A 109,384-nucleotide genomic window follows, 5' to 3' on the forward strand; every position below is an offset into this window, starting at 1 on the left:
TTAACAGTACTCTTGTTTTGACCTTTGACCTCTTTATTCCTTATAACCAAAAAAACCCTTTTATCTGATATTTTCACCTTATTGATTGATTATATATATCTATTATATTTTCTCACCTTATTTTGACCTTTGACCTATGTCCTTGTTAGCCTTGATCTTCCTTCATCAAATGTGAAATTTCTTTCACCTTTGAACTTAAAGCTTAAATCAAACCTTTGTTAAAAAGCTTCTTACCAACTTGTAATTCCAACTCTCTGCATTAAACACGTATCTTATCATATAAACACTGGATCACTGAGAGAACTTTAGGCAGAACCAAATGAAGCAGCTGACCTCGTCAAACTCACAGCGACAGTAACTGACAGTGAATTATTTTAATCTTCTTCATTGTATTTGTTAGAAACATTTATTTTCCTTTAATTGGACTTTGGTTAAGTTCAATCCGATGTATTAACCGACCTTTGAGGTGAAGTGCAGCTGCGAAGAACGCTACGGCAGGCAATGAGGTGCGTTTAATGTCGCTCTGTTAATTTGAGCGTCCATAAATTGAATGTCTTATTTTTTCTTACTTTATTATTGCTCATTTATTGGAGAATTTGGCCATTTAATTAAGATAGATTTTATGTTGTTGGTGGTAAAGATCTGGATGGATGTTTTATTTTATTCTGTGTTTCTATTTTTCAGTTTTACTTTTCAAGACTTGGTGAATTGCCTTTTTCTACTTTTTGTTTAGTTTTGTTAAAATTAGCAGCAGTGAGAAGTGTTGTTGTTGGTCTTGAATATATTTGATGTAGCCCATACTGTTAAGGTAAGTGTCATGTTTTTAGTTGTTAGTCTGATGAAGAATCTTTTATTTTTCTCCAAAAGTTGATTGTGTTTATCTGGACATAGTGTTTTTCAGTTCCAGCTGAATGCAGGTTTCCAGGTCTTATACGTGTCAGGAGCATCAGCACAGCTGAAATGCGTTTTTCCTAAGCACCGCGTCTCTGTGGCTTTTAAACCCCAAAACACGCTAAAACAACAATGGGTCCACCCCAAGGATGGGGTCCCCCGGTGTAGTAACCTCGTTTCTTCGAACATCGACGTTCATTCAGGAAACCACAGCTGCTAGTTGCACTCACCACACGTTTGTCTTATCTGCCTATTATGTAGCCTTCACTTCCTTTAATAAGAGCAAATTTTCCACTATAAACACAGAGTCTAACAAAAGACTGGAGACTGTTTTGGTCATTTCCCTCAGAGTTTGTATGTTTAGTTGTTTTTCTGGTGATGAGCTTCAAACAGCAGCAGATTGAGACTCAAATAGAACCTAATAAAATCAGTGAAGCTATTCATTGCTCATGTCATCCATCAGGGAGTTTCTTTAATATCATTACATTGTTTGCTTTTAGTAAATGTGGAAATTGAATATGAATTCATTTTATGTTTTTCTTTTCTTTTTTATTTCTTAATACCTAACTGCTGCACCTGTACTGCCCGTATCTCTGCAGATATACTGTATAGCCACTCAAAACTGATGTTCAGATAAGAGGGTGGGAGCCGCCTGTTTTCTCTCTCCACTATAATCCCTGACAATTTTATTAGTTTGGGCGACCTTTACATGTCGGTTGTTGGGATCACAGCAGAGTTAGAACAGAGGGGACATGGTGTTTGTTAAATGTCCGAATGGCCCAGGTGGAAGAAGCTGTTAGTGAATCTGGAGATGTGGGACCTGAGGTACCAACATACAACACTGTAAAAAATGACAGATGCCACCAAAGAGTCACAGAAGGTCTTCAAAGCGCTCCCTGGACTCCAAATGACCTCAGCCGCCTCAGCAACTGCGTTTTCTAAGGACAGCGCTAGCAAACGCTCTCCGCTTGCGAGTGAAAAAGAAAAAGCACCACTTCCCTTCCTTATTCATGTTGAAGTGTACCATGTCCACCAATCAAAAAATGATATGGCAACATGAGGCGTTTGGTTGTTTAGGAAGAGGGAGAAGTTTTAGGAGTGACACCAATGAGAGAGAGAGAGCGAAAGAAAGAGAGAGAGCGAGTTTTCACATGTGAGAGATTAGTGACGTTTAGTGTGTTTGGAGGCTGTAGTTAGTGTGTTATGCAGTTATTGGGTTTTTGTGAGTTATACTAGTGAATGTCACAGGTGCTCCTGCTGTCAGACCTTGTGGTGTTCTCCTCTGTTTTATAGTGGACAGGACCTATTCTTTGGGAGTTGCATGAATACTTTGTGTGCCTTCTTATTTGATGCAACACACCTGATTGTTCTGTAAATAGTTTGAAATGATTGTGCAAAAAACTCTGAGGCCTTTGCTGCATTTTGGGGTAAATAGCAACATTTTACTTTGTTGTTTGCATCATTTTTAAAAATGTATCATTTCTATTTGCATTTCAAGTTATGAAAGGTATTGATTAAACATGTTTATGTTTTAACTGTTTTCCACTCAGAGTATACAAGAGGTTGAAGATACTATTGGGGGGGCAGGTACACAGTCACTAAAGATAAATAGCACAGCATTTAGTTGAATAGACGTTAAAAGAGAAGGTGTTTCAACAGCTGTTGTCTACACTCTTGACACAGGAGAACAGAAGACTTCACCACCAGGACCTCCCCACCAACTGGGTGTCACCAACTTTCTCACAACACCTAACTGTAGTGATGGCCAAATGAAGCTTTCCGAAGCACTGAAGCTTGTATTGAAAAACGGTTCATTACTCGAAGCTTTTCAACACAGTCCTCTCCGGTGACATCTGGTGGTGAAAATTTTGAAGAGCAGCTTGAATCTGCAAAATAAAACGGACTGCTCAATCATCACTGCTCACTCAAGAGTGGAGTTCTCTCTGATATTGGGCCACCGTTCCGTTGCTTTGAACATGTAATTGGTTTTGTTTTCTCGATTGGGGGGCTGAAAAAAATGTAATGCGTATTTGCGTAATACATTTTGATCAATAAACTTTCCCTATTTAAACATGCACTATGGTGTGGCCTTTCTTTGCTCATAACTCCTTGATGTTGGTAAATACAATAAGTGAGCAATATATATAATATACATATGAGAATGCACAGCACATTATGGAGTATGCCCCTGCTGTGAAGTCCTGCCTCCATCTACTTGTCATTTAATCACTGGACAGCTGGACAGGTTCATACAAAATATTAGATTAGGCCAATTGTCCTATACATATTTTTGACCTAGGGGTGGGATTGATTGTGAACTGGAAAGGGAAAATGCTTAGGAAGCTGAGTACGGCTGCATCGTCACTGATTTGTAGAATCCTTTTGATTCGATACAGGATCCGATTCAATTTGATTGGAATCTGGAAAGTTTTGCCCCAGTCAGAAATATTACAATTCTGATCATTTAACAGTATATATCCATAATTTCGTATCTATTAAAAGAAAGCTGACACATGTGAGACTTAATTAGAGATGTAAACAGAGAGTTATGAAACCTGCAGCTGCAGAAGCCAGCGGGGAAAAAAAGGAGGCAAACACAGCGCGGACCTGACGACACACCAAAATCTGACTCTGACGCGTCGGGTCCGCGCTCTGTGTTCACGTTTGTATGCAGAATCCGTAAACCTGCTCCCAGTTACTGTTTTAGCTGCATGGTGTTTGACGACATGTTGTGAGGTTTAACCTGAGATGCTGGCGTTTCAGGCATGATAACGTTAATTTACAAATCGACACAGGATTGTAATGAATCAATATCACTTTATTCAATTTAGCATGGATTGTAATCAGAAAGGCGATAATCAAAACCCACCCCTAATCAAGAACTTGCAAAGTAAAAACATGATCAATGTCAGGTAGCCCTTTTGTTATTTACATTTAAAAAGAGGATTAGTGTTACTGTGTGCTGGCTGAGTCTGTTTCTTTTCTTAGAAATAGTTTCTCCTGCCCTGGAGAAAATCCACTTGCATGGAACAGAAGAGGCTGTGGAGTGCAGGAACTACACTGCAAGCTGGTAGATATGCAGGTATTCCTGGGTCCTGCAGACTATCACCTAAAAACAATAAACAAAATGATTTTCTAAACTGTGTAGCAATGTAATGTACGTATAGTGTCAAATACATTTTTGTAGTCTTCATCAGCTTTAATTCACATGGAAGTGTTCCTAAAGTCATATGCTGTAATGATATTTACATTATGAAAACATGATTTTGGACATTTCAAGTTTTTCACTTCGGCAGATAAAATGAATTGAGCAAAATCAACTCAAAATATTCCCACACGCCAGAACGTCCTCTCTTCCTCGCTGGCTCCATATCTGTCAGTGGAATGATCACCTCGTCGCTCTCTGTCACCATCAACACACTCCACGAATCCCGTGGATGATTCGCTTCCTTATATCCGTTTGAATCAGGTACCGAAGCAGTTACGTGCGTAATGAAGCTTCGGACGTCACTGGTCACGTGACTTTTGCCAAACGAAGCAAGCCTCGACACAGTGCTTCTGAACCAGTGTGTTGTTTTTTTCGACACACGCTCCGGAGCGCCAGCTTCAAGCGGGCCATCACTACCTAACTGTGACCTACACAGATAACCAGTGTGCAGCTTTGAAATATAACATCCAGAGTCTATGTGACAAATGGCTAAACAAGTGCCATCACAGCAGGGTGAAGGGTGAACATGGTAACATAGAAGATGCTCTCCCAGGCCTATTACTGCCTTCTGGTCATAATTTCCACTCTCTTTCAGTGACCTCTCACCTTTAATATCCTATGACCTTCATTGACCTCTGACTTTCAGTGACCTCTGACCTCCTGTTGCAGGTGTGTGTGTGCTGCTGCTGTCTGAACTGACTCTTTGTGCAGGTGAGTAGATGAAGTGCACCATGGTCCAGGACAAACACTGAGTGTAAACACTGATAGAAACTGTCCGTCTGTCCTCCAGTCTCTCTGAGCGTCAGTCCAAACCTTCAGCAGTTCTTCACAGCAGCCTCAGTGTCTCTGACATGTGAAGGTCAGCTGGGCTCTGATGGATGGACGGTGAAGAGGGACACAGGAAGTGGGACTGAGTCATGTGGAGCAGGGGGGCGGGGCTTCGGGAGGTTCAATGGTTCATCCTGTTTGTTTGATGAGTTCGAGCCAATCAGTGGAGTTTACTGGTGTGAAGGTGAAGCTGGAGAGAAGAGTGAAGAAGTCAACATCACTGTATCAGGTAATGAAGTCATTCATTTCATCATCAGACTAACAGCAGACTGTTATACCACCTCTACATCACTCTGTGGGTCTTTTCTTCAGATAAACATGTGATCCTGGAGATCCCTGCACTTCCTGTGAGGACAGGAAGTGATGTCACTCTACGCTGTAAGAAGAAAACTGGTGGCACAGCTGCAGCTTATTTCTACTTTAATGGACGTCCTGTTGGACCTAAATCAGAGCACATAATCACCATTAACGTGCAGCAGTCTGATGAAGGTCTCTACTGGTGTGCTCCTGATGAGTTTGGATCATCTCCTCAGAGCTTTCTGAGGGTCAGAGGTCAGATCACTGACATCACTTCCTGTTTAAAGCCAATCTGCTGAGCTGATGATAAACTGACTGAACCAGCTTCCTCATCTCTCCTGCAGGTCCTTCAACCACAGCCTTGTTTACAACAACAAAAGAAGCAACAACAACCATAACGTCACTGACAAACACTCATATCTCCTCTTCTTCTACCCTTCTTTCTCCTCCCCCTTCTCCCTCTCCCCCCTCCTCCCTCATATCCCCAATTGTAGCTGCTATAGGTTCCCTGGTGCTGTTGGTTCTGGTTCTGTTTGTACTTCATCTTCTGTGGAAGAAGCGCACAGGTATAGCGTCTGTCTCAAATTTTCATCCAAAGTCATCATGTTGGACACATCAAGACAGCCTCCATCAGCGTTTCTATTTTTAGAACACTTAGAAAGTAGATTCAGACTAAAACTCCACAGACACAAATACTAGTATTCTTTCAGATCACTTCATCTTTGCAGGGAGATACCAGTCAGCTCCAGTAAATGATGTCACCTATGCTGAGGTCACCAGTAGAGCCTGGACCAATAAGACTCCAGCCAGCGAACCTGAAGTACTTTACTCCAGTCTGAGGACAAACACTGCAGGTACACATTCACCTGTGTTCTAGCGAGGGACATCAATGAGAGATAAACCCAAAAGTAGTTTTCATTGGGCTTGTAAAATGTGGTCAATGAAACAATGAGAATCTTCTTCTCACATTTATCAAACTAGTGTTTTGAAAGTGGGACCTGAATGCAGGTGCAGTTCACTCTTCAGGTTCCTGTTTCCTCAGTAAAACCTGTCACTGGTTTCATAATTAAAGCTGTACTGTGGTTTCGTTGGTCAGTTCAGTGTTTATAACATGAGGCAGTCAGCAGAGAGAGACGTGGCACTGAGACAGGAAATCCTGCAGCTTAAACAGATATGATCGGTGTTTGATGGGAGTCAATTCAGGTTTGTGTGAATGACACAGTGTAACAGGAGCAGTCGGCCTGAACTGAAGATTAAAAATAATCTGAGCGGATTTGGTTTGTTTTTAATCCAGATGTATCTTTTCAAAAATAAATCGGAGAAGCACACGTTGGACAGTTTAATAAAAATACTGTACAAACCAGCAAACCAGCAAAATTAGGAAAATAACAACCAGTACAAGGTGAGAATGTACTGCTCGCGTTCTGACTCTAATCTGAGGAGCAAAAACACATTTTAAGACATTATTTAAAGACAGGCAGCGAGTGGGCTGAACTAACGAGGGCAGGGTGATGCTTCCACAGTTTAGGCTACAGCTGAAAAAGCCCAGTCAGCTCTCACTTTGAGTCACGTTTTTGGGACTAGCAGGAGAAGCTAGTTCAGTGACCACATTATTTCTTTTATTGCCATGTAAATCTGAGGGTTATACACAGTAGTAGCAGTAATCAGATGTAAAAGCACATAAATAGTGAAGTCACCTGAGTCAGTAGTTCATATTTCCCGGAGTCGAGCGTTCATTCACCCACATCAAAACAGGTGCTGCTGGTGTGGTTAACTGCTGAGAGAAGCTCTCTGTGACGGAGCTTCTTTGTTGAGATCAGTGGGAAATGATCAAAGGTAAAACACATAAACCATGAAGTGTTTTATGTGTTTAAGATCAGTCTAGCAGCTATTTGAATGTTGTGGACTCTGTAGAGATAAACAGTGTCTGAGAGTAGAGAGAGTGCATGTCAGCAGATACCGGTGCTGAGATACAGGACTGAACAAAGGAAGATGTAAAGTTACCACACAGCAAAAGATGTTCTTAACTTTGTTTCTTGTCTTCATCTCTTTGTGTGACTAGTGTTTAAAGTGAAACAAAATGAGTTCTTTTTCAGAGAGAGATTCATGAAGCCCCTCACAACGTCTTCATAAGAATTAAGATTTCTCTGCAGGATTATTATTAAATGAAAACAATATATATTTGAATTCAGTTCAGCAGGCAAACAGGGTTGATGGGAAATCCAAGTTCAGTGAGTTGTAAATAAATCCCAGATATTCAGTCACTCATTGGCATGTTCTTGTCTTGATGATGTCATCCCAAAAACACACATGACCAATGCTGACATCATCACTCAGACCCCTGAGAACACAGGTAGGGAGGCTGCACCTATATGACTCATGTCCCAGTGTTATTACATGCTGAACTATCGGGGCGACTGTGGTTCAGTGGATTGGGAAGCTCCTCTTTAAGTGGAAGGTCGCCGGTTTGATCCCTCCTGCTCTCTCTCTGTCCTGGTGGTTGTGTCCTATGGCAAGACACTTCCCCTACCGCCTACTGGTGATGGCCAGAGGGGCCGATGGTGCGATATGGCAGCCTCGCTTCTGTCAGTCTGTCCCTGGGCAGCTGTGGCTACAACTGTAGCTGCCTCCACCAGTGTGTGAGAGTGACTGTGGAACTGTACTTTGGGTGCCTAGAAAAGTGTTATATAAATGCAATCCATCATTAACTTTTTTCTCTTTAAGCTTCAGTTTAAAAATTAGGTTTAAAATTTCATATATTTGTTACATACATATACATTTTAATTAGGTTTTAAAGTTGGTAGGACAATAAATGCCTCACCCTTCTAGTGACCTGCACCATGACTGCACACTCAACTGTCCCATTTTTACAGAAGCTAAAGGAACCACAGACACCACAGAAGAAGTGTAAACAGGAAGCTGAGGACAGACCTGCAGACTTCCTGTGGACAGTCTCACTCTGTCAGTCACCATGGGAACATTTACAGGCAGTCATCAGCTTCCTCCTTTCTTCATTCACTCCCATTCATTCACACAGTGATGTCATTGTGGGAGCAAGTTCCTCCTGAGGAACCAGGATTGACGGGGAACTAAAGAAATCAACCTGCTGCTGGTTTGAGTCTGTGCAGCTTGAACTCTGACAAAGGTCTACTGCGAGGTGAAGAGTCGTCACTTTCAGGAGCTGCTTCCATCATTTCAAACTGATCAATACTCTGAACTTATGAACACTCATGTTTGACACAGAGTGTCCTGTGATGGTCCTCAGTCTTTGACCTAGTTTTTGTGTTTGTTATGGACTATGTGTTTATTTGTTCTCTTGTTTCAGTGACCTTTGTTCTGGTTCTATATTGGTGTCTCTTGAGCTCAGGTTCCCTTATTTGTCAGAGTCGTCATTATTTATATTTCTTATTCTCTATTTCTTGTTGTTCATGTTTATTTCCTTCGTGTCCAGTCTGTGCCAGCCTCTTCTCTGTGTTTTGTTATTCTTTCAGTCTCCCCGCTCACGTACCTGCGTTTGTCTGTTTTCTCTGTGTTCTGTCTCATTGTGTTTGTAATCCCATCCCTGTGTTTAGGTCCTCAGTCTCCCTCGTGCCTGTTTTGCTGTGTTCTTCTGTGAGTTCTATGTTTCCTTCGTAGTTTCCTGTTTATATTCTCTAATTTTCTTTCTTTGTTTTTCTTGTATTTTTATGTTTCTTTCTGAGTATCTTCTAACATTAATAACGCTGCCTCTTTTAGCCGACCCCTTTGTTTCCAAGTCCTGCATTTGGGTCTTGCCTCTGCCTGCCACACAGCTGTTCATGACAGGCACAGAAAACGATTTTGAGCCTAGAAGTAATAAATGCATGAACTTGTTTTTTCAGCATCACTCTGAGACAGGATATTTCTAATTTTAGAGATGTTGCTCAGATGGAAGAAAGCAGTCCTACATATTTGTTTAATATGTGCATTAAAGGACATGTCCTGGTTAAAAATGACTGGTTTCATCTCAAAGCTGGCCAGTTGGACAGGAAACAAAACAAGATGTTATTTACATATGAGCATCACACTTTACCTGAAATACACAAAGAATCTTTCTAATAATAGAAAACAGTTTCAAACCTGCAGGATTAAAGTGATGAAAGTTTGTGATTTAAATTTGTCTCATAAACGTCCAAAACCTGCTGAAGGTTCAGTTCAGTTAGTATCTGTAACATGACGACTGAACATGAAGGCAGACGACCTGTTTTCATCAAACAGGAAACCACAGCTGCTGTGTTTAGCATCGCTACTTCTGATTGGGTCTGTTATGTAGACGATGTTTCCTCTATTAAGAACAAATTTTCCACTGTGTGGACAGAGTCGATAATCGTCCTGTGTCTCTCAGAGTTTCATTGTTTGGTTTTCAGTCTAAATGTTGCCATCAGTCACTGTCAGTTTGGGCACCGAACCTTAAACACGCATGTCAAAAATAAATCTACATTAGTAATGCATAAACAGCAAACCAGCAGGATCTCTCTGTGCACTGTGAACACTGACTGAGGCTCATGTGATGCAGTGGGTTGTCTTCTAAATGTGTCTTCTTGTCTGCATGCTGAAGTATTCTTAGGCAAGATACTGAACCCCAAATTTCTTCTGACGCCTCCATCCAAACGTGAGTGTCTGATAAAGGTGCTTAGAAAGCAGTGTGTGAATAGCTGAGTCTTGAGTGCTCAGCTGGATTAGAGCAGTAGCAGCAGTTCGTTTACACAGACAACCAGTTTACATGTATAAATGATGATCAGTGAACTGCCATCACTCGTGGTTGAAGCATTTCTTATGTAGAGCCGGAAAATAAACCACAAGCTTGAACACTATTTTTACTGACCTTTATCTGTGTAGCCTTCCTGTATTGAGCTTGGCAAGGACTAAATGTCATCTTTTCATTTCCAGTCAATTTTATTCATATAGCGACCAATCACAATAACAGTTACCTTTATATTGTAAGGTAGACCCTACAGAGAAAAACCGAACAATCATATGATCATCTGACCAGACCATATTTCACTGGCTTCTCTAAATGTTCAGCAAACTTTAAAAGCTCTTCATCATGCTTTTTCTTCAGCAATGGCACCATGGATGGTGACCTACATGCCATGCCTTCTTGAAACAATTGTACCTGCTGATTCCAGGTTTTTCTGTAGCACCTTGGCTCTTCAACGACTCTTCTGATCATTATTATATATGGTGAAATGATGTTCTTTCCACCTCTGCATTAAGAACCCAACAGCGCTCACTAGAACCTTCAGTAGTTTAGAACCAATACCTTCAGTATGTTTTGCAACAATACGGTTGTGAAGGTTTTGAGACAGCTCACTGGTTTTACCCATCATGAGATGTTTCTTTTGTGACACTTTGGTAATGACACAGATCTTTATAGGTCATCAGTTGGGACTGAACCTGCTAATATTAATTTGTAATAACTGTCAGGATGGCTTTCAATTATTGATAAATTTCATTTGCCATGAATCATGATTTCCTATGTCTCATTGCACCTTCCTTTTGTTTTTCTCTGTTATTTCTCATTATCACACGTTAACCCCTGACCTGAACTTTCAAAGGTGAGTGATAAAACATTAATTGAATTACAATATTATACAAAGAACAGAAGTAAATACAAAATGCAGTTTCTAAATAAATGTGTTTATTATTAAGGGGAAAAACCCAAACCTAGATGAACATGTCAGAAAAAGCTATTGCCCCCTGAATTTAATAAATAACTGCAACCAAGCATTTGTAACAACCTGCAATAAATCTTTAACAGCACTGTGGAGGATTTTCAGCCCACTCACTGTTGCAGAATTGTTGTAATTTAGCCACATTGCTGGGTTTTCAAGCATGAACCACCTTTTTAAGGTCATGTCACAGCATATAAATCAGATTCAGGTAAGAACTTTGACTTATTTGGGTGTTTTGCATAATTATCCGGCTGCAGAAACCAAGTGTGCTTCAGGTCAGATGAGAGCGGATGGCCAGATAGTCTCCTAAAGAATTGTTTCTTTAAGAGGGCCGAATTCATGGTTCCATTTAGGGAGGCAAGTCTTGCAGGTCCCGAGGCAGCAAAACAGCCTCAGACTATCAGACTATCACCACCATATTTTACTGTTGGTATGAGCTTCCTTTTCTGAAATGCAGTGTGTAATGACACACACTCATCAGTCCAGGGTTTTTTTCCCCAACAGTCTTGGAACTCTGCCATGCAGGCTGGTGTGCTCCAGTCCCTTTCTTAAAGTGTAGTCATTCCTGATGAGGCTGGTCAACGCTGTTCAACTAGAAGCCTACGTGGATGATATCCCAGCCTACACATCCCCCTGAACTGAACTGCCTCAGTGAAATACTTGCTCACTCACACCAAACTTCATTAAATGTGAATGTGTTACTTTGCTGGTTCCCAGTTGCAGCTTAAGTGCATCCAATATTAGATTTCCCAGCTTTTCAAACACACCATGAGCTGTGCCATTTTCTGGGCACAGCAGGTTAATACCATATAAAGATTTCCTGATGTTGTATCTCCAATAACAGGTCACGGCATTTCGCTCTCGAGGCAGCCAGTGCCCTCCCTGCAGTCCCAAAAGGTTGATTCGGTTCATCTTGACGCACACCTGTGTGCACTTATATTCAAAAGGTTTTTCCGTGTAACGATCTGATAGTGGGTGTGGGGAGTCATAGCGGGCATGGACAAGATTCAGTATGAGGTACCGAGGTATTCGGGTGAGACCACTTGCTTCTTGGGATCCTTTGGCATCAGGGCTGTCCGGCCTTCAATTTTCAGGTCTATCTTTTTCTTTGTGTGTGTGTGTGTGTGTGTGTGTGTGTGTGTGTGTGTGTGTGTGTGTGTCCTGTCTGGCACTGTAGCAATCAGAATTATATCTGAAGGCCAAGACAAATGCCCAACAGATTTACTTTCCCAAGTGGGCCTTTTGCAATACTGGTCCACTTGATTGTCATAGTTTATTTGATCTTTATTAGTTATTTTTATAAGTTATTGTAATCAGGCCAGACTGGACTCGGGGACGGGAAAGAAAAACAAGAAGAAAAGTTCAGAAGAAAGTTAACAGAAGGAGAGAGAAAGAAAAAGGAGAAAAGAGAGAGAGAGAGAAAAGACGATGAAAATCTGCTTCATCACCTTTTTTTTTCTCTTTTTCCTTTCTCTTGATCACCTGTTGAGAAAGAAAAAAGAAAACAAGCAGAGGAAGACTAGAGCAATAGCATAAATAACATCACGATGATCTATGTGACTATAACAGTAAATACTAAATATTAAACATTATTGTAAGATCGACAGCACACAGTGTGCTTTAAGGTAGGAGCCAAAAGGGTGTAGTTTGTGGGTGTGATCACCCGTGTGTACACCTGTGAGCATGGACGCACTTGTTTTTAAAAGGTTCCTTCATGTAATGATCTGCTAGGGAGTGTGGGGGGGCCACAGCCCCGTCCTCCAGGGCATGAAGCGGGTATGGAGGAGATCAAAACTCCAGACATCCAGAGGCCCCCAGAACACAAGAGACCAAGGAAGACCAACAGAGGGGCAGCCGCGCCACTGTCCCAGTAAGAGCTGAGGAGAGTCCCAGATGAGGGCTCATTCAGCAGCCGCGGAGCAGAAGCCAGGGGGGGGTGCAGTGACGCGCCCGTGAGCTCCGCCGGCAGCCAGCTGTGCCTGAGTGACCGAGCCCCAGGCCGAGAGGCCGAGGGCACCCCACCCCTGAAGTGGCCCGAGCGAGCCCCAGGCTCCAGGCCCCGATAAGCAGCCACCAAGGAGTGAGCCGGTGTGTACCTGGACGCCCATCCCCGGACACAAAGAACCAACAACGCACCGACGTCTGAGGGCGTCTGCCACTGGATATGAACTTTTTTCAAGACAGTGAATCTTGAAACCAGAGAAAAAATAGAGAGTTTTAACTTGTTCCATTGGCAGATTTTTTCACTTATTTCAAGCTAAAATATTTATTAGAATTCAAATTTAGACAGAAACAAAGTGAATAATATTATTTTATTATCACGTTGATGCAGCACATGGTTCAGTTAGCTTTGTATAAACACGTGTTAGAAATGTTCTTCAATCAGCTCTTTTTACTCTCATTTCACAGCCAGTACTTTTTACTTTTACTTGAGTAAAGAAGTTGAAACAGTACTTGGAGTATTTTTAACAGTAGTACTTCTACTTCAGTACACACTGTGTGTACTTTTACCACCTGTGTCTGAGACCTCCTTCAGGGTCCACCTGAAGCTCTCAGTCTGCTGTGGAAAAAGGAAATCCAGGTGAGTTTCTCCTGATCACCTGAGGCCGTCATTACTGTGTGAACCCACACACCACTCCTCACTCCTCCCACCCGCTGCACACAGTCACTGAGTACAGACCGGCTGATTCCTGTAAAGGGAGAGGCAGGAAGAGGCGGAGCAACACCTGAAAAACAAGAAGCTCAACGTCATTTTGCAGAAGTGAAAGTGTGAGAGAGCAGCAGCAGAGCTGCAGTCGAGTCCTGTTTGTCTCTAAAAGAAGATTCACTGGAGTCCATCAGGTTTCTCTCAGCAACAGTGGTGAGTGCAGCTGATCACACTTCCTGCTTCTACACAAATCTTCACTCTGTTCACTTCATCAGGGTCTAGAGCGCCACCTCATTTCTCCATGGTGCCACTTAGGCTACGTCCACACTCGCCCGGATAGATTTGAAAACAGCGCTCCGCGTCCACACTAGTGTTTTCAGTCGTTTTCACAGAGTTGTGCGTCCACATTAAGACGGCTGAAAACGCTTACGTTCCAGTCCTGCGCATGCGTGAAACGCAAGACGATTCGACCGGTCTCATTTCTGTCTGCCGCTTATTCACTTTCCAGCTGTTTGAAACGTCGCGGCAAAAGGTGGAGGAAAAGCACCGAGTTTTAAAATGGACTAACAATGAGGTGGAGTTGTTGCTGCGAGTAACACAAAAGTACAAAGTTGCAAAAGCGAGAGAGAAATAAAGAATTTGAAGAAAAGCTCTGTGGAGCATGTGCAGACTGATATTCATCTTTAATAGGACTGTCAAAACTGCAGCTGTATAATGCTCTCCACTATCTTTGTTTAATTGGTCACATGCCTGCATCACATGACTAACATGCATCATTGTTTTAGAAAGTCTCTGTTTTCACTCTTCACTGTGACACAAACGCACCGTCTCCAAATTATTTACTTTCCGGCTGTTTGAATCGTCGCAGCAGAGGTGAGCAGCGTGATAGGAGTGGATGTAGCTGTGGGTAATGAGAAAAGATGAAAAGAACGATTGATAACTTTTTCGTTAAGGCCGGTGCTCTGACACGGAGCCATCAACCTCTCAGTGTCTAACACTGGTCTGCAGACGGCATCAGATAATGAGACACATTAGATGGACTCTGAGCCCACTGACAGTAAAAGGGTGAAGTGTAGACATTTGGAAGAGAGCGGCCTGACCAGTTTCTCTGACTATGATACTGTAAAGCTGACAACATGATGCATTTACTGTGGTGAGTGTGCAAAGACCATGGCAGGTGTTGTGCCGAGGTAGGGATCCCCAACAGGATCTGTTTCCCTGCGTCAGGAACATCGGCTGGGCAGGGAAAGCGGACCCAACGCACTCCGCCTCCATCACGACCAACTAGACGTGGAAGGAGTGATGTTTTAGTGACAACATGAAAGATGAGTGTGACCGTTCAGTTTGTGGGTTACAACAGAAAATTATACATTTATTGTTCTCGTGTGTTATCGGACGGGATCATTTTAACAAACCGAGGACATTTTCCTGATAATTATCTGTATCCTCCTGTAACTTTACTGTTTAAAGAGCTAAAACCTCCAACATTTCAGGATCAATAAGTCCTTATAAGACGTGTTTGTGAGCTAAAAATCAAGAATGTGGGATACTGTTTGTCTGTGTCAGCCAAACAACTTCACATCTTTGTAACGACTGTTAAAAAGATGTTCATCCTGTTGATCCTGTTCATCTGGACGCTGCACTGTACAGCAGACACGACGTTGTTCAGTTTGTGTTTCAGATGAACCAGTTTGTGTCTGAGTGTGTTGCTGGGTCTCCACCAGTTACTCTGACAACTGAAGGTTCAAGATTTTTATTTTGACATTTGCACACAGGACCAACAGTCCATGCACAGTGGAATACTTGTGCAGAGCTTTCCAAGTCAAATCACACTTTAACAATATAAAGACAGAAAAAGCAGAAGGATAGAAATGAAGTCCGGAGTAGGGTATTCGTACTATTTTCTATATACAAAGAAAAAGAAGAAAATGTACAGAGAGTGTGTAGTTCTCTACCTCTTATCGCACTCACAGTGTTGCACATTTGTTCCACAGATCTGTTTCACAAGTCTGTTGTGAGTGTATTGCCCGATGGTCAGTGAACCGATGATACATTCAAAGTGAGGTTAAGTAGTGCTGTGTTATTTTAAGTGTTCAGTGTGTTTTTGTTTGCCGTCAGTCTGACAGTTGTGGGGAAGAAGCTGTTGAAGAATCGTGTTCTGTGTGTGATGCTGCTGTCCGCTCTGTTGTGTCTGAGATTGTATGTGCAGCTTTGTATGTGCAGGTCCATGGATGCAAGTGTTGTTCCCATAATCCTCTCTGCAGACTTTATGACTCTGCAGAGCCTTCCTCTCTGTCTGTGTAGTGTTTCCATACCAGACAGTGATGCCTGCGGTGAGGATGCTGTCTATCAGTCCTCTGCAGGCCTGGGTGAGAGGGTGGTGGTTCATGCCAGCTTTCCTGAGCAGCCGAATGAAATAAAGCCTTTGCTGGGCTTTTTTCACAGTTGCTGTAGTGTTGAGAGTCCAGCTCAGGTCTGATGTAACCTGCAGTCCCAGGAATCTGTGGCTGTTTGCCCTCTCCACCTCCGTCCCTTTGACGATAAGAGGCTGCAGGGGAGGGAGTTCTTCCAAAAGTGCAGTATTCATTCCTTGGTCCGTGTTGAGGATGAGGTGAAGAAGCTTCTGTGATGAAAAGAAACTTAAAGAAGTCCAGACGCTTTTCTCTCCAAGCTCCTCAGACTACTGACGCTTGTTTCTCTCTTTGTAAAATGAAATTTAAAGTGAATTTTGAATCAAATGTTTCTCTTCTTTCTCCCTCAGAGTGCAGACATGTCTGCTGCCAGCAATCTGCGATCTGAAGATCAGTTTCTGTGCTCCATCTGTCTGGATGTGTTCACTGATCCAGTCACTACATCATGTGGACACAACTTCTGCAAAACCTGCATCAGTCAGCACTGGGACATGAATGTCATCTGTCAGTGTCCCATGTGTAAAGAGACTTTCTACACTCGACCTCAGCTGAAGATCAACACCTTCATCTCTGAGATGGTTGCTCAGTTCAGACGTGAAGCTCAGCAGAAAGCCAGCAGCAGCAGCTCAGAGCAACAAGCTGCCAAACCAGGAGAAGTTCCCTGTGACGTCTGCACTGGAACCAGACTGAAGGCCCTGAAGTCCTGCCTGGTGTGTCAGACCTCCTACTGTCAGACTCACCTGGAGCCTCATCTGACAGTGAAGCGTCTGAAAAGACATCAGCTGGTTGATGCTGTGGAGAACCTGGAAGGCAGGATGTGCACGAAGCACGATAAACTCCTGGAGCTGTTCTGTAAGACCGACCAGACATGTGTCTGCGTGCTCTGCCCTGTTTTAGACCACAAGAACCACGAGTTTGTTCCTCTGAGAGAAGAATATGAAGGAAAGAAGGCAGAGCTGGAGAAGACAGAGGCTGAGATTCAGCAGATGATCCAGAAGAGACGACTGAAGATTCAGGAGATCACAGAGTCTGTGAAGATGAGTAAAGATGCTGCAGACAGACAGAAAGCAGAAGGTGTTCAGGTCCTCACGGCTCTGATGGAGTCTGTTGAGAGACGCCTGAAGGAGCTCATGAAGGAGATCGAAGACAAACAGGAAGCTACAGAGAAACAGGCTGAAGGTCTCATCAAAGATCTGGAACAGGAAATCTCTGAGCTGATGGAGAGAAGCTCTGAGGTGGAGCAGCTCTCACGCTCTGAAGACCACCTCCACCTCCTCCAAAGCTTCTCCTCCCTGAAAGCTGCTCCACCCAGCAAGGACTGGACAGAGGTCAGAGTTCATCCACCATCATATGAGGGGACTGTGGGGAGAGCTGTGGCTCAGCTGGAGGAGACAGTCTGGAAACCCATGAAGAAGAAGCTGTTAGAGGCTGAGCTGCAGAGGGTGCAGCAGCATGAGGTGGATGTGACTCTGGATCCTGATACAGCAAATCCTAATCTCATCCTGTCTGATGATGGAAAACAAGTGTACTGTGGTGATGTGAGGAATAATCTTCCAGACAACCCAGAGAGATTTTCTCAGTGTGTTAATGTTTTAGGAGAGCAGAGTTTCTCTTCAGGCAGATTTTACTTTGAGGTTCAGGTTAAAGGAAAGACTGCGTGGGATTTAGGAGTGGCCACAGAGTCGATCAACAGGAAGGGAATAATTACACTGAGACCTCAGGATGGTTTCTGGACTGTAGGGCTGGTAAATGGAAATAAGTACGAAGCTAATGCTGGTCCTCCAGTCCCCCTCTGTCTCCATCCTGGTCCTGAGAAGGTGGGGGTGTTTGTGGATTATGAGGAGGGTCTGGTCTCCTTTTATGATGTAGGTGCTGCAGCTCTGATCTACTCCTTTACTGGCTGCTCCTTCACTCACAAACTCCACCCATTCTTCAGCCCCTGTAACAATGATGGAGGTGAAAACTCTGCACCTCTGATCATCTGTCCTGTCAATCAAACTGATCAACGACTGATTTAATTGGATGAATGATTGATTTTTCTTGAAGGGAACAAATGAACATATTGAGTGTAAATCCTCTACAGTCTCCATGTTTCTATAGAATCTGATCATCAGGACTCTGATTCACACTTTGATTCTCATGGAGTTTGATTTGAACAGAAGAAAAGTTGAATCAGGAAATGTTCCCACTGATGGAGACTCGAGCTGAAGAGCAAATATCAGAGAACAAATGTCCAAAAGCTTCATTTCCAATAAAGTTTGTTCAATGCTTTGAGTGAATCCAGACTCATGTGTGGCTGTTATACGGAGCATCAGAGTCCAGCTGAGTTATGTTGGATACAAACTGCTTATTTTGGCTCTGTGAGGAGTTTTGTTCACTGAAAACTGATGAGACGGATAATATTCAAAGAACTCTGTAGAGATTCATGCATCCATGTTCTCCACCTGCAGGTGTGGAGGAGAAAGGTGGAGCACAGACTGCTGCATCCTTCCAGTCACATCATTTTGATGATTATATTTGCATGTTGTGATGATTTGGGTTAAAGACAAACAGAGTTGAACGGCTGCAGTCACAGCATGAAGACGATGCTGAAGCTGAGCTGTCAGTGAACATGTTTCACTGTGATTTGATTTGAAGAATAGAAAGTGTGTGTGGCTGCTGACAGCTGCAGTCTCTGCTAGTCTGCATAACACACACACAACTTTCCCCCTGAGGCAACGATGCAGCAACAACACAACAGCTGCAGACACACACACGATTGTGCGCTCCCTTTCAGTCTGAACTCTCAAACACACAAACAAACTCTATCAATGTCGTACTGTTAAAGAACTCCTTCTTCTTCAGTAACAATGATTTGAGGTCTCTACCAGTGTCTCTTGTTTTGACCTTTGACCTCTTTATTCCTTATAACCAAAAAAACCCTTTTATCTGATATTTTCACCTTATTGATTGATTATATATATCTATTATATTTTCTCACCTTACCTTATTTTGACCTTTGACCCATGTCCTTGTTAGCCTTGATCTTCCTTCATCAAACGTGAAATTTCTTTCACCTTTGAACTTAAAGCTTAAATCAAACCTTTGTTAAAAAGCTTCTTACCAACTTGTAATTCCAACTCTCTGCATTAAACACGTATCTTATCATATAAACACTGGATCACTGAGAGAACTTTAGGCAGAACCAAATGAAGCAGCTGACCTCGTCAAACTCACAGCGACAGTAACTGACAGTGAATTATTTTAATCTTCTTCATTGTATTTGTTAGAAACATTTATTTTCCTTTAATTGGACTTTGGTTAAGTTCAATCCGATGTATTAACCGACCTTTGAGGTGAAGTGCAGCTGCGAAGAACGCTACGGCAGGCAATGAGGTGCGTTTAATGTCGCTCTGTTAATTTGAGCGTCCATAAATTGAATGTCTTATTTTTTCTTACTTTATTATTGCTAATTTATTGGAGAATTTGGCCATTTAATTAAGGTAGATTTTATGTTGTTGGTGGTAAAGATCTGGATGGATGCTTTATTCTGTGTTTCTATTTTTCAGTTTTACTTTTCAAGACTTGGTGAATTGCCTTTTTCTACTTTTTGTTTAGTTTTGTTAAAATTAGCAGCAGTGAGAAGTGTTGTTGTCGGTCTTGAATATATTTGATGTAGCCCATACTGTTAAGGTAAGTGTCATGTTTTTAGTTGTTAGTCTGATGAAGAATCTTTTATTTTTCTCCAAAAGTTGATTGTGTTTATCTGGACATAGTGTTTTTCAGGTCCAGCTGAATGCAGGTTTCCCCAGTCTTATACGTGTCAGGAGCATCAGCACAGCTGAAATGCATTTTTCCTAAGCACCGCGTCTCTGTGGCTTTTAAACTCCAAAACACGCTAAAACAAAAATGGCTCCACCCCAAGGATGGGGTCCCCCGGTGTAGTAACCTCGTTTCTTCGAACATCGACGTTCATTCAGGAAACCACAGCTGCTAGTTGCACTCACCACACGTTTGTCTTATCTGCCTATTATGTAGCCTTCACTTCCTTTAATAAGAGCAAATTTTCCACTATAAACACAGAGTCTAACAAAAGACTGGAGACTGTTTTGGTCATTTCCCTCAGAGTTTGTATGTTTTGTTGTTTTTCTGGTGATGAGCTTCAAACAGCAGCAGATTGAGACTCAAATAGAACCTAATAAAATCAGTGAAGCTATTCATTGCTCATGTCATCCATCAGGGAGTTACTTTAATATCATTACATTGTTTGCTTTTAGTAAATGTGGAAATTGAATATGAATTCATTTTATGTTTTTCTTTTCTTTTTTATTTCTTAATACCTAACTGCTGCACCTGTACTGCCCGTATCTCTGCAGATATACTGTATAGCCACTCAAAACTGATGTTCAGATAAAGTGTGGGAGCCGCCTGTTTTCTCTCTCCACTATAATCCCTGACAATTTTATTAGTTTGGGCGACCTTTACATGTAGGTTGTTGGGATCACAGCAGAGTTAGAACAGAGGGGACATGGTGTTTGTTAAATGTCCGAATGGCCCGGGTGGAAGAAGCTGTTAGTGAATCTGGAGATGTGGGACCTGAGGTACCAACATACAACACTGTAAAAAATGACAGATGCCACCAAAGAGTCACAGAAGGTCTTCAAAGCGCTCCCTGGACTCCAAATGACCTCAGCCGCCTCAGCAACTGCGTTTTCTAAGGACAGCGCTAGCAAACGCTCTCCGCTTGCGAGTGAAAAAGAAAAAACACCCCTTCCCTTCCTTATTCATGTTGAAGTGTACCATGTCCACCAATCAAAAAATGATATGGCAACATGAGGCGTTTGGTTGTTTAGGAAGAGGGAGAAGTTTTAGGAGTGACACCAATGAGAGAGAGAGAGCGAAAGAAAGAGAGAGAGCGAGTTTTCACATGTGAGAGATTAGTGACGTTTAGTGTGTTTGGAGGCTGTAGTTAGTGTGTTATGCAGTTATTGGGTTTTTGTGAGTTATACTAGTGAATGTCACAGGTGCTCCTGCTGTCAGACCTTGTGGTGTTCTCCTCTGTTTTATAGTGGACAGGACCTATTCTTTGGGAGTTGCATGAATACTTTGTGTGCCTTCTTATTTGATGCAACACACCTGATTGTTCTGTAAATAGTTTGAAATGATTGTGCAAAAAATCTGAGGCCTTGGCTGCATTTTGGGGTAAATAGCAACATTTTACTTTGTTGTTTGCATCATTTTTAAAAATGTATCATTTCTATTTGCATTTCAAGTTATGAAAGGTATTGATTAAACATGTTTATGTTTTAACTGTTTTCCACTCAGAGTATACAAGAGGTTGAAGATACTATTACATACAAAGTTTGTCTCGCCTTCCCAGGTGGCTCGTCATAGGTAATAGATGGTTACTACTGGTGACGGGCTATTACCAAAAATATGCACCCGGGCGTGGTCTTCCTGCACTTTGTCACATGAGTAGAAGTAATCAACAACTTTTTATTCATTTTTATTCTTATGAGCACAAGAGAGGGAGGGAGGGGGGGGGGGCAGGTACACAGTCACTAAAGATAAATAGCACAGCATTTAGTTGAATAGACGTTAAAAGAGAAGGTGTTTCAACAGCTGTTGTCTACACTCTTGACACAGGAGAACAGAAGACTTCACCACCAGGACCTCCCCACCAACTCGGTGTCACCCACTTTCTCACAACACCTAACTGTAGTGATGGCCAAATGAAGCTTTCCGAAGCACTGAAGCTTGTATTGAAAAACGGTTCATTACTCGAAGCTTTTCAACACAGTCCTCTCCGGTGACATCTGGTGGTGAAAATTTTGAAGAGCAGCTTGAATCTGCAGAATAAAACGGACTGCTCAATCATCACTGCTCACTCAAGAGTGGAGTTCTCTCCGATATTGGGCCACCGTTCCGTTGCTTTGAACATGTAATTGGTTTTGTTTTCTCGATTGGGGGGCTGAAAAAAATGTAATGCGTATTTGCGTAATACATTTTGATCAATAAACTTTCCCTATTTAAACATGCACTATGGTGTGGCCTTTCTTTGCTCATAACTCCTTGATGTTGGTAAATACAATAAGTGAGCAATATATATAATATACATATGAGAATGCACAGCACATTATGGAGTATGCCCCTGCTGTGGAGTCCTGCCTCCATCTACTTGTCATTTAATCACTGGACAGCTGGACAGGTTCATACAAAATATTAGATGAGGCCAATTGTCCTATACATATTTTTGACTTAGGGGTGGGATTGATTGTGAACTGGAAAGGGAAAATGCTTAGGAAGCTGAGTACGGCTGCATCGTCACTGATTTGTAGAATCATTTTGATTCGATACAGGATCCGATTCAATTTGATTGGAATCTGGAAAGTTTTGCCTCAGTCAGAAATATTACAATTCTGGTCATTTAACAGTATATATCCATAATTTCGTATCTATTAAAAGAAAGCTGACACATGTGAGACTTAATTAGAGATGTAAACAGAGAGTTATGAAACCTGCAGCTGCAGAAGCCAGCGAAAAAAAAAGAGGCAAACACAGCGCGGACCCGCCGACACACCAAAATCTGACTCTGACGCGTCGGGTCCGCGCTCTGTGTTCACGTTTGTATGCAGAATCCGTAAACCTGCTCCCAGTTACTGTTTTAGCTGCATGGTGTTTGACGACATGTTGTGAGGTTTAACCTGAGATGCTGGCGTTTCAGGCATAATAACGTTAATTTACAAATCGACACGGGATTTTAATGAATCAATATCACTTTATTCAATTTAGCATGGATTGTAATCAGAAAGGCGATAATCAAAACCCACCCCTAATCAAGAACTTGCAAAGTAAAAACATGCTCTCTGTCAGGTAGCCCTTTTGTTATTTACATTTAAAAAGAGGATTAGTGTTACTGTGCGCTGGCTGAGTCTGTTTCTTTTCTTAGAAATAGTTTCTCCTGCCCTGGAGAAAATCCACCTGCATGGAACAGAAGAGGCTGTGGAGTGCAGGAACTACACTGCAAGCTGGTAGATATGCAGGTATTCCTGGGTCCTGCAGACTATCACCTAAAAACAATAAACAAAATGATTTTCTAAACTGTAGCAATGTAATGTACGTATAGTGTCAAATACATTGTTGTAGTCTTCATTAGCTTTAATTCACATGGAAGTGTTCCTAAAGTCATATGCTGTAATGATATTTACATTATGAAAACATGATTTTGGACATTTCAGGTTTTTCACTTCAGCAGATAAAATGAATTGAGCAAAATCAACTCAAAATATTCCCACACGCCAGAACGTCCTCTCTTCCTCGCTGGCTCCATATCTGTCAGTTGAACGATCACCTCGTCGCTATCTGTCACCATCAACACACTCCACGAATCCCGTGGATGATTCACTTCCTTATATCCGTTTGAATCAGGTACCGAAGCAGTTACGTGCGTAATGAAGCTTCGGACGTCACTGGTCACGTGACTTTTGCCAAACGAAGCAAGCCTCGACACAGTGCTTCTGAACCAGTGTGTTGTTTTTTTCGACACACGCTCCGGAGCGTCAGCTTCAAGCGGGCCATCACTACCTAACTGTGACCTACACAGATAACCAGTGTGCAGCTTTGAAATATAACATCCAGAGTCTATGTGACAAATGGCTAAACAAGTGCCATCACAGCAGGGTGAAGGGTGAACATGGTAACATAGAAGATGCTCTCCCAGGCCTATTACTGCCTTCTGGTCATAATTTCCACTCTCTTTCAGTGATCTCTCACCTTTAATATCCTATGACCTTCATTGACCTCTGACCTTCAGTGACCTCTGACCTCCTGTTTCAGGTGTGTGTGTGCTGCTGCTGTCTGCACTGACTGTTTGTGCAGGTGAGTAGATGAAGTGCACCATGGTCCAGGACAAACACTGAGTGTAAACACTGATAGAAACTGTCCGTCTGTCCTCCAGTCTCTCTGAGCGTCAGTCCAAACCTTCAGCAGTTCTTCACAGCAGCCTCAGTGTCTCTGACATGTGAAGGTCAGCTGGGCTCTGATGGATGGACGGTGAAGAGGGACACAGGAAGTGGGACTGAGTCATGTGGAGCAGGTGGGCGGGGCTTCGGGAGGTTCAATGGTTCATCCTGTTTGTTTAATGAGTTCGAGCCAATCAGTGGAGTTTACTGGTGTGAAGGTGAAGCTGGAGAGAAGAGTGAAGAAGTCAACATCACTGTATCAGGTAATGAAGTCATTCATTTCATCATCAGACTAACAGCAGACTGTTATACCACCTCTACATCACTCTGTGGGTCTTTTCTTCAGATAAACATGTGATCCTGGAGATCCCTGCACTTCCTGTGAGGACAGGAAGTGATGTCACTCTACGCTGTAAGAAGAAAACTGGTGGCACAGCTGCAGCTTATTTCTACTGTAATGGACGTCTTGTTAGACCTAAATCAGAGAAACTCATCACCATTAACGTGCAGCAGTCTGATGAAGGTCTCTACTGGTGTTCTACTGATGAGTTTGGATCATCTCCTCAGAGCTTTCTGAGGGTCAGAGGTCAGATCACTGACATCACTTCCTGTTTAAAGCCAATCTGCTGAGCTGATGATAAACTGACTGAACCAGCTTCCTCATCTCCCCTGCAGGTCCTTCAACCACAGCCTTGTTTACAACAACAAAAGAAGAAACAACAACCATAACGTCACTGACAAACACTCATATCTCCTCTTCTTCTACCCTTCTTTCTCCTCCCCCTTCTCCCTCTCCCCCCTCCTCCCTCATATTCCCAATTGTAGCTGCTATAGGTTCCCTGGTGCTATTGGTTCTGGTTCTGTTTGTACTTCATCTTCTGTGGAAGAAGCGCACAGGTATAGCGTCTGTCTCAAATTTTCATCCAAAGTCATCGTGTTGGACACATCAAGACAGCCTCCATCAGCGTTTCTATTTTTAGAACACTTAGAAAGTAGATTCAGACTAAAACTCCACAGACACAAATACTAGTATTCTTTCAGATCACTTCATCTTTGCAGGGAGATACCAGTCAGCTCCAGTAAATGATGTCACCTATGCTGAGGTCACCAGTAGAGCCTGGACCAATAAGACTCCAGCCAGCGAACCTGAAGTACTTTACTCCAGTCTGAGGACAAACACTGCAGGTACACATTCACCTGTGTTCTAGCGAGGGACATCAATGAGAGATAAACCCAAAAGTAGTTTTCATTGGGCTTGTAAAATGTGCTCAATGAAACAATGAGAATCTTCTTCTCAAATTTATCAAACTAGTGTTTTGAAAGTGGGACCTGAATGCAGGTGCAGTTCACTCTTCAGGTTCCTGTTTCCTCAGTAAAACCTGTCACTGGTTTCATAATTAAAGCTGTACTGTGGTTTCGTTGGTCAGTTCAGTGTTTATAACATGAGGCAGTCAGCAGAGACAGACGTGGCACTGAGACAGGAAATCCTGCAGCTTAAACAGATATGATCGGTGTTTGATGGGAGTCAATTCAGGTTTGTGTGTATGACACAGTGTAACAGGAGCAGTCGGCCTGAACTGAAGATTAAAAATAATCTGAGCGGATTTGGTTTGTTTTTAATCCAGATGTATCTTTTCAAAAATAAATCGGAGAAGCACACGTTGGACAGTTTAATAAAAATACTCTACAAACCAGCAAACCAGCAAAATTAGGAAAATAACAACCAGTACAAGGTGAGAATGTACTGCTCGCGTTCTGACTCTAATCTGAGGAGCAAAAACACATTTTAAGACATTATTTAAAGACAGGCAGCGAGTGGGCTGAACTAACAAGGGCAGGGTGATGCTTCCACAGTTTAGGCTACAGCTGAAAAAGCCCAGTCAGCTCTCACTTTGAGTCACGTTTTTGGGACTAGCAGGAGAAGCTAGTTCAGTGACCACATTATTTCTTTTATTGCCATGTAAATCTGAGGGTTATACACAGTAGTAGCAGTAATCAGATGTAAAAGCACATAAATAGTGAAGTCACCTGAGTCAGTAGTTCATATTTCCCGGAGTCGAGCGTTCATTCACCCACATCAAAACAGGTGCTGCTGGTGTGGTTAACTGCTGAGAGAAGCTCTCTGTGACGGAGCTTCTTTGTTGAGATCAGTGGGAAATGATCAAAGGTAAAACACATAAACCATGAAGTGTTTTATGTGTTTAAGATCAGTCTAGCAGCTATTTGAATGTTGTGGACTCTGTAGAGATAAACAGTGTCTGAGAGTAGAGAGAGTGCATGTCAGCAGATACCGGTGCTGAGATACAGGACTGAACAAAGGAAGATGTAAAGTTACCACACAGCAAAAGATGTTCTTAACTTTGTTTCTTGTCTTCATCTCTTTGTGTGACTAGTGTTTAAAGTGAAACAAAATGAGTTCTTTTTCAGAGAGAGATTCATGAAGCCCCTCACAACGTCTTCATAAGAATTAAGATTTCTCTGCAGGATTATTATTAAATGAAAACAATATATATTTGAATTCAGTTCAGCAGGCAAACAGGGTTGATGGGAAATCCAAGTTCAGTGAGTTGTAAATAAATCCCAGATATTCAGTCACTCATTGGCATGTTCTTGTCTTGATGATGTCATCCCAAAAACACACATGACCAATGCTGACATCATCACTCAGACCCCTGAGAACACAGGTAGGGAGGCTGCACCTATATGACTCATGTCCCAGTGTTATTACATGCTGAACTATCGGGGCGACTGTGGTTCAGTGGATTGGGAAGCTCCTCTTTAAGTGGAAGGTCGCCGGTTTGATCCCTCCTGCTCTCTCTCTGTCCTGGTGGTTGTGTCCTATGGCAAGACACTTCCCCTACCGCCTACTGGTGATGGCCAGAGGGGCCGATGGTGCGATATGGCAGCCTCGCTTCTGTCAGTCTGTCCCTGGGCAGCTGTGGCTACAACTGTAGCTGCCTCCACCAGTGTGTGAGAGTGACTGTGGAACTGTACTTTGGGTGCCTAGAAAAGTGTTATATAAATGCAATCCATCATTAACTTTTTTCTCTTTAAGCTTCAGTTTAAAAATTAGGTTTAAAATTTCATATATTTGTTACATACATATACATTTTAATTAGGTTTTAAAGTTGGTAGGACAATAAATGCCTCACCCTTCTAGTGACCTGCACCATGACTGCACACTCAACTGTCCCATTTTTACAGAAGCTAAAGGAACCACAGACACCACAGAAGAAGTGTAAACAGGAAGCTGAGGACAGACCTGCAGACTTCCTGTGGACAGTCTCACTCTGTCAGTCACCGTGGGAACATTTACAGGCAGTCATCAGCTTCCTCCTTTCTTCATTCACTCCCATTCATTCACACAGTGATGTCATTGTGGGAGCAAGTTCCTCCTGAGGAACCAGGATTGACGGGGAACTAAAGAAATCAACCTGCTGCTGGTTTGAGTCTGTGCAGCTTGAACTCTGACAAAGGTCTACTGCGAGGTGAAGAGTCGTCACTTTCAGGAGCTGCTTCCATCATTTCAAACTGATCAATACTCTGAACTTATGAACACTCATGTTTGACACAGAGTGTCCTGTGATGGTCCTCAGTCTTTGAGCTAGTTTTTGTGTTTGTTATGGACTATGTGTTTATTTGTTCTCTTGTTTCAATGACCTTTGTTCTGGTTCTATATTGGTGTCTCTTGAGCTCAGGTTCCCTTATTTGTCAGAGTCGTCATTATTTATATTTCTTATTCTCTATTTCTTGTTGTTCATGTTTATTTCCTTCGTGTCCAGTCTGTGCCAGCCTCTTCTCTGTGTTTTGTTATTCTTTCAGTCTCCCCGCTCACGTACCTGCGTTTGTCTGTTTTCTCTGTGTTCTGTCTCATTGTGTTTGTAATCCCATCCCTGTGTTTAGGTCCTCAGTCTCCCTCGTGCCTGTTTTGCTGTGTTCTTCTGTGAGTTCTATGTTTCCTTCGTAGTTTCCTGTTTATATTCTCTAATTTTCTTTCTTTGTTTTTCTTGTATTTTTATGTTTCTTTCTGAGTATCTTCTAACATTAATAACGCTGCCTCTTTTAGCCGACCCCTTTGTTTCCAAGTCCTGCATTTGGGTCTTGCCTCTGCCTGCCACACAGCTGTTCATGACAGGCACAGAAAACGATTTTGAGCCTAGAAGTAATAAATGCATGAACTTGTTTTTCAGCATCACACTGAGACAGGATATTTCTAATTTTAGAGATGTTGCTCAGATGGAAGAAAGCAGTCCTACATATTTGTTTAATATGTGCATTAAAGGACATGTCCTGGTTAAAAATGACTGGTTTCATCTCAAAGCTGGCCAGTTGGACAGGAAACAAAACAAGATGTTATTTACATATGAGCATCACACTTTACCTGAAATACACAAAGAATCTTTCTAATAATAGAAAACAGTTTCAAACCTGCAGGATTAAAGTGATGAAAGTTTGTGATTTAAATTTGTCTCATAAACGTCCAAAACCTGCTGAAGGTTCAGTTCAGTTAGTATCTGTAACATGACGACTGAACATGAAGGCAGACGACCTGTTTTCATCAAACAGGAAACCACAGCGGCTGTGTTTAGCATCGCTCCTGCTGATTGGGTCTGTTATGTAGACGATGTTTCCTCTATTAAGAACAAATTTTCCACTGTGTGGACAGAGTCGATAATCGTCCTGTGTCTCTCAGAGTTTCATTGTTTGGTTTTCAGTCTAAATGTTGCCATCAGTCACTGTCAGTTTGGGCACCGAACCTTAAACACACATGTCAAAAATAAATCTACATTAGTAATGCATAAACAGCAAACCAGCAGGATCTCTCTGTGCACTGTGAACGCTGACTGAGGCTCATGTGATGCAGTGGGTTGTCTTCTAAATGTGTCTTCTTGTCTGCATGCTGAAGTATTCTTAGGCAAGATACTGAACCCCAAATTTCTTCTGACGCCTCCATCCAAACGTGAGTGTTTGATAAGGGTGCTTAGAAAGCAGTGTGTGAATAGCTGAGTCTTGAGTGCTCAGCTGGATTAGAGCAGTAGCAGCAGTTCGTTTACACAGACAACCAGTTTACATGTATAAATGATGATCAGTGAACTGCCATCACTCGTGGTTGAAGCGTTTCTTATGTAGAGCCAGAAAATAAAGCACAAGCTTGAACACTATTTTTACTGACCTTTATCTGTGTAGCCTTCCTGTATTGAGCTTGGCAAGGACTAAATGTCATCTTTTCATTTCCAGTCAATTTTATTCATATAGCGACCAATCACAATAACAGTTACCTTTATATTGTAAGGTAGACCCTACAGAGAAAAACCGAACAATCATATGATCATCTGACCAGACCATATTTCACTGGCTTCTCTAAATGTTCAGCAAACTTTAAATGCTCTTCATCATGCTTTTTCTTCAGCAATGGCACCATGGATGGTGACCTACATGCCATGCCTTCTTGAAACAATTATACCTGCTGATTCCAGGTTTTTCTGTAGCACCTTGGCTCTTCAACGACTCTTCTGATCATTATTATATATGGTGAAATGATGTTCTTTCCACCTCTGCATTAAGAACCCAACAGCGCTCACTAGAACCTTCAGTAGTTTAGAACCAATACCTTCAGTATGTTTTGCAACAATACGGTTGTGAAGGTTTTGAGACGGCTCACTGGTTTTACCCATCATGAGATGTTTCTTTTGTGACACTTTGGTAATGACACAGATCTTTATAGGTCATCAGTTGGGACTGAACCTGCTAATATTAATTTGTAATAACTGTCAGGATGGCTTTCAATTATTGATAAATTTCATTTGCCATGAATCATGATTTCCTATGTCTCATTGCACCTTCCTTTTGTTTTTCTCTGTTATTTCTCATTATCACACGTTAACCCCTGACCTGAACTTTCAAAGGTGAGTGATAAAACATTAATTGAATTACAATATTATACAAAGAACAGAAGTAAATACAAAATGCAGTTTCTAAATAAATGTGTTTATTATTAAGGGGAAAAACCCAAACCTAGATGAACATGTCAGAAAAAGCTATTGCCCCTGAATTTAATAAATAACTGCAACCAAGCATTTGTAACAACCTGCAATAAATCTTTAACAGCACTGTGGAGGATTTTCAGCCCACTCACTGTTGCAGAATTGTTGTAATTTAGCCACATTGCTGGGTTTTCAAGCATGAACCACCTTTTTAAGGTCATGTCACAGCATATAAATCAGATTCAGGTAAGAACTTTGACTTATTTGGGTGTTTTGCATAATTATCCGGCTGCAGAAACCAAGTGCGCTTCAGGTCAGATGAGAACGGATGGCCAGATAGTCTCCTAAAGAATTGTTTCTTTAAGAGGGCCGAATTCATGGTTCCATTTAGGGAGGCAAGTCTTGCAGGTCCCGAGGCAGCAAAACAGCCTCAGACTATCAGACTATCACCACCATATTTTACTGTTGGTATGAGCTTCCTTTTCTGAAATGCAGTGTGTAATGACACACACTCATCAGTCCAGGGTTTTTTTCCCCAACAGTCTTGGAACTCTGCCATGCAGGCTGGTGTGCTCCAGTCCCTTTCTTAAAGTGTAGTCATGAGAAAGGGACTTTAATTTTAACTTGAACTAAAAGCTGATCCTAAACTAAGCACAGATCAAACTGATTGATCAGCCATCAGAGGAGTCGGATCAATGGAGCTGCTTCTGTTCCTGATGTCCCCTGTTTGATCCTGGACCTGAACTCTCCCTGCAGAGACAAGACAGTCAGCCAGGGACAGACAACAAGAGACAAACTTATATTTTTATACTGACCTTTGACCTTTAATAGCACCGTGGTCTCTCTTGAAATGCTTCTTTCTTTGCTGCAGACATTACAGATGTATTCTCCACTGTCTCTCTCTGTGGGCTGTTTCAGGGTCAGACTGAGGTCTCCAGTTTTCAGCAGGTCTTCATTCATCTCCGTTCGGTCTCTGTAATCCTGGTGCTGTTTGTGAGGCTGGTCAGAGCCGTTCTCATACACGTGGACCTTCCTGTATGGTTCATAGCGTCTCCACTCCACTTTAGCATCTTCAGGCAGATTTTGTGTGGTTGTGAAGGGCAGCTGGACAGACTCCGCCCCCTCCTCCACCTCCACCACACAGTCTGAGAGGACAACAAACACAACATGAGCTGTACAGACAGCAGTGAATCTAGAAAACACCTTATTAAGCTTCTTTATAGATGTTGCAGTCTGATATTTACATTTAATTATTGTTATTGTCATTTTTTAAACAAATACACTGTAAGAAATATTTCATAGGTATTTGCACTGACTCATCACTCTCAGCAGAACTGTTTTCTTTCTCTTGATCCCTTTCCCCTCAACTCTGCAGATGTACTTTCCAGTGTCTCTGTCTGTGGGGAGTTTCAGGGTCAGACTGAGGTCTCCAGTTTTCAGTGAGTCGTCTCTCATTTCGTTTCGCTCTCTGTAAAACTGGTCTCGTGCGTCAGGCTGGTCAGAGCCGGCGTGATATTTGTGAACAGTCATCGGTGGTTCAGGTTCATAGCGCCACCACTCCACTTCAGCATCTCCAGGCAGGTTTTCTGTGGTTGTGAAGGGCAGCTGGACAGACTCCGCCCCCTCCTCCACCTCCACCTGACAGACTGAGAGGACAACAAACACAACATGACACAGCAGCAGTTTTATTCAATGATTCCAAAGAGAACTTTAATATTCAATTTTAAGCTCAAACTATGATATTTGTCTTTGCTTGTGTTGATTTCCTAAAGATGAAATATACTACACTCATTTAATTCAGGATTAATCAATCAATCAAAGCTTTATTCGCCACATGCAGGTTGCCCTGCAGTGAAATGGGACCCCCCCCTCGACCTTACACACACAACACAGACATCACATGAGGATACAAGTCAGAGATCGGTAGCGTTACAGAAAAACACTGAAATATACACTACAATGGGAAAGTACAAGAGGAAAAAAAGAGACCTCTACTCATGCTGTGCTTCCATGGTAGGACAGCACGAGAACAGGAGACAAAAAAACTCCTCTGCACAAAAAGCACATAAATGTCCACAGCACAAGACATGACAACCCACAGGATTGGGTTGTCATGTCGCCCGAGTGTCCCCTCTCCTCACTCCCTTATCTTCCCTGGGAAGATAAGGGAGTGAGGAGAAAAGGGAGAAAAGAGGGAGAAAAGAGGAGAAAAAGTGTGACCGCCTTCGCTGAGAGCAAGACAAGTACAATAATAATTCAATAATGTATTTTATTGGTTGTTCTTCATTTCTTTTGAATTGTTGCCTTCAGTCCACTTTAGTAGGATTTGAGTGGGACTGCTCACAAAGAAAGAACGAGTCTCTAATTTTTTATGGTAGTTTGATTTTAATAAAGGGAGACAAATTATCACCTCGCCTGTGTCGGTGCGCCCCAGGGCGGCTGTGGCTACACTGTAGCTGCTGTCACCAGTGTGTGACTGTGTGTGTGAATGGGTGACTGAATGTAGTGTAAAGCGCTTTGGGGTCCTTAGAGACTGAGTAAAGCGCTATATAAATACAGGCCATTTACCATTTATTAACAAAAAATCCAAAAAAGAAAGATTACATAAAAAGTGTAAATTCATCTGTATATCATTGAATGAAACACATATTTGGACCCTTAAACTTACCCAAAACTACAATCTGTGTATTCATGTAACACACACATTGTGATCAATCAAATCAATGAAGTACAGATACTCCTGATCTCAACTCATTTTGGGTATAAAGTATCTATTGTATTGTATCAGTACAATCTATTTTGGTAACTAGTTACAAGAAAGTGGAGCATATAATGACAAGATGTCACTTTATTGGATCTTACACCAGTTTACCCAGAGCACTCCGCTCTCGCTCTGCAGGCCTACTTGTTGTTCCTAGAGTATTTAAAAGTAGAATGGGAGGCAGAGCCTTCAGTTTTCAGGCCCCTCTTCTGTGGAACCAGCTTCCAGTTTGGATTCAGGAGACAGACACTATCTCTACTTTTAAGATTAGGCTTCAAACTTTCCTTTTTGCTAAAGCACATAGTTAGGGCTGGACCAGGTGACCCTGAATCCTCCCTTAGTTATGCTATGTCGATTCATGGTTTTCTACAGTTTTTGATCTACTGTAGAATATTTTTAAGGTTATCTGCTATAAAACGCCAGACCAGGAAAATCTCCTTCATGTTTTTCTCTGTTTTATCCTCAGTTACTTTCACACAAAACATCAGCTGTGATGCTCACAATTATGATGAAGTCTCACATGTATCAGTGCTGATAAATGATCAGAATTATAATATTTCTGACTGTCTGAGGCTAAATTGAATCAAATCGGGACCTCGTGAATCGGAATCAAAGGGATTATAGAAATCAGCGATGATACCCAGCCCTAGTGAGCAGCCTAGGCCTGACAGAGTGGATGTAGGTGTGGGTAATAAGGAAAGATGAAAAGAACTACTGATAACTTTTTTGTTAAGTTAAAGTCTGATCCGTCTGAAGTTCATAGCCAGCTCTGACACGGAGCCATCGATCTCTGAATGCTGAAAAAGCAGCAGTGTATCCAGGAAACACATTATACGTGATAAATGCACTGCCCGAGTGTCCCCTCTCCCCACTGCCTTTCAGCAGCATGCAACAGCAAACAGGTCGTCAGAGGAGCCGAGATGATGATTGTGTTGATTGTGGTTGCGATGATGTGTTAATACACCTCTCTGAATGTTATAATTAGTCATTAATAACCTCTGCCTCTCTACCACAGCACGTGTGTTTATCAGCCATCGTTTTGTTGGAATGGGTCAGAAATGGCCGCCCCAGTCCTGGTTCTGACGGAGGTTTCTTCCTGTTAAAACTGAGTTTTTCCTCCCACTATCACCAAAGCACTTACCCATAGTGGGCTCATATGATTGTTGGGTTTTTCTCTGTTTTCTCTGTATTATTGAAGGAACTACCTTATAATATAAAGTGCCTTGACGCAATTGTTGTTGTGATTTGGTGCTGTATAAATAACTGACTTAAATTCATTTCTGACCTTTGACTCGAAGCCTCACTTCTCTCTTCAGCAGGATGTTTCCCTCGCTGCTGTAGGCGGTGCAGGTGTAGACTTCGTTGTCTCTGTCTGTGGGGTATCTCAGGGTCAGACTGAGGTCTCCAGTTTTCAGCAGGTCTTCATTCATCTTCGTTCGGTCTCTGTAAAAGTGGTCTTGTTCTTCAGGCTGGTCAGAGCCGTTCTCAGACACGTGGACCTTTGTGGTCCGGATGTAAATGCAGGTCCACTCCACTTTACTGCCTTTAAGCAGGTGAAGTTTGGTTTTACAGGGCAGCTGCACAGACTCGACCCCCTGCTCCACCTCCACCAGGGGGACTGAAAGGAGAAAAAATACCACAATGAGCTGAACACAGCATCATCAGCACTGAGAACATTTTGTTTGGATGAAGTGAAACATCTGCACTGAAAACATGTTTGACTGGCTGCAGCCTGGGATTTGTCCCATTGCTCCACTGAGCAGACACAGTGTTATCTTTGGTGTCCTAAATCAATTATGGGAAGAAATTTATCATCTGTCTTTATCTTCACTTCCTACACCCAAACTGGAAATGTTAATAGACCATAATGGGAGCTTGCCTACTTAATATTTCCTTTGAATTTTCTCTCTACATGCAGATTAATATGAACTTTTGTTAAATGAGCTATTATTCTGGGCTATGCAGGCCCAGACAAAGCGTGCAGCATTTTAATGAGGTTGTTTTAGTGTGGAATAGAAGAAATAGAAGAAGCTCGTGTGAGTTTCCTTAAGAAAACATCTGATCCTCAAAATCCTGGTGCTTTCAGGCTGACATTGACTCAAAAACATAATCATTATAATATTTTCATTCTAAATCATTTCATAAATTTCTCTTAAACTCCTCAATTTCTCGGACTAGTGTCACATCTTCAGTTTGAGCTGATAAAAAAGTAATGGTTGAAAAACCTAACTTAATAGATCTTACTGTAGCTCACTCATCAAGTCCTGTTCACCTCAGGGACAGATTATCAGTGTGGTCACCAAGCTCTTCAATTCATGACTCACATCTTCATCTTCTGTCTACAGCACTCACCTCTGACATAGAGCTTCACTTGTTTCTTCTTTAGGATGTTTTCCCCCCTGTAGACGGTGCAGGTGTAGGTGAGTGCGTCTCTGTTTGTCGGGTATTTCAGAGTCAGGCTGAGGTCCACAGCTATCCGCAGGTTTTTGTTCATCATTGTTCGATTTCTGTAAAACCAGTGCTGTTTTTCAAGGTGGTCAGAACCGTTTTTAAAGACGTGCACTATCCTGTTGGAGCTGTCAGTCCACTCTACAGTTGCATCTTCACGTCGGTAAACTGTGGTTATAAAGGGCAGCTGAACAGACTCCACCCCCGAATCCACATCCACCTGTGAGACTGTGAAGTAAGAAAAACAAATAATGATTTGTGCGCGCAGTCTGTCAAAGCCCCCATGTTTGACATGTAAAGTGTGTGAGGGGAGCCTGTTCTGCAAAATGCGCTGGAGGATTCCTTAAGAACATGAAACATGGGGAAACACTGGTTTGTGTTTTATTGAAAGAAAGGAGACAATTAAAACCACCTATTAACATAACTAATAGATTAAGAAGAAGAAAAAACACTACAAGTCAAGTAAAATAAATCTGAGGTTTAGGGATGATTCAGATTATTCACAATGCAAACACGTCACACACACAACATACCTTCCTTAAAATAGCCTCTGAAGTGAACTCCAACACCCAGGATGACAGCTGCAACTACAGCCAGGACACCCAGAGCCACTGGGACACTGATGGGAACTTATAACACAATGAAAACATGAACATTACATGATGTTAACATAAAATGATTAACACTCTGTGACACTACATGTGATTTTGAATCTCTTTGCACTGACCTCCACCTTTGACCCGCTGAACCTGCAGTTCCACTCTTGACTGACCCAGTTCTACTCCAAACTTACGGACGGTGCAGGTGTAGCTGCCGCTGTCAGACAGCTGAAGCTTTTTCAGAGTGAGACTGAGGTCTCCGGTTTCCAGAGCGTCAGGATTCATGGATGTTCGGCCGCTGAACTGGTCATTTTGGTTCTGGAGGTCATCGCCTTCTCGTCGACGCAGGTGCACTGTGGAGGGATTGAGGTCATAGCGACTCCACACAGCTGTGGATTCTTTTTCTTCAAAAGTAGGATACTCACAGGGCAGGAGAACAAACTCCGCCCCCTCTAGTACCTCCACACCTGAGGCACACTGGGAAACTGAGGACACAGACATAGACAAAGACCTTATTGATCCCACATAAAAATAGAAAAAATAAATAATAAAATGATTCTGTGCAAATGGTTGCTATGTGCAGAAAAATAACACAAGATGTTTTATGTGCACATAAAGTGCAGGCAGTGATAGTTATACACACATATTTATAAACAGTGTTTATCCTGTTTATAATGTTACAGCCTGGCTTCTGTCGGGATGAAGGACCTGTGATAGCGCTCCATCCACAGTCTCCATCCACAGTCTCCATCCACAGTCTCCATCCACTGTCTCCTTCCACAGTCTCCATCCACAGTCTCCGTCCACTGTCTCCGTCCACAGTCTCCATCCACTGTCTCCGTCCACAGTCTCCATCCACAGTCTCCATCCACTGTCTCCTTCCACAGTCTCCATCCACAGTCTCCGTCCACTGTCTCCGTCCACAGTCTCCATCCACTGTCTCCGTCCACAGTCTCCATCCACAGTCTCCGTCCACTGTCTCCGTCCACAGTCTCCATCCACAGTCTCCGTCCACAGTCTCCGTCCACAGTCTCCATCCACAGTCTCCATCCACTGTCTCCTTCCACAGTCTCCATCCACAGTCTCCGTCCACTGTCTCCGTCCACAGTCTCCATCCACAGTCTCCGTCCACTGTCTCCATCCACAGTCTCCATCCACAGTCTCCATCCACAGTCTCCGTCCACTGTCTCCGTCCACTGTCTCCGTCCACAGTCTCCATCCACAGTCTCCATCCACAGTCTCCGTCCACAGTCTCATGCAGGGATGAGAGATGTTGTGCATAATAGCCCACCCACCTCCTTTATGGGGTCTAGGGGACTGTCCAGGACAGAGCTGGCCCTCTTCACCAGGCTATTTACCGTTACCTGCCCCTCTCTCTGCTGCCGCCTCCACAGCAGAGCTCTGGATAAAAGATTGCAGACATCCTCAGTAATGTCCTGCAGACTTCAGCCTGTCAGCACAGTCGACTTTGGTCCTTGTGCCGAGTTTGAGTGTTTTCTGAGCAGTCCAGGTTATCGTTAAGGTGAACACCCAGCAGCTTGTACGTGGTGACCACCTCCATGCCCAAACTTTGGATGACGTGTGGTTTGCTCGGGAGGTTGACCACCACCTGCTCCGTCTGATCATTTGCCTCAGATACACATCCAAGGATGGCTGCATCAACGGATTCAGTTTATCTGCCCACCAGTGACAGATGTGGATTCTTCATGCTCAAAGACTATTTCCAAGACGTTTCTCCTGTCTATAATAATGCCGTGTGTGTGTGTGTGTGTGTGTGTGTGTGTGTGTGTGTGTGTGTTTACCTTTGCTGTTTTTATATTTTGTCTGTCATCTCTCCCCCTTGCCTGTGATATTTTACCCACTGACTGTCTTACTGTTCAGAACTCAGGCCTGGATTACAGCTGGACTTCAGTTTCAGTGTGTTTGTGTTTGAGTCCCGTCATTGTTTTAAAAGAAATGAGAGGACTACAGTTCACTTTTTTCTCATTTACATACTTCTTATGGTAAAAGTCTGGTGCAAACATACACTTGGTCCTAGAACAAAAAACAATTCTCTCTTTTGGCTTTAACTATGCGAGAATAACCTGCGGCATTTGAGAACTTATCTTCCTGATCAACATGCACAAACCTGTCTGACTGTTTCTGTAAGCAAAACCAGTGTGTGTGTGCTTGTGTAAATATGTGTGTGTGTCATAAGTTTAAAAGAAACTTTTCTTACCGTACAGGAGGATCACAAACAAATCCAAAATCTTCATGTTGCTATACAGAGAGTAGACATCTACAAAGTTAATCTTCAACCTGAACCGACTAAGAGATTAAATAATCCTGCCAAGAAGCCAAAGGTGTTTTCTGGCTGCTCTCCATGTCACACATCACACCTGTGGATTGCTTTCATTCAGGAAGAGGAAACACTTTTTTAAAAGCAGGAGGAGGAGGAGTGTTCACAAAAGCCTCAGCCAGTAAAGAACTGTTTGAATGAAAGAAGCATTCATTAGAGTAAAAACCTAAATAACCTATTTGCACATTTAAAAACTTCCTGCTTCAAATCTGTGATTTTAATCTGTTATGCGTAACTTTAATCATGACACTTTTTCAACATGAAACACTAAAATTAAATGTTTCCAGTTTTGGATCTGTTGATTCCCACTCTCTTTTAACTATTTCCCCACCATCTAAGTGCATCTAAGCACAGCTGGGATTGATCTTTATTTTCACTTCTCTTTAAATGTAACTTTTAATCATAAATATTATAGGATAGATTTAAATTCTAGTTACAAAACTGAAGAAAACAGCAAAAACAACAACAAAAAAATGCCATTCACATGTAATACCTGTACAGCCCACCAGAGGGAGTGATACTCAAATCAAACACAGCAAAGGCTGATGGTGACCAGTGGGAGTTCATTCAGTAACAGAAAGGAACTGAGTGGGTAACACTTCATAATGGCCACTGTTATTTAACTGTGAATTATAGGTGTTAATTTAACTTTACCATACTGTATGACACCATCTTTATTTATAAAGCCCTTTAAAATAAAACCAGGGTTCACAAATGCTGTACACGCCAGCAAAAAAATGTGTTTTAAGAAGAGTTTAAAACTCAGAAAGAGAAGAAGCCTGCCTAATGTGCAAGGGCAGATCGTTCCACAACTTTGGAGCTGCTACAGCCAAAGCAAATTAATGCTTACTAAGGGAGTGGGAAGGTGTATATGGCTGTTGCATCTCAGAGAGGTGGGGGCAGGCTATAAGAGATTTAAAAACAAATAGAGAACTTTAAGAAGGACCCTAAAATGTACAGGTAGTGTCATGGTCTCCGTGCCTGCCCGGCCGGCCCCACAAGGCTGCATGTGGTGTTTGGTTTTCTCTCTCTCTGCCTGGGCGGAGCTCACTGTGGGCTCCCGCCCTTGGCCCACACACCTGACAACAATCAGCTGTCATCACCTGGAGCACTATTTGAGGCTGGAACACAGATCCTCTCATTGCTGGATGATTGTACTACAGACGTTAGTGATTCTCCCAGCTCCTGTGAACCTGTGCTTGAGTATACCTGTGATTCGTGATTTGTGAGTGACTTCCCTTTCCTCTGCTACAGACTTTCCTCCCCGGACCTCCCTGTCGTGTGAGCGTGTGTGAGTTTGGGCAAGAAGACGTGAGCGAGTGTGAGAGAGCTACCCCGTGATTCCCTGGAGTTTGGATTTTCCTAGTGATGGCCAAATGAAGCTTTCTGAAGCTTGTATTGAAAAACGGTTCATTACTCGAAGCTTTTCAACTCAGTCCTCTCTGGTGACATCTGGTGGCCAAGAATATGAAGAGCAGCTTGAATCCACAAAATAAAACCAACCGCTTCATTAAGATTGCTCACTCCACAGAGTGGAGTTCTGTCTGATATTGGGCCGCCGTTGTGTTGCTTTGAACGTGTATTTTTTGGTGGTTAAAAAAATGTGTTTTATTTGTTTAATAAATAATTTTGACCAGTAAACTCTCCTTAAATATGCACCATGGTGTGGTCTTTCTTTGCTTGTGACTTCTTGATGTTGGTAAATACAATAATTGAAAAATACCACGTTACATATAATATATACATATAATAATGTACAACACATTATGGAGTATGCTTCTGCTGTGAGGTCCTGCCTCCATGCACTTATGCAATTAACTGCTAGACGGGTGTATATATATATATATAAATAATATTATATTAGGGACATTTTCCCAGACATATTTTTGACCTGGGGGTAGAACTGATTGTGAAATGGAAAAGGAAAATGCTTATGAACTTGCAAATGAAAAACATGATGCATTTAAGGTAACCCTTTTTCATTTTTATTTAAGCAGAGAATTTGTTCTAGTGTGCGATGGCCGAACCTGTTCCTTTACGTGGAGATAATTTCTCCTGCCTTAAGGGAAATCCCTTCACATGGAACAGAGGAGGCTGGAGCGCAGAGAAACTGGTAGAGATGCAGTTATACAGTCTACCTGGGCCCCACCAACTATCAGCTAAAGAGAATAAAGAAATTTAATTGCTGCACATTTTGCAGACTAACATTTTCAGATTAATTAAACAATAAAATATATATTTTTACAACATTACATGCAAAGAGTCAAGTGAAAGTTTTTCTAAAGTTATTTAATGATATTTATATTATGGAAGCAGATTTTTGACATTTTACCTTTTTCCCGTTTTCAGATATAATAAACACGCACAAAACAAAAGCAAACAGCCAGAACACAAAGCTGGAAAACCCACCCGATTGACAAAAATCAACTCAAAATTCTCCCACACAACAGAACCTCCTCTATTCCTCACTGGCTCCAAATCTCTCAGTGGAATGATCAGTGGTTCGCTATCTGTCACCATCAAAACACTCCACAAATCCCACGAATGATTCGCTTCCTTATAAACCATTGAATCAGACACCGAAGCAGTTAGGCTCTAAATGAAGCTTCGGACGTCACTGATCACGTGACTCTGGCCAAACGAATCAAGCTTCGACACAGTGCTTCTGAAGCAGTGTGTTGATTTTTTTGACACACGCACCGGAGCTTCAGCTTCAAGCGGGCCATCACTAGATTTTCCCTTCACTGTATATATCGTGCACTGGTGCTGTAAATAAACTGTTTTTGGAGACTCTGCTCTTGAGTTCCTACTACCAGTTTGTGACAGGAAGCCAGTGAGTGAAATTAAAATGGGGGTAATGTGCTCAGACCTTTTTGTTCCAGTTAAAAGATGCGCTTCATAACCTGCAGACGCCTAACAGATGCATCACTAACCCCACTATAAAGTGCGTTACAATAATGGAGTCTAGAAAATTCCCACATGTGGGACTAATAAAGGTACATCTTATCTCATCTCTTATCTTAGATGTAACAAAGACATGGATTACTGTCTCAAAAAGCTGCTCTGATAAGATGGGCTTTATTTTTGCCAGTTGTCTCAAATGAAAAAAAGACAGATTTTACAACAGCTCTGACCTGGTTTTCAACTTCATCATCTGCCTCCATTTAAACTCCCAGGTTAGTGGTGATTGGTTTAACATACTGTGCCAGCAAACCAAGATCCATAGTAGTGGTCTCAGAAGTGCCACCAAAAACCATCACTTCTGTTTTCTGCTCATTAAAATGTAAAAAGTTCAAAGGCACCCAGGCCCTTATTTCATCAAGACATCTGAGCAGAGGGTCTACTGAGAAACCATTTATCTTTTAAGAGGGAAACAAATCTGGGAGTCATCGGCAAAACAGTGGAAAGAAACCCCATGTTTCCTGAAAATATACTCGGGTGGTATCAGATATAAGGAGAAAAGAAGCGGGCCTAAAACTGAACCCTGTGGAACCCCACATTGAAAAGAAGCAGCAGAGGATACAAACTCACCAAGTTTCACAGAGAAAATTTGGTCTGCCAATTAGGATCTGAACCACTGCAGTGCAGTACTCCTAACACCCACCACCTGCTCTAAACTGCAAATTAAAATCTTATGATCCACTGTATCAAAGGCAGCTGTTAAATCTAAAAGCACGATCATAACACAGTCATGTGATGCAGTTCCTAAAAAAATTATTAAAAACTCTTAAAAGGGCAGATTCTGTACTATGCAAAGCTTTAAAACCAGATTGAAAAACTTCCGAAATACAACATTCTTCTAAAAATGGATATTCATGGCTTGTAAACTACCTTTTCAAGAATTTTTGAGATAAAACTCAATTTGGAAATAGGTCTGTAATTTGCAGTCATTTCAGGATGTGAATTCCAGTAATACTGTAATATTTGCTGACACCTGAAGTTCATCCTTCTTCCGTTTACGTTCAGCTCTCTACACTTTCTTCTGGCTTCACAGGAGCCTTCATTCAGCCATGGTTCAGATATGGCTTTTACTTATCTAAGATTAAGGAATCCCAACAGCCACTTCATAAATGTATGGCACAGCATAGAAGAGCCACCTTCACAGGACAAGACTCAGCAGTCCATCTGCATCTAAAGGACATAGGTCACTCTTTTGAGGATGCCAAAGTTCACAAGCCATCTATGTCCACTGTGAGCGACCATCTTTGAACAGAGGCGGTGGTTTACGACACCAACTCTCTGCCATCTATAATCCAGTTTTGAGATCCTTCCCAGACGCCTTAACGCCCACTCACACCCTGGGCCATCTGACCTCAGGAAATCACATGATAGGGTGGCGTTAGGTTTTACAATGAACTCACCCAAAAACCTTGGCTGATTGTGACCCACACCCGTTTTCACACCATTGTCCCTCTTGGGGGGACACTCCCACAGGGCTTAAATCTGGGATTTTCCACGGTTCGACCCTAGAACTGAAGAAGCTTCTCGGATGAAACGTCTTCAAGAAACAGCTGTAAGGACAGAGCAACTCCTTGGTAAATAATGCACTTGATGGTGACTTATGAAGGTCCTTGCAGTCCAGTTGATCTTGCGCACTTCCAGGATCCCTGTGTGAGGCACAGAGTCATAGGCTTTCTTGTAGTAAATGCAGGTGGTGCAGATGTTGGTCAGTGTAGTTTTCCTTTGTGTGCCCCACTCACATATTAATCCTTATTCCTCTTTGTTGCTATGCCTAACAGGAACTTGAAGTACCGAGGTATTCGGGTGAGACCACTTGCTTCTTGGGATCCTTTGGCATCAGGGCTGTCTCCGGCCTCCACTACATAGCACTGAGACGGCACTTTTAAGGATTTTTAACGCTATTCATTTAACTCTGGACTCTGGCAGCCCTGCTGCCCTTTTATTGTTGGACTTGTCAGCAGCTTTTGACACGGTCGACCATGACATCCTGTTATCACGGCTAGAATTTCATGCTGGCCTAAAAGGATCTGCCTTACAGTGGTTTCGGTCCTATCTGTCAGAAAGGTTTTTTTATGTCAGTATGGGCCCCCACAACTCCAAAATAGCCCCTCTTAAATACGGTGTACCTCAAGGCTCTATTTTGGGTCCTGCTCTGTTCGTACTCTATTTGTTGCCATTGGGCTCCATCTTGTCACGGTACAGCATTTCATTTCATTGTTTTGCTGATGATTTGCAGATTTATCTACCTTTAAAAGCAGGGTCAGACCATCCCCAGCTCTTATTACGCTGCCTTGATGATGTCAAACAGTGGTTGTCATTAAATGTTTTAAAGCTAAATGAAAATAAAACTGAGGTTGTCATTTTTGGCAACTTTAATCATATCGACAGCACTCTGGGCTACTTTCCTCGTATTGTAAAACACATGTAAAAAACCTCGGTGTCTACATTGATGGTTCTTTTAAATTGAATAAGCAGGTGAGTGCAGCAGTTCAGTCCTGTTTTTTTTTAGTTAAGACAGCTAGCCAAGGTAAAGCCATATGTAACATATGTGTTAAACACTTGTGAATTTCACCCAAAATACTTTCTTTTTTGGAATAAATATGTCATTTTTTTGCATCTCACTCTCCTATCTGTGTGTTCGGTCTGTGTGCGTTCATGTGCGTGTGTGCGCTGCGTGGTGACGTAAGCGCGTGCATGTGTGCCCCGGTCACAGCTCCTTTCAGCATGGCCGGAGGTAAGTCACTGCCACGTTGCTCTCTGTTAATCAAAGTTTGTTCGGATCCCAAGCTTCAGTGTGAATACGACCGTACCGCCGCGTTTTTGTTTATCGTTAAGAGACTCATTTGGGATAAGTTTTGTGGAGGACGAGTTCATTAATACACAATTATAATGAGTTATAGCCGAGAACTCGGCTAATATGCTAGCATGCTAAGCTAGTCCGTATCGCTAGCGGCTTGAGAGTTTACTCGCGTCAGTCTCTCCTTTTGTGTAACAGCATGCACCTTTTCTTTCTTCGTCAGGAGAGGGTTACGGGCAGTCGCGTGACACGCACGGATCGAACATGTGTCTCTGTGTTGCAGGTATGGAGATGTTTTTATGTTTTGGAGATGCAGTCTTTCATTTATTGTTCTTATAAGTTGTTTTGATGTTTTTAGTGACATATTGTTTATTTTGTGCTTTTTGTTTTTTGAGAGTTTAAGTCAATGGTTTGAAATAATTTGTTGTATTTGGTTCGTTACTTTAATGTACATTAAGGGCACAGCTCCTTTCAGCATGGCCGGAGGAGAGGGTTACGGGCAGTCGCGTGACACGCACGGATCGAACATGTGTCTCTGTGTTGCAGATGTGCAGTAAAGAGCCAAAGATTCGACACTGTCTCCTGCCTCTTGCTTCAACACCAAAACACAACGCAGAACAGCAGGCGTAACAATTACACGGGTTACATTGGTGCCGTGACCCTTTGGATTCATCAAGCATCGACGTCATCTCGATCACCGTGGGGAGCTCTTCACAATTGCCCTCGTTCCAAGTTGGTTGCTTTTCCTAACTTGTGTGGGACTTTTTGAATGAGCTTGGACATTTAATCTGCTCAATTCTCATCCTGAATAACATTAAGTGTTAGTTAAGAATACTGTGTTTGCTTTTGTTCAGTTGCACTATTTGGAATTTTGTTTCTTGTGATTGTGCTTTATTCATCATTATGGAGCCAGCATCTGGTTCGGAGGCAACTGGTGTTCCTGATGAGGAGGTTTCCTCTAATGTTGGTTTGGGGCGAGGGTGGTTTCTTGGGGATGGGGCTCAGACACCTAAAGTTGGTGTGTCATTTGCTCCCAAGTTTTGTTCCACTCGTCTCCAGGTTCCCCCCTGTGACATTCAGACCCCGCAGACAGCTGGCAGCGCTGAGTTGAGTACACTCATCTCAGACTTGGCCAATCAGATTGGTCAGTCCATCGTAGCCCAGCTGCAAGGTGATAAGGGGAGCAGTATGCCTATTGAAAGCTCTAAGGCTGAGCAGGGACCCCCTGAGCTAAATTTGTCTGGGGTGAAACTGGTCTTGCAATCAGACGTCAAGGAGCCACCAGTTTTCAGGGGTGATGGCAGTGATAAATTTTCCATTCATGAATGGGTCGAGATGATGGAAATGTACTTTGTAAAACGCAACACACCAACAGACCAGCGATCACGTGACATATTGGCTAGGTTGATGGGGAAGGCTAAGGATGTAGTGAGGGTCACCCTACGTCACAACCCCTCACTTGACCATGTCCAGGTTCCTGAATTGATATTTGACATTCTGAAACAGCACTTTAGAGTATTGACTTACTCTTCTATGCCTATGGCTGACTTCTATAACACCAAACCATTACAACATGAGGGAGTGATGGAATATTGGATAAGGCTAAACAATGCTATTGACGCTGCTGACGAGTGCTTGCGTAGGCAGGGGCGTAATGTCGAGGACCCAGGGCGTGAGGTCTCGATGATGTTCATCAAGTATTGCCCCGACCCCATCCTCTCGAACAGGCTCAGCATCAAAGCAGCTGAGGAGTGGACAACCACCGAGGTTCAAGAACGCATTGATAGCTTCCAGCGTGAACTCAGGGCACGCAGTCAGGGCAGTTCCCACACCTCACAGAGGAGAGAGGTTAGCCACAACTGCTCTGTTGTGCCTCAAGAAGCGATGGCGCCACAGCCTGGTCAGGCCAGTGTCGCCTTGCAGTCTCAGCCTACAGCAGCAGCCTCAAACCTCGCTTGTCAGCTTTCGCCCACAGCAACTTGCTTCACTCCTGTTCTAGCTGATGTTTCGACGACCTATCCTTCTGGGACATCAGTGTCTTCTTGTCCGGTGCCTACGCCTACTCCTCAGTTCCAACAGTCACCAACATACACTGTGACCACTCAACCTAGTCAGCAGTCAGTTGGTTGCGAGCTTGGTTCGACTGACACCCAAGCTTTTGATGTGACTGGCATGCGCGCTCTGATCAGCCTCTTGGATCGCGTGATTGCATGTCAGAATGTGCAGACTGCAGCCCCTGCATCTACACCTTCGCAGCGTCTTACCCGCGGGCCCTTTCTTAAGAAGAATTGTCAGGTCTGTGGCAACACTGGTCATTCCACTCACATGCACTGCAGGAGAGAGAATCTCTGTCTTGCATGTTTTGCTCCTGGTCATTGGAAAAAGGACTGTCACAGTCGTCGTGAGGGACGGGAGGCCGGGGCTGTCGCGAGGCAGGGTTGGCCTTCGGAAAACTGAATCACCCACATTTGGAGAGGGGCAGTGTGGGGGAAGAACCTAATACCCTCAATCATGATGAATCGGATCTCGAAATTCTTTATGTCAACACCTGTTCAACAATGCCAGAGGGGTACCGTGTCGTGGTTCAGGGACCAGCAGTAGTGCCCACATTTAGTGAATTGTTCTACACCCAAGTTGCAGTGAATGACAAGGTTAACTTGAGGGGCATGATGGATTCCGGGTCTATGGCTTGCACTATGAGTGAAGAGGCCGAGAAGTCACTTAGAGAGGCTGGGGCTCTTGTGAGTGGACCGCAGTCGGCCGAACGGATTGTGCTGGTTGGCTGTGGTGGGAAGCAGACCCACCCAAAGTGCGTTTATGACTTGACACTTACTGTCCACGGTGTGAAATGCATTGTACCAGTTTTGGTAGTGTCGGGCCAGCGTGATGAGCTCATCATTGGCTCCAACGTTCTCAAGTACCTGATGCGAGTTATGAAACATTCTGATGACTATTGGAAGCTTGTGTCTGTGGGAAGCAAGCACTCGCTTCTTGACTATGAGCACTTCTTGGACATGATGTCGTGCACCACCAGATGGAGGGGTGAGGAGGTTCCCGACAAAATTGGCACTGTGAAACTGCCTCGTGCTGTGACACTACTCCCACGGTGTGAACATCTGGTATGGGGCAGGCTACCCAGCAATGTGCCAGTCTCTCCAGGCAGCACGATCATCGTGGAACCGTGCACCTCTGGGTCTGGGCCGAGAGACGTTCTTGTTGGCCGGGTGATCACATCCATGTGGGGTGATCGGTGGGTGCCATTGAAGATGACCAATCTCTCCTCAAAACCACTGACCTTGAAACGCAACTCGAGGGTTGCTGTTGTTTCATCTTGCCTTGCGGTGGAGGACCTTGATTTCCAGCAGGACTCCTGCAAGATGGCGAGTATGGCCCAGGTACCAGCCAGTGGGCCAGCTACTACTGAGGCCGACTTGAATGACAAGTTGTGCTCCCTAGGTTTGGGTGATCTTGACATTGACTCATGCCATGCCAGCTTACAATCAAAGAGAGAGCTCGTTGAGCTAATTGAGCAGTATGAGGACATCTTCTCTAGACACCCGCTTGACTGTGGCGAAGCTAGACGCTTTGTACATCGGATCCACCTGACTGATGAACGCCCATTCCGTATGCCTTACAGAAGAGTACCCCCTGCTCATTACCAACAACTAAGGCAGGTACTCACTGACATGGAGGAGAAAGGGATTATTCGCAAATCCATCAGCGAGTATGCATCCCCCCTCGTCATGGTCTGGAAAAAGGATGGCGGATTGCGGATTTGTACGGACTTCAGGTGGTTGAATGCGCGGACTCTTAAGGATGCGCATCCACTCCCTCACCAAGCGGATTGCCTTGCCGCGCTTGGGGGCAATGCCTTCTTCAGCACGATGGACTTAACCTCTGGGTTTTACAACATCCCAATGTGTGAGGAGGATAAGAAGTACACCGCTTTCACGACGCCTGTTGGCCTCTACGAATACAACCGGATGCCACAAGGGCTTTGCAATAGCCCAGCTTCATTCATGCGCATGATGCTGAACATCTTTGGTGACCTCAACTTCACCAGTCTGCTCTGCTACTTGGATGACCTCCTGGTCTTTGCTCCCACTGAAGAGGAAGCCCTGTGCCGGCTCCGAGCTGTTTTTCAAAGGTTGAGAGACAACAATCTCAAGTTGGGTCCAAAGAAGTGTCATCTGCTGCGGAAGTCAGTCAGGTTTCTGGGCCATGTCATCGACCAGACCGGAGTGGCTGTGGACCCAGCTAAGGTGGAAGTGGTTTCCAAGATGCCAAGGGAGGCTCTAATGGAGAAGGATGGTTGCACTCCTTCTGTGAAGAGGATTAAGTCCTTTCTAGGAATGGTCTTTTTCTATCAGTGCTTCATCCCTGGTTGCTCAGCCATTGCCAAGCCTCTGTTTGCTCTGACGGCTGGTCAGAAGAGGAAGGGACGGACTAGTCACGCTGGGAGGGGTGCTGGCATGTTCAGAAAGTTGACTGCTGCAGATTGGAGCCCTGCATGTGACAAGGCCTTTCATAAACTGAAGGACGACCTCCTTAACTGTGCCGTGTTGGCTCATCCTGACTTTTCACGACCGTTCATTTTGTCTGTGGATGCTTCTCTGGATGGACTGGGAGCGGTTCTGTCACAATTGCCTATCGACGGGGATAAGGCACGCCCTATTGCTTTCGCGAGCAAGGCGCTAAGCAGGTCACAGCAGAGATACCCAGCCCATCGCCTTGAGTTCATGGCCCTAAAGTGGAGCATCTCTGAAAAGTTCAGCCACTGGTTGATGGGGCACAAGTTCACAGTGTGGACTGACAACAACCCGCTCGTTCATGTATTGACCAAACCCAAGCTGGACGCTTATGAACAAAGGTGGGTGGCCAAGCTGTCATCCTACAACTTTGATTTGAGGTACATCCCAGGTCGAAAGAATGTTGTAGCAGATGCACTTAGTCGTGACCCCTTCACCTATCAACCTATCGGTGGGCGCTTGCTTCAAGAGCCCTACGAGCACTTGGTGCGGAATGCAGAAGGTGCGGCGGCTCATGAGGTGCAGGACGCTTTCAGGTTTGGTGTCCAAAATATTCGGGTTGTCCAACAACCTGTTCCAGCTCTGGCCTCAGAGGATTTCTACAGTTCGTCGGAAGTCACGGCTACCTTGGCTCACCATGATTACTGGGAAACCGCTGCGGAGAATAGAGCTGCCTCCATTCTCCACCTTGTTCAGCAGTTGCAGCCAGTTGGCAATGATGTACTGCCATCACTTACCTTATATGAGCTGGAGGACCACCAACTTCAGGATCCCATCATCTCCGCTGTCCTGCCGCTTGTAGCCCGCAGGAGGCGCCCTTCCAGGCGTGAGAGACATGATATGGATTCCAGGGCACTGGCCCTATTGAAGCACTGGGAGAGGCTCAAGGTTCGAGATGGCATTCTCTACAGGGAGACGAGAGACCCTGTGAGCAAAACAAAGAGACTCCAGTTGGTGTTGCCAGTGAATTTACGGGTGCAGGCCTTGAAAGGTGTCCATGATTTGGCAGGGCACCAGGGTCAAGTTCGCACCCTCCACCTAGCAAGGCAACGTTTTTTCTGGCCCAATATGGAGAGGGATGTGAAGGAGCATGTTCGGTGCTGTGGAAGGTGCATACTTGCCAAGACTCCAGAGCCTGCAGCACGAGCCCCATTAGAGAGCATTAAGACCTCTGTTCCCATGGAGCTCATCTGCATTGACTTTTGGTCAGCAGAGGACAAAAAGAAGCGCTCTGTTGATGTGCTTGTGGCAACTGACCACTTCACGAAAATGGCCTTTGCTTTCCCGTGCAGGAATCAGACTGCCAAGCAGGTTGCCAGAAAGTTGTGGGACTGTGTTTTTTGTGTATATGGTTTCCCTGAGCGTATTCACTCAGACCAAGGCCCCAGCTTTGAGAGTGAACTATTTTCTGAGCTTCTGCAGATTTCGGGCGTTGCCAAGTCTCACACTACAGCTTATCACCCTATGGGGAATGGGGGCACGGAGCGGTTCAACCGCACACTTGGCAACATGCTGCGAGCTCTCCCTCTCAGAGCCAAACAGGAATGGCCGCAGCAGATTCAGACATTGACCTTTGCTTATAATGCAACTGTTCACGAGACTACTGGATATGCCCCATTCTATTTGATGTTCGGCCGTGTCCCACGACTACCGGTCGACGTTATGTTCAAGTCTGTTTTGCATGATCCCATTGTGGTGGACTTTAACGGCTACTCCAAGCTTCTTCTGTCGTACTTGTCTGAGGCTGCCAGGATCGCCCAGGAGCACACCAGCAATGAGCAGGAGCATCAGGCTCGTCAATACAATAAGAAAATCAAAGGTGTGTCTCTGAACGTTGGGGATCGCGTCCTGCTTGCCAATAAAGGCGAGCGGGGCAGGAAGAAACTTGCAGACAAGTGGGAGCCTCAGGTTTACACTGTTGTGGAGAGGCACCCCAGGACCCACATTTACAGGATCAGTGACTCTTCAGGCCAGAGTAAGGTTGTACACAGAAACCTTCTGTTGGACGTGAGTTTCCTTCCTGTCCAGGATTCGTTGGGAAGTCAGTCCTTAGACGTTTTCTCCAGTGAGGGGGATCTCAGTGCTGATGGGGATCTGGAGGACCCTGGCAGTCTAGGGACAGAGTCTACCGCAGCAAGGACTTCTTTGTGGGTCCTTTCGGATTTGAGCCATGGAGTGGATGTGGATTCCGCGGCAGGAGAGCATGCCTCACAGTCCACGGATCGTCAGCATGGTTCATGTGATGGTGCGGATGTGGACAATGCCCCACCTGATTCTCAGACTTGCACAGCGGACATTCCAGCAAGCCCTGCTGGTCAGGCCCAGCACTTTGCTCTTCCTACTCCGGTTGACTGTTCCGCTACCTCTGATTCGACACAGTCTGGCACAGATTCTGTTCCAGGTGCCTGTCATGGGGACGCTGTTGTTCCGCAGACTGTTCCTGTTTCTGGTTCAGACATCAATCAGACCTCTGGTCAGCCGTATACTGAGCAGCCATCCAACTTGCCAAGACACGACTCTGACCATGCCAATGTTCGAAGCAGAGTGGTTACCAGAGCAGGTCGGGTGGTAAAGTCAGTCAACAGGCTGATAGAAAACATGGTCCAGAAGCCTATTACATGGGGCCTGTTACCGCCACGGGAGGCTCGGCCTCTGACATAGATTGTTTTTTTTTGGGTCATCCCATTGCATATTATGAATGTGTTGTACTTGCTTGAGGCATCATGACACCCACCCTGGGCGTTTTTATGGGACCACGTTTGATGAGGTGTAGGCTGCACCTTTGTGTTCTGAAAGGGTTGGAGGCCTGATCAACCTATCCAACTTCTTTTAATCCATTTATGGATAGTTTTTAACTGAACTATGGGATAAGATCCTTGGGTTACCTGTTCCGGAGGTGATGGTAGTTCAGTGTCGTTGTGCCTCTTGGTACTGCAGTACCATTCAGATGTGTAGTGATTTTGGTGAAATTCAAGGGAGGTGAATGTAACATATGTGTTAAACACTTGTGAATTTCACCCAAAATACTTTCTTTTTTGGAATAAATATGTCATTTTTTTGCATCTCACTCTCCTATCTGTGTGTTCGGTCTGTGTGCGTTCATGTGCGTGTGTGCGCTGCGTGGTGACGTAAGCGCGTGCATGTGTGCCCCGGTCACAGCTCCTTTCAGCATGGCCGGAGGTAAGTCACTGCCACGTTGCTCTCTGTTAATCAAAGTTTGTTCGGATCCCAAGCTTCAGTGTGAATACGACCGTACCGCCGCGTTTTTGTTTATCGTTAAGAGACTCATTTGGGATAAGTTTTGTGGAGGACGAGTTCATTAATACACAATTATAATGAGTTATAGCCGAGAACTCGGCTAATATGCTAGCATGCTAAGCTAGTCCGTATCGCTAGCGGCTTGAGAGTTTACTCGCGTCAGTCTCTCCTTTTGTGTAACAGCATGCACCTTTTCTTTCTTCGTCAGGAGAGGGTTACGGGCAGTCGCGTGACACGCACGGATCGAACATGTGTCTCTGTGTTGCAGGTATGGAGATGTTTTTATGTTTTGGAGATGCAGTCTTTCATTTATTGTTCTTATAAGTTGTTTTGATGTTTTTAGTGACATATTGTTTATTTTGTGCTTTTTGTTTTTTGAGAGTTTAAGTCAATGGTTTGAAATAATTTGTTGTATTTGGTTCGTTACTTTAATGTACATTAAGGGCACAGCTCCTTTCAGCATGGCCGGAGGAGAGGGTTACGGGCAGTCGCGTGACACGCACGGATCGAACATGTGTCTCTGTGTTGCAGATGTGCAGTAAAGAGCCAAAGATTCGACACTGTCTCCTGCCTCTTGCTTCAACACCAAAACACAACGCAGAACAGCAGGCGTAACAATTACACGGGTTACACATACCTTCCGGCTAACGTCTTTGAGCGTGTTATTCACCTTTTTCTTACTTGCAGATTGGACTACTGCAATTCATTGTATTATGGTCTAAATCAGGCCACCATCCATCATCTTCAGATGGTTCAAAATGCAGCTGCTCGCCTGCTAACTAGTACCAAACGGAGAGAGCATATAACCCCACTTTTAACTTCTTTACACTGGCTTCCTGTCTCCTACAGGATCCAATTTAAACTTTTACTTTTTGTTTTTCAGTCACTTAACGCCCGAGCCCCTCCTTACCTGTCTGAGCTCCTCTCTGCCTATGCTCCAGGAAAAACCACGAGGTCTAGCTCAAAACTAATGCTGTCCATCCCACGGACTAACCTCAAATCCCGTGCTGATAGATCCTTCTCTGTGGCAGGTCCCAGACTTTGGAATAGTCTCCCCTTAAATATTAGATCTGCACAAACACTTGAGCAATTTAAATCTTTACTAAAGACACATTTCTATGCCCTGGCTTTTAACACACTATGACCCAAGCATTTTGGTCTTATTTGAATCAGTTTAGTTATTGTTTTAATTCTTTTACTGTCCTATTATTGTTTTTTATTGTTATTATTGTATTACATTGTTGCTTTTTAATACCATTTCTATATTGTTAAGCACTTTGTGCAGCATCGGCTGTTTGAAATGTGCTATATAAATAAATTTGACCTTGACCTTGACCTTAAGTTAGGAGCCAAAAAGGGTGTAGTTTGTGTGTGTGAGCACCGGTGTGTACACCTGTGAGCATGGACGCGCTTGTTTTTAAAAGGTTCCTTCATGTAATGATCTGCTAGAGGGTGTGGGGGGGCCACAGCCCCGTCCTCCAGGGCATGAAGCAGGTATGGAGGAGATCAAAACTCCAGACATCCAGAGGCCCCCAGAACACAAGGGACCAAGGAAGACCAACAGAGGGGCAGCCGCGCCACTGTCCCAGAAAGAGCTGAGGAGAGTCCCAGATGAGGGCTCACTCAGCAGCCGCGGAGCAGAAGCCAGGGGGGGTTGCAGTGACGCGCCCGTGAGCTCCGCCGGCAGCCAGGTGTGCCTGAGTGACCGAGCCCCAGGCCGAGAGGCCGAGGGCACCCCACCCCCGAAGTGGCCCGAGCGAGCCCCAGGCTCCAGGCCCCGATAAGCAGCCACCAAGGAGTGAGCCGGCGTGTACCTGGACGCCCATCCCCAGACACAAAGAACCACCAACGCACCGATGTCTGAGGGAGTCCGCCACCGGATATGAACTTTTTTCAAGACAGTGAATCTTGAAACCAGAGAAAAAATAGAGAATTTTAACTTGTTCCATTGGCAGATTTTTTTCACTTATTTCAAGCTAAAATATTTATTAGAATTCAAATTTAGACAGAAACAAAGTGAATAATATTATTTTATTATCACGTTGATGCAGCACATGGTTCAGTTAGCTTTGTATAAACACGTGTTAGAAATGTTCTTCAATCAGCTCTTTTTACTCTCATTTCACAGCCAGTACTTTTTACTTTTACTTGAGTAAAGAAGTTGAATTAGTACTTGGAGTATTTTTAACAGTAGTACTTCTACTTCAATACAGACTGTGTGTACTTTTACCACCTGTGTCTGAGACCTCCTTCAGGGTCCACCTGAAGCTCTCAGTCTGCTGTGGAAAAAGGAAATCCAGGTGAGTTTCTCCTGATCACCTGAGGCCGTCATTACTGTGTGAACCCACACACCACTCCTCACTCCTCCCACCCGCTGCACACAGTCACTGAGTACAGACCGGCTGATTCCTGTAAAGGGAGAGGCAGGAAGAGGCGGAGCAACAGCTGAAAAACAAGAAGCTCAACGTCATTTTGCAGAAGTGAAAGTGTGAGAGAGCAGCAGCAGAGCTGCAGTCGAGTCCTGTTTGTCTCTAAAAGAAGATTCACTGGAGTCCATCAGGTTCCTCTCAGCAACAGTGGTGAGTGCAGCTGATCACACTTCCTGCTTCTACACAAATCTTCACTCTGTTCACTTCATCAGGGTCTAGAGCGCCACCTCATTTCTCCATGGTGCCACTTAGGCTACGTCCACACTCGCCCGGATAGATTTGAAAACAGCGCTCCGCGTCCACACTAGTGTTTTCAGTCGTTTTCACAGAGTTGTGCGTCCACATTAAGACGGCTGAAAACTCTTACGTTCCAGTCCTGCGCATGCGTAAAAAGCAAGACGATTCGACCGGTCTCATTTCTGTCTGCCGCTTATTCACTTTCCGGCTGTTTGAAACGTCGCGGCAGAGGTGGAGGAAAAGCACCGAGTTTTAAAATGGACTAACAATGAGGTGGAGTTGTTGCTGCGAGTAACACAAAAGTACAAAGTTGCAAAAGCGAGAGAGAAATAAAGAATTTGAAGAAAAGCTCTGTGGAGCATGTGCAGACTGATATTCATCTTTAATAGGACTGTCAAAACTGCTGCTGTATAATGCTCTCCACTATCTTTGTTTGATTGGTCACATGCCTGCATCACATGACTAACATGCATCATCGTTTTAGAAAGTCTCTGTTTTCACTGTTCACTGTGACACAAATGCACCGTCTCCAAATTATTTACTTTCCAGCTGTTTGAATCGTCGCAGCAGAGGTGAGCAGCGTGATAGGAGTGGATGTAGCTGTGGGTAATGAGAAAAGATGAAAAGAACGATTGATAACTTTTTCGTTAAGGCCGGTGCTCTGACACGGAGCCATCAACCTCTCAGTGTCTAACACTGGTCTGCAGACGGCATCAGATAATGAGCCACATTAGATGGACTCTGAGCCCACTGACAGTAAAAGGGTGAAGTGTAGACATTTGGAAGAGAGCGGCCTGACCAGTTTCTCTGACTATGATACTGTAAAGCTGACAACATGATGCATTTACTGTGGTGAGTGTGCAAAGACCATGGCAGGTGTTGTGCCGAGGTAGGGATCCCCAACAGGATCTGTTTCCCTGCGTCAGGAACATCGGCTGGGCAGGGAAAGCGGACCCAACGCACTCCGCCTCCATCACGACCAACTAGACGTGGAAGGAGTGATGTTTTAGTGACAACATGAAAGATGAGTGTGACCGTTCAGTTTGTGGGTTACAACAGAAAATTATACATTTATTGTTCTCGTGTGTTATCGGACGGGATCATTTTAACAAACCGAGGACATTTTCCTGATAATTATCTGTATCCTCCTGTAACTTTACTGTTTAAAGAGCTAAAACCTCCAACATTTCAGGATCAATAAGTCCTTATAAGACGTGTTTGTGAGCTAAAAATCAAGAATGTGGGATACTGTTTGTCTGTGTCAGCCAAACAACTTCACATCTTTGTAACGACTGTTAAAAAGATGTTCATCCTGTTGATCCTGTTCATCTGGACGCTGCACTGTACAGCAGACACGACGTTGTTCAGTTTGTGTTTCAGATGAACCAGTTTGTGTCTGAGTGTGTTGCTGGGTCTCCACCAGTTACTCTGACAACTGAAGGTTCAAGATTTTTATTTTGACATTTTCACACAGGACCAACAGTCCATGCACAGTGGAATACTTGTGCAGAGCTTTCCAAGTCAAATCACACTTTAACAATATAAAGACAGAAAAAGCAGAAGGATAGAAATGAAGTCCGGAGTAGGGTAGTCGTACTATTTTCTTTTTTTTTTTCTTAAATTTTTTTTTATTTTTGCATTTAAATTAAACATAACATGCTTATACAAAATCAACCAAGAACAATTACTGTTTTTAACATTTGTGAACTTATGAGCATGAAAGGAGAAAGGAGAAAAAAAAAAAAGAAAGGAAAAAAGAAGAAAAAGAAAAGGAAGAAAAAAAAACTATTTCAACAATTATACATCCTAATCAAACAGGTTTTATTCCTGGTAGATGGTCATTTAATAATGTCCGTTTATTATTAAATACAATTAATTTAGGTTATGGAAAAGAGGTTAAAACAGCAGTACTTTCTCTGGACGCTCAAAAAGCATTTGATCAGATTGAATGGTCTTATATATTTGAGACTCTAAAACAATTTGGTTTTGGGGAGTACTTTAGGGATTGGATTAAAATGATTTATCTGTGTCCGGTGTCCTGTATTCTCACTAATGCAGATAAATCCTCTCCCTTTCAATTACAACGCGGGGTGAGACAGGGGGATCCCCTCTCACCGCTTCTTTTTGATATAGCCCTGGAGCCCCTAGCCATTAACATAAGAAACCACCCAGGTATACAGGGAGTTAAATTTGGGAATGTGGAAAGTCTTGTTAACATTTATGCAGATGACTTACTGATCTGCCTTTCCAAACCAGAAATCTCATTCCCTAATCTTTTAAATTGTATTAAACACTTTGGGAAATTATCAGGATATATGATCAATTGGGATAAATCTGAATTTATGCCAAAAACAGATAATCTATGCCCAAAGTTCCTCAGCTCACTCCCATTCAAATTAGTAACTACGTCTTTTACCTATCTTGGTCTTAAGATCTCTAAAAATCCCAAACTCCTTTATAAATTGAATTTCCTGGAAATGCTGGATAAGTTCAAAGATGATATTAGAAAATGGAAGCTGCTTCCTCTGTCTCTGATCGGTCGAATAAATCCAGTTAGAATGGTGTCTTTGCCACGATTTTTATATCTTTTTCAAAACCTTCCTATTCACTTGCCACTTAAATTTTTTAAGCAGCTTGATTCATTGATTCACTCATTCATTTGGGCAGGAAAACCCCCTCGGATATCCATGGCTCATCTTCAAAAAAACACTTCCTGCGGGGGGTTAGGTCTCCCTGTGTTTAGACATTATTATTGGGCAGCAAATTCAAGAGCTCTATTGCACTGGCAGTGGGGCTCGCCTATTGATTATTGTCATGACAAGCTTCCGATCTGGCTCCAGGTAGAGGCAGCAACAGTATCTGAAGCCTCATTACCGGTCTTATTGTTTTCTAACACGGGTTCTTTTAACAATTCGCTCAGTCGTAATTTTGTTGTTAAACACTCCTTAAAGATATTAAGTCAAATTAGGAAATCTCTCAAACAACCTGATTTTTCAGTAGGAATGCCAATAATACATAACTACTTGTTTAAACCAGGTAAAATGGATAGGGTGTTTTTAGAATGGGGGGGAAAAGGGATTGAAATACATTGAGGACTTATATACAGATGACAAATTTATGTCCTTCCTTCAACTTCAAGAAAAGTTTCAATTACCTCAATCACATTTTTTTCATTATCTTCAAATAAGGAATTTTGTTCAACAAAACTTTTCAGACTTTCCACTGAAGCCACGAAGTTATACTTACTTTGATATAATTCGGAAAGCAGATTTTAAACATTTGATATCTCAGTTTGTTAAGTGCTTTACAATCCCAGTTGATTCCGACCGAATTAAGAAAACATGGGCTGAAGACCTCGGGGTCCCTCTGTCTGAAGACCAATGGTCAAATTGTTTGTCCAATATTCAGAAAGGCTCAATAAATGTCAGATATAAACTAATCCAGTTTAAAGTCATTCATAGACTACACTTTTCTAAACTTAAACTTAACCGGATCTATAATTCTGTATCCCCCTTATGTGACAGATGTAAAGTCGGTGAAGGTTCCCTTGCACATTTATTTTGGCATTGCCCTGTTTTGAATGCTTTTTGGAGCCAGATTTTTTATGTGGTTTTCAAACCAATTTAGGAAAAAAGTACCACGTGATGGTACATTGGCTATACTTGGATCATTTGCATCAGTCGAATCTTTTTCCTTTTCACAAAAACAGATAATTACAATGGGTGTGCTGGCTGCAAAGAAACTTATTCTTTTACAGTGGCGGTCTTCTTCGGCCCCGTGTTTTAACAGGTGGCTTAATGAGATGGTGTCTGTGGCCAGGGTGGAGCAGATAAGATTTGATAGAGAGGGGAAACTGGCGAGTTTTTGTATGATTTGGCAACCATTTCTAGAATTCTTAAAAAAATAACTGATCATAATTCATGCCTCACACTCCGCGTGAATTATTTTATTTGTACTATTTTCTATATACAAAGAAAAAGAAGAAAATGTACAGAGAGTGTGTAGTTCTCTACCTCTTATCGCACTCACAGTGTTGCACATTTGTTCCACAGATCTGTTTCACAAGTCTGTTGTGAGTGTATTGCCCGATGGTCAGTGAACCGATGATACATTCAAAGTGAGGTTAAGTAGTGCTGTGTTATTTTAAGTGTTCAGTGTGTTTTTGTTTGCCGTCAGTCTAACAGTTGTGGGGAAGAAGCTGTTGAAGAATCGTGTTCTGTGTGTGATGCTGCTGTCCGCTCTGTTGTGTCTGAGATTGTATGTGCAGCTTTGTATGTGCAGGTCCATGGATGCAAGTGTTGTTCCCATAATCCTCTCTGCAGACTTTCTGACTCTTTGCAGAGCCTTCCTCTCTGTCTGTGTAGTGTTTCCATACCAGACAGTGATGCCTGCGGTGAGGATGCTGTCTATCAGTCCTCTGCAGGCCTGGGTGAGAGGGTGATGGTTCATGCCAGCTTTCCTGAGCAGCCTAATGAAATAAAGCCTTTGCTGGGCTTTTTTCACAGTTGCTGTAGTGTTGAGAGTCCAGCTCAGGTCTGATGTAACCTGCAGTCCCAGGAATCTGTGGCTGTTTGCCCTCTCCACCTCCGTCCCTTTGACAATAAGATGCTGCAGGGGAGGGAGTTCTTCCAAAAGTGCAGTATTCATTCCTTGGTCCGTGTTGAGGATGAGGTGAAGAAGCTTCTGTGATGAGTAGAAACTTAAAGAAGTCCAGACGCTTTTCTCTCCAAGCTCCTCAGACTACTCACGCTTGTTTCTCTCTTTGTAAAAATGAAATTTAAAGTGAATTTTGAATCAAATGTTTCTCTTCTTTCTCCCTCAGAGTGCAGACATGTCTGCTGCCAGCAATCTGCGATCTGAAGATCAGTTTCTGTGCTCCATCTGTCTGGATGTGTTCACTGATCCAGTCACTACATCATGTGGACACAACTTCTGCAAAACCTGCATCAGTCAGCACTGGGACATGAGTCAGAGCTGTCAGTGTCCCATGTGTAAAGAGACTTTCTACACTCGACCTCAGCTGAAGATCAACACTTTGTTCTCTGAGATGGTTGCTCAGTTCAGACGTGAAGCTCAGCAGAAAGCCAGCAGCAGCAGCTCCGAGCAAAAAGCTGCCAAACCAGGAGAAGTTCCCTGTGACGTCTGCACTGGAACCAGACTGAAGGCCCTGAAGTCCTGCCTGGTGTGTCAGACCTCCTACTGTCAGACTCACCTGGAGCCTCATCTGACAGTGAAAGGTCTGAAAAGACATCAGCTGGTTGATGCTGTGGAGAACCTGGAAGGCAGGATGTGCACGAAGCACGATAACCTTCTGCAGCTGTTCTGTAAGACCGACCAGACATGTGTCTGCATGCTCTGCTCTGTTTTAGACCACAAGAACCACGAGTTTGTTCCTCTGAGAGAAGAATATGAAGGAAAGAAGGCAGAGCTGGAGAAGACAGAGGCTGAGATTCAGCAGATGATCCAGAAGAGACGACTGAAGATTCAGGAGATCACAGAGTCGGTGAAGATGAGTAAAGATGCTGCAGACAGACAGAAAGCAGAAGGTGTTCAGGTCCTCACGGCTCTGATGGAGTCTGTTGAGAGACGCCTGAAGGAGCTCATGAAGGAGATCGAAGACAAACAGGAAGCTACAGAGAAACAGGCTGAAGGTCTCATCAAAGATCTGGAACAGGAAATCTCTGAGCTGATGGAGAGAAGCTCTGAGGTGGAGCAGCTCTCACGCTCTGAAGACCACCTCCACCTCCTCCAAAGCTTCTCCTCCCTGAAAGCTGCTCCACCCAGCAAGGACTGGACAGAGGTCAGAGTTCATCCACCATCATATGAGGGGACTGTGGGGAGAGCTGTGGCTCAGCTGGAGGAGACAGTCTGGAAACCCATGAAGAAGAAGCTGTTAGAGGCTGAGCTGCAGAGGGTGCAGCAGCATGAGGTGGATGTGACTCTGGATCCTGATACAGCTCATCCTGAACTCATCCTGTCTGATGATGGAAAACAAGTTTATCATAGTGATGTGAGGAAGAATCTTCCAGACAACCCAGAGAGATTTTCTCAGTGTGTTAATGTTTTAGGAGAGCAGAGTTTCTCTTCAGGCAGATTTTACTTTGAGGTTCAGGTTAAAGGAAAGACTGAGTGGACTTTAGGAGTGTCCACAGAGTCGATCAACAGGAAGGGACAAATCACACTGAGACCTCAGGATGGTTTCTGGACTGTGTGGCTGAGAAATGGAAATGAGTACAAAGCTCTTGCTGGTCCTTCAGTTCGTCTCTGTCTTCATCCTGGTCCTGAGAAGGTGGGGGTGTTTGTGGATTATGAGGAGGGTCTGGTCTCCTTTTATGATGTAGGTGCTGCAGCTCTGATCTACTCCTTTACTGGCTGCTCCTTCACTCACAAACTCCACCCATACTTCAGTCCCTGTACCAATGATGGAGGTAAAAACTCTGCACCTCTGATCATCTGTCCTGTCAATCAAACTGATCAACGACTGATTTTATTGGATGAATGATTGATTTTTCTTGAAGGGAACAAATGAACATATTGAGTGTAAATCCTCTACAGTCTCCATGTTTCTATAGAATCTGATCATCAGGACTCTGATTCACACTTTGATTCTCATGGAGTTTGATTTGAACAGAAGAAAAGTTGAATCAGGAAATGTTCCCACTGATGGAGACTCGAGCTGAAGAGCAAATATCAGAGAACAAATGTCCAAAAGCTTCATTTCCAATAAAGTTTGTTCAATGCTTTGAGTGAATCCAGACTCATGTGTGGCTGTTATACGGAGCATCAGAGTCCAGCTGAGTTATGTTGGATACAAACTGCTTATTTTGGCTCTGTGAGGAGTTTTGTTCACTGAAAACTGATGAGACGGATAATATTCAAAGAACTCTGTAGAGATTCATGCATCCATGTTCTCCACCTGCAGGTGTGGAGGAGAAAGGTGGAGCACAGACTGCTGCATCCTTCCAGTCACATCATTTTGATGATTATATTTGCATGTTGTGATGATTTGGGTTAAAGACAAACAGAGTTGAACGGCTGCAGTCACAGCATGAAGACGATGCTGAAGCTGAGCTGTCAGTGAACATGTTTCACTGTGATTTGATTTGAAGAATAGAAAGTGTGTGTGGCTGCTGACAGCTGCAGTCTCTGCTAGTCTGCATAACACACACACAACTTTCCCCCTGAGGCAACGATGCAGCAACAACACAACAGCTGCAGACACACACACGATTGTGCGCTCCCTTTCAGTCTGAACTCTCAAACACACAAACTCTATCAATGTCGTACTGTTAAAGAACTCCTCCTCCTTCAGTAACAATGATTTGAGGTCTCTACCAGTGTCTCTTGTTTTGACCTTTGACCTCTTTATTCCTTATAACCAAAAAAACCCTTTTATCTGATATTTTCACCTTATTGATTGATTATATATATCTATTATATTTTCTCACCTTATTTTGACCTTTGACCCATGTCCTTGTTAGCCTTGATCTTCCTTCATCAAACGTGAAATTTCTTTCACCTTTGAACTTAAAGCTTAAATCAAACCTTTGTTAAAAAGCTTCTTACCAACTTGTAATTCCAACTCTCTGCATTAAACACGTATCTTATCATATAAACACTGGATCACTGAGAGAACTTTAGGCAGAACCAAATGAAGCAGCTGACCTCGTCAAACTCACAGCGACAGTAACTGACAGTGAATTATTTTAATCTTCTTCACTGTATTTGTTAGAAACATTTATTTTCCTTTAATTGGACTTTGGTTAAGTTAAATCCGATGTATTAACCGACCTTTGAGGTGAAGTGCAGCTGCGAAGAACGCTACGGCAGGCAATGAGGTGCGTTTAATGTCGCTCTGTTAATTTGAGCGTCCATAAATTGAATGTCTTATTTTTTCTTACTTTATTATTGCTCATTTATTGGAGAATTTGGCCATTTAATCAAGATAGATTTTATGTTGTTGGTGGTAAAGATCTGGATGGATGTTTTATTTTATTCTGTGTTTCTATTTTTCAGTTTTACTTTTCAAGACTTGGTGAATTGCCTTTTTCTACTTTTTGTTTAGTTTTGTTAAAATTAGCAGCAGTGAGAAGTGTTGTTGTCGGTCTTGAATATATTTGATGTAGCCCATACTGTTAAGGTAAGTGTCATGTTTTTAGTTGTTAGTCTGATGAAGAATCTTTTATTTTTCTCCAAAAGTTGATTGTGTTTATCTGGACATAGTGTTTTTCAGGTCCAGCTGAATGCAGGTTTCCCCAGTCTTATACGTGTCAGGAGCATCAGCACAGCTGAAATGCATTTTTCCTAAGCACCGCGTCTCTGTGGCTTTTAAACCCCAAAACACGCTAAAACAAAAATGGGTCCACCCCAAGGATGGGGTCCCCCGGTGTAGTTTCCACTGTGACAGACTGTGGGCTTCCTCAGAGTGAGGCTGAGAGCGGCAGGCCCAGCTGGAGTCTGACCCACAGTGGAGGTCAAACCTTCTGTGCCACAAACACCAGATTAACCAGTTTCACTCATCATCCTTCTACTGTCAGATTTTACTGGTGCAGGTTTGATGAATCACCATCTGAGAACATCTCTGATGTGGGCGCCACTCACAGGGATCACTTCCTGTAGAAGGGTCACATGACCTGTTATAGGCCCCTTTGTGATGATGACAGCGACGCCCCTTTCGTGTGAGGTTAAACCCAGAGAGCTTCGTGTGACCTCTGACCCTGATCACCAGCGTTAGGGTCAGTGAATGTGAGATACCGTGTGACAGGAGGAGGAACAATAAAGTTTTATTTGTACGAACACGTAGAACAGATGAAGTCAGAACGAAGCAGGTGGAGCTCAGTCAGGGTGGAGGTGCAGACAGGTGAGCTGAAGGGGAGGAGCCAGTCTGGTCAGGAACTCTGTCTCCTCGAGTGAACCTCCTCACCTCTGAAACACACACACACACACACACACACACACACACACACACACACACACACACACACACACACACGACTCTGAAGGTTGCAGTCAGGGTTGGTCAGGGTGGTGAGGGTGGGGTTACCTTCTGGTCTCTGGTTGGTGTGTTTCCTGCAGGTGAGGCTGAGCGGCCGAATCATGACATCGCTGCTGCACAGACACAACAGGAAGTGGAGGAGGAAGTCGTCAGCGTCCCCGTCACACACCTGAGACAGACACAGAGGTTATGTCTCTGCAGACTCACGGCTCGGCCCTGTGGAAACGTCCTGCAGGACGCCTGTTTCTCTCTGTGGTGGCCCCCCCACAGCGTCCCCACCGTGCTTCACTGTGTGGACGCTGTTCTTTGGGTTGTAGCTGCATCTTCTTCTCGTTTCACCTCCACAGGACGTTTCAGTCTGCAGGTCTTTGTCCTCAGCAGTGTGGCTGAAGGTGTCTGCAGACGTGGAGCTCTGTGAGCTCACAGTGCGTCCCTGTGCAGCCTGTAGAGTCTTTGAAGTCTTTGCTCTGACAGGCTTGTTCTGTGCTGGGCGGCTCTTTGACTTTCTTCAGGTTTCCCTTCCTGACACTCTGATAACCTCAGATATCCACAACGTGAATCCTCACAAACATCTTTTTCTCTCTTTTCACTCAAACCTTCTGACGTTTTCACACCGACTGTAAATATGAAGAAAACCCTCAGTTTGACGCCACGCCCCCAAACCAGTTCAGCAGTAAAGTGTGAGCAGACGGAGCTGTTACCAGGATGTAAACAGGATGTGCCCTTTCACAGTTAAAGCCTCAGGAATAAAAACATGACCCGATCTTAAATTTTTAAAGATAAAATAAAGTTTAAAGACGACGATGAGCACGTGACTCACCTGTGACTCACCTGTGGCAGGTAAATATGTACACCTGACAGGTGCTACTGACCTGGCTCTGCCCACGAGGGAAGACTCTGATGTGACCTCTGACCCTGAGAGGTCTCTGAAGCCCCTCCCACTGAGCATCAGCCAATCCCAGCAGAGCACGAACCAGAGCAGCTGAGAACCAGACGTGAGCCTCACCTGTCCCGTCAGTGGGGAGCATCAACTCAAACAAACAACAAATCAGTGGAGTTTACTGGTGTGTCATTTCGTTACAATCGAGGTGAGTGGCTGCAAATTTCCACCAGGTTCTTGAACCTCTTTCATATCCGCCCCAAGCAGGCCCATAATCTCTTCATCTGCTCCACTCACCTGGAGCTGATTTTTGGCAATCAGGCTGGAGATATTTAAGCCTCACACTGACGTTCCTTCTCCACCAGTTAGTCAGCTACTCCATGTTGGAGCTGGCTTTTATGTCCCTTGTTCTCGTGTGCCTTAGTTTTCCACGTCTCTTACTCTACCTTAAGCTCATCCCTTGGACCTCGAACAACTTACCTTCACTCTGGAAATCTCTCCGTGCCTCACCGGCCTGCCATCCCGCTCCATCCAAACCTGTGGAACGTAGATCAGCCAGCTCACACCATCCAACTCACCTGGACTCACACTGCCCCTCCCTCAAAGCGTTTTTCACTCCAACTCCCAGTGAGCTATAAATACAGCTAAACTTACTGTACTGGAACTGTTTGTATGTTATTTCTCCAGGTCTATAGGGGGCGCAGGTTTGCACAGTTTGCTATGTTGAGCCAATTAGTCACTAAAAGAAGTGTGATAGGAAGTGTTTGCTCATGAGTGAAGCAAGACATGGTGTGTTTTCCTCTGATCCAAAGCCATCCACTCCGTTAAATCCCTTTGAGTGGCAATATGAGTAAGTTTCTTAATTGTGTTTACCTTTAAGAGAGGGTATATGACATTATTGAAGTGATTTGGAAACTTTTGATGTGTTTTATATGTCTACTTAAGTTCAACCCAAGCTAATGTTTATGTGACATTTCTGTATTCTGTATCATTTCAGTTTCACACTTTTTTGCATTAAATCCTGTCCAAATACAACACGTGCCTGTTCCTTGGAGGAAGTGATGCAAGAGAGAGTTTAGCTGGCTGTGAATCTCAATATAGGACACTGGGTCACATTGGGTGCAACAGTACAGTGAAATCATAGCGCTCTGCGAGGGACGTCGAGTGACAGTTCTACTCTAACATGGAGAAATCAGAGGCTGAAGGTCAAAACGACGAGGAAGCAAGGTCCACTCGCTCAAGAAGGTCTTCAAAGTCTTCAGGAAAACTGACTGTTAGATCATCTGCAGCATGTTCAAGCAGGTCGTCAGCATCAACCCGAGCCAGTATGGCAGCAGCGCGGGCACAAGCAGAAGCTCAAGCAGCAAAAGCCAGATTAGCTTACGCTGAGAAGGAGATGAACATTAAAGTAGAAAAGGCCCGTCTAGAAGCAACTCTGGATGTAATCAACCTCAAAAAGGAAGCAGATGCAGCCTTGGCTAAAGCAGAGGTAATGGAATCAGCAGCAGCTCAATTTGACAAAGCTGAATCAGGGGAAGAGTGGCCATTGTCACCCCTACAAGTAACCCCAGAGCAAAAAGTGAGTGAATACATAAATAAACACAGCCACACTGACCTGGTTCCAGACATTACATCTCACCATGATGACAGTAAATATCAGAATGAACAATCCAAACAACCAGTAATGTACACACCTCTTTGTCCCAAACAAGAGCCAGTGCAGTACTCATTCATGCCACAAGATGGGGCAGAGAGACGACTACAAAGAGATGTAAGTCCACAGACTCTCCACGATGCATTACAACTGCAGCATGGATTAAGCTCAAATGATAATGCAGACACCATAGCAAGCGACCTCGCCAGATTCTTAGCCAAGAGTCAGCTAATAACTGGAGGGCTGTCTAAATTTGACGACAAGCCAGAAAATTACCTTAGTTGGAAAGCCACATTCCAGAGCACTGTTAGGGACCTTGGTCTAACAGCCACTGAAGAAATCAACCTACTCATTAAGTGGTTAGGCCCAGAGTCTTCTGAACACGCCAAGAGATTAAAAGCAGTCAACATAAAGCATCCACCTTCCCGGTCTGAACATGATATGGTTGAGACTAGAGGAATGTTACGGCTCACCAGAAGCAATAGAAAACTCCCTGTTTGCCCGAATACGAGACTTTCCAAAGCTCTCCAGTAAAGAACCACACAAGCTTCGCGACCTATCAGATCTGCTGTGTGAACTCCAAGCTGCAAAGCTAGATGGTTATTTGCCTGGTTTAAGTTACCTCGACACAGCTAGGGGAGTACATCCAATTGTGGAGAAGCTGCCCTTCCATCTTCAAGAGAAGTGGACAATGGTAGGGTCAAAGTTTAAAGAAGACCACAATGTTAGCTTCCCACCATTCTCATTCTTTGTCAAATTTGTGAAACGTCAAGCAAAAGCAAGGAATGATCCAAGCTTTACCACACCTTTCAACACGACTCTTTCCTATGCCAACCACATGTCCAGCTACAGAAAAGAAAAACCGTTAAGTAACCACAACCAAAGGTCATCGGTTACAGTGCACAAGATGGACATATCATCAGAGGGATCAAAGGTAAAAAAAGCAGACGAAGACATTGAAAGACAGTGCCCCATACATCACAAACCCCACCCACTCAAAAGATGCAGGGGCTTTAGAGCTATGCTGCTTGAGCAGAGGAAGAGGTTCCTCAGAGACAATAGCATTTGTTACCGCTGCCTTGCTTCCACCGGCCACCAAGCCAAAGACTGTACAGTCATGATTAAGTGTGAAGAGTGCAATAGTGAGAAACACCTGGCAGCTCTTCATCCTGCCCCAACACTGCAAATGCTCAGACCTCCTTCATCTCCTGAAGTGCACGGCGGGGAGCAAGCAAATCCACAAGACCCGGATGTTACTGCCACATGCACAGAGGTATGTGGAAATAAAATCACAGGGAGATCCTGTTCTAAGGTTTGCTTAGTGCAAGTCTATCCCAAGGGTCAGCGAGACAACGCCAGAAGGATGTATGCAATAATTGACGATCAAAGTAACCAGTCACTTGCAAAGACAGAGTTTTTTGACATATTTAACATACAAACCACACCTGAACCATACATGCTGAAAACTTGTAGTGGTGTAACACACATGACTGGTAGAAGAGCATGTGGCTACATGGTTGAGTCATTAGATGGAAAAATGAGTTTCCCTCTCCCCGCGCTCATTGAGTGCAATGCCATCCCCAACAACAGGGAAGAGGTGCCAACTGCAGAAGCTGCTTTACACCACCCGCACCTGAAAGCAATAGCTGCTCAAATACCACCTCTCGACCCAAGTGCAGACATTCTGTTGCTGATAGGACGTAACCTTCTGAGAGTTCACAAAGTGAGGGAGCAAATCAATGGCAGAGATAATGACCCATTCGCACAGAAGCTTGACCTGGGCTGGGTTATCATTGGCGATGTGTGTCTTGGTAATGCCCACAAGCCAAGTAAAGTGAATGTTCTGAAAACCTATGTATTGGACAATGGGCGCCCAAGCTATCTCACTCCCTGCGACAGTCACCTTAGTGTAAAGGAGGACTTCAGTCTGAGCCAAACCAAAGCCATCTCCAGTCAACCGCCATCTGCTCTCTCACACCAAAAGCCCACGGCTGAGAATTTGGGAGACTCTGTGTTTTGTCACACCAGCAACGACAACCACCTTGCTCATTCAGCTGAAGATGTAATCTTTTTGAAAAAGATGGCAGGCTTCTTCAAGGACAATACAAACAGCTGGGTTGCACCACTCCCGTTCCGAACCCCCAGACGCAAACTCCCGGATAACCGGTCCTACGCCTACCAACGGCTGATGTCGTTACGACGTACGCTCGACAAGAAACCAGAAATGAAAACACATTTTGTGGAATTCATGCAGAAAATGCTAGATAACCAACATGCAGAGCTCGCACCACCTCCCAATAGAGACAAAGAGAACTGGTATCTCCCCATTTTTGGTGTGTACCATCCCCAAAAGCCAGGGAAGATACGCGTTGTGTTTGATTCGAGTGCACAGTTTGATGGAGTGTGCCTCAATGAGGTGCTGCTTTCTGGCCCGGACCTGAACAACACACTTTTGGGTGTGCTGCTTCGCTTCAGGAAAGAACCAGTCGCAGTCACAGCTGACATTGAACAAATGTTCTACTGCTTTGTGGTCCAAGAAGACCACAGAGACTACCTTCGCTTTCTTTGGTACAAAGACAACGACCTTGGCAAAGACGTAGTAGACTACAGAATGAAGGTGCATGTCTTTGGTAACAGTCCTTCTCCTGCAGTGGCAATTTACGGGCTGAGACTGGCAGCAAGGGAAGCAGAAAGCGAGTATGGAACTGATGCCCGAGACTTCGTAGAGCACAACTTCTATGTCGATGACGCATTAAAGTCTTTCCCAACTGCAGCTGAGGCTGTTGATGTCCTACAGAGAACTCAGAAAATGCTTGCCCTCTCAAATCTACGTCTCCACAAGATTGCTTCCAATAAAGTGGAAGTGGTGAGTGCATTCCCCCCTGAGGATAGGGCCAAAGATATCAAAGATCTCGATTTAACAACAGATGAGCTTCCAGTCCAGCGCAGCTTGGGGTTAAGTTGGAACCCCACAACAGACACGTTCACATTCCACGTTCCACAAGAGCAAAAACCCTTCACTCGCCGGGGCGTACTCTCAACAGTGAACAGCTTGTTTGACCCTCTTGGTTTGCTTGCACCTGTAACCATCAAAGGCAGACTTCTTCTCAGAGAGCTCTCCAGCGGCAACCTTGAGTGGGACAGTTCCTTACCCCAAGACATGTACGACGGCTGGAGAAGGTGGCATGACTCGCTACGAAGTCTCACAAACCTGCACATTCCCCGCCCCTACGTCACGTTCTCCATCTCACAAGCCACATTCATCGAACTTTGTGTTTTCTCAGACGCTTCAGTGAAAGCCATCGCTGCGGTAGCTTACCTGAAGGTCACACATGAAGATAGGCACAGTGAGGTCGGATTCGTTATGGGTAAGGCCAAACTAGCGCCTGTACCAGAACCGACCATTCCTCGATTAGAGCTGTGCGCTGCAGTGCTTGCTGTGGAGATGTCAGAGCTTCTCACAGTAGAACTAAACGTAAAGATTGACAAGACAACATTCTACACTGACAGTAAAGTGGTGTTAGGATACATTAACAATCAAAACAGAAGATTCCATGTATATGTGAACAATCGTGTACAGAGAATCAAGCAGTCTTCCCTACCAGATCAATGGAGATACGTCCCATCAGAGCACAATCCTGCCGATCATGGCTCTCGGTCTGTACCAGCAGACAAACTCTCTGGTACTTCATGGTTGTACGGCCCAGCATTTCTTCTCAATCACAAGACTCTCTCCCCAGAAAAGGGTCCATTTGAACTCGTCGATCCAGAGTCGGACATTGAAATTCGACGTAACGTCAATGTGCTTGTGACCACAACTGCTCCAGGTGCCTTGGGTTCATCACGCTTTGAAAGATTCTCAAAATGGACTTCCCTTGTCCAAGCGGTGGCCTACCTTCGCCACATCTCCCACAGTTTCAAGTCTAAAGATGGTGGTGCCTGTAGCGGCTGGCATCTTTGTAAGGCTAGTCTCACAGATGAAGCGTTATATGAAGCAGAGCACACAATCATCAGGTGTGTCCAGCGTGAAGCCTATGCAGAAGAAATAAAATGCATCATGGCGAAACGAGACTTACCTCGCAACAGTGCTCTTCACAAACTTCATCCCATCGTCGATGGCAAAAACTTATTGCGAGTAGGAGGTCGACTTGCAGAGTCTGGCTTGCCGAGTCATCAGGCTAACCCTCTTCTGATACCAGGGAAGCATCACATTGCAACAATGCTCATTCGACATCACCATGAAGCCACCCAGCACCAAGGAAGACACTTCACTGAGGGGGCTGTGAGAGCAAGTGGCTTATGGGTAGTTGGTTCTAAGAGGTCTATCAGCAGTGTAATCCACAAATGTGTCACCTGCAGAAAGCTTCGAGGTAGAACAGAGCAGCAAATCATGTCTAACTTACCTGCCGAACGCCTTCAGACGGACCCCCCATTCTCTTATGTTGGCCTCGATGTATTTGGACCGTGGGAGGTTTCAACACGCCGCACCAAAGGTGGTCATGCAAACAGTAAGAGATGGGCAGTCTTGTTCACTTGCATGTCTACACGGGCTGTTCATATTGAAGTGATTGAAACTCTCAGCTCTTCCAGTTTCATCAATGCTCTTCGCAGGTTCTTTGCGATCAGAGGCCCTGCCAAACAGTTGAGGTCAGATTGCGGAACCAATTTCATTGGTGCCTCCAAGGACCTAAAGTTGCATTCCCCAAAACCTGGTGATACAAGTGTGGATGACTACCTACGCAAGCAGAGGTGTTCCTGGGTGTTTAATGCTCCTCACTCATCTCACATGGGTGGCGCCTGGGAGCGTATGATAGGCATCTCACGACGCATCCTGGACTCAATGCTCCTACAAGCAGGAAACCCTACTCTAACTCACGAGGTCCTGACAACGTTAATGGCGGAAGTCACGGCTATTATCAACGCAAGGCCACTTGTACCCGTTTCCTCGGATCCAGACGCTCCCTTAATCCTGACCCCCTCAGCTCTGCTCACCCAGAAGTTCGATCCGATTCCAACTCCACCTGGGGAATTCACCAAGGCCGACATATATACACGGCAGTGGAAGAGAGTTCAAGCCCTTGCCGACACATTCTGGGCCAGGTGGCAGAGGGAGTACCTCCACATGCTCCAAGGTCGTCAGAAATGGCAGCGCAGCAAACCAAACTTGAAGGAAGGAGACGTTGTTCTTCTGAAGGACAAGCAACTAAAAAGAAATGAGTGGCCTATGGGTGTCATCGTGAAGACACTTCCAAGCAGAGATGGAGTTGTCAGAAAGATGGAAGTGAAGGTGACACGCGACAAGATTGCAAAGACATTCTGTAGACCCATTTCGGACTGTATCCTTCTTCTGAGAGATTGGTCTCATGTGTAAATAGGGTCTAGTGGCAATCTTAAAATAATGCCAGGCGGGGAGTGTACTGGAACTGTTTGTATGTTATTTCTCCAGGCCTATAGGGGGCGCAGGTTTGCACAGTTTGCTATGTTGAGCCAATTAGTCACTAAAAGAAGTGTGATAGGAAGTGTTTGCTCATGAGTGAAGCAAGACATGGTGTGTTTTCCTCTGATCCAAAGCCATCCACTCCGTTAAATCCCTTTGAGTGGCAATATGAGTAAGTTTCTTAATTGTGTTTACCTTTAAGAGAGGGTATATGACATTATTGAAGTGATTTGGAAACTTTTGATGTGTTTTATATGTCTACTTAACCCTCCTCTCGTGTTAGGGTCGGCACCGACCCATTTTAAATTTCAAATGCATAAAAAAAATCACATACATTTGTTTATTGTATCAAGGCTTTTTGACTTTGTCAGGAACCTCTATTTCTACAAAATAAAATAAAAAAAATTATTTTCACTAAATTATAAAATGCCCTAGTTGAAATTATGACCTTTGTGTTGTTAGGGTCGGTTTCGACCCAGGTATAATATTATGAGTATAAAGCAATAATTAAAGCCAAAACTGAAATCATAAGTGCACTGTCAGCTAAAACACTTACAGCAAGCGCCTCTCCTAATCATATGAGCTTTAGGGGATTCTTATTTTGCATGTTTTTTGCAGTATACCTGCACAAAAACAAAACAAAATAAACACGGGCATGTGAGGTGAATTCACTATTTGAGTGGCCATTTGACTTCCAGAGTGCACATTTACAATTTGCAGCATACAAAAAATGAGAAGAAGATTCACAGTGAGCTAAGTTCTGGATCATATTTTTGGTGAAAATGAAGGAGAGGACACAGAGCAGCATAGCGATTCAGATGGGCAGGTTTCTAAGGAGGAAGACAATGTGGACTATCATCCAGAAGACACAGACACATCTGATCAGAGGTGGAGGTCGCTGGTGCTGAAGCTACTCCTGCTGAAAGATTCAAGTCCAAAAATGGTAAGATCTTTTGGAGCTCAGTACCTCATGATGTACATGGCAGGGCAGCTGCTGCAAATGTCATCAAAATGACCCCTGGAATCACAAGGTTTGCTCTGACCAAAGTCAGTGACATCAAGAGATGTTTTGAGATATTTATGCCATTGTCACTAGAAAGAATCATCATTACTATGATAAACCTTGAAGGAAAAAAAGTCCATGGCGACATGATGAGGAATACCTGGATGCTTTCATTGTTCTTGCTGGAGTGTACAGATGCTGCAATGAGGCCACTGATCGTCTATGGGATGCATCGACAGGCAGAAACATTTTCTGGGCAACGATGTCACTTCACACATTTGATATCATTTTGATTCAAGAGTCCTCAGATTTGACAACAGAGAGACCAGACCGAGGTCTGACAAGCTTGCTCCCATCAGGGATGTCTGGGAGAGATGGGTGCAGCTTCTTCCACTGATGTTCATCCCAGGGCCAGTGACAGTGGATGAATGTCTTGTCCACTTTTTGAGGAAAATGCCCCTTCCGGCAATATATACCCAGTAAGCAAGGGAAAAACGGCAGAAAAATCTGGGAAGCCTGTGATGCAAAAACCAACTATGCCTGGAATGTACAGATTTTCACAGTCAAAGCTGCGAGTGGCACCCCTGAGAAGAAACAATGAAAATGTGTGGTCCTCCATATGACCACTGGACTGCAAGATCACAATATCAGCTGTGATATTTTATTTTATTTTATTTTTTACCAGATATGACCTCGGACAAGAACTTCACAAAGGAAACTGAGGTGAAGCTGTATCATTGGGAAGTGATAAAAAGCCCACAATTACCCACGGCTATAACCAAAACAAAGGAGGAGTGGACTTTTTCTTTTTTTTCAGTTTATATTAAAGGTCTACTGCTGAAAAAAACAAACTTTTTTGTCTTTTCTTGATGTAAATGTCTATGGGTCGAAATTGACCTGTAACACCATCGATGTCATTTTAGTTATTAATCTTAAAATGAAAAAAATCAATAAAACAGATTTATTTAAGAGATATGTCCTATACCCCTCAGTAATACTCAGGTAACACAGAAACCTTTTATTTATTAATATGATTCTCTTGAGGTTAATTTTACAATTTTTTTTTAATTGAAATCGAGGGGTATAGTGACAAAAAAAGACCCAGAGGCCCACACCAAAAGTATTAAAACCAACATTTTCATGGATAAGGAAGCCTAACAAGGTAACCAAGAGATGAGAAACAAATTGGATGATAACTTATTGTTTTTAGTATATTTTATAGCTGATTTAATTCACGGGTCAAAACCGACCCGCTAACATAAGAGATGATAACAGAAAGCTAACACGAGAGGAAGGTTAAGTTCAACCCAAGCTAATGTTTATGTGACATTTCTGTATTCTGTATCATTTCAGTTTCACACTTTTTTGCATTAAATCCTGTCCAAATACAACACGTGCCTGTTCCTTGGAGGAAGTGATGCAAGAGAGAGTTTAGCTGGCTGTGAATCTCAATATAGGACACTGGGTCACATTGGGTGCAACAGTACACTTACCCTCTCCAGTGTTTCCCCTTCTTCTAACTCCGTTCTCCTGACAGCTAGACCTAAGCTGTCACGCTCCAGTTACCCTTCCAGCCCAATTTGCCCTTTTGGTCCACAACCACGTTACCAGGTTTCTCACGCCAAGTCACTGTTGCATTCTGTGTCGTTTTCTGCTATTGCCAAGTGTTAACCTGTGCTAGACCAATAAATGTTGTTAAACCCTGCTTCTCCTCCAGGGTTCTGCTCAGTTCTGGCCCTCATGACACGTTCATTTAATCATCAGAATAACAGCACGCTGTTTTAATTTTTATATAAAGAAAGCATCCTGGACATCCTGACACTTCCTGAAAAGACAGGAAGTGATGTCACTCTACACTGCAAAGACAAAACTGGTGGCATAGTCACTGCTTATTTCTACTTTAATGGACAACTAACCAAAACAGCATCATGATTAATGTGCAGCAGTCTGATGAAGGTCTCTACTGATGAATTTGGATCATCTCCTCAGAGTTTTCTGAGGGTCAAAGGTCATAACACTGACATCACTTCCTGTATAAAGACAATCTGCTGAACTGATCATAAACTGACTGAACTTAGCTTTATCATGTCTCCTGCAGGTCCTCCAACCACAGCCTCCGTTACAACAACAAACACTCACACCACCTATTCTCCTCCTCCAGCTCTTTCTTCTTCCTCCTCCTTCATCATCACAGTCATGGCTGCTGTGGTTTTTCTGGCCGTTCTGGTTTTGGTTCAACTTCTATGAAAGAAACACAGAAGTATGAAGTCTATCAGACACTACATCAGTTCTTCTGGGTGAAGCAGCTGATTTAGCTGATTACACCTGAGACTAGAAGCTGTTTAACAAGTACACGTTTACCTGTTCTCTGACAGGTGATGTAAATGTGAGATAAAAACAGAACCAGAGGAAGAGAACTAAATATTTATATCTGCAAAGAGGTCATTAAGAGTAACTGTGTCTGTTTCTACATTGAAACTGTGACACTAACCTCTGTCCTGAAGGTCATTGACTGAATATTGATCATGTGAGTCATCACACGAGCAGAGGTGTGAATACAGACGTAGGTCATTACAGGTGAACAGGTGAAGCCTCCATGAGACATTGATCTCAAGACTACTGAAAAACGTGATCTTCTTCACAGTGCTGCTTCAGCTCACTGACGTTTATGTACGTTATGCACAGCTCTCTGAAATCCCACCAACACATTTCATTCAATGTTAGGGTCTCGGCTTTGGACTATCGCAGCACCTCAATTTCAAAAATGGACAAATGAACAAAAGCATTTTGTTCTCAGACATTCAGACTGTCTCTAAACATTCTCAGTAAAAAAAATTACAAATAATCTGAGTTCAGAAACTCAAACTCAGTCCTTCACTCACTCATACACAACAACACTGACGTCGCCACACAGGTGAGAACGAAGGTAGGCTGGGCGTACCTGTATGTGGACTAACCACAGAGGTCCAGAGAATCATGAACAAATGAATTCATCTTTAGAAAGTGAACAAATCCTGACTGTGGTTTGTATTTATGCACCAAACAACAGTTGAGAGCAGCCAGTCTGTTGGGGGTCACTGGGTGGGGTACTCAAGGGTTCTTCATCCAGTGAATCTTTGGAGACTTTAGAGCTCATGTGGACAATGACAGTGAGACCTGGGTGGCGTGACTGGGCACATCATGCGAAGGCCCAGGTCTTTGGGGCCTACAGACACCACAAAAGAAGAAGATCAAATGGAAAATGAATGATGGAAACTGAGGTCAGAGCTGCAGACTTGCTGGTGAGGAGAGGTAATGATCTTCAGGCAAGGCAAGCGCTGTTCAGTCCTCTCCTCATCTTCCTCATGCTCCTTTGTATATTCCATGTAGCATTAAAGGCACAAATGAGTTTAAACAGGTAAAGTCAGGTAAATGGATCCTGGTTATTGATTCAAAGTGACTAAAGTCAGTAAAGAATAAATGTTTAGGCTTTATTGTGTCAGTCAGACAAACATTAACAGTAACCTGTCTCTTCGATCAGACACAGAGATGAGTGATGACATCAGAAGTAAACCTGAGTGCAAACAAAGGGAAATGTTTCTTCTGTGAGCTGTGTGACGTTAGCACTGACCAGCAGAGGGCGTCGGAGTCACATGATTGAAAATAAAGGCATAAATTGTCCAAAATTAACTTTCTTTATTTCTGTTCCCTTTATGTGTCTCCTTTCATCTTGCCTCCTTGTCTCCTCCCTCCTTCCACCATGTCTTCCCCACTCTCACATTCTTACTTCTCCAGTCTCATTGTTCCTTCCTCCTCTATGTATGCCTCCTTCATCGCTTCTTTACTCTTTTTACCCTTCTCTTCTTTCACTTTATCTCCTGCCTCCTCCTATGTTGCCTCTATCTTCTTGTCTCAAAGTTTCCTTCATCCTTCACTCCTCCTTCGTTGCCTACTCTCTCCTTGTCTCATTTATTTCACTCTTCTTTATTTTCTTCTTTTCAGTTTCCTCCTTGTCTCTCATTGGTTCCTGCCTCCCTGTCTCCTCCTCCCTTGACTGTGAGGATTCGTGAAATTGAAACATGTTCAACACAAACTGATTCTCCACACACATCTATGGGCTCAAATTGTGGTCATAAATATTTTGTACTTATAAATCTGACCGACTAGTTGTGAACTGAGTTTTGTAACCTTGTAAACCAAAATATCTAAAACATTTATGTTTGTGCATCTATAGATGCAAATTGGTGTGTGTGCAAAAAAGATTTGGGTTTTTTTGTTTGTTTTTTTAAAAGAAAGAAAAGAAAAATAATAATAACAATAATTATTATTGTTACCAGCCTAATAATAATTAGGCTGAAGAACCAACAATTTTAGCCCATAAGAACCATAAGAATGAACTACCTCCAGGACCTGAAGCTCAGTAAAGCACCCCTCCAACAGCCAAACCTATCTGTTCTCTCATTGGATTGTTAAATTTGTGATTGACATGACGTTAACCAATCAGCTGAAAGGAAGAAAAATTCGGTCAAAATTTGTACTTTGAGGTTGTGTGATCCCCTTACAGTCTGAGCACACCCTTCACTCCCCAATATTTAAATATGGGGACCACTACCCGAGTCTGAGAGTCAAGGGCCCCAGATATGCAACGTTGCAAAGGCCTGTCAACCAAGTGATCCCTACAACATCGAGAGCCTTCAGGAACTCAGAGTGAATCCCATCCACACTACAGGCTCTGCCACCAACCAGGTGTTTAATTGTGTGGATGCATCCACACTATTGAGTTCCTGTTTCTCTTTAATCTTTATACTTTATTATTCTACTTGCTTCCGTACACTTTTTGGCACTTAACTACTTCCACAATTTTCAGCCGATTTTCACCGTTCAAATTTTAAACTATTCTGCTATTTTTTGCTAATGCCGGCTAGATCTTTTGGTGCTCATAACTTCTATACTTTTTGAGATATTGAATTTTTTTTGGCAATATCAATGTGGTCACTTTTTTCTGCTCGCCGGGCAGAGCTGTGTTTTAGCTCAGTGAGATGAGCATCCGTTCTCAGACTGGGAGGCCGGTGTTCAAATCCCGCTTATGGCAACATTAATTTCAGTTAACAGTTAAACTTTTTTAACTCTTTTCAACACAAATTTCAGCTTTTTCATCCCTTTTCAGCAGAATTTTCAGTTTTTTCACCACTTTTCAGCACAAATCCCAGCTTTTTCAGCTGTTTTCAGCAAAAACCTCTTCAGCAGAATTCTGCTGATTCATCTCTTTTCAGCAAAATTTTCAGAATTTTCACCTCTTTTCTGCTCAAATTCTGCTTATTCACCTCTTCTGCAAATTTTTCAGCGTTTTCAGAAAAAAACTCTTTTCAGCACAAATTCTGCTGATTCATTTCTTTTCTGCAAAGTTTTAGCCTTTTCACCTCTTTTCACCTCAATTCTCTGCAGCTTCTGCTCATTTCAGCAGAATTGTCAGTCTCTCCACCTCTTCTTTGTGAGAAAGAGTTTGGGGCAGTGAGATGAGTGGCTTCCTTGAGACTAGAAGGGCCAGGTTTGAATCCTGCACAGGGCAGCATTTTTTTTTTCTTTCCAACTTTTTCAGCTTTTTTCAGCAGACAGCTTCAGCTTTAAAGCATCCACACTGCATTTTCGCAGGAAATGCAAATTTTTCTAGTTGCCTCATTGATTCCAGACTCACTTCCCTTACAGAAGATCATCTGTGGGATTAAGGACGGCTTGAAAAAGTCTTCATACCCCTTGAAAATTTACACATTTTTTCACCTTAAAACCACAAACTTAAATGTTTTTATTTATGTTTTTAGTAATAGGCAGAGGCTAGCCTGTTTGGCACCCTGGGCGAACACTCCATTAAAAAAAGATGATCTGATGTCTTCTCTGCTTAATAAGGTAATTAAAGAAGCACTGACACATTTTTCTGTATGTTTTTACATAATTCCACCATTTCTGGTTATAGATGCAGAAACTTCATGAAATGAAAAATCTTCCTGATCACAACCTCAGTCTTTTTCTAAATGACTTCTGCATACTATTGTGAATAAAAAATGAAATCTGAGATTTGCGAAACAGTTCTTTCTGTTGTTATTTACATTTTACGAAGGCCCCCAGATCTTGTGTAACTGGGTTTGTAAAGGCAGTTGTTCAAGCTCAGCAGCCTTGCAGTGACAGTCGGTCACGGGACTTTCATAGCGATCTGAAACTGCAGCTTCCCAGTGAGAAGCTTACAGGTAAAGTCACAGGGGTCATAATTTAATAAAAAGATTTACTCAATCTAGCCTTCCCTAGTTATTGTCTGTATCCTGTAAATGTTCTTTTATGTAGTTTTAATTATTTTATTTTATTGTTGAATAATCTCCTAGTCGAGTTGTGTTTGTATTTTCTTTTACATATTTTCACTGCACTGCAGCAAATTAGTGCGCTCCACCTGTTGGTGTATTTATTGGCTTTTAATGTTTCCCTCCTATAAATGATCGTATTACTGTAAAACACTTTGGGGTACTGCTGGTTTTAAATGTGCTATATAAATAAAGTTGTATTCTCTTTGTTATTTCCTGTTCTCAGAAGGAGCATTGAGCTGTTCATAGACTGCATGAACTGCAGTATTAGCAAACTGCACATATAATTTATGTCCACTCAGGACTGTATGCTTGTCTTTCCACGTTCATATGTATATTTATATTTAGTCCCATGTCTCTGTATTCATCTGTTTATCTTAATAGTTTTGTTATCATATCTCTGTTTCTACACTGATTTTATATGTTGTTTCTTGTATATTTGCTGCTATGATAACTCAGTTTCCCTCTGAGATCAATAAAGTTTCTCTGATTCTGATGAAGACGAGTGTATTAGAAACAGCTCGTCCTTGTGGAGAAGCAGCAGCGTGACGAGCTGATGATGTTAACAGGGAAGTGGTGAAGCTGAAGGTATCACTCTGCTGTCGGTCTCCAACATGACAACATGCCGACTTCATCTGTCGCTCTGCTCCTCGGTGAGTCAAACCCTCCCTTCTTCAATTCTTTATCACAGCTCCAACACACACTAAAGGTCAAAGGTAAAGAGCCTATTTTCAGCAGCTGGAAGCTACCAGTGTCTACTGTGGTTTTAGCTCAACATACTGAAACATGTTTTTCTTTCTGCCGTACAAACTATTTGATCACAACATCTTTGCTTTTTTCCTCCAATCGTTTATTCTGATTATTTTATTTAGTTTAACTAACAAAAACTTAAAATAACTCTTAACCTGATTTAAACGTTTAAATTAAGTACCGTGTTACTGTCCATCTCTGCTCCTGACACATACGGGATCACTACAGGTTTTGACAAAAGTCCAGCTGGAATTAGTGATGGGATTTCCGGCTCTTTTTAGAGAACCGTCTCGCTCGGCTCACTAAAAAGAGCCGGCTCTTTCGGCTCCCAACCGGCTCTTCAGGTTGTTTTGTTGCTTTAATTAATTTATTATTAACAATAATATAAAATTATGCACAAAAGGAATTACTAATTACTAGGGATTACTAGGGCCGTAATGAGCACCAGCAGAGGAGAGAGAGCGCAAAGGAAAAAAAACACACAAAACATGTTGCAAAACACAGAGTCGGACAGTGAGGCACGAGGACCACGACACAAAGCACGTGCAAACTCCAAAACACATTTCTAGCTTTAACTGAACTTCAAAACAGAGCAGATCATTTAAATTACAAAAGAGAAAGCATGTGTGTATTGTTTGTGTATTTATATATCTGCTGCCCTCAGGTGGCTATGGCTATTCACCCTATGCAGCGAGCTTAACATAAGAGGAGATGGTTCCAGGAACGACAGGACACATCGCTTTGTCTTTGTGTCTTTAACTGAAGACCGTTTTTTCCTCTTTTGATTTGTAAGACTGTGAACATACAGTAAAATAATACGTAGCATCAGTATCAACATATTTTGTAAACAAAACAGAAGTTAGCAACATAGCTTTCCTTATGCTTTACATTCACCATTAACATCTTTCCTTATACGTTCAAATAACCTTTTAAGTAACATGAAAGTAACAATCTTACAGAAAATGAAGTTAGACATTGCTTACTTACAGATTATGGCTCAACAAACTCCCCAACGATGTAAACTGGGCTTAAAGTTGTGCAGCTTGTTTTCTGCTCCATGCATTTTCTCACATTGCCTGCGTGAACTTTTCCTGCTGCTTACAACACATCACCAAAGGGGACAGTGTAGCGCACACCAAACAACCAAAGAAGAAGCCACAAACTGAAGGGGTAATACTGCCAACTATTGGGAAACCTGAGAAATGCGCCAGCCAAAGAAACCCAACAAAGTAACAACCGAGGGGCAGAATACTACACAAGAACTCATATATATTCAAATAATTTAAACAAATGTTCATTTACCTGTTACCAGAGATGGGCAGTAATGCGTTACTGATTACTTTTTTCAAGTAACGAGTAAAGTAAGGGATTACTATTGCAAAAATGGTAATTAGATTACCGTTACTTTCCCATAGGAACGCTGCGTTACTGCGTTACTAAAACCGTGATTTTTTGCCAGAATGTCTCACGACAGTGACGTAAGCGAGTGTGCCGTTCGTGACAACAGCTGTGTGCAGATCAACAGTGGATCACATATCGATTGTGGGAGAGAGTATGAGCGTGCAGCGTTTAAAGCGTGGAAGTACTGACCTTACTTTGAGTTTGATTCCATAAAAAGTAACAAAAACATTAGTGTCCGTTGTGCGTGGGAAGAAAACTTCTTTTTACAGCGAAAAAAAACCCCTAAACTTCCAAGCAAGCACCGAGTGCGCAACGACGTAATGGGAAACTCACAGAGAAACTCGCGGATTCTTACACTGACCGCAGCACACCTGCACCAGGGTAAACCTCCGCCTACCCCACTCCTGCTTTACAGGTGAAAATAGAGCAACAGGACCGCTGAGTCTTTGACTTTATTTATTTTCTGCTGTGTTTTACTTGCATCTATTTGAAAGACTGAGTGTAAACACAAAAAACATTTTATTTTATGTGCTGGAATGTGCAGAAAATAGGTTTAAATGTTAAACAAATTTCTTCCAGTCAGAGAATGTTTCATATAATTAAATTTTTGCTTGATGCATAAAGTTAAAAGATTAAAACTGATAAAACAAGTTAAAAAAAAGAGACTTTTCCATTTGATTACATTTTGTATGATGGATTATGTAGAAAAAGTAGAATTGGGCTGAAAGATCTATCACTTTATCACCTCTTCAGGTTGTAAATTGGGTTTTTAAAAAGTAACTAAGTAACTAAGTAATTAATTACTTTTGAAAATAAGTAATCAGTAAAGTAACGGGATTACTTTTTTGGGAAGTAATCAGTAATTAGATACTGATTACTTTTTTCAAGTAACTTGACCAACACTGCCTGTTACTACCTCACACCAAATCCGGTCGTTGGTACTTGCTGACTTGTGTAGCCTCTAGGTAACAAAAGCTCAACACTGCCCCCTAGCATCCTGGAGCACTTCTGTTGTTTTCTGTACGTGCTTCGGAGTTCGTACGTGCTTTGTCTGTAGGGGCCACCGTAAATATACTTTTTTATTCACTCCACATAAAATGTAATAAATAAATCATATAATACAAAAACCAACTATTCACATTTCAACTTTTAACTATTTAAATTTTCAGCTTTTTCCTTTTAAACAAATTTAAAGTGAAACAACACAAAACACTGCAAACCACAACACAATTAAATACAAATTATAATATGAAAACAAAAAGAAGACGCACATTCTCTGTCATATGGACCTGCATGAATAAACTTTCTGAATCCTTTATCATCTGCAACTGAAAATAGTTGTGGATGATTACTATACCTTTCTAATGTGACGTTGTTGTCCCTGCTCTCTTTCTCTCTCCCTCCCGCTCTGTTCCTGTGCTACTGAGTGTCACTACCCCCCCTCCCCCCTCTGCTCAGCGCAAAGCACACGGCTCGCGTGCGGAAAAAAGTGCGAGAGAGAGGGTGAGAGAAAAAAAAAAACCCACGGCTCGCGATAAGGAGCCGGCTCGTGTCGTTCACGTCAAAGAGTCGGCTCTGAGAGTTTCCTTCGCGACCCACACATCACTAGCTGGGATAACCACATTTACTCAGGGCCTTCTTGATGTGATGTTCCTCCTGGCTGCTGTGTCTGTGGGGATGGTGTTCGCTCTGTGTTGTAGCGTCCTGATGACACCCAGTTTGTGCTCCATGCTGGCAGACGTCTTCGGTTTAGAATCTTTTATTATTTGTCTCGTGTTTAAATCCTCGTCTTTCTCATTCCTGCAGAAAGGACGCTGTCATCAAGTCTGAGTCAAGTCACCTATCAGGATATGAACTTCAGACAATCAGCCAATAAAATTACAGATACACACTCACATGTTGTTTTCTCCAGTCCGAGGACACTGCAGGTACACATTCAGCTGTTATCCAACAAGTTATTGCTTCACAAAATATGATTATGACCCTTTGTCCACTGTGGGTCCTTGTGATAATTTCTCTGCTCCTCTATTCTTCTTGTCTTTCCATCTCCTGGATTCTCTTTTAACCATCTACTCATTCTCGTTCTCTTGTGCATCAGGGCTGAGTTATTGATGGAGTTTCCCAGATCAAATTTAAAGGAGGATGGGAAGAAGAGGATTTTCTCTCTGCCAGTCCCGTCAGCTCCCTGCTAAGATTTAGAGCTTGTCCTGTTTTTCAGTATGAAGGCCCTGCTCATCTGTTTTTCTTGCCATTGCTTAAAAAGTGTACATTCTGCATCCAAATGTCCAGCTGCCTTCAACTTTGATGTTTGTCTTGGCCAAAAATAAGCCTTCAGTTTATTCCTTTGTTTAAATAAAAATCTCTTGCTGACAAACTGAACCCTGGCTGTGGCGTCAGAGTAGCGCTATATAAGTGCTACATAAGAACCAGTCCTTCTACCATTTACTAAAAGCAGGCTTTTGCCAGGGCTGCAAAGGGATTTGTAAAGAATGAGTTTTTAGTGTACTATGCTTCAGGCAGTTGTTGCATGGAAGTGGCTGTTACTGAAAGTCCAGCACAGACTACGTGAGGAGACTGGAGGAGATGAAAGCATGGAAAACTGTGAGATCAACAGATTCATCTTTCTCTGGTGAAATGTCTGGAAGTTTCTTTGGTTTGTGTACAAGAAAGTGAAACAATTTTCTTGAATTCTTAAACATTTCTACATGATATTAGTCGGCGGCTCCTTTACTAAACAGCTCCAACTGTTTGATTTGTTTGAATTTTACAGGACAGCTTTTTCCCGTGTTACTCATTCATTATGGAGCTACTGTAGTTAACATGTAATGCTTCTCTAAAACCCTGTGACACAATCTTCTTTAACATTAGTGCGCATTAACCCCACATCTTCCCTGTTTTATTGCTGATGTTGGCCTGACAGTATTGGGGTAACAATGTCTCCTCTGTTTAGGAGAGGGCAGCAGGGTCACATCCTCACTGACATCACCTGTATTTGCACTACAGTCATTCCCTTCACTGACCTTTGCTCTCCTTCTCTTTTCCATCAGGTTGTGTAAAACTGAAACAGGCATTAAATGTTTACTACAAATGATGCTTTACACAGAAATGCATTGTTAGCTGTTTTTACACACCAGCCTGTGTGAACCTTTAGTCTGAGCATGGGGTCAAAGGTCAGGACAGAAATGCAGCACTGTAACACATATACATATGTAGAACATCAGACATTTGACTGATTTGTGTTGTGACATTTTCGTTTATACAAATAAATCATCATCACACACAGAAGAAATGTGCAGACCGTACATTTATTAGCTAATATCAGTGGATACAAGAAAAATGGTATAAAGACAAACACTAGCAGCCTTAGCGTTTCTGTTCTGAATCTCTAATCTCTCACAGATATTCATCAAACCCTGTCCTCTATCAGCTTTCAACATAAGAAAAGTATTAGGCCTCATTGAAAAACAGTCTGTTTGCAGATGAAGTACTTTAAAAACTATACTTAAAAACATTTCATACACAAATCTGTCATTTATCCAGATTTTCTTGACTGAGTTTACAATTTACTAGAACTGCCAAAAACACATGAATAGAAACAAATGATGAAGGATCCACTTCAAGGAAAGTGGAAAAGACTCTGTTAGCTGCTGTTTGCAGCTGGCACAGTCTAACAGAGGCTAATACCAACGCTAACCAACAGTTTAGCATATCGTCGACAGCTCACCTCAGCATGGCTGTCCTCGGTCAGCAGTGAGCTTTATTAACTTGCACACAGTGTTGGGAAGGTTACTTTTAAAATGTAACGTATTATGAATACTTTGGATTACTTAATATATTATCATGCTGTTTACAACTACGTGAATGTACTATTGCTGTGATTTATTACTGTTACTGAAGGTCCGTGACTCCAAACCGTAGTAAAGGACCTCTGGCTCATACGTCGGGTCCGTGTCGGGCTCGTAGCTGAAAACTAGCTTTACTTTGTTGTCTGGGTCAACTTTGCTAGCAGAGACAGAGAGAGGCGTTGAAAGGCTGCTGCAACGGAAGTTATTGTATTGGAGGAAAACACGAACACAGCGTACAGTCGAGTCATCATCATCATCATCATCATCATCATCATCATCATCATCATCATTTATTTGTATAACACTTTAAGAACACACCAGGCAGACCAAAGTGCTGAACAACACAGATCAAAACAACAACCAAATTAAAAATACCATAAAATCATTACATACAATAAAATAAATAAGAGGTGTCAGTTTCCTACAGAGTTAAAAGCCAGGGAATAAAAATAGGTTTTTAATCTGAACTTAAAGACCTGCACTGATGACACTTGTCTAATTTGGAGGGGAAGGTTATTCCAGAGCATCGGAGCCGCAATTGAAAACGCTCTGTCTCCTCTGCATTTCAGCCGCGACTTAGGGACCGACAGCAACAGCTGCTCAGCTGAACGGAGCGAGCGAGGAGGAACATGTGGCTTCAGCAAATCAGATAAATAGACAGGAGCCAGACCATTTAAAGATTTAAAAACCAATAAAAGGACTTTAAAACGAACCCTAAATTCAATGGGAAGCCAATGCAAGGAAGCCAGAACCGGAGTGATGTGATCGAATTTCCTACTACCGGTTAAAAATCGCGCCGCCGCATTTTGCACTAACTGCAGGCGTGACAAGGTACCCGACCCGACCCCTATTAAAAGGGAATTACAATAGTCCAGACGTGAGGTGATAAAAGCATGAATAAGAGTTTCCAAATTGGGTTTGGAAAGGAAAGGCTTAACCTTCGACAGGCGTCTGAGGTGATAAAAAGCTGATTTTATCACTCCATTTACATGACCTTCAAAAGTAAGCGCAGAATCAAGTTTAACACCAAGATTAGTGATTGAACTTTTCAGATGAGAGGTCAAATCACCAAAATCAACATCTGGGGTATCAGTAGAGCGATGTGGGCGACCATTAAAATTCAAAAAATTATTTGCCATCCATAATTTAATATCGCTAAGACAGTCAAGCAGTGATTGACATGGGGAGGTATCCAAATGACTAAAAGGTAAGTAAAGCTGACAGTCATCGGCATACAAATGAAATGACACTCGGTGTTTACGAAAAAATCGCACCAAGGGGGAGTAAATACAGTGAGAAAAATAATGGCCCAAGGATAGATCCCTGCTTAAAAAGGGAAGTTTGGAGATAGGTCTAAAATTTGACATAGTAGAACTATCAAGGCCAGGTTTCTTAAGTAAGGGGTGTATGACTGCACGTTTAAACCCACTAGGAACATGACTGGTTAACAGACTAGTATTGATAATTTTCAGGATATAAGGTCCAATGATGGGAAATACTTTTTGGAGAAAGCGGGGAGTAACAACATCATTCGGGGAACCACAGGGCTTAGCATGTAGCACCAACTCCTCTAAGTCACGCAGAGAAATCGGTGCAAAAGCAGGGAATAGGCTTGAGCAAGGAGCATGCATGGCCGGATCAACAATAGGTGGAATCAGAGGCCTCAGGGTAGCAACCTTGTCCACAAAAAAGGTAATAAACTTATTGCACATAGCCTCAGAGGACGGCAAAAGGTTGTAACCCTCCAAGTTAAGTACAGAATTAATCGTATTGTATAAAACACGAGGGTTGTGAGAGTTGGCCGAAATAAATTGAGAAAAGTAGGAGTGTTTATCGGCCTTAACTGCCCTCTGATAAGTTTTCCAACTAATCTTTAGGGCTTCCAGGGAGACATGCAATCTGTCTTAACAGCTTACTTACAGCTGGGCTCGTCAGGCTCTCTTCTTGGCTGCAGTGGTTATTATTATATTTACATGCTTCGAGCTCCTGTTTCTGCTCGATGACAGCTCCTACTTTTCCTTTTTCTCCCTCCTCGCGCTCACAGACACATAACGAGTATGGCGGTCCATTCTCCCTGCAGCACGGACTACACTGCCCGTGAGGCTACATTCTGCATTCTGCCTATTAGCTTAGCACAACAACAACAACAACAAAAAGGCGCTCTCTCACCCAGGAAACACGCAGAGCGAGAGCGTCACCCTGTAACCATGGCAACCGCAACGCTGCCACCTGGAACTACAGAACGTAGCTGTCAAACAAAACCCAAACAGTCCTGATCCGCGACAATATGAAACAGGAAAGTACCGCAGTGTAATCCATTTATTTCAACAAAGTAACTGTATTCTGAATACCACCTTTTTAAACGGTAACTGTAACGGAATACAGTTACTCATATTTTGTATTTTCAATACGTAACGGCGGTACATGTATTCCGTTACTCCCCAACACTGGTTGCACAAGACTCCTTTCACAAAGTTTTACACCCTGTTTGAGAGTAAATAAAAGTGGACATTTCTCAGCTCCAGCATTGACAGCTGAGGTAAACGGTGGACCGACAGCTTATCCACAAAATGGGAAAAACTCCGGTCCAGAATCCGGTCCAGTCCTCGTGGCAGTAAAAACTGTAATCATGCATACATGCTTTTGTCACACCTGACCATTTCGTACAATATAATTGAAGTTTTGGATTTAAAAATTTAGCAGACGTGAACGAGCAACATTCCTGATGAGGCTGGTCAACGCTGTTCAACTAGAAGCCTACGTGGATGATATCCCAGCCTACACATCCCCCTGAACTGAATTGCCTCAGTGAAATACTTGCTCACTCACACCAAACTTCATTAAATGTGAATGTGTTACCTTGCTGGTTCCCAGTTGCAGCTTAAGTGCATCCAATATTAGATTTCCCAGCTTTTCGAACACACCATGAGCTGCGCCATTTTCTGGGCACATGGTTCAGTTAGCTTTGTATAAACACGTGTTAGAAATGTTCTTCAATCAGCTCTTTTTACTCTCATTTCACAGCCAGTACTTTTTACTTTTACTTGAGTAAAGAAGTTGAAACAGTACTTGGAGTATTTTTAACAGTAGTACTTCTACTTCAGTACACACTGTGTGTACTTTTACCACCTGTGTCTGAGACCTCCTTCAGGGTCCACCTGAAGCTCTCAGTCTGCTGTGGAAAAAGGAAATCCAGGTGAGTTTCTCCTGATCACCTGAGGCCGTCATTACTGTGTGAACCCACACACCACTCCTCACTCCTCCCACCCGCTGCACACAGTCACTGAGTACAGACCGGCTGATTCCTGTAAAGGGAGAGGCAGGAAGAGGCGGAGCAACACCTGAAAAACAAGAAGCTCAACGTCATTTTGCAGAAGTGAAAGTGTGAGAGAGCAGCAGCAGAGCTGCAGTCGAGTCCTGTTTGTCTCTAAAAGAAGATTCACTGGAGTCCATCAGGTTCCTCTCAGCAACAGTGGTGAGTGCAGCTGATCACACTTCCTGCTTCTACACAAATCTTCACTCTGTTCACTTCATCAGGGTCTAGAGCGCCACCTCATTTCTCCATGGTGCCACTTAGGCTACGTCCACACTCGCCCGGATAGATTTGAAAACAGCGCTCCGCGTCCACACTAGTGTTTTCAGTCGTTTTCACAGAGTTGTGCGTCCACATTAAGACGGCTGAAAACGCTTACGTTCCAGTCCTGCGCATGCGTGAAACGCAAGACGATTCGACCGGTCTCATTTCTGTCTGCTGCTTATTCACTTTCCAGCTGTTTGAAACGTCGCAGCAGAGGTGGAGGAAAAGCACCGAGTTTTAAAATGGACTAACAATGAGGTGGAGTTGTTGCTGCGAGTAACACAAAAGTACAAAGTTGCAAAAGCGAGAGAGAATTAAAGAATTTGAAGAAAAGCTCTGTGGAGCATGTGCAGACTGATATTCATCTTTAATAGGACTGTCAAAACTGCTGCTGTATAATGCTCTCCACTATCTTTGTTTAATTGGTCACATGCCTGCATCACATGACTAACATGCATCATTGTTTTAGAAAGTCTCTGTTTTCACTGTTCACTGTGACACAAACGCACCGTCTCCAAATTATTTACTTTCCAGCTGTTTGAATCGTCGCAGCAGAGGTGAGCAGCCTGATAGGAGTGGATGTAGCTGTGGGTAATGAGAAAAGATGAAAAGAACGATTGATAACTTTTTCGTTAAGGCCGGTGCTCTGACACGCAGCCATCAACCTCTCAGTGTCTAACACTGGTCTGCAGACGGCATCAGATAATGAGCCACATTAGATGGACTCTGAGCCCACTGACAGTAAAAGGGTGAAGTGTAGACATTTGGAAGAGAGCGGCCTGACCAGTTTCTCTGACTATGATACTGTAAAGCTGACAACATGATGCATTTACTGTGGTGAGTGTGCAAAGACCATGGCAGGTGTTGTGCCAAGGTAGGGATCCCCAACAGGATCTGTTTCCCTGCATCAGGAACATCGGCTGGGCAGGGAAAGCGGACCCAACGCACTCCGCCTCCATCACGACCAACTAGACGTGGAAGGAGTGATGTTTTAGTGACAACATGAAAGATGAGTGTGACCGTTCAGTTTGTGGGTTACAACAGAAAATGATACATTTATTGTCCTCGTGTGTTATCGGACGGGATCATTTTAACAAACCGAGGACATTTTCCTGATAATTATCTGTATCCTCCTGTAACTTTACTGTTTAAAGAGCTAAAACCTCCAACATTTCAGGATCAATAAGTCCTTATAAGACGTGTTTGTGAGCTAAAAATCAAGAATGTGGGATACTGTTTGTCTGTGTCAGCCAAACAACTTCACATCTTTGTAACGACTGTTAAAAAGATGTTCATCCTGTTGATCCTGTTCATCTGGACGCTGCACTGTACAGCAGACACGACGTTGTTCAGTTTGTGTTTCAGATGAACCAGTTTGTGTCTGAGTGTGTTGCTGGGTCTCCACCAGTTACTCTGACAACTGAAGGTTCAAGATTTTTATTTTGACATTTGCACACAGGACCAACAGTCCATGCACAGTGGAATACTTGTGCAGAGCTTTCCAAGTCAAATCACACTTTAACAATATAAAGACAGAAAAAGCAGAAGGATAGAAATGAAGTCCGGAGTAGGGTAGTCGTACTATTTTCTATATACAAAGAAAAAGAAGAAAATGTACAGAGAGTGTGTAGTTCTCTGCCTCTTATCGCACTCACAGTGTTGCACATTTGTTCCACAGATCTGTTTCACAAGTCTGTTGTGAGTGTATTGCCCGATGGTCAGTGAACCGATGATACATTCAAAGTGAGGTTAAGTAGTGCTGTGTTATTTTAAAGAAGTTCAGACGCTTTTCTCTCCAAGCTCCTCAGACTACTGACGCTTGTTTCTCTCTTTGTAAAAATGAAATTTAAAGTGAATTTTGAATGAAATGTTTCTCTTCTTTCTCCCTCAGAGTGCAGACATGTCTGCTGCCAGCAATCTGCGATCTGAAGATCAGTTTCTGTGCTCCATCTGTCTGGATGTGTTCACTGATCCAGTCTCTACACCATGTGGACACAACTTCTGCAAAACCTGCATCAGTCAGCACTGGGACATGAATGTCATCTGTCAGTGTCCCATGTGTAAAGAGACTTTCTACACTCGACCTCAGCTGAAGATCAACACTTTGTTCTCTGAGGTGGTTGCTCAGTTCAGACGTGAAGCTCAGCAGAAAGCCAGCAGCAGCAGCTCAGAGCAACAAGCTGCCAAACCAGGAGAAGTTCCCTGTGACGTCTGCACTGGAACCAGACTGAAGGCCCTGAAGTCCTGCCTGGTGTGTCAGACCTCCTACTGTCAGACTCACCTGGAGCCTCATCTGACAGTGAAACGTCTGAATAGACATCAGCTGGTTGATGCTGTGGAGAACCTGGAAGGCAGGATGTGCACGAAGCACGATAACCTTCTGCAGCTGTTCTGTAAGACCGACCAGACATGTGTCTGCATGCTCTGCTCTGTTTTAGACCACAAGAACCACGAGTTTGTTCCTCTGAGAGAAGAATATGAAGGAAAGAAGGCAGAGCTGGAGAAGACAGAGGCTGAGATTCAGCAGATGATCCAGAAGAGACGACTGAAGATTCAGGAGATCACAGAGTCGGTGAAGATGAGTAAAGATGCTGCAGACAGACAGAAAGCAGAAGGTGTTCAGGTCCTCACGGCTCTGATGGAGTCTGTTGAGAGACGCCTGAAGGAGCTCATGAAGGAGATCGAAGACAAACAGGAAGCTACAGAGAAACAGGCTGAAGGTCTCATCAAAGATCTGGAACAGGAAATCTCTGAGCTGATGGAGAGAAGCTCTGAGGTGGAGCAGCTCTCACGCTCTGAAGACCACCTCCACCTCCTCCAAAGCTTCTCCTCCCTGAAAGCTGCTCCACCCAGCAAGGACTGGACAGAGGTCAGAGTTCATCCACCATCATATGAGGGGACTGTGGGGAGAGCTGTGGCTCAGCTGGAGGAGACAGTCTGGAAACCCATGAAGAAGAAGCTGTTTGAGGCTGAGCTGCAGAGGGTGCAGCAGCATGAGGTGGATGTGACTCTGGATCCTGATACAGCTCATCCTGATCTCATCCTGTCTGATGATGGAAAACAAGTTTATCATGGTGATGTGAGGAAGAATCTTCCAGACAACCCAGAGAGATTTTCTAAGTGTGCTAATGTTTTAGGAGAGCAGAGTTTCTCTTCAGGCAGATTTTACTTTGAGGTTCAGGTTAAAGGAAAGACTGCGTGGGATTTAGGAGTGGCCACAGAGTCGATCAACAGGAAGGGACAAATCACACTGAGACCTCAGGATGGTTTCTGGACTGTAGTGCTGAGAAATGGAAATAAGTACGAAGCTGCTGCTGGTCCTCCAGTCCCCCTCTGTCTCAATCCTGGTCCTGAGAAGGTGGGGGTGTTTGTGGATTATGAGGAGGGTCTGGTCTCCTTTTATGATGTAGGTGCTGCAGCTCTGATCTACTCCTTTACTGGCTGCTCCTTCACTCACAAACTCCACCCATACTTCGGTCCCAGTCTAAATTATGGAGGTAAAAACGCTGCACCTCTGATCATCTGTCCTGTCAATCAAACTGATCAACGACTGATTTAATTGGATGAATGATTGATTTTTCTTGAAGGGAACAAATGAACATATTGAGTGTAAATCCTCTACAGTCTCCATGTTTCTATAGAATCTGATCATCAGGACTCTGATTCACACTTTGATTCTCATGGAGTTTGATTTGAACAGAAGAAAAGTTGAATCAGGAAATGTTCCCACTGATGGAGACTCGAGCTGAAGAGCAAATATCAGAGAACAAATGTCCAAAAGCTTCATTTCCAATAAAGTTTGTTCAATGCTTTGAGTGAATCCAGACTCATGTGTGGCTGTTATACGGAGCATCAGAGTCCAGCTGAGTTATATTGGATACAAACTGCTTATTTTGGCTCTGTGAGGAGTTTTGTTCACTGAAAACTGATGAGACGGATAATATTCAAAGAACTCTGTAGAGATTCATGCATCCATGTTCTCCACCTGCAGGTGTGGAGGAGAAAGGTGGAGCACAGACTGCTGCATCCTTCCAGTCACATCATTTTGATGATTATATTTGCATGTTGTGATGATTTGGGTTAAAGACAAACAGAGTTGAACGGCTGCAGTCACAGCATGAAGACGATGCTGAAGCTGAGCTGTCAGTGAACATGTTTCACTGTGATTTGATTTGAAGAATAGAAAGTGTGTGTGGCTGCTGACAGCTGCAGTCTCTGCTAGTCTGCATAACACACACACAACTTTCCCCCTGAGGCAACGATGCAGCAACAACACAACAGCTGCAGACACACACACGATTGTGCGCTCCCTTTCAGTCTGAACTCTCAAACACACAAACAAACTCTATCAATGTCGTACTGTTAAAGAACTCCTCCTTCTTCAGTAACAATGATTTGAGGTCTCTACCAGTGTCTCTTGTTTTGACCTTTGACCTCTTTATTCCTTATAACCAAAAAAACCCTTTTATCTGATATTTTCACCTTATTGATTGATTATATATATCTATTATATTTTCTCACCTTATTTTGACCTTTGACCTATGTCCTTGTTAGCCTTGATCTTCCTTCATCAAACGTGAAATTTCTTTCACCTTTGAACTTAAAGCTTAAATCAAACCTTTGTTAAAAAGCTTCTTACCAACTTGTAATTCCAACTCTCTGCATTAAACACGTATCTTATCATATAAACACTGGATCACTGAGAGAACTTTAGGCAGAACCAAATGAAGCAGCTGACCTCGTCAAACTCACAGCGACAGTAACTGACAGTGAATTATTTTAATCTTCTTCATTGTATTTGTTAGAAACATTTATTTTCCTTTAATTGGACTTTGGTTAAGTTCAATCCGATGTATTAACCGACCTTTGAGGTGAAGTGCAGCTGCGAAGAACGCTACGGCAGGCAATGAGGTGCGTTTAATGTCGCTCTGTTAATTTGAGCGTCCATAAATTGAATGTCTTATTTTTTCTTACTTTATTATTGCTCATTTATTGGAGAATTTGGCCATTTAATTAAGATAGATTTTATGTTGTTGGTGGTAAAGATCTGGATGGATGTTTTATTCTGTGTTTCTATTTTTCAGTTTTACTTTTCAAGACTTGGTGAATTGCCTTTTTCTACTTTTTGTTTAGTTTTGTTAAAATTAGCAGCAGTGAGAAGTGTTGTTGTCGGTCTTGAATATATTTGATGTAGCCCATACTGTTAAGGTAAGTGTCATGTTTTTAGTTGTTAGTCTGATGAAGAATCTTTTATTTTTCTCCAAAAGTTGATTGTGTTTATCTGGACATAGTGTTTTTCAGGTCCAGCTGAATGCAGGTTTCCCCAGTCTTATACGTGTCAGGAGCATCAGCACAGCTGAAATGCATTTTTCCTAAGCACCGCGTCTCTGTGGCTTTTAAACCCCAAAACACGCTAAAACAAAAATGGGTCCACCCCAAGGATGGGGTCCCCCGGTGTAGTTTCCACTGTGACAGACTGTGGGCTTCCTCAGAGTGAGGCTGAGAGCAGCAGGCCCAGCTGGAGTCTGACCCGTGTCACACAGTGGAGGTCAAACCTTCTGTGCCACAAACACCAGATTAACCAGTTTCACTCATCATCCTTCTACTGTCAGATTTTACTGGTGCAGGTTTGATGAATCACCATCTGAGAACATCTCGGATGTGGGCGCCACTCACAGGGATCACTTCCTGTAGAAGGGTCACATGACCTGTTATAGGCCCCTTTGTGATGATGACAGCGACGCCCCTTTCGTGTGAGGTTAAACCCAGAGAGCTTCGTGTGACCTCTGACCCTGATCACCAGCGTTAGGGTCAGTGAAGGTGAGATACCATGTGACAGGAGGAGGAACAATAAAGTTTTATTTGTACGAACACGTAGAACAGATGAAGTCAGAACGAAGCAGGTGGAGCTCAGTCAGGGTGGAGGTGCAGACAGGTGAGCTGAAGGGGAGGAGCCAGTCTGGTCAGGAACTCTCTGTCTCCTCGAGTGAACCTCCTCACCTCTGAAACACACACACACGACTCTGAAGGTTGCAGTCAGGGTTGGTCAGGGTGGTGAGGGTGGGGTTACCTTCTGGTCTCTGGTTGGTGTGTTTCCTGCAGGTGAGGCTGAGCGGCCGAATCATGACATCACTGCTGCACAGACACAACAGGAAGTGGAGGAGGAAGTCGTCAGCGTCCCCGTCACACACCTGAGACAGACACAGAGGTTATGTCTCTGCAGACTCACGGCTCGGCCCTGTGGAAACGTCCTGCAGGACGCCTGTTTCTCTCTGTGGTGGCCCCCCCACAGCGTCCCCACCGTGCTTCACTGTGTGGACGCTGTTCTTTGGGTTGTAGCTGCATCTTCTTCTCGTTTCACCTCCTCTGACCACAGGACGTTTCAGTCTGCAGGTCTTCGTCCTCAGCAGTGTGGCTGAAGGTGTCTGCAGACGTGGAGCTCTGTGAGCTCACAGTGCGTCCCTGTGCAGCCTGTAGAGTCTTTGAAGTCTTTGCTCTGACAGGCTTGTTCTGTGCTGGGCGGCTCTTTGACTTTCTCCAGGTTTCACTTCCTGACACTCTGATAACCTCAGATATCCACAACGTGAATCCTCACAAACATCTTTTTCTCTCTTTTCACTCAAACCTTCTGACGTTTTCACACCGACTGTAAATATGAAGAAAACCCTCAGTTTGACGCCACGCCCCCAAACCAGTTCAGCAGTAAAGTGTGAGCAGACGGAGCTGTTACCAGGATGTAAACAGGATGTGCCCTTTCACAGTTAAAGCCTCAGGAATAAAAACATGACCTGATCTTAAATTTTTAAAGATAAAATAAAGTTTAAAGACGACGATGAGCACGTGACTCACTGCTCAGAGCCCACTCACCCAGGTGCATGATGGGAGCAGGAGGAGGAGGCTGGGCCGAGCTGATAGAAACCAAACAAACAAATAAACAACAGCACGACAAACACGTGAACCAGACTTTACCTGTAAACTTACCTGGTGTCTCCCAGGGAGACCACAGTTATGGAGCTGACAGGTAAGTACGTGCAGTACACACTTCCTGTCCTGAAACACACACACAGGTAAACCGCACAGGTACGTAACCATCGGCGTGACTTTGTATTGAACATTGGGGGGTCAAGATCTCTGTCTAAATAAATAAATCTGGGTACATTTCCAGATGATTAAACAACTATTTTGCTGGTAACACCTGAAACGAGTAAAGAAAACCAGCAGCCTATTGATGCAAGATGATCCATAACTTTATTGGGGCTGACATTGTTGGAAATGAGTCCAAATAAAGAGTCCAAACTTTTATAAGCCTGTCTATGTGTGTCTCACCTGGACAGCCTCCTCTGGACACCAGACAACAGCAGAGTGTTACCCGGCAACAGGCCAGGTGGGTAGGGGGTAAGTAAGTTAGCTGGATTTGATTGTTGACGATTTCACGTGATCTTGGATCGTTCGGTTCTCCGAAGCTCATCCGGGACTTGCTGTCATAGCAACAGATCCGTAAGCGTAAACCTGCTCGGGAGCAGGCTTACTTTATGTAAACAGGATTAGATCGCAGCCACTCAGGTATGTCCGCTTCATGTATACGAAAGCAACGGTGAAATATACTCACTCAAATGAGCAATCCTATTTATCCATATTGTATATTCTGTATCTATATATGTGTATATGTGGTGTATTTATGCTTATATTCTTACTCTCATTCCCCTTAATGTATCTGTAACATGCAACTTCTTTCGGTGCTTTGCTACTGGAAACTGAATTTACTGGAGGAACCCACCCGAGGGATTAATAAAGTTTCATCTAATCTAATCTAATCTAATCTACTTGGGTTTTCTTCCTGTAGCCCTCATGTTTACTCAAGGTTTAGTTCTGTCTTCATGCTGATTTTCTTGTTCAGTCGTGTCTCATCTTGCAGTTTGTCAATCCTGTCCCTGTGCTCTGTGTTCCCTCTGTTCAGTATCAAGTCTGTGCCTCATGTGTTTCCTGTTTTATTTTGATAGTCCCTGTCCTGTGTGCAGTGTGCTTGGTTTTGCTTCCCTTCTGTCATTAGGCCTGATTTGTCCCAGATGTGTTACGACCTATTCCCCATCTTCTCGTAGTTCTGCTTGTGTATTTAAGCCCTGTGTTTCTCTGTTAGTTGTTGTGTTGTACCCTCACTGTACTGTGTTTTGTTTTCTATGTGCTTCTGGTAATGTTTTGGTTCACTCTTTCCTGGTTTGATTTTCTACTTTCCCGGGTTTCTAGTTTGGGCTTAAGTTTTGAGTTTCTAGTTTTGTTTTCTTCTATTTCTATTCGAGTGTTCTCCAGCAATAAAGCTGCCACTTTAGTTAATCATTCTGTCTCTGGGTCCTGCGTAGTGATGGTGAGATGAAGCCTCATGATGAACTGAAGCTTTCCATCCAATTGGTCGACTCATGGTTCGAAGCATTGTGATGATTCATTTGTTCTACTACTCAATTCAAGTGAAGCGGGCTCTTTGATTATAATGATGTGTAAACCTTATGTACATCTGGATAATGACACAAACTAGTGTTTGGTGCTTCACTTTTTAATAAACTAAAAGACAGAAATCAGATTATAGGATGTGTAGTGTTGTTTATTTATATTTTGGTGTTTATCATTTGTGATATTTATTACTGTGTGCATACTTTATTAGGAGAGACAAAATTAAAAAAAAAATCTCTTCCTTGCTGGTTCCATCGAAGAAGAAATGCTCAAGTAACTATGTAGCACGTACGTAATCCAATTCCACAACACGGTGTGATGGGGAATCAGCTGTTTTTCTGCCCATGTTATTTCGAATCTGGCGCGAACCGGTGAACCAGTCCCTGAATCAGTTACGTGGTACGGACTGCCCGCAAGGCCTCGAACGTCACTGCATACGTAATCAAAGCAAGCCTCGATACGCGCTTCAGAAAAACGCCCCCGCGATTAACCGACGCACGATTCGAAGCTTCGACACACAGGACACATCACTAGTCCTGCGTTTGGGTCCTACATCCTGCCTGCCACCTCAACACCTTTAATTTTACAGCTTCTTAGTTAAAGTGCTGCAACTCATAATGTTTTCTAAGATAGTAAAACCAGATTTAAACCGACTACTTCTACAAAGATGGAGCTAAAGTGATGATATACATTTAGTGTTTGGACTTGGACACATACAGTCTGTTTTTTCTTATAACTACATGTGAGTTCAATTAACATTTTGTAGGAAAAGGGAATTTGTTTTTTAAAAGGATTATAGATTCGGACCTGAATTACCCAACGGAACATCTCATTCGCTGACGTTTGCTGGAGAAGCTGCTCTGCCTCTTTGTGATGGAGCAGCAGCGTGACGTACTGAAGACTGTTAACGGGGAAGTGCTGAAGCTGAAGGCGTCTCTCTGCTGCTCAGACTGACGTTCAGTCGTCATCCAGACAACATGAAGACTGCACCGGTCTCTCTGCTCCTCGGTGAGTCAAACACTAAAATCATCGATTTATTTATCACAGCTCCAACAAACAATATGGCAGGAAAACAACCTTTCAGCAGTTACAAGCTTGCAGCTACTGACTTTAAAGTTCATGTAAAAATTCTGAAAGGTTTCGTCAAGGCGAGAGGAACAGTTCATTCTTCTTCTTATGTCTTTCAGGTTTCATTGGATTGGTGGCTGTGAAGTTGGGCAGGAACCAAGAAGTGATGTTAATGTTGAATAATGGAGCTCACAGTTCTAACTGAAATGTATGAAGAGTGATAGAAAATGGTTTCAAACATGCATGATGAAAGTTTTTCGGTTTAAATCGATCTCATCATCACTGCAAACCTCTCAGAGGTTCAGACTCAGCAGTTTAACCTGGAATCCTGCAGGAAAGTCACCATATAGTCTGGACTAAGTCAGCGATTAAACTTTCTGCCCAGCTAAGTGTCAGTAACATGAAGACCAAAAGAACAAAAGAGACTTGACCTCTTTTCATCAAACATCTCTTCAGTCAGGAAACCACAGCCTCTGACTGCATGAAGCACAGGGTCCTCTGACTGCGTCCCTTCTTTTATCTAGTCTTCACTTCCTCTATTCACAGCCAATTTTCCATTAAGAGGACTGAGTGTATTCAAACAACCACAGACGGTTTTGACTGTTAAAGTTCCCATTCCCATTGACATGATGACCTTTAAACAGCAGCAGTGTGGGAGTGAAACAGGCCGCAAATCTGAAAATGAAAACTGTGCTTTTGAAGGGTGGCTTCTTAGTCCCACACTTTCTTCTCTGCACATGAATGAAAGCTCATCCATGCACAGTTCTCCATTGTTTACAATGCTGTGCACTGTGATGTTTACCGTTGATTGCCATCTGATCAAAAAATGTATAGAAAACAGGAAAAGACAGGCTAACCTGCGTTGCTGTCTCGGTGGTATTTTATAACTTCCTGTTCCTGTTACAGTGCACGGTGGTGTTTGTGTAGTTTAATCTGCGTGGCTCACAGATCTGGCAAAAATACAGACCTTCCATAATTAAGTAGAAGTACAAATACTACTGTTCAAAAATACTCCAGTAAAAGATGAAGTACTGATTCAACTTATTAACTCAAGTTAAAGTAAAAAAAAACTACAGACTATGAAATGTACTCAAAGTAAGAAAGTACAAAGTAGTAGCAGTAAAACCCTGGCTGATTGTGACCCACACCCATTACCACACCTTGGCTCATGTGATTAGGTAGAGGATCATCAGGGGGTCCATTGTCCCGCTCAGTGGGAAACTCCCACTGAGCTTAAATGTGGGTCTCTTCACCGTTTGATCCTAGAACTGAAGAAGCTTCTCAGATGAGAGGTGAAACGTCTTCAAGCAACTTAAAGAAGTCCAGACGCTTTTCTTTCCAAGCTCCTTAGATTGTGGCAGATACTTCAGGAGATTAAAAAGTTTCCTGAGAGAAAAACAACAACAACAAAAAAAACTGTGCAGCCTCAGTCTTTCTTTAAATGATCTCTGACCTTCAGTGACCTCTGACCTCCTGTTGCAGGTGTGTGTGTGCTGCTGCTGTCTGCACTGGCTGTTTGTGCAGGTGAGTAGATGAAGTGCACCATGGTCCAGGACAAACACTGAGTGTAAACACTGATAGAAACTGTCCGTCTGTCCTCCAGTCTCTCTGAGCGTCAGTCCAAACCTTCAGCAGTTCTTCACAGCAGCCTCAGTGTCTCTGACATGTGACGGTCAGCTGGGCTCTGATGGATGGACAGTGAAGAGGGACACAGGAAGTGGGACTGAGTCATGTGGAGCAGGTGGGCGGGGCTTCGGGAGGTTAACTGGTTCATCCTGTTTGCTTGATAAGCAAAGCGAGCCAATCAGTGGAGTTTACTGGTGTGAAGGTGAAGCTGGAGAGAAGAGTGAAGAAGTCAACATCACTGTATCAGGTAATGAAGTCATTCATTTCATCAGACTAACAGCAGACTGTTATACCACCTCTACATCACTCTGTGGGTCTTTTCCTCAGATAAAGAAGTGATTTTGGAGATCCCTGCACTTCCTGTGAGGACAGGAAGTGATGTCACACTACGCTGTAAGAAGAAAACTGGTGGCACAGCTGCAGCTTATTTCTACTTTAATGGACGTCCTGTTGGACCTAAATCAGAGAAAAACATCACCATTAACGTGCAGCAGTCTGATGAAGGTCTGTATTGGTGTGCTACTGATGAGTTTGGATCATCTCCTCAGAGCTTTCTGAGGGTCAGAGGTCAGAACACTGACATCACTTCCTGTTTAAAGCAAACCTGCTGAGCTTATAATAAATTCAATGACCCAGTTTTATCATCTCTCCTGCAGATGTCTATGACACCACCACCATTTCACCAAGTGCCACCAAACCACCACCAACAACAACTATCAATCTCAATTCCCCTCCTTCTACATCGTCCTCCTCCATCATCTCACCTGTAGCTGCTCTGGGTTCTCTGGGTCTTCTAGATCTTATTCTGGTTGCAGCTTTGCTGTTTTGGAACAAAAAACAAGGTATAAAGTGTGTCAAACCCCCCAGAGCTCATTAGATTAAACATTTTACATGGAAAAATTAATTTTCCTTAATAATTATGTAATTATATACTATAATTCAATTATAAACTGTCCCCATTCACATTGTTTAGCAGAGAACTTATCTTACATGAAAAATATAGATATATATTACACACAGAGAAAGACGTCCAGGTTAGGGATAGTCTCAAACTCACAGATACAGGTTCAGGTCCGCAAACTCCAAAACACATTTCTAGCTTTAACTGAACTTCCAAACAGAGCTACTAGATCACTTAAATTACACAATTGAAAGCATGAAAGCATGTGTGTATTGTTTGTGTATTTATAGTCAAATAATTGAAAAAATATGTTCATTTACCTGTTACTACCACACACCAAAGAGTCAAAGAGTCGGCTCTGAGCGTTTCCTTCGCGACCGACACATCACTAGAAAAATCAAAGATGGCGCTGGAGTGACGGCAGCCTTTCCAAGTAGCTCTGCTACACCGCACCTTTTTTGTTAACTTTAACTTTTTTAGACTAGGCTTTTCAAACTTTTTTTCACTTTCCTCTACTTATACCTCTTAGATATAGCGATACAAGATGGATAATGCACTTTTCAAAACTTCTGGAACCAGCTCCTTCATCTATTCGAGAGCGGAGCTGCTGGCACTAAAAACAAAGGGACAGACCGGCATGCGACACAACATCCCGGCCGAGCTAAAGAGGAGCTACAGAGGCTGCAAAGCTGGAGCGAGGAGAGCGGATCACCGGAGGCGATTCAAACCATCAATCCCGACAGTGATCATGGGCAACGTGAACTCGTTACAGAATAAGATTGACGAACTGTGCGCTCTGAACAACCACAGACTATACCGTGAGTGCAGCTTGTTTATCTTCACGGAGACGTGGCTAACCGAGCTAACGCCGCAGGCTAACGTAGACCTATGCGGTTTCACATCCGTGAGAGCCGATAGGGACACGCAGCCCAGCGGAAAAAGCAGAGGTGGGGGACTCATTGTCTACGTTAACAACAGATACTGTAACCCTGGACACGTCTCCGTTAAAGTTTCGGTATGCCGTCCGGACCTGGAGCTGCTAGCTGTTAGCTTGCGGCCATATTATCTACCTCGGGAGTTCAGTCATGTGATCTGTGTGTGTGTTTACATCCCTCCGAGGGCCGACGCAACAGCTGCCTGTGAGAAAATACACACAGTTACAGCAAGACTACAGACACAACACCCTGAGGCTTTCATTATTATATCTGGAGACTTTAACCATGCCACACTGGACTCTACTCTGGCTGCTTTTCACCAGTTTGTGAATTGTCCCACAAGGAGCAACAGGACAATTGACCTACTGTATGCTAATGTGAGAGATGCATACAGAGCCACCCCCCTCCCCCCACTAGGGAAGTCAGACCACAACCTGGTTTACCTACAGCCACAATACACACCCCTCGTCCAAATGCAGCCGGTCACAACGCGCTCCATCCGGAGATGGACCCCAGAAAAGGAGGATGCTCTGAGGGACTGTTATGACACCACAGACTGGGATGTGCTCCTGAGCCCACATGGTGAGGACATAGAGGGGGCGACACACTGTCTTACAGACTACCTCAACTTTTGTGTGGACACGGTCGCCCCTGCTAAGACGGTACGGTGTTATCCTAATAACAAACCGTGGGTAACACAGGAAGTCAAAGCTGTCCTCAACATGAAGAAGAAGGCTTTCAGGAGCAAAGTGAAAGAGGAGATGAAAGCAGCACAGCGGGAGGTGAAACGCTGCCTGAGGGAAGCAAAGGACACCTACAGGAGGAAGGTGGAGCAGAAGTTGGAGAGGAACAATATGAGGGAGGTCTGGAATGGTGTGAAAACCATCACAGGCCACAACACCAAGAAAAGCACAGTGGGGGGGACTGTGGAGAAGGCAAACGAACTCAACAACTTCTTCAACAGGTTTGACCAGCCCACAACCCCCCCACCCTCACCCTCACCTTCACTACAGAGTCCTCTCCCCACTCTCCTACCTCCTTCGCTTCCCCCCCTTCCTGACACTATGACACCCCCCTCCTCCAATCCCTCTCTCAGCAGCAAGACATCTCCCCCCCTTCCCTCCTCCCAAACATCTCCCAGTGTCACAGTGGATCAGGTCAGGAGACAACTGAGGAAGCTTCGCCCCAGAAAGGCAGCAGGCCCAGACAAGGTGTGTCCCAGGATGCTAAAGGCGTGTGCTGCTGAACTTGGGGAGCCGCTACAACGAGTCTTCAATCTCAGTCTGCGACTGGGGAGAGTGCCCGCCCTATGGAAGACATCCTGCATCGTCCCGGTCCCCAAAAGGAACCGGCCCAATGAGCTGAATGACTTCCGACCGGTGGCACTGACGTCACATCTTATGAAGACTCTAGAGCGGCTCTTCCTCAACCTCCTCTGACCACAGGTACAACATGCCCAGGACCCACTACAGTTTGCATACAAGGCGGGTGTCGGAGTGGAGGATGCCATCCTGTACCTCCTACACAGAGCCCACTCACACCTGGATGGGGGAAAAGGCACGGTCAGGATCCTGTTTCTTGACTTTTCCAGTGCCTTTAATACCATCCGGCCCTGTATGCTTCAGGAAAAACTGAACAGGATGGAGGTGGACCCCTGCCTGGTGGCTTGGATCTCCGACTACCTCACCGACAGACCACAGTACGTCAGGCTGAAGGACATCACGTCTGACACAGTGGTCAGCAGCACAGGAGCACCACAGGGAACTGTGCTGTCCCCTCTTCTCTTCACCCTGTACACCTCTGACTTCTGCTACAACTCTGAATTATGCCACATTCAGAAGTTTGCAGACGACACAGCCATCATGGGGTGTATCTGGGATGATCAGGAAGAGGAGTACAGAAGTCTGGTGAGGAACTTTGTCGCATGGAGTCACACAAACCACCTGCAACTCAACACCTCAAAGGCTAAGGAACTGGTTGTGGACTTCGGGAGGTCCAGAGAAGGTCCACTGCCGGTTCAGATAGAGGGGGAGGAGGTGGAGGTGGTCAACAAGTACAAGTACCTCGGGCTGTGGGTGGACAATAAACTGGACTGGTCATGCAACACAGAGCACCTGTATAAAAAAGCCCAAAGCCGACTGTACTTCCTCAGGAGGCTGAGGTCTTTTAACATCTGCAGGAAGCTCCTGAGGATGTTTTACCAGTCGGTGGTTGCTGGAGTACTTTTCTATGCTGTGGTGTGCTGGGGGAGCAGCACAGCAAAGAAGGACTCATCCAGGCTGGAGAAACTGATCAGGAGGGCTAGCTCTGTGGTCGGCATGAAGCTGGACACTCTGGTGACAGTGGCAGAGAAAAGGACATTAAAGAAACTGCTGGACATTATGAACAATGCTGGGCATCCTCTGCACACGGCCATTAACAACCAGAAGAGTCTGTTCAGTGACAGGTTGCTTCTCCCAAAGACAAGAACTAACAGACTTAAAAACTCCTTTGTCCCACACGCCATCAAACTGTTTAACTCCTCTCTGGAGGGGAGAGGGAGGGGAAACAGGAGGACAAAGGAGGGGGGAACAACTAAGCTGTAGTGCCTCTTCACCTCACTGTGCAATACCTTTGTGCAATACTTTTGTAAATAGTCAACAGTGCAATAGACTCAATACTTGAAATGTGCAATTCACTTGTATTTTTATTTTTTATTCCTATTTATTCTATTTATCCCCTTTGTATATTTTATTTATATTGTCTCTGTATTTATATATGTGTGTGTGTGTGTGTGAATATTATATATATATATATATATATATATATATATATATATATATATATATATATATATATATATATATATAATATTCTGTAACTCTGTAACTTCTGTCGGTGCTGTGCTTTTTTGGAAATCGAATTTCCCAGAGGAACCCACCCGAAGCCTGGGGATGCTAGTGTTAATAAAGTTCTATCTAATCTAATCTAATCTAACTAGCTGGGATAACCACATTTACTCAGGGCCTTCTTGATGTGATGTTCCTCCTGGCTGCTGTGTCTGTGGGGATGGTGTTCGCTCTGTGTTGTAGCGTCCTGATGACGCCCAGTTTGTGCTCCATGCTGGCAGACGTCTTCGGTTTAGAATCTTTTATTATTTGTCTCGTGTTTAAATCCTCGTCTTTCTCATTCCTGCAGAAAGGACGCTGTCATCAAGTCTGAGTCAAGTCACCTATCAGGATATGAACTTCAGTCAATCAGCCAATAAAATTACAGATACACACTCACATGTTGTTTTCTCCAGTCCGAGGACACTGCAGGTACACATTCAGCTGTTATCCAACAAGTTATTGCTTCACAAAATATGATTATGACCCTTTGTCCACTGTGGGTCCTTGTGATAATTTCTTTGCTCCTCTATTCTTCTTGTCTTTCCATCTCCTGGATTCTCTTTTAACCATCTACTCATTCTCGTTCTCTTGTGCATCAGGGCTGAGTTATTGATGGAGTTTCCCAGATCAAATTTAAAGGAGGATGGGAAGAAGAGGATTTTCTCTCTGCCAGTCCCGTCAGCTCCCTGCTAAGATTTAGAGCTTGTCCTGTTTTTCAGTATGAAGGCCCTGCTCATCTGTTTTTCTTGCCATTGCTTAAAAAGTGTACATTCTGCATCCAAATGTCCAGCTGCCTTCAACTTTGATGTTTGTCTTGGCCAAAAATAAGCCTTCAGTTTATTCCTTTGTTTAAATAAAAATCTCTTGCTGATAAACTGAACCCTGGCTGTGGCGTCAGAGTAGCGCTATATAAGTGCTACATAAGAACCAGTCCTTCTACCATTTACTAAAAGCAGGCTTTTGCCAGGGCTGCAAAGGGATTTGTAAAGAATGAGTTTTTAGTGTACTATGCTTCAGGCAGTTGTTGCATGGAAGTGGCTGTTACTGAAAGTCCAGCACAGACCTGTAGTGACAGCCAGTGATTGGCATTTTGAAATGATAATAATAGCATAATGATTAAAAATTCCAGGTTCCTAATGAAGGTCTTGCAGATAGTGCGCCCCAGGGCAGCTGTGGCTACAATGTAGCTTGCCATCGCCAGTGTGTGAATGTGTGTGTGAATGGGTGAATGACTGAATGTAGTGTGAAGCGCTTTGGGGTCCTTAGGGACTAGAAAAGCGCTATACAAATGCAGGCCATTTACCATTTACCATCCATATCTCCTGTTCTCCTCCTCCTCTTCCTAATCCCTCCTTCATCATCCCAGTCATAGTTACTGTAGGTTCTCTGGTCCTTGTGGTTCTGGTTTTGGTTCTAGTTCAGCTTCTTTGGAAGAAACGCACAGGTATGATATCTGTCTGACCCACCTGGGCTCTTTTGGTTCAAGCAGCAAATTAAAATATTTAGAAATTTCACTTGAGAAAAACTGAGGGACTTTCCTGTCTGCATTTATTTTGTAGAGCACTGGGTCCCAACATCTTTAGACTGATGCGTTCCCATGGCCCAATTGAAAAGTTTTAAAAGTTCTGGAAGTGGGTCCATAAAAATGAAAAGTATTACTGATATAAACTTGGCTTATCTCTCATCCAAAGTCAGGTCCAGACAGCTTCCATCAGGGTTTCAATTTTAGGATCGCTCCCTAGAAATTAGATTCAGACTAAAACCCCACAGACACAAATACCAGTTTGGGTTGTTTTTCCCGATTGGCTGTCACTTGTTAAGGTGGTATGATACGGGAACAGTGTTCTGTGGTCTCATCACTCTGATGCTGCCATCATGGCTCTGCTTAATCCATAATCAACCAGTCTTTGCTCCTGAATCCTGTACCTGTAACATCAGACTGTCTATGAAGGTCTTCTAAACATCCTACAGCAGTGAAGTGATCACCAACGTTCATTCACATCACATCATTTCTGCAGGGAGACACCAGCCAGCCTCTACAAATGATGTCACATATGCCGAGGTCACCATTAGAGAGTCAGCCAATAAGATGTCAGTCATCCAACCAGAAGTGATTTACTCCAGCCTGAGCATAAACACTACAGGTACACATTCTAGCAGGTGACATAAATGAGCGATAAAAGCAAGAGAAATTGAGAGTTGAAGAAGATGAGACTTTTTTTCTCCTCATCATGCTGCCATGTGTATTTGACCTCTGTCTCTAAATTAATCTGAAAGTTTCTTGTTCTGGACAAATTTAAATGTAAACCCATTTTCTAAAAAATTTAAATTTAAAAAATGTGTAAATAAACAAAGAATACAAAGATTTGTAAATCTTATATTTTATTAACAACACAATACCAAATACAGGTTAAAAGAAGAGAAAACCAAGTGGTACCAAAGACCAACAGCTGGAGGAGGAACACTTCCAGAAATGACTGTCAATGAACACAGTTCACCACACCACCTATTCCAGGAGCGCAGCTTCATAGTAGGAGAGTCAGGTGCTGAACTGGCCTGCCTGCAGTCCTGATCTTTCATCAATGAAAACATCTGGAGCATCATGAAACCAGAAGCAGGACAAAGAAGAGCCAGGACTGCTGGGCGGCTAAAACCCTCCATCAGACACGGATGGAGCAACATCCCACTCCCAAAAAGTCCAAAAGCTGCTGTCCTCAGTTCACAGACATTTCCAGAATGATGTTAAAAGGCGAGGCTGTCAAGGAGCATTACAAAATTACACTTCTGACATGTGTTTGGTTTTCTGTCTTTGAGAGAATATGAGACTTGAAAATCATTAGATTCTGTTTTTATTTGTTTTAAACAGCATCACTACTTTGAGGTCGTAACATGTGGTCATGGAAAAAATATTTTTACCCCAGGGCAGCTGTGGCTACAACTGTAGCTGCCTCCACCAGTGTGTGAATCGGTGTGTGAATGTGTGTGTAAAGCGCTTTGGGGTCCTTAGGGGGGACTAGTAAAAGCGCTATACAAATACAGACCATTTACCAAATATATCAAAAGTTTTGAAAGTGGGACAGGAACGCAGGATCCACAGCAGGTCTGCAGCTCTGTCGCTAGTTTCCTGTTTTACAGTTAACGTTGTCACTGGTTTCCACTAAACCTTTACTGTGGTCTCTGTGGTCGAGTCACTGTTTGAAAAATGGGACAGTGACAGTGTCAGACAGCCGTGGCACTGATCCTGCAGCTTCAACAGATCGCTGCATTGGAAGAATGTGATTGGTACATAGTGTGAGGCAGTTCAGGTTAGTATGAACGTCTGCCCTTTTCCAAAATAAATGTGGGAAATTTTCTTTATCCATGTGTGTTTGGTGAAAAATAAAGTTGACAAGTCGCTCAGAGAGAGATCAAAGATGAGGTTAGGCCACCTTTTGGATTCCACACGAGGAGCTGATGAAGATGCAGAGTCACCAAAGTGACGGGAGAAAGTTCTCCTGTGTGAGACGCAGCAGTCACATCAAAAGCAGATAAATGGTGAAGTCACCTGAGTCAGTAGCTGTTTTTCCCCAGAGTCGAGTGTTCATTCACCCACATCAAAACAGGTGCTGCTCGTGTGGTTAACTGATGAGAGAAGCTGAAGTCTCTGCGTGACAGGGCTTCCTTGTTGACACCAGTGGGAAATGATCAAAGGTAAAACAACCGGTGTGATAAACCACGAAGTGTTTTATGTGTTTAAGTTCAGTTTAACTGCTATTCGAACGTTGTGGACTGTTTCCCGCCATGAAGAAAGAAAAGATAAACAGTGTCTGACAGAACATGAGAGTGTGCTGAACTGGATCAAATTATTACTGAGAATGAAATACCATGACCTCATGAACTACAGTAAACTAAGAATGATGATGATGAGTAGAAGGAAGAAGACGACCCACAACCTCCCTCCTCAAATGCCTGTCTCCTCAAGGTCAGCTTTGTTTCACTCAGCAGTTCCACCTCAACAACGCCGTGTGGTTCAGTCAAATTTTCCCGTATCAGTTATAGTTTCCCTGCTTTCTTTCTTTCTGGTTGTTTCTGCCCTCCCGTGACCATCCTAGAGCCTGTCTCTCTGCCTGTTCCTGCTCACAGAGAGGCTTGTACCCTGCCTTCCCCTGCACCCTTTCCAGTTCCCTGAATGGTGGTCGCTGTGGTCCAGTCAGTCCCAGTTGCCGAGAGCAGCAAGGGCCCCGTTTGTCCCTGCAACCATATCAGTTCCTCAGGTAGCAACAGCTAGTGTCCAGCTGTCACCTGCTCCCATGCCTGCTCCCAGCGTGAGGACATCCAAGGCCCAGTCCACCTTTGCACCCTGGCTGGTGTCCAACTACTTCCCATGCCTGTCCCTACTCGTAGGGTGACAGTGGCCAAGACACAACCTATCCTTGCACTCGCACCCATTCCTTGGATTGGGACAGCTGTTCAGCCAATCCCTTCACAGTACCTGTTCTAAGCGCTCAACGAATCTTAATACACCATGGAAGCACAAGCAACAGGGGTGGGGGTAAGCCGGTGTAGACAGCACATCTGGTCCTGTAGCATGCGCTGGGCCCAGATCTGCCCCCTGACCTCGGCCTTGGAGATAAGCATGCAGAGGTGTTTGGGGTGCAAAGGATGGGAACGAAGATTCTAAACACAGTCTGTTATCATGGAGAAAGGTCTTGTTGTCCAGCTCCAGCCTTGAGGCCACAGCTGGCGCCAATGTGGTAGGCGCATGAGATGGTAGTGATTTTCCTTTAGTGCAAAAACTGCATGCCAATTTTACAGTTGCTCTAGATGTCCGTCACTGGTCTCTCAATCTCCAAGATGTTATTACTATTATTATTATCATGTTATTACTATTACTAAGCTCTTTTTAGCGGCTGTTTGACCACAAACAGCTGGTGCAGTTTTGCTAGATTAACCCAATGATTTAAAATCATGGTTGACATTAAATATTTTGCATGTAAATGATCAAAGAACGTAGATTTTACGATTTGAGTCCCGTCATTATCTTTAGGGTGACCTTAGGCCTTTGGAAAACTCCAGAACTTCCTGATTAAAAAATTTGCAAGTGATTTCTTTCATGGCAGTTTTTCATTTGTGAAACAAATCAATTCCGTTGTAAAAGCCAACTTCTTCCAGCTCAGGGCAAAAAATAAGAACATTTTGTAATCGGCTGACTTTAGAAAGTTATTCATGCATTTATTTAATCCAGGCTTGATTACTGTGATAGTCTTTATTTTGGTATCAGCCAGGCTCTGCTCTCTCATCTTCAGCTTGTTCAGAATGCTGAATCCCAGTGGGATAAGGTAGAGATTTCCTGTCCTCTGTTGATTTCCCCTCCACGATATTCATTTGATCTTAATGCGCCTTGCTGCTACATTTATGGTGGCCCATGAAGGA

At 43.5% G+C, this 109,384-nt stretch overlaps 7 protein-coding genes, 2 long non-coding RNA genes and 1 pseudogene across 11 annotated transcripts; 8 read left to right on the top strand and 2 right to left on the bottom strand.

The window, feature by feature from the left end:
* Positions 1 to 1,665: 1,665 nt before the first annotated feature.
* LOC147333681 (uncharacterized) lies at positions 1,666 to 10,302 on the top strand. The gene is made up of 8 exons (XM_086285824.1): positions 1,666 to 1,716; positions 2,442 to 2,478; positions 4,769 to 4,810; positions 4,890 to 5,156; positions 5,240 to 5,479; positions 5,569 to 5,790; positions 5,953 to 6,078; positions 8,098 to 10,302. Exons 1-8 carry the CDS (start codon positions 1,666 to 1,668, stop codon positions 8,133 to 8,135), a joined length of 1,023 nt encoding a protein of 340 aa, XP_086141950.1. The 3' UTR covers positions 8,136 to 10,302.
* Positions 10,303 to 11,913: 1,611 nt separating this feature from the next.
* On the top strand, positions 11,914 to 83,032 carry LOC147333682 (uncharacterized). Its single transcript, XM_086285826.1, has 8 exons — positions 11,914 to 11,942; positions 15,255 to 15,277; positions 23,791 to 23,832; positions 23,912 to 24,178; positions 24,262 to 24,525; positions 24,606 to 24,812; positions 82,512 to 82,633; positions 82,804 to 83,032. Exons 1-8 carry the CDS (start codon positions 11,914 to 11,916, stop codon positions 82,807 to 82,809), a joined length of 960 nt encoding a protein of 319 aa, XP_086141952.1. The 3' UTR covers positions 82,810 to 83,032.
* On the top strand, positions 15,507 to 18,141 carry LOC147333683 (E3 ubiquitin-protein ligase TRIM21-like). The gene has a single exon (XM_086268942.1). It carries the CDS (start codon positions 16,302 to 16,304, stop codon positions 17,991 to 17,993), a length of 1,692 nt encoding a protein of 563 aa, XP_086125068.1. The 5' UTR covers positions 15,507 to 16,301; the 3' UTR covers positions 17,994 to 18,141.
* On the bottom strand, positions 29,155 to 38,092 carry LOC147333684 (uncharacterized). Of its 3 annotated transcripts, XM_086268753.1 has the most exons (9): positions 37,926 to 38,092; positions 36,133 to 36,192; positions 35,836 to 36,060; positions 35,642 to 35,737; positions 35,013 to 35,336; positions 33,946 to 34,278; positions 31,216 to 31,545; positions 30,715 to 31,044; positions 29,155 to 30,649 (listed from the first exon to the last, which is right to left on the bottom strand). In XM_086268753.1, exons 1-9 carry the CDS (start codon positions 37,960 to 37,962, stop codon positions 30,558 to 30,560), a joined length of 1,827 nt encoding a protein of 608 aa, XP_086124879.1. In that variant the 5' UTR covers positions 37,963 to 38,092; the 3' UTR covers positions 29,155 to 30,557. The 3 variants fall into 3 exon arrangements, with proteins under 3 accessions (XP_086124879.1, XP_086124872.1, XP_086124864.1); XM_086268746.1 differs by having other exon boundaries at positions 35,902 to 36,192; XM_086268738.1 differs by having other exon boundaries at positions 35,836 to 36,192.
* Positions 43,727 to 52,226, top strand: LOC147333685 (uncharacterized). Its single transcript, XR_015125772.1, has 4 exons — positions 43,727 to 44,086; positions 44,262 to 44,535; positions 51,799 to 51,858; positions 52,034 to 52,226. It is a non-coding gene; the product is annotated as an uncharacterized LOC147333685 (long non-coding RNA).
* LOC147333686 (E3 ubiquitin-protein ligase TRIM21-like) lies at positions 59,055 to 60,894 on the top strand. The gene has a single exon (XM_086268861.1). It carries the CDS (start codon positions 59,055 to 59,057, stop codon positions 60,756 to 60,758), a length of 1,704 nt encoding a protein of 567 aa, XP_086124987.1. The 3' UTR covers positions 60,759 to 60,894.
* A 6,962-nt stretch (positions 83,033 to 89,994) lies between the features above and the next one.
* On the top strand, positions 89,995 to 91,834 carry LOC147333687 (E3 ubiquitin-protein ligase TRIM21-like). The gene has a single exon (XM_086268954.1). It carries the CDS (start codon positions 89,995 to 89,997, stop codon positions 91,684 to 91,686), a length of 1,692 nt encoding a protein of 563 aa, XP_086125080.1. The 3' UTR covers positions 91,687 to 91,834.
* A 2,126-nt stretch (positions 91,835 to 93,960) lies between these two features.
* Positions 93,961 to 94,616, bottom strand: LOC147333688 (uncharacterized). The gene is made up of 2 exons (XR_015125774.1): positions 94,198 to 94,616; positions 93,961 to 94,129 (listed from the first exon to the last, which is right to left on the bottom strand). It is a non-coding gene; the product is annotated as an uncharacterized LOC147333688 (long non-coding RNA).
* A 2,933-nt stretch (positions 94,617 to 97,549) lies between these two features.
* LOC147333689 (uncharacterized) lies at positions 97,550 to 106,591 on the top strand. Its single transcript, XM_086285827.1, has 10 exons — positions 97,550 to 97,580; positions 99,123 to 99,164; positions 99,244 to 99,513; positions 99,594 to 99,833; positions 99,923 to 100,108; positions 104,280 to 104,401; positions 105,102 to 105,126; positions 105,267 to 105,416; positions 105,991 to 106,116; positions 106,382 to 106,591. The coding sequence occupies exons 1-10, from the start codon at positions 97,550 to 97,552 to the stop codon at positions 106,384 to 106,386; spliced, it is 1,197 nt and encodes a 398-aa protein (XP_086141953.1). The 3' UTR covers positions 106,387 to 106,591.
* LOC147333690 (uncharacterized) lies at positions 100,712 to 101,556 on the top strand (annotated as a pseudogene).
* Positions 106,592 to 109,384: the final 2,793 nt, after the last annotated feature.

This window comes from Aulonocara sp. 'chitande type north' Nkhata Bay, linkage group LG3 (genome assembly GCF_057382095.1).
Source record: "Aulonocara sp. 'chitande type north' Nkhata Bay isolate Kocher_YH1m ecotype deep benthic linkage group LG3, A_spYH_male_GT1.1, whole genome shotgun sequence".
Lineage (NCBI taxonomy): Eukaryota > Metazoa > Chordata > Actinopteri > Cichliformes > Cichlidae > Aulonocara > Aulonocara sp. 'chitande type north' Nkhata Bay.

Coding starts and splice junctions, on each gene's coding strand:
- LOC147333681 (XM_086285824.1), top strand. CDS start 1,666: ATGGCCCAGGTGGAAGAAGCTGTTAGTGAATCTGGAGATGTGGGACCT. Junction 5,791..5,952: donor TCTGTGGAAGAAGCGCACAG/GTATAGCGTCTG, acceptor TCATCTTTGCAG/GGAGATACCAGTCAGCTCCA. Junction 6,079..8,097: donor TCTGAGGACAAACACTGCAG/GTACACATTCAC, acceptor CCATTTTTACAG/AAGCTAAAGGAACCACAGAC.
- LOC147333682 (XM_086285826.1), top strand. CDS start 11,914: ATGGACAAGATTCAGTATGAGGTACCGAG. Junction 23,833..23,911: donor TGCACTGACTGTTTGTGCAG/GTGAGTAGATGA, acceptor TCTGTCCTCCAG/TCTCTCTGAGCGTCAGTCCA. Junction 24,526..24,605: donor GATCACTGACATCACTTCCT/GTTTAAAGCCAA, acceptor CTTCAACCACAG/CCTTGTTTACAACAACAAAA.
- LOC147333683 (XM_086268942.1), top strand. CDS start 16,302: ATGTTTCTCTTCTTTCTCCCTCAGAGTGCAGACATGTCTGCTGCCAGC.
- LOC147333684 (XM_086268738.1), bottom strand. CDS start 37,962: ATGAAGATTTTGGATTTGTTTGTGATCCTCCTGTACG. Junction 35,738..35,835: donor TCAGCGGGTCAAAGGTGGAG/GTCAGTGCAAAG, acceptor TTGTGTTATAAG/TTCCCATCAGTGTCCCAGTG. Junction 34,279..35,012: donor AGTGAAGCTCTATGTCAGAG/GTGAGTGCTGTA, acceptor TTCTCCTTTCAG/TCCCCCTGGTGGAGGTGGAG.
- LOC147333686 (XM_086268861.1), top strand. CDS start 59,055: ATGTTTCTCTTCTTTCTCCCTCAGAGTGCAGACATGTCTGCTGCCAGC.
- LOC147333687 (XM_086268954.1), top strand. CDS start 89,995: ATGTTTCTCTTCTTTCTCCCTCAGAGTGCAGACATGTCTGCTGCCAGC.
- LOC147333689 (XM_086285827.1), top strand. CDS start 97,550: ATGAAGACTGCACCGGTCTCTCTGCTCCTCG. Junction 104,402..105,101: donor CCAGTCCGAGGACACTGCAG/GTACACATTCAG, acceptor TAAAAATTCCAG/GTTCCTAATGAAGGTCTTGC. Junction 105,127..105,266: donor TAATGAAGGTCTTGCAGATA/GTGCGCCCCAGG, acceptor ATACAAATGCAG/GCCATTTACCATTTACCATC.